The sequence below is a fragment of the Schistocerca piceifrons genome, chromosome 4, assembly GCF_021461385.2.
Source record: "Schistocerca piceifrons isolate TAMUIC-IGC-003096 chromosome 4, iqSchPice1.1, whole genome shotgun sequence".
In the NCBI taxonomy this organism is placed as follows: domain Eukaryota; kingdom Metazoa; phylum Arthropoda; class Insecta; order Orthoptera; family Acrididae; genus Schistocerca; species Schistocerca piceifrons.
Genome location: NC_060141.1, coordinates 401,156,140 through 401,300,318, shown reverse-complemented (window position 1 = coordinate 401,300,318; position 144,179 = coordinate 401,156,140). Strand labels below are relative to the sequence as shown.

Genomic DNA, 144,179 nt, shown 5'->3' with positions numbered 1-144,179 from the left:
GAGACATGGCTTATGAGAAGACCATGTGAACTTCTCCTCACCGATTTGACGCAAATTGACAGGTTGTGTAGAGCACGACTAGGACTTCAACATATATGGTGCTGACATATTTGGTAGGATCGCTCTTACCCAAGAAGTCCACAGCTGAGGGAATAAGCACTCAGTTTTATAAGCGCGAGTTCGCTGGATCAAATCTCGCTACTGGTCCAACACTTTTTTAGCTACCTGCACCAATATTCTATGATACGCTTTGACATGCGTGGTACGCCGCGAAATTATGTGCCATTCGAGAACCGTTTCTGATGCGAACCAAGTTTATTTTGAAATAGACACTCTGAAAAAACCATGAACATGGAAAACTTCGACGTTCATGTGCCGTATGTTGCAATAATATTTGTTTTCCGTGTTTCTACGATCACTATCATTGTGATTTGTGCAGTGCTTCATACGTTATATATTAAGCTTGCCACAAATGTAGATACAGCAATGTGAGTAAAATGACTATATTGGCCTGAAAGTTCTAGTTAATCCTTTTCTTATTTTCTACCTCCTTAACAAAAAATCAGAACAAAGATTAGGAAAATAATAAACGGATCATTAATTATTGATAATTCGCACAGTCACAATAAATATGGTGTTAGAATTATGTGGGAATAAAAAACAAAGTACCAGGGGTGTGATTCGACCCAGAGACCTCGCGCTTCTGAAACTAAGCGTCATTCGATCGGTTGCGGAATCCTGGTGATCCTAAGAAATATATAAGCACGAGTAAAATTTTCAAACTAGATTTTCTTGAAAACGTTCTAGAATGCGTTTTCCTGTTTATCTATGCCGAAGTCCCAATTGTGCCTTACAAGCCCCGCCACAATGAAGCAAATCGGAGAGAAGATGTTCATATGGTCCTCTTGTTAGCCACAGCCAGGGAGATGTTTGCAGTATGAAATTTTCATCCTGCAGCAGAGTATGCGCTGTTATGAAACTTCCTGACAGATTAAAAGTGCCTGCCGGATCGAGACTTAAACTCGGGACTTTAACACTACTGGCCATTAAAGTTGTTACACCACGAAGAATTTAACCGACAGGAAGAAGATGCTGTGATATGCAAATGATTACCTTTTCAGAGCATTCACGCAAGGTTGGCGCCGGTGGCGCACCTACAACGTGCTGACATGAAGAGTTTCCAACCTGTTTCTCATACACAAACAGCAGTTGACCGGCGTTTCCCGGTGAAACGTTGTTGTGATGCCTGTGTAAGGAGGAGAAATGCGTACCATCACGTTTCCGACTTTCATAAAGGTCGGATTGTAGCCTATCGCGATTGCGATTTATCGTATCGCGACATTGCTGCTCGCGTTGGTCGAGATCCAATGACTGTTAGCTGAATATGGAATCGGTGGGTTCAGGAGGGCAATACGGAACGCCGTGCTGGATCCCAACGGCCTCGTATTACTAGCAGTCGAGATGACAGGCATCTCATCCGCATGGCTGTAACGGATCGTGCAGCCACGTCTCGATCCCTGAGTCAAAAGATGGGGACGTTTTCAAGACAACAATCATCTGCACGAACAGTTCGACGACGTTTGCAGCAGCATGGACTATCAGCTCGGAGACCATGGTTGCGGTTACCCTTGACGCTGCATCACAGACAGGAGCGCCTGCGATGGTGTACTCAACGACGAACCTGGGTGCACGAATGGCAAAACGTCATTTTTTCGGATGAATTCAGGTTCTGTTTACAGCATCATGATGGTCGCATCCGTGTTTGGCGACATCGCTGTGAAAGCACATTGGAAGCGTGTATTCGTCATCGCCATACTGGCGTATCACCCGGCGTGATGGTATGGGGTGCCATTGGTTACACGTCTCGGTCACCTCTTGTTCGCATTGACGGCACTTTGAACAGTGGACGTTACGTTTCAGATGTGTTACGTCCCGTCGCTCTAGCCCTCATTCGATCCCTGCAAAACCCTACATTTCAGCAGGATAATGCACGACCGCATGTTGCAGGTCCTGTACGGGCCTTTCTGGATACAGAAAATGTTCGACTGCTGCCCTGGTCAGCACATTCTCCAGATCTCTCACCAATTGAAAACGTCTGGTCAATGGTGGCTGAGCAACTGGCTCGTCACAATACGCCAGTCACTATTCTTGATGAACTGTGGTTTCGTGTTGAAGCTGCAGGGGCAGCTGTACCTGTGCACGCCATCCAAGCTCTGTTTGACTCCATGCCCACGCGTATAAAGGCCGTTATTACGGCCAGAGGTGGTTGTTCTGGGTACTGATTTCTCAGGATCTATGCACCCAACTTGCGTGAAAATGTAATCACATGTCAGTTCTAGTATAATATATTTGTCCAATTAATATCCGTTTATCATCTGCATTTCTTCTTGGTGTGGCAATTTTAATGGCCAGTAGTGTACATTTCGTAGGGAAGTGCCTGCCGACGTTTTCTTTTTTCTCCACAGTGTCACGTTCCCGCCCTCCCGGATACAAGAAAGGAAGGGGTCTTTCAGGATCAAGAGATCCTCCCTGCTTTACTTCCGCCAGTACCTCATCTCCTACGTCCTAACTTGTCCGCGGCAGGCAAAGGTACAAAATTCGAGTCTCGACCTGGCACACAGTTTTATTCTGCCAGGAAGTTTCATACCAGTGCACAGTCCGCTGCAGAGTGAAAATCTGATTCTAAGTGCATTCATGTCAGAGACGCGGAACATCCCCGAGAGTTCAAGAAAAGTTAGTTTGAGGTTTGGATAACTCTTCCTCCTGAGCTGTCAGTGATATCTTAGACATTGTTTCTTCCTTGGGCGATAACGGCTCGTCAGTGCGGAGCAGAAGCTGTCAGGTAGCGAGGAAGCAATGCATCTGCGAGACGACTGTGCACTGGAAAAACCTCGTTACGGCCGTTGCGTCTCGTGGCGAAGCTCTCACGGACTGCGCAGTTACAGACCTTACGCGGGGTGCGCATACAGGCGTTCGCTGTTGAAAGAAGCTTAACGTGACGGTTTACAGTCCCCACAGGTTCAACTATGTTTACGCGCCACTCACACTGTTATTCGTATGAAGAGAGGCTTGGAGCACGACAGAGCAGTGACGTTCCCCTCCATAAGAACCAACTGTTTACCTTAGAAACTTTTATGAACTTTTTGTAACTGGCTACACGGTGGCTCAGCGGCTAAGCACGGCACTACAACTACAAAGGCATGTGCTAGAATACCCAGTCGGTAAGCGACTAGTTTTATCACTTATACTGGTAAGCCAAAACATTATGACCACTGCCCACCGCGACGCTGGATGCCGCCTGGTGACGATGCGGGCAAGTGACGCGGTAGCAGAAGTATGTAAGCGGACAAGAGACAGACGCAGGATCACCTTAGCGAAGATATGGAGTGCAAATGGGGAAATCCAATGAGATAAGTGACTTTGACAAAGGACAGGTTATTATTACGCAGAGCCTGTGAACGAATTACGCGAAAACGGCAAAGCTGGTTGAATGTTCACGTGCTACTGCCGTGAGCATCTACGGTGGGAGACAGAAGAACAATGAAACTACCACTAGGCGCCAAATCGTTGGACGTCCACGTCTCTTCACAGAACGTGGGTTTCGGAGGATTGACTGCTTTGCAAAGTAGGGTAGATGGTGGTCTGTGGCATATCTGCCGAAAGAGCACAGTTTTGGTGCACGGACATGTTTTCGGAGCATACCGTTCATCGTACATTGCTGAACACGGAGCTGCGCATCAGACTACCCCTACGTGTTCACATGTTGACCGAACGACATAGTCAATTACAATTGCAGTGGGCACAGGACCATCAAAGTTCGATTGGTTGGTTGGTTTGTGGTAGGGGATCAAACAGCGAGGTCATCGGTTTCATGGATTAGGGAAGGATGGGGAAGGCAATCGGCCGTGCCCTTTCTAAGGAAATCACAGAAATCTAAATCAGAATAGCCGGACGCGGGTTTGAACCGTCGTCCTCCCGAAAGCGAGTCCAGTGTGCTATCACTGCGCTACCTCGCTCGGTCGGGATTCGGCCGTTGATCAATGGAAACCTGTCGGCTGTTCGGGTGGATCGCATTTTTCCTACACTAGGTTAATGGTCGTCTGCACAAACGCCGTCATCGATCTAAAAGACGGCTCGAAACGTGCAGCGCGGCACGGACGCAGGCTGGTGGAGGCAGCATTATGCTACGGGGAGACATTCTCCTGAGCTTGCATGTGACCTGTGACAGTAATCGAAGACATACTAGCAGCAGCGAACCACCTGCGTCCCTTCATGCTTGGTGTCTTCCCCGATGCGATGTCATCTTTCAGCAGCCGGTTTGAGGAGCATTGTCGTGAACTAACGTTGATGTGTCGGCGGCCAAATTCATCTAATGTAAACCCTATGGAACCCATCTGGGTCGCTATCGGATGCCATCACCGCGTGCGCAAATCAGTGGCCCGCTATTTGCGCGAAGTATTTTACCTGTGCGTAGGCATCTAATGCCACATACCTGCACAAGCCAATCAAAGAACTGTCGGATCCCTGATTCGCAGAATCAGTGATTTATTTCTTTCCCGAGACGGAAATAAGCTGTTAAGCAGGTCTTCATAACGTTTCGCTCGACAGTCTACACCGCTTATGTCACTCCGAAAAATCACGAGTTTACTGTGGTTCATAGTCCATCTTAAAATGTGTAACTGGCTGTAAGTCAGATGAAAGCTCGGAGGAAGGTAATAGCATACCGCCTTCAATAGGAGCATGTTTAGCAAAGTAAATTGGTGATCAAACAAACTTTCATATTGAGAACAGCGTTACCTTTATTCTACCAGTCACGATAGAAACGCTTGCGTGACTTGTGGAGAGCAGGAAGCTGCGGAAGATACGAACTGAAGCGGTGAAATTGTTGTATTACGAGATGCCGCAACTGGAGGCAGTACAGTCATCAAATAGAGTGCAGTTGTACGGGATGAGTCATGAGTCACCGTACACATGGTGAAGGCGGTGACTGCTTTTCGTTTTCAGCAAGGTGAACCAACTGAAAAGAAATGCCACTGACGACAGAAGAATGGATTGGCATTACTTTTTTGGTTGGCAGCGGTACCACCCCTCGTGTAGCATGCATTTTTAATGCAGTGTACATAATGCAGACAATCCATGACACTGTGGTAAAACTCATTAAGACATTCAAAAGCAAAAGCTTCTGTTGCCGATGCGAGCAGATGTGGAGGACCAAAGGCGGCAAATGATGGAAGTACGTCAGCACAGGTGATGGGAGAAAGGCCAGGTATCCGGCAAAGCGGCTCCGGCGTGTGCCTGTGCCAACAGGAATCAGCCAAGGCAGTGTCGTGCACATTTTGCAGACTGTAACATGCGGCAGCCATACGAGCTGCAGATGTTTCAACATCTGACAAAGGATGATTCTTACCGTAGGGTCGTGTTCTGTGAGAGGACACTGAAAATGCACGAGAAAGTTTCTGGGTTTGGTACTTCAGTTCTTTCTTCGGATAAGAGAAACTTTTATGTCAATGGCGAAGTGAGCAAAATACCCGATATTGAATGAACAGCAATCCACACCGGGTTCGGACTGTAAAATTGAAGCAGCGGAGCAACTCATGATGCAGAATTTGGGGCGACAGTATTGTTGGTCTTTTTTTTTCTATGCGATAATCTAATCCAGCGTGTTGAAAAATGACTCTTTCTTGTCAATCCTGGACGAAAGTAACGACTGCCCTGTGTTCTTCCGGCAAGGTGGGACACGGCTGCGTTACAACATAGAGATGATTGGATCGATCGGCATGGCCTGGTAGAGTGGCCATCCAGTTCATCAGATTTCATTCCAATGAATTTTTTGTCTGTAGGGGCACTTAAAATCGATTAAGTACTGGCATAAAATTCACTATGTGCACCGTCTCAAAGGAAGAATCATATTACGCGTGTTTCTAGATCTGAGAGATGAGTTCTGTTCAAATTTCGCCCCTGTTGCGGAAGAGTGGCACTATGATGATGCAAATCAGATTTCCTTTAAACACACGCTCTAAGGGTCGTGAGAGTTAGTTACCTTGAAATGGACGCTTGAATGGATGTTAGTCAAGAATGCCAGTTAGACTTCAAAGACGCCATTATCAATACCTCACTTAGTTTGAAGGAGGTCGTCTAATAGGGCTAGAAGATGGATGTTCCTTCAACGATATTGCAGAACGGCTTGACAGAAATGTAGCCACTGTACGTGATTGCTGACAGCGATGCTCACGGGAATGTACGGTCGCAAGACAACCGCGCTCTGGACAGCCACGTGGCACAACCGTGCGGGAAGTCTCTAGCGTTCGGCGTATAGCTCTGGCGCATCGTACTGCATTTGCTGCAGCAGTTTGAGCAGCAGTTGGCACCACAGTGACACAACGAACTTTTACAAATCGGTTTCTCCGAACCAGACGCCCGGCTGCGTGCATCCACTGATACCAAACGACTCCATTTGCGATTTCAGTGGTGTCAAGTGAGTGCTCATTGAAAGGCGGGGTAGAGGTCTGTTGTATTTTCTGGTGAAAGCTGATTCTGCCTCCGTGCCAGTGATGGCCGTATGTTAGTTAGATGGAAGCCAGTTGTGGGCCTGCAACCAACCTGTCTCCGTGCTAGACGTAGTTGACCTACACCTGGAATATCTTCTGGTGTGCGATTTGTGTGACAGCAGCAGCCTTTTCGTGGTTGTCCCACGCACCCTAACGCAAATTTGTACGTCAGAGTAGTGATTCGACCTGTTGTGCTACCACTGATGAACAGCTTCCAGGCCGCGCTTGATTAGCCGAGCGGTCTAAGGCGCTGCAGTGACGGACTGTGCGGTTGGTCCCGGCGGAGGTTCGAGTCCTCCCTCGGGCATGGGTGTGTGTGTCTGTCCTTAGGATAATTTAGGTTAATTAGTGTATAAGCTTAGGGACTGATGACCTTAGCAGTTAAGTCCCATAAGATTTCACACACACATACACATACACAGCTTCCAGGGGGTGCTTTCCAATAGGACAATGTTCCCCACTTACCGCTGTTGTAACCCAACATGCTCTACAGAGTGTCGACGTGTTACCTTGGCCTGCTCGATCATGAGATTTGTCTTCAATCGAGGACATACGGGACGACATCACTGGACCGCAGCTCCAGCGTCAACCGTAAACGGCATTATCCGTCCCTGTGTTGCCCGACCAACAGGCGTTGAACTCCATCCCACAAACTGACAACCGGCACTTGTACAACAGAATGCATGCACTTTTACGTGCTTGCATTCAACATTCTAGCGGTTACACCGCTTATTAATGTACCAGCATTTCATTTTTGCAATGGATTTTCTCGTGATTACGTTACCCTGTGATCTTGCAATACTGATCACTTAAATATATTACCTACACCAATGTATCCCAAGATTCCATTAATCTACATTAATTACTGTTTGGTGTCGCGATATTTTTTCTGTTAGTGTATGGTACAAATTGTACGAATAAATCAACATTAGTCACTCTTTTACCATTTGTGTGAAGACTTCCGACTCATTGGTAGAATAACCGAAAACCAGAAACAAACAAAAATTGTCTCGAGCTAAGACCAGAGTACCGGGATAGTAGTGCAAGAGAATAATTTCGAGACCCTGGACCGAAACTGTAAGGTGGCGCGAGCGAAGGCTTTATGTTCAGACAGAAAGTGACGGCCAGGAGAGCTGTGCGGGACTTTAAAGCAGCTTGCCAGAGACCGTTCTTGACTCGCGCCCACTTTCTAGAGGGCGTGTGGTGGCACTGGCGCCTAGCGTGGACGTGCGAAGGCGCCAACTCGAGTTCCACTAAGATCTCGACGTCTGAATCCATATCGACATCGTAGGATACTATCACATTTTTACCACTGGACGCACTCTGTGTGACACAACATAACAACTATGTCTCCATCGCAGATATGTTTCATGACAGAATGAGATATTTCTAGTGGGATATGAATGCAATTGCCCACACTGAGTCCGTCATGGATAATTTATTATAATTCATGTTTCTCCTCCATTTACTTGAAGTATCTTTCAGTGGAAGTGTGTGCTGATGTAGCAATAATGTGTGTTTACTTTTCTGTTGGTTAAACCGTTCTTCTGTTTCCAACATTCTAATTATTTGCCAACGTAATATACAAACTATGTACACACTTAACCATGCTGTTATGTTTAGTTTTCTACCATGGCAATACTGTTAGATGAGTATATGGTTTGTGTGCTGTGTCACTCAAATAGGGGTAAGTGATCGTGGTAGGTTCCAGGTAGTGTGATGGCCTGGTGCTGTTTCTTGTGGGTTGGACTTGGACCATTCAGTTTCAACGATTAAAAAGTCAGTGTAGGTATTTATGAAACGATTATAGATACTAGTACGTTTCTCTTCTGTTTCAACAGTATGAAATCATACCTTTTCGTATCAACATGACAATGTACATACCCACAAATCAAGAACCACTACTCCGTGGTATATGATAAATTAGGTAAAATTGCTGACGGTTCTGCTGAAATCGCCGACCTGAGCCTTATCGAACATCTTTCAGATGTCACTTGTCGTTGAGCTAAATTTACCCAAGAGCCTGGAACATCAATTTACTAAAAATGAGGTAGAGTGCAAATAAATAATTATACCCTTAATGCACCAGCCCTTAATGGAAAGGCTGCAACATAGTCGGCTATTAACCGACCTCTCTCAACCCTGAGCACATGTAAGGCTGGTACTATGTTAGTCAACAGTTGTAAGAAATGCAATGTTAGCCGTACTGCATATTGACCCAACTCTCAGCTTACACTCCTGGTCTTCAAAGACACCGACGGAAGATCGTAGTGGCAGCCACTTCCCCTTGTACTTGAAACTAACAACTAAGTTTCACAGTCCCAGTAGCATAGCTTTTGCAATAATTCTGAATTTATGATTACTGCGCGCTAAATGGATGTATACACATAAAAACTAATCTGACTTAGGTGGCTAGTGGAAGGTGAAAAACGTAGAAATTATTCTATCTACAAGATGCACAATACATAGCTGCACATATGTTGCTTGTGAATAAATAAAGAAATATTTTTTCTCTTTATTATATATATATATATATATATATATATATATATATATATATGTGTGTGTGTGTGTGTGTGTGTGTGTGTGTACCTTTTCGTTTATATTGTTTTAACTTCTTTACTTTTTCCACACATGGTGTGTGTATAAAAGGTAATACTACATCTCTACAGACACACTTTTTCTGTGTTTCTCTGTCTCTCTCTCTCTCTCTGTCTCTCTCTCTCTCTCTCTCTCTCTCTCTCTCTCTCTCTCTTTCTCTGTCTGTCTGTCTCTCTCTCTCTCTCTCTCTCTCTCACGTATTCTGTCCCTCTCTCTCAGTTGGAGTCGCCCGCTCTTCTTTCGCTACAAGTGAGTAGTGAGAGTACAGGATAGTTTCAATTATGTCATCACAAATGACCCTTTTATCATTACAAAGCAACAGGCTGATTTTAGACTGCAGCAAAGTGTACACACCTCGTGTCCTCTCAATCGAATACTAGTTTGCTGTACCATATGCAGCAGCTGTGGTGCAGCACCCTGAACATGGCTGTACAAGCACCACAAATAGTCTTCGATAGAGAGGACTCTCGATGCCAAATGATGCACACCCTTAGCCCCCCTCTGGGTGGCACCTTCCAATGTGCAATACGCGTACATTTTTGATTGCAAACCTACAAACTCCATGATCATAAATCTATTCGCCTCGTCTTTCACAAGGCCGATAACCTTCTTGTTCTGTGGTACAGTATCATAAGGATTATTGGTTATGTATAAGGACCTGTCCAATTCGTTACTGTGGTTGCTTATTACTTCTACGAATCACAGTTCTTCACCTGATAGATACAGCTGTCTGTATCCATATAAAGTAATTTAGTTTTTGCAAACTCATAAGGAAAGCGGTACATGTGGAGTTTGGATAGGTCTAATATGCACATCCCCACATAAATGGGTTTTGTAAACTCTAGTGCAGTCTTCGCCGTCTCCACAGCAACAAAGTTCCTATTAAATATGGTGACCTACTCATATTCTGTCTGGCTATGCATTTTCTTACGTCATAATGCCCATCCCATTCGGTTCTAATCAAAATTTCAGGTCGCTCCCTCAAATTCTCCATTGTTTTGCTGAAAATTGAATTATTCACTAATTTATAAAAATCTTTCCCAACATCACACGTTGCAGAAGCTCACTGTCTCGTATTCAAATCAATATACTCCTTCAATCAGGGGACTGCTTGAAGGAGATAGCCCAGATAATTCTAACCAGCTCTATCCCCAAGCTGGGACACTGCTGGAGATTGTGATAATGAATAACATATCTCCATTTATTCCACAGCGTCGTTCGCAATTTTGGCTGGAGCCTCCTTGCAGAACTATTTTCCCTGGACACAATGGCAAATCAGCGTGTGCACCATGCAAGCTAATAGGGTATGTGAGTTTTGCCTCCACTACATACCCTACATTAGAATGAGCTGCCATACCCCCCACGATTTTTCCACCTAATCCCTTGCATTCGTCTTTGGGCACCCATAGAAACTCCCCAATCGGCAGTGATTGTTGCATGGCATGCCCATATAAGTTATTTGCATCCAAGTACATTACATAACTCAAATCAAGGAATGCGTTGAACCTGTCACCCATCTATTGGTTATTTGCCTTCGCATGCCTATGGACACATTGGCAAAGTCCCCCATGGATCCCTCCCTCAAAGAAAAGAAGCATGTCAGCATCAATCAATAATTCGATGCTGCACTTCGTTATGTTGAGCATTGAATCCCAAGACAACCCTGATGCCATGTAGTAAGAGGCAGGATCCAAAGAATATGTGGTCATGTAGAGACTCTGTAATTTCTCAAAAACATCCACAAGCAAGTACACGTCCATATCCTTGTAATGCCATGGATACTCACCTAAAGTGGAGATGTTGAATTCCCACCACACATTCACAGCATGCTCCTCCTCTGTAAGTTTGCTGGAGAATGCAGTTATGTCGCATAACCTAGTGTCATTGAGTTTTACCGTACTATCCACATACTCATATGGGAAAACCCCCTTCCTAATCCCAAGTTGAAACTCTTCCTCATTGGGAAATTCAGCTCGAGTGATAAGCATATCTTCCCGAGGCAGAGATTTTCTTGAGTGACGCCTGAATAAAACATAGTGTGTCGAGGAAGCAGTGCATAATTCTTGGCGTCACTCGTTTGGAGAATGAAATGTATTTCTTGACGCTTTCAGGTAGGACACTAATCTGATCATTCTCCATGCTGAAATCAGCCAAGTGTTCAACAAGAATGTTAGATCAAACCCACTTAAATCAAGCAAGAAAACGGGTATGTGCCTTGTTAGCTGGTACTTCAAATTCCATCTATGCCTATGCCAGCTGTGGCTCGGAACTTCCCGTACAATAACAGTGATCCCTATGAGGAGTTTCTGCTATTCTATCTAATGAGAGCCCACAGATATGGCAGTCAAATTGCGTTATTGTACAAATCTTCATTCTCCTTCCATTTGGTCGTGGGAACATTGTCACTGTAAAACTTATCAACCTCCCATACAGGTTTTTCGAGCTCGATGAGCAGCCAAACCACAGGATTATCCCCACCATAAGATTTTTAGTGGTTAAGACTTGAATCATAGATGATACAATTTGGTACAATGGTGTATATGATATGCGTTTTTCTGCAAAGGTGGTATGTGAGGCTGTGGGGTCATTTTCACAGTCTGCATACACTACAAATGGGCATTTCTCCTGGTGGTGAGCGTTTTCAAACTTTATGAATTTGTTATCCTCATTAAGCATAATAACATGTACCAGATCCTTGGAAGCACAGTCAACTAGATGTGCCACTAATACCTTGTCTGGGGAAAAATAATTGAGGCACCTTAAGCAAATATATTGTTTAGCCTTATGTTTACTCAAGGCATGAAGGCAGGACATGTCTTTGATCCAAACGAAATGATAATTATCACCTTCAGAGACGAACAGCGTGTTTGCATACATCTTACACCCACTGTCAAATTTTGAGAAATGGAGGGGGCTGACGACTATATGCTTGTCCTGCTCACCTGGCTTGTTTTTCTTCTCCAAGTATTCTGCACCTCAAATTTAGGTATGTCCTGGATCTTGATGGGGAACTTGAATCAATTAAAGTTATAACACTTATCAATATCAAAGTATCTACCATATCGATATGTGCACTCTCGATTCGCTTTAACATTTATTTAGCAAGCCAGAAGTGACTATGCAAAACAAGCCTGATCCTTTTCATTTTTGACATTAATGCATGTTCTCTTATCAGCTATATCTTTAGGGAGCTTGATATAACTAGACCCTTCATTTAACCAGATCAAAGACATGTGTGTGAATGTCCAGGTCTAGTATTCAGCTGAGTGCTTCAGCTGACCCTCTCTTTCTGATCTTGGAAAACCAGCCCATTATATCACTCAATGTGGATTCACAAAGCCACTTGGCAATTGACATGTTCCACATTATCACCCCCTCCCCAAAGGTAATGAAGTATTGTTTCTTCAATGCCTGAGTCAACTTGGGAGGGGGGTTGGGGGGGGGGGAGGAGGTGCGATAATTCAATGCAGAGCACCACATTGCGTTTAATGGCGGGATACCACAGATCATTGACTATCTTGAGGAGCTCCATTTCCACGACCAAAAGACACGCTCTTAGAAACCCATCCTGCCGAATTCTCAATCCTTGTGCTCAAAGCCATCTGCATCCACTGAGTATTCTAACTGCAGTATGGTGTCACTGACATGATGTCCTTGACTAAATGGATGGGAGAGGGAACTGCCATTAGGTGACAAAGCTGCTTTTGGTGATGTGTCGAGGGGTATGCACAGTGGTGCATGTACCTCTCATTGATGACGAGTACATGATTGAGGAGGACGAGTAGGAGGAGGAGAAGACGCTGCAGAATTTGGTCAGTGTGAGCAGCCTGGTTGCTGCAGCCCATGGACGCCAGAGCGGTGCTGGGGTGGTGGCAGCGGGAGCAGGGGCGGAAACGGCAGCAGCAGCTGCGGCTTCCTGTGCAGCGACTAGCAGTACCCTTGCTGGTGAAGCATGCCACACAGGACCCTGTCTCGCTGTTATAGGTTTCGTCACCCCAGCACCCGAGGCATGGTGTACTGTGTGCATTGCCCCCTGACGCATCTGTTGTAGAATAACGAAAAAAATAGGTAAAACGTTTTAGGCATTGCTTGCTGCTGCTGCAAGGAAAGAATGAATACTGATTACTTGTAAGCAGAGAGAGTATGTATTACCTGTTTCGCTCTGGTTCCTTGGCATCTCCCTCATCTCCTCACAACAACGAAGATCTTCCTCTATCTCTTCCACTCACTGTGGCATTTCGTCATTGCCTGAATTTGGAAAGAACCATCTGTCCAACTCCCTGTATTGCCTGCAACAATAATGATCTAATAATAAAAATATATAGACATAAAAACTATGGGAAACAAATATATCTTTTTAGAAATACACTTAGATGGGATCCGCAATGGCTCCTGCATATCTTCAGTACACACCCCTCTCAGTTGCCTTCTTTATCTGCCAGGAAGTCATCTACAAGAAGGAATGTACACCAATTGCATATATGATGCAATTTAATTATGTATTCACAGTATGGAGATGAAAAAATTAACTGTTATGTATACTGAAACAATACGAAATTCTTAGTGACATGAAAACAAGTAATGTTTATCGATTTTGATACTCAAAATCATCTACAACAGCAACAACATATTACATAAACCATAATTTTTTTTAGAAAGAAACTATGTATACATGGCTTCTACTGCAGCAATACGAAATTTTTACTGAAAAAATAACATTTATCGATTTTGGCCCCTTGAAATGATCTACAACAGGAACATTGTATTATGTATTCAATGAAATATATACTACTTACAATGATATCGCTGCTGCTGCTGCCATTGTTGGACCTCTACCTTCAACTCTTCCACTATTTGGTGGATATATGCTGAAACAATAAGAACAAAATTAACAGCTAAATCTGAACATGTGTGCTACAAAACTTTCTTTAACTTCGAAATCTGAACACATAATGATTTGATACTATGAAACTATTACTTCGAAATCTGAGCTTGATACTGTGAAACTTTTTACAAAAATATACACTACGAAATTCGATCTCATGCTGTGAAATTAAATATATGCTTACCTGGCAATTCCTGTTGCTTCGGGCATTTGCCGCCACTGGCATTCCCATTGCCACATGTTGCTGCTGATCACTTCATTTTTTTTCCAAATAACCCGGTAGCATACACACACACACACACACACACACAACATACACACACAAGCGATAGGAACACAGTTGAGTTGATCCCACCGCAGGCGATAGCAGAATGAGACTGACTGTGTCTACATCTACATCTACATCTATACTCCGCGAGCCACCTTACGGTGTGTGGCGGAGGGTACTTATTGTACCACTATCTGATCCCCCCTTCCCTGTTCCATTCACGAATTGTGCGTGGGAAGAACGACTGCTTGTAAGTCTCCGTATTTGCTCTAATTTCTCGGATCTTTTCGTTGTGATCATTACGCGAGATATATGTGGGCGGTAGTAATATGTTGCCCATCTCTTCCCGGAATGTGCTCTCTCGTAATTTCGATAATAAACCTCTCCGTATTGCGTAACGCCTTTCTTGAAGTGTCCGCCACTGGAGCTTGTTCAGCATCTCCGTAACGCTCTCGCGCTGACTAAATGTCCCCATGACGAATCGCGCTGCTTTTCGCTGGATCATGTCTATCTCTTCTATTAATCCAACCTGGTAAGGGTCCCATACTGATGAGCAATACTCAAGAATCGGACGAACAAGCGTTTTGTAAGCTACTTCTTTCGTCGATGAGTCACATTTTCTTAGAATTCTTCCTATGAATCTCAACCTGGCGCCTGCTTTTCCCACTATTTGTTTTATGTGATCATTCCACTTCAGATCGCTCCGGATAGTAACTCCTAAGTATTTTACGGTCGTTACCGCTTCCAATGATTTACCACCTATGGCATAATCGTACTGGAATGGATTTCTGCCCCTATGTATGCGCATTATATTACATTTATCTACGTTTAGGGAAAGCTGCCAGCTGTCGCACCATGCATTAATCCTCTGCAGGTCTTCCTGGAGTACGTACGAGTCTTCTGATGTTGCTACTTTCTTGTAGACAACCGTGTCATCTGCAAATAGCCTCACGGAGCTACCGATGTTGTCAACTAAGTCATTTATGTATATTGTAAACAATAAAGGTCCTATCACGCTTCCTTGCGGTACTCCCGAAATTACCTCTACATCTGCAGATTTTGAACCGTTAAGAATGACATGTTGTGTTCTTTCTTCTAGGAAATCCTGAATCCAATCACAAACCTGGTCCGATATTCCGTAAGCTCGTATTTTTTTCACTAAACGTAAGTGCGGAACCGTATCAAATGCCTTCCTGAAGTCCAGGAATACGGCATCAATCTGCTCGCCAGTGTCTACGGCACTGTGAATTTCTTGGGCAAATAGGGCGAGCTGAGTTTCACATGATCTCTGTTTGCGGAATCCATGTTGGTTATGATGAAGGAGATTTGTATTATCTAAGAACGTCATAATACGAGAACACAAAACATGTTCCATTATTCTACAACAGATTGACGTAAGCGAAATAGGCCTATAATTATTCGCATCTGATTTATGACCCTTCTTGAAAATGGGAACGACCTGCGCTTTCTTCCAGTCGCTAGGTACTTTACGTTCTTCCAGCGATCTACGATAAATTGCTGATAGAAAGGGGGCAAGTTCTTTAGCATACTCACTGTAGAATCTTAAGGGTATCTCGTCTGGTCCGGATGCTTTTCCGCTACTAAGTGATAGCAGTTGTTTTTCAATTCCGATATCGTTTATTTCAATATTTTCCATTTTGGCGTCCGTGCGACGGCTGAAGTCAGGGACCGTGTTACGATTTTCCGCAGTGAAACAGTTTCGGAACACTGAATTCAGTATTTCTGCCTTTCTTCGGTCGTCCTCTGTTTCGGTGCCATCGTGGTCAACGAGTGACTGAATAGGGGATTTAGATCCGCTTACCGATTTTACATATGACCAAAACTTTTTAGGGTTCTTGTTTAGATTGTTTGCCAATGTTTTATGTTCGAATTCGTTGAATGCTTCTCTCATTGCTCTCTTTACGCTCTTTTTCGCTTCGTTCAGCTTTTCCTTATCAGCTATGATTCGACTACTCTTAAACCTATGATGAAGCTTTCTTTGTTTCCGTAGTACCTTTCGTACATGATTGTTATACCACGGTGGATCTTTCCCCTCGCTTTGGACCTTAGTCGGTACGAACTTATCTAAGGCGTACTGGACGATGTTTCTGAATTTTTTCCATTTTTGTTCCACATCCTCTTCCTCAGAAATGAACGTTTGATGGTGGTCACTCAGATATTCTGCGATTTGTGCCCTATCACTCTTGTTAAGCAAATATATTTTCCTTCCTTTCTTGGCATTTCTTATTACACTTGTAGTCATTGATGCAACCACTGACTTATGATCACTGATACCCTCTTCTACATTCACGGAGTCGAAAAGTTCCGGTCTATTTGTTGCTATGAGGTCTAAAACGTTAGCTTCACGAGTTGGTTCTCTAACTATCTGCTCGAAGTAATTCTCGGACAAGGCAGTCAGGATAATGTCACAAGAGTCTCTGTCCCTGGCTCATGACGAGGGTTTATACACTCCTGGAAATGGTAAAAAGAACACATTGACACCGGTGTGTCAGACCCACCATACTTGCTCCGGACACTGCGAGAGGGCTGTACAAGCAATGATCACACGCACGGCACAGCGGACACACCAGGAACCGCGGTGTTGGCCGTCGAATGGCGCTAGCTGAGCAGCATTTGTGCACCGCCGCCGTCAGTGACAGCCAGTTTGCCGTGGCATACGGAGCTCCATCGCAGTCTTTAACACTGGTAGCATGCCGCGACAGCGTGGACGTGAACCGTATGTGCAGTTGACGGACTTTGAGCGAGGGCGTATAGTGGGCATGCGGGAGGCCGGGTGGACGTACCTCCGAATTGCTCAACACGTGGGGCGTGAGGTCTCCACAGTGCATCGATGTTGTCGCCAGTGGTCAGCGGAAGGTGCACGTGCCCGTCGACCTGGGACCGGACTGCAGCGACGCACGGATGCACGCCAAGACCTTAGGATCCTACGCAGTGCCGTAGGGGACCGCACCGCCACTTCCCAGCAAATTAAGGACACTGTTGCTCCTGGGGTATCGGCGAGGACCATTCGCAACCGTCTCCATGAAGCTGGGCTACGGTCCCGCACACCGTTAGGCCGTCTTCCGCTCACGCCCCAACATCGTGCAGCCCGCCTCCAGTGGTGTCGCGACAGGCGTGAATGGAGGGACGAATGGAGACGTTTCGTCTTCAGCGATGAGAGTCGCTTCTGCCTTGGTGCCAATGATGGTCGTATGCGTGTTTGGCGCCGTGCAGGTGAGCGCCACAATCAGGACTGCATACGACCGAGGCACACAGGGCCAACACCCGGCATCATGGTGTGGGGAGCGATCTCCTACACTGGCCGTACACCACTGGTGATCGTCGAGGGGACACTGAATAGTGCACGGTACATCCAAACCGTCATCGAACCCATCGTTCTACCATTCCTAGACCGGCAAGGGAACTTGCTGTTCCAACAGGACAATGCACGTCCGCATGTATCCCGTGCCACCCAACGTGCTCTAGAAGGTGTAAGTCAACTACCCTGGCCAGCAAGATCTCCGGATCTGTCCCCCATTGAGCATGTTTGGGACTGGATGAAGCGTCGTCTCACGCGGTCTGCACGTCCAGCACGAACGCTGGTCCAACTGAGGCGCCAGGTGGAAATGGCATGGCAAGCCGTTCCACAGGACTACATCCAGCATCTCTACGATCGTCTCCATGGGAGAATAGCAGCCTGCATTGCTGCGAAAGGTGGATATACACTGTACTAGTGCCGACATTGTGCATGCTCTGTTGCCTGTGTCTATGTGCCTGTGGTTCTGTCAGTGTGATCATGTGATGTATCTGACCCCAGGAATGTGTCAATAAAGTTTCCCCTTCCTGGGACAATGAATTCACTGTGTTCTTATTTCAATTTCCAGGAGTGTATAACCTCTACCACCTCCACCCGCCATTTTACTTGGTGAGCCAATAGGAGTGCGCATTCTACCCCACCTGCACATGAATGCTGATCTAAGGATGCAGGACCACCTGGTAATGATCTTGTTGGCCACAGTTTTTGCCTGCTCATAGATCCAGTAGTAAAACCCCACTTCCGGTCGACACTTCGCTCTGTGGCGAGCTATGGCTGCTGGAAAACGCGCCATCACTTTGTGGGTCCCGAGTTACGACTGTGCCTTGTGCAGTAAACTGCAGTAGTAGTGTATTTAACAATACTTTTTGCGTAATGTAGGATCGTCTTCAGGGTTTCGATGTGGTGTATTTCCACTCATTTATTTTAGTTTCAGTTTATAATAGATATTCCCGTGCGATGTATTTTCGAGTGTGCTTGCTCTGATGTATTTCTGTTCCATATGCACCTGGGAAGACAGTGCAGTGTTTTTTGTGCAAGTGTATTTGAAACAAATTATTTAAAGCAACATTTGCAAATGTATTGAGGCATTAAATACTTTACCTAATTTGCTTAAGCGCGCAAATATTCCAGAACAGTGGAGGAAGACTGAGAGATTTCATAATTTTACACAGTCTTTTTTTAAAGTCTGTGGTGGTATACATAGCAAAATAGAACCAAACAACTGTGCAGCGATCTTTTTGAGAGCCTATTTAGAGAGATATTAAACTGGATTCAGTAATTCCTGAAGCAGCAGAAGGATATTTCCGACAAAAGCGCTCGAACGTTCTCACGGATGGTTTCACAAGTGTGCCACAATCTTTCATTTTAGAGTCAATGTTCAAGTGCGGTGGCAGTATTCCTCAGAATTGCTTAAATAATCTTGCATCATCTGCAAAAGCTCTTTCTCTCTCTTTTTGCAGTGACATCTCCAAGTTACATGTTTCACAATATTCTGCATAAACACCAGATGTAATAACTCTTGAAGCAGTTCGTGTCCAACGACAAAGAGTATCAATGCACCAGGACTGAGGTGGGAGGCTGTGGTTATTCCAACCGTGAAAGGGAGTGGAGAGCTATCATTCCTGTCATATCCCCTACATCATGATCATGTGACAGGAAATAAATTACTCAATCAATTTATTGACTTCAGCAGTGTTTCTGGATCGAATCTCAGTCAGGCATTAGCCTTAGAAGAAGTTCTCACATGCGTCGGTATTCTGCAGGAGTTTACCAGGTAAATGCTGCTTTGTTTTGCAATATGGGCCAACCACAACTGATGGCGCATTCAGGTCAGGCAGTAGCATGCTACAGGACTAGAGAGAGAAAGGGCGATAGAGAGAGAGAGAGAGAGTAGATGTTTCAACAGGAATTTCCCAGGTATCAAGTATCAAAGGGTTGCTGCCACCTGATGCCTTTGTTCAGGGATTAACATGGCATCTGGTCTGTCAGTCATGTGGCCTAAGCGGATACTCTTGAACACCATCCCGTGATGTGGCTGCTGAGAGACGCATCATTTTGCAGGACCCTGAGAAGCTTGCATGTGTGGTGGCATGAGCCGGCACTGGATGCAGGCCAGCGGATAGGGGACAGTGCATGGTACGTGCTTTGCAACTGAAAGATTTTTAACAGTGTAATTAAATATGATGACGATTTCGTGATGGTGTTCCTTGTGCAATCAGAATAAAATAAAGGGATCGATTTAATTACTTCTTTTCGGTGTATTTTACAAGACCTGCATCTTCCCACTCTATCAATTTGATTGCAGTTGTAGCACGGTATGGGTCAGATGTGGTTGTGGCTCCTGGCACAGGTGCTGCTGGCTACAGAACCAAGGGGAGGTATAGCCCCCAGTAGTTATTGTGCAGGTTCTAGTGCTAGCGAATTGCATACCCATTCACTCATTAAACTGTCAGTGACTATCGGTTTATGTCGCTCAGTTGGAACATTCTCATTCATCTTGCCCTTTTGCATGACAAACGTGTTTGTTCCTCTTGAAATCACTTCATTTAGACCAGAATGTGGAGAAGTGAGAGGAGGATGTACAGCGTCATCACACATTGAGACAAGCATTGATGTGTTGAATCTGAAAATGGATTGAGGGTGTTCTCTGTGCTGTTGGAGGTTCTGTGAATGTTGTTCTCAGATGTGCAGTTCTAGTTATTGGAGAACATTATTGGATGGTTGATCTGCTGGTAGAGACTAAAAGTACTCTCAGCTGTTCGCCAAACACTAATTGTGCTGGACAAATGTTCTTTTATAGCCACCAGGAGACCTAACAGAGCCCACAGGAGCGTATCAGTCCAAGATTCTTTTTCAGGACATGGGAACGGATTTAAATGAGCAGTACATTCAGTTTATCATTACTAGCTGGGTGGGAACTCGTGTTAAAAATATGGTGGCTGCCACAAAGGTTAAGAATCTAACTGATTAATAATCTCTCAGATGGATACCCTCAGTCTGTAGTAATGGTAAGAGGGATCCTGGATGAGAAAACAAGACGTTCACAAGTGTCTTGGTGTCGGATTCAACTGTGATTTCTACTAGATGTAAGGCTTTGGCCGCCTAATGCTATGATCAGCGATCGTTAGCAGGTAACTGTGACCATCTATACATAGCAATGGGCCAACAAGGTCCCGATTAAAATGTAGTTTTTCTAGCACAAAACACAGGATCGAGCTCATATGTAGCTGTCTTTCTTGACTCCTTGTTAGACCACTTGCTTGTCACAAGTCTGACCACTACTTTGATGCCAGGGTGTGAAATCTTGTGAATAGCACTGAAGATCTCTCGACGATGTTTTTGTGGGATTAGAGGCATAAACGATCGCTGTTGCAGTCACACAACATTTCATTTGCAGATCCGCCAATGGTATATGCATCAGGTGAATCGAGGCAGGTGCTCCATCGATAATGTACCGTAGTATGTCAGTGTCCATCAACTGGCTGTATGCAATCTTCGCCCAGTCCACCATTGCTATGCTGGCTACTTTTCTTAAAAGGCAATCAGCCATGGTATTGTCTTTTCCTTTGCTGTCTCGAACGTTCATTGTAAAATGTGCCACAAATTCTGCATGTTGGCATTGACTTGGCGCAATAAGTTCAGTTGACTGCAGTAAAATAGAAGCAAGTGGGCAATGGTTGGTAAACTCTACAAATTTTTAGCCTTCTAAAATCGGTTGGAAGTGTTTAATGCCCAGGTACATGGCGAGAAGTTCTCTATTTGTAGGGCTCCATTTAGTTTGCACCCCTGTAAGATGCCTGCAGAAAAATGCCAGTGGTTGCCAAGATCAGTGAATCTGCTGCCATAATGTAGGACCCAGTGATATCTGGCTGGCATCTACAACAATTCATAATGGTGCACCATGCTCTGCATATGTTAGCTGTCTTTCCTTAGATCAGGAAAACCAAGAATACAGCTCGTGAGCCATCCTGTAGCACAAGTGCCATCGTGTTCAGTTTGGCTGCGCACTTCCTCCATCACCGAGATGGCAGACTGTCTGTGTGTGAGGAGAGGGAAGAGGGGAAATGGCAAATATGCCGCACTTAAATGGCAACACACAGCAATGTATATGATTTGGATCTATGTTTCACGATTCTCAACAATATAGGCCACAAACAAAACAAATTTTCAGTACTTTTTTTAATTATTTTTGGCTCACTGAAGACAAAATATAATTTTTATCTGGTAAAAACTGTCGGCATACGGACAGATGCAGACAGTTTCTCAGATTTTCGTGTTCAGGTTGTCAAGTAATCATGATTTACTTTGTTTCATAATCGAAAAATGTCTTTCACGAATATATGGTGATCGAAATATTTTATCACGTTACGGAGATGTGGAAACCTCCCTAAGGAAAACAACATAGATCTCCTGAAGAGTTTTAACGAAAAAGATTTGTCTTTTAATGAGAATTCCATTGAAGCCACTGAGTTCCATCTGCACATGTCTAGAAGCGTATTGAACTGCAACAGCGTAGGTCTCGAAAACATATCAGAAACAGATATGAGATTGGCAGTGTCCTCAAAAAGGTATAGAAAACTACCCTTGTGATTCTTCCAAGGTCACAGTGAATTTTTCAAACCACGCATTTTCTGTAATGTCATTGAGCTTACGGAAATGCACGGCGTTTTTTGTCGGAATTTGTCCGTTCCACAATGTGAATTTCATCTAAATGCATTCCCATCAAATCAGAAATAAGCTGTTTCTCACTTTGCAGTGTCTCATTGTGGGAAGTATGAAATTCACTTAATTTGTGGGGTCTGCAATACATTCCAGCTGTTCTAATTATCATACCTACTCCCATTTTTCCATCATAAATTCAACAATAAGAGATTTTAATTCTAAAAATCCCTCCAGGCGAGACCCTTTGATTTAACCAACGTACCTTGCAGCAATATATAAAATTTCCTTACTAACTGCTCAGTTCCATCGGAAACTGTTACAACAGGCAGTGGAATAATGTGTGCCACTTCAGAAAATTTAATACTGTTGCCACCGATTTCATCCCTAAAAATGTAGCGCAAAGTGCTTCTTGATGTACAAAACAATGACTCCCATCTCTCAATCACTGTAATTTCGTGCTCTTTCATCGTCAACTAAATCTTTAAATTCTTTCTGCATGATGTAGTTATGTTGTTCCATAGCATATTTGTGGCGTCCATCGATTATACAACTATATCTTAAATAATATATTGTATATTGGGCATTCTTAACCTTCACTACTGTCATTCCCATTTATTTTGAAGGCTTGTGACTATAGATTGCTAAACTGCCTCTTTTGTGCAAATAGTCATGGGACTTATGTACCTCTTGTATACTATGAACAAATGGCGAAGGGTAAACAGCACTGACACCGTGATTCTGCTAACTGAAGAAAGCCGTGCCGACCGAAAAATGCCGCACTGTAATGCCAGTCGAAATGTCACGCTATACCGAGTACATCTGGGAAGGACCGAGTAATGCCGAGACAGGTAGTGCTTCAGCCTGCATGTAGCCCACACATCGTGTTTGCATGCAGCCCACACATCGTGCTTGCATGCAGTTTGGCACTCCGTGGCCAACTCTGCCTTAGATACTGATGTCTTCAAATGCTTTAGATGCTTCCACAGACCACAGAATTTTTCTGTTGCCAGAACTATTTTTTCCAAAGAGAATATAATCGAGAAATTGTTGCACAACCACAGCGCGCAGAAAATGGTGGCGATAAAAGTTCATGAAGCTAATAAATCGCTGGAGGCCCCTGTATATAACAGGGCACGGTGCATTTTGAATAGCTACATCCTTTTCTTGCAATTGTACCAACCCAGTGCAGGAGGCCTTGTAGTCAAGAAAAGAAATTTCCACCTTTGCAAGCACACATTTCCTTATATTAATAATGATACCAAATTCCTCAAGCTGTTGAAAGACTTGGTGTAAATGTTGTTGCAATGACTTAGAAAAAATCAAAATATCGTCAAGAGATCAAAATACAAATGGGAGACCTCACAAAATTTTGTGTACGGATCTCTGACATGTCTGCATGATGTTTCTTAAGCCATATGGCACAAAATTGTGATAATATTGTCCAAGCGGTGTGATGATTTCCGTTTCCTTTATGTCCTCCTTGACCATTGGTGTCTGCATTGCCTCACCACAATCGACGACACTAAATATAGAAATACAGATACAGTACTAATTGCATTATTAGAAGTGGCAATGTTCAGTAGCTCACAGGAGTCCAGTATCATGCGAGCATTTAACGCTCAGTAATCTCTACATAATCTCCATGTACCACCTTTCTTCTTCCCCATGTGCAGTGTAGATGCCCAATCACTGTGTAACACAGACACAATGCCTTCTGATAACGTCTTTTGTGTGTGTGTCTTTTTGTACTGCTGCAAATTTCTCTGCACGTAGTCGACCTGTGTGGAAAACTACAGGCTGTCTGGGCATGGTCTTGATGTGGTGCTATGTGGTGTGGCAGCGTTTCTCTTGTCTTTTAACTGGATCTATCAGTGCAGGAAATTCATTCAATAACTGTGCATAGATAGTATCACTGGAGATGACACGTAGGTCACCTGTCAGGGATGCTGTAGCAGAAGGAACGGGTTGCTTCTCAAGTACCACAAATGTGTGCAGTTCACATTTGCTCGGATCCATTGAATGCACCACAGAAATCTTTGTGCACGTCGGAGAGGGCTCTGCGCACTCTTTGTTAAGCAGCATAGTCACATGACTGGTAGAAAATTGTTAATGATAGCACTTACTAAACAGCTGTTAACCAGGTCTGGCATCACTCTGAAAAATCTTACACAGTCAGTTCCCGTGATTTTCCCACTGACATCAGCAATGACAAACTTCGTTGTTGGCGCGAAAGCAGGACAGAAATTTAATGAAACCTCCCATTCAACATACGTGTTGGTGCGGGTATTATTTGTCACTGACAAGTTATGGCAGATGGCTGAAGTTGGTTCAGAACACAGTTACCATGGAAAAACTTTAATTTTTGGACTGGAATCGACTACGAATCTGCATCTGGTATTACTGTTTGGATTGTATTGTTTTTGCACTGTACATTACTAGGGTTTTTGTTGTTGTACAGGTGGTACTTATCTCCATCATGAGTATGGCACACACTAATGCTCATCATTCCCAGCCAGATAATCACATGGCACTGTTCATTGTCTTGTACTGTGTCCAAACTTCTTGTGGAACCATTAGCATGTTATCTTTTTATGTAAAACACTTGCACTGCTGTCAAAGTTTTGTTCTTTGTACACACGACTTTTGTTTGTAGATACCTACCTTTGTGTAAACTGCTGTTGGTTTACTCTGTGCAAGCTGTTTTCTGGTGGCGATCACAGTATCTTTCTCGTGAAGTCACACGATTCGCCACCAGTATCATCTATTGACATTGCCCTGCACATTCCAGGGCCAGGAGGATTTTCATTTTTCAGCATGCTCATTCCGGGACCACTCTCAGAAGATGAAATTTCGCCACAAAAATCGTTATCTTCTAGGTAATTACCTGTTACATTTGCCTTCTTTGTTAGGCAAGTTAGTACCTGCTGGCAGCACAGAACGTATTTTTATGAGAAGTATGTTAAGCCATGTCAGACATAAAACAGGTCAGGTGAAGACGTCTTTACATGCAAACGACCGCTGTTCCCTCAGCACTTCAGAGGGTTTCCGTTTCACGCAAGTTTGAGGTGAAAGCAGATTTTTCAAACGATTGTGTTGCAGGAAGGAATAATGTACAAGCAAAGCCCTTTCACACGAATGTACGATTGTTCGCTAACACATTTTCAATGTTTTTTATGTAATCATTGTCTAATTGTGCCAATACTAACATGTACTTGTCAAAGTCACTTTTACTTCAAGAAACCACCATTCATTGTTTGCTGACGAAAATGGTGGGAGTTTCACATTATTCAGCAGAGATAAAGGATTTTGCAGATCCAGAATGGCATGGAAACTCGAAAGCACATTTTTAGCCAGAGTTCAGGTGGTTGGAGTAGAGAACAATGTGTTTTTTTTCTTTTAAGTGCCATAGTCAGTGGCGTTGATGGTGTCAGAGAGTGTGGTGATGCTGACTGTTATTTAATGTTTCTGCTTGTTATAATTGGTATTTAACCACTGTAGAGTTTTGGCCTTATTGTTATCCTAATGACAAATGAGGAAATAATTTATGGCAACGCATAATGACGATTTACTTAAGATTTATGCACTTTGAGTGGGTCACAGAACGTATGTCTTTACAAGACATCAAGCAAAAGCGAACTGCAAGAAAGATATCACTTCACACACCATTTAACAGTGCACCTAGTTGATCGATGAATCTCTTGGTTGCCACAAAGCTAAAGGCCATCCTCTAAGGAAAAATAAAAACAAAAACACTGACTTTCCAGACCTTTGATGGAAATGATTGAAAGAAATAGCATTCCTCTTATTTATACGCTTGCCATAGTCAGGATACTTCTATTCTCAATAAGAATGCTAACTGAAACACTGACAATGGTGTGTACACATTTTCATTTTATATCGTAAAAACCGTTATTCTTGTAAGTTATTTTGAAGCTAGTACTAAGCATTAAAGTAAGCAACTTATTGTTATTACACTAAACTCTTTTGGATATTTTATTGTTATTACTATTAAATCCTATATAATTGTAGTACATTAAAAGTGGCAATGGCAGCATATTATATTTGTGATTGGGAGGGGGGGGAGAGAAGGGGGAGAAAATAGGGAACTGTGACCATCTTTACCAGAAACCAGCCCTGAATACATGCCTTGTTAGATCTGTAACCAGCAGACACTTATCTGTTGCTCAGGCTATAGCCATGCACAGTCCCTCATCTTCATATACACAACATATTACCATCCAGATGCATACTTCCAACGCTAGCAGACCACCATATTACTGGGACACATCAGCTAGTAATGACAAGTACTAAAGCTCTCAGATAAAAGTACAGCTGTAGTTGGTCGATTTATTTCGACGTAACAACTGACACCTGTGGAAATGATCCTAAATTTTCATGAACACTATGGTCATTTTATTGTTTTCTTTTTTGAATTGTTGTTTGGTATGGAAACGTATTAATTTTATCAGAATAAGTTTTATAAAGGATGACTGAAATCAATATCAGCTAGCCTTGTTCCAAAAACTGATATACGTTGTGGAAATGAAATGATTGTAACATATTCTATTTACATTCCTGCAACTGACAAGCTTAATTACTTCATTTGTTATTAATTGCAAATGCCAAACTCCAGAAAAAATTTTACAATTAATAACTGTGATTAACATTAATCAACCTCTCAACATGAAACTAACATTTAACTTTAAATGTTCATTATATAGCTAGTTGATTGACAGAGTGTTTTTTCAGAGGAAAGGTCCTTCTGGAACACAAACTTTATCTAAGAATTCTATCTGTAGGATTGAACTACTAAAATGGTCACCTGATCCCAGTTGTAGGTTACCAATTTAATGGCTTTCAGATGTAACAAAACTTTGACTTTGAATACTTCATATAATTATGAACTGATCTAATTTAAAAATTTTAAATGCTGTCATAATCTTAATCTATGATATATAAAAGAAAATGTCCTGATTGACTGACTGACTGATTGACTTATTGTCACCCAGTCCTAACCACCAAGGATAGAAACTTGAAATTTGGAGGAGGTATGGATCTTATACTGTAAACGTCGCTTAAGAAAGGATTTTTCAAAATTTCGACCCTAAGAAGGTGAGAAAGGGGATGAAGGGTTCTTTTGAAAAACGTTGTCATCAAAGCAATTTTGGACAAGACCTACAAAAACGGGTATTTTGTTTCTCAGTCAGAAATAAAGAAATGCATGTGTCAACATTTTTGGAAATTTAACACTATAGGAGTGAAATAGTGGGTGAAAGCTGTTTTTTTTTAAAGATATCATTATTAAAGAGCTGCTATAGTATTTTTAAAGATACATCTATGATTATTCATATTTGACTTCACAGTTACAAATAAAAAAATATGTGTTTTGGTGTTTTTGGAAATTGAATCCCTAAGGGAGTGAAATAAAGATAAGATTTTTTTATGAAATTATTTTGTTATGAAAGCATCTTTAAAGCTAAATCTATGAAAATTTAAATTTGGCTTCTCAGTTACAAATAAAAAAAACTGTTCTTAAAAATTTAGTCCCTATGGGGGTGAAATGGGGGATGAAACTTTTTATCATAGTATTTCATTGAGTAAGCATTTTTGAAGATAAATCTAGAAAAATTTGTATTTGCCTTCCCTCTTGGAAATAAAATATATTCATCTCAGTGTTTTTGGAAATTCAATCCCTTGGCTCCTCAGTTAGAGACGAAAAATATGTGTTTCACTGTTTTTGAAAGTTAATTCCCTAAGGAGGTGGAATAAGACCTGACTGATTCACTGACTCATAATCGCCCAGTCCACGCCATAAGGACATAAACTTGAAGTTTGGAGAGGGTGTAGATCTCGTACTGTAGGCATCATTTAGGAAGGGGTTGCCTGAAATTCCACTCCTAAGGGGGTGAAATAGGGGATGAAAGGCTATTTGAAAGTATGTCACTATTAAGCTAATTTTGGAGCTAGAACTATAAAGACTGGTATTTGGCTTCTCAGTCAGAAAAAATACATGTTTCAGCATATTTGAAAATTCAAGGAATAAGGGGGTAAAACAGTGGGTGAAAGTTTTGTAAAATTTAATAATTACTAAAGAACTACTTAAGGATTTTTAAGACAACATCTATTACAACTGGTATTTGGCTTTTCAGTTAGAAATAAGAAAAATTACGTGATTCAGTGCTTCTGGAAATGCAACCCCTAAAGGAGTGCAATAGGAGATGAAAATTCTTTTTAAAATATTTTGTTACATCAAAAAATTTTGAAACTAAATTTATGAGAGTTGTTTTTTCACTTCTCAGTTAGATATAAAGAAATATTTGTTAGGGGATGGAAGTTGCCATGGAAATATCTCCACAAGAACGCAAAAGGCAAGGTTAACAAAAACTTTGAACTCCAGCTACCAGTACCACTTTTTGATCAGAAGTACATTCAGAAAAGATAAGGCTTATATGGCCTTAATTAGTGTGAAAAGCTTAGGAGGTGTTGCAATTTGTGAACAACATAAAAATCCGACGAAATAAAAACAAAAACAAAAAATCTCTGCAAATCGTACAGTTTAAACGAGTGAAACAGTGGGCGCTAAGCTAGTATACACTGTTAAAGATGAGACATAGTGAATCAAGTATTAATGTTGATACTGAGTACAACATACGTTTTATATCTTGAGGCTGCATAACTCATGGCTTGTAAATTACTCATACTCAATTCATCTCGTACAGTATTTGAGAATGTGAGCATGTAACGACTTCCAAAAACCTTACACATAATTTCGAACCTTTTTTGAAACTTTTTCTCTCTAACACTCTTAAAAAATAGAAAAGAAATAAATTTACTGCTCACTACATTTCTGCTGTTCATGCAGTAGGACTTCAGCATCAGGCATGACATTTTAATTGATTACTTCTTTATTACTAACTCTATTTGCAATACTCTTTTGCAGGCATTATCAGTATCCACATAATTATATCACTGAATGTAGGCCTAACCGCAAAATTGTAACTATCACTGAATGACACCCAATTCAGGAAATATGGAGTCATAAATATTGAAATGCATGAAAAGCTAGCTTTTCTTAAAACTGAGCGCAATTTACTCAGACTATACTCATCCAGTGTTTGATAATGAGGACACTTAGCGACTTGCAATAAACCTTAATTTCTAATTTCCTATAAATTTTTTTCGTTTACAGTCCCAAAAAAATAATCACTTACTAAATGTTCGTTATAATGGGGTAAAACTTCAGGCACCAAACATGACATTTGAATTTATTAGTTCTTCACTACTAACTATATTCGCTTCTCATTTTGCCAGAAATTTTCAGATATGCTACTGACGATACTGAGAATATATTTTTGTACATCATATATTTCATACATTAAATCATCTGTAAAATCATCATATGTTTGAAGTTGTTTTACACATGGGAGCTCAATTCCTTAAAGAACCATAGATGAGGTCATAGGTTTGTGCACAAGGTATGAACGTTCTTGAGCACTGTACATTACCTTTTCAAAAATCTCAGAAAACTTCCCAGTGAAGCAGGTAATTATTTATCGATAAATATGTAAAGTTTTTGTCAACTAGAAAGGCTGGTTTGAGTGTTGTCTTACTCTGAGAAGGTACTCTGCTGTCTTCTTCTGATCTTTAAACAGACCTACCCAGGAATTTATAGGGAGACCTACAGTTCATGTCCAACTCAGCCTTTTTCCCATTAACAATCACTGACAGCGGTAAGAGAAGTGAAAAGTGACAGATACAAATCCTACGACTAACAGAATATTGAACCTAAGAGCTTCGGATTAATGGTCTGGCACTTCTTCACTGAGCCTCTTTGAAAGAAAACCTGATAATAGCAATTTTTGGTTTTTCTGGAAAACTACTTTACTGAGATTAAATACAAACAGTTAATTGATGCACTTGTAATCACTTTACAGTGACACAAATAAGTATTACATTGACGAAACTCAAATAACAAGGCAATGACTTCAAAAAAATTCTGAACATCTTAACACTATAATTTTAACGTTTTCTGATATGTGAAACTCTTGATATACATTACCACTGACTGACTGTATAGGTTTTCAAATATTCTACACAAATGATGTAACCTTCAATATACATACTGAAACGTGTCTGATAATGCATGCCATGAGTTACACTGTCTCAAGAAACTTTCTTCTGAGTTCAACATCTCAATTGTCATGGGGGAATGCTGACTCAGTTTTTGAGTTGGACAGAGGGGAGGACAGGAAGACGTGTATGGCTGTATAGTTGCATATTTACTGGAGTGGAGTCAGTTTTCTGAGTAAAATGGAGTTAGTGCAAGCAAGGCCAGCTGTAGCTAACACAGGACCATCTGCATAATTTCTTGCAGGGGGCTCTCCCACATCTTCCCCGACCCCCACCCTCCTCCAACGTGGCATATACCTTCATCACGTTCAAAAGAATTCTAAGTTTTGTCATTGAGATACCACCAATATATCAAGAGATGTTACTACAGCAGACCTACTGTTGTAATAGGAAAATAATTAATCAGAGAAGGAATCTTAATGGGTATGTGACTACTAAAATGTTAATAATAGAAACTAACTTAGCTATGAGAATCCTTCCAATTTAATTAAATCCAAAGTCAAATAAGGTTCACAAGTATTATTCAGAATATACACTTAAATGTTTTCATCACATGACTGTGTTCTATATTTACAAGAAATTAAATGAGTTGTAGGTTATGAACACTAAGCATTTTCTGCTTTACATACTTTACACAAAACATCTTTTCCTTGCTTTCTGACGAGAAAATTCATCAATAATATCTTCATAAATCAATTTTGAAACCACACTGTGTCCCAGTGGAAGTATGTCAAGGGAAAACAGGTGTTCTTGCGAGATGATGCTTTGAAATAATTCTTGATAAGCATTAAACGTGAAAAGCTCCTTTCAGTGGAGGCAACAAATCACTGGCACAGTTAGCATAATTCTGTTGGCAATATAACTGGGAAATGGGTTTCCAATGTCATTCTTGTAGTTCAATATTAACAAAGAAGTTTTCACGTCCTCAGGCACGATTTCTCTGAACACTTTAATTTCTTTCAAAAGATCTGATAGAGCAATGTCTTTTGAACAGTCACCATTTATGTTTACACCTAGCTCTATCTGAAGGTTTTTACATAGCATTTTCAATTCTTCATCTGGCATGTATTTTTAACTTTCACAGCAAGTGAGTGTGCTTCGCTCTTTTTTTTTTCAATTCAACAGTGTTGTTGCTCACCTCTAGAAGGGTATCTCTGACTTCTTCTGTATGGTATCTTGTAACTTTGACACTATCCACCCTACTTTCCCATCGAGTATCTGAAAGCTTCTTCTCTGTTAAAGTTGGTATACTTTTCAATAAGATTTCCCACCTCTGAGTGGATGGACTCAAATCAGTGTATATTCTTTCAATTACAGAAAAAAAATGTGAGTGCTTTTGCAGTAGATTTTGCTGCATCTGATAATACAAGATTAAGACTGTGGCTGGCACATGACGTATAAAATGCTCTTGCATTGCACTTTAGGATTCTGATGTGAACACCACTTCCATAGCCTTTCATATTTACGCCATTATCGTAGCTTTGCCCTCACTAATCATGAATTTCGTGTCGTAGTTGATCTAGTCACTGCAAAAGGGTTTCAGTCAAACTTTCTCATGTTGTCAAAGAGATGTCCTGAATTCGAAAAAGTGTTCTTCCACAGTCACTGCGTCTTCTGCTAAATTTACAAACATAACAACAAATGCCATTTGTTAACTGTGACTTGCATCAGGAGTACGATCAAGTATGGCAGAAAAATATTTACTTTCTTTTACAAAATTAACAATGCTGTTTTTTACTTTATTGGCAAGCAAATTTATGGGTTTAGTTTGAATGTTTTTCTTAAATGTAGGCAGCATTGTCTAAGGAGTACAGCAACCTGGTGCTATATTTAGGTTAAAACCAAGAGTTGAGATCGTGGTATCATGAGAAAACCGAGGAGCCGACAGCAACAGCCATAGGGGACCAAAAAACTCTGAAGATGGCATTAACAATAGCCGAAACGGGTAAATAAACAAATATTATTGCGATCTCGACTGTTAGTTATAACCTGAATGTTTATGCAAAATAATAGTCATGAATTTCTTGAGTTTTTACCCGCCTTAAATGTTCCTGCAGAACAGTGTCAAATTCTGCTATCATTTCGATCAAACCAAGAAAATTACTATTATTTTCTTGATAGAGCTTGTCGCTGGTTCCCTTGTGGGCTACATTATGTTGAGCAAGGTGCCTTACGGTGAATACCATTCTTTTTAGAAACTGACGCCAATGTTCCTTCTCTCTTCCAGTAATTCTAGGTCAATTTGATCAACACCACATTTTTCTTTCGAACATATCTTACATTCTATCAATTTTTGTTCAGTTTATGTGTTTAAATGATTGCTCCTGCTCTTGAAACCAATTTCTTAAATGAACTCAAGGGCAGAGTTAATCACTTGACAACCTGTTTGAAGGAGATAAAAAAAGTTTACAACAAAAACAGAAAACCTTTGTCGGTAGATTTCGAATACATAAGCCCATTACGATCCCTTTTTTCTCCATTTGGTAAAGGTCTTACGTAAAAATCAGCTGAAAATTTTCTTCTGTTCTTATTTAAGGGATACTCAAAATTTACAATTTTAGAAGGGCTTTTCTGTACAGATTCATTTATCATGGAGGATTTAGCGTATTATACAAAGTGCCTGGTTTCGAATTTGTGATTATTTCACAATTGCTACTACCAGGCGTACCTGAATAGGAGATAACAGAAGGTCCACATTTCAGTGTTTCATGTTCACTTGTATCTAAAGCACCACATGATGAGAGGCTACTGTTGATGCCATCGTCCTTTAAGCAGACTTTTAGCTCGCTGGCTGAAGTTGTTGGTCGAAGAAATTTTTCGAAAGCGCCTTTTGGTGAGCTCAAAAATTGTTCATGCTGTAGCACTTTCTTGACCTTTTGAGCACCAGAATAGTATTTTCTACATCTGTCCCTTTCACGAGACATTTCCGTGTTGGCACTTCGATCTTCACAGGACATGCAAAAACACTGTATCTTCACACAGAGTGCATACACAACACGTGAAATGTTGTGAACTGGAAAAGTACCTTACGTTTAAACTGACGACAATGAACAAATTCTGTGAGTAACACCTGCTGACGGAAAAATTCTTGATTGTTAGCCACAACAATGAGTAGAGAGGGAGTAGAGAGTCACTGAGAAACAATGACCGCGTACCTCTTATTTATGCATAAGAGCAATATTCATGTGATGACTATACATGTTACTACAGCGAGTCAGTATCTTAGCCCCTGGTTCCCTCGACTCCAATGCAGGCATGATTTTCTGAGATGTACTCCAGTGGCCATGGTTGTGTCACAATGGGTGTATAATAGAATTACATTACATTAAAAGTATTTTATAAAACACCTTATTTTATTTGTTTCAGGTTGTTGTTGTTGTGGTCATCAGTCCAGAGGCTGGTATACATCCATCTGAATCTGCTTAGTTTATTCATCTCTTGGTCTCCATCTACGATTCTTACCCTCCACAGTGCCCTCCAATACTAAATTGGTGATCCCTTGATGCCTCAGAACATGTTCTACCAACCGATACCTTCTTGTAGTCAAACTGTGCCACAAATTCCTCTTCTCCCCAATTCTGTTCAGTACCTCCGCATTAGTTACGTGTTCTACCCATCTAATTTTCAGCATTCTTCTGTAGCACCACATTTCGAAAGCTTCCTTGTTGTCTACACTAGTTATTGTTCATATTTCACTTCGATACATGGCTACACTCCATACAAATAGTTTCAGAAAAGACTTTCTGACGCTTAAATCTATACTCGATGTTAACAAATTTCTCTTCTTCAGAAACGCTTTCCTTGCCATTGCCAGTCTACATTTTATATCCTCTCTACTTCGACCATCATCAATTATTTTGCTCCCCAAATAGCAAAACTCATCTAGTACTTAAAGTGTCTCATTTCCTAATCTAATTCCCTCACCGTCACCCGATTTCATTCGACTACATTCCATTACCCTCGTTTTGTTTTTGCTGATGTTCATCTTATACCCTCATTTCAAGACACTGTCCATTCCATACAACTGTTCTTCCAGATCCTTTGCTATCTCTGACAGAATTACAATGTCATCGGCAAACCTCAAAGTTTTTAGTTCTTCTCCATGGATTTTAATTCCTGCTCCAAATTTTTCTTTTGTTTCCTCTACTGCTTGCTCAGTATACAGATTGAATAACATCGAGGATAGGCTACAACCTGTCTCACTCCCTTCCCAACCACTGCTTCTCCTTCATGCCCATCGACTCTTATAACTGCCATCTGGTTTCTGTACAAATTGTAAATAGCTTTTCGCTCCCTGTATTTGGCCCGTGCCACCTTCAGCATTTGAAAGAGAGTACTCTACACAACATTGTCAAAAGCCTTCTCTAAGTCTACAAATGCTAGAAACGTAGGTTTGCCTTTCCTTAATCTATCTTCTAAGATACGTCATAGGGTCTGTATTGCCTCATGTGTTCCAACATTTCTACAGAATCCAAACTGATCCTCCCCAAGGTTGGCTTCTACAAGTTTTACCATTCGTCTGTGAAGAATTCGTGTTAGTATTTTGCAGCTGTGACTTATTAAACTGATAGTTCGGTAATTTTCACATCTGTCAACACATGTTTTATTTGGGATTGGAATTATTATATTATTCTTAAAGTCTGAGGGTGTTTGGCCTGTCTGATACATCTTGCTCACCAGATGGTAAAGTTTTGTCAGGACTGGCTCTCCCAACGCTATCAGTAGTTCTAATGAAATGTTGCCTGCTTCCGGGGCCTTTTTTCGACTTAGGTCTTTCAGTATTATTTCAAATTCACCTTCATCTACATCCTCTTCCATTTCTATAATATCACGCTCTAGTACATCGCTCTTGTATGGATCCTCTATATACTCCTTTCACCCTCCACATTCCCTTCCTGGCTTAGAACTGGTTTTCCATCTGAGCTCTTGATATTGTTACAAGTGGTTCTCTTTTCTCCAAAGATCTCTTTAATTTTCCTGTAGACAGTATCTATCTTATGCCTACTGATTTATGCCTCTATATCCTTACATTTGTCCTCTAGCCATCCCTGCTTAGGCATTTTGCACTTTCTGTCGATCTTATTTTTGAGACATTTGTATTCCTGTTTGCCTACTTCAATTACTGCATTTTTATATTTTCTCCTTTCATCAATTAAATTCAATATCTCTTCTGTTATGCAAGGATTTCTACTAGCCCTCATCTTTTTACCTACTTGATACTCTGCTGCCTTCACTATTTCATCTCTCAAAGCTACCCATTCTTCTTCTACTGTATTTCTCTCCACTGTTCTTGTCAATCGTTCCCTAACGCCCTCTCTGAAACTGTGTAAACCTCTGGTTCTTTCAGTTTATCCAGATCCCATCTCCTGAAATTCCCAGCTTTCCGCAGTTTCTTCAGTTTTTGTCTATAGTTCATAACCGATAGCTAGTGGTCAGAGTCCACATCTGTCACTGAAAATGTCTTACAGTTTAAAACCTGGTTCCTAAATCTCTGTCTTACCATTATATAATCTACCTGAAACCTTCCAGTGTCTCCAAGCCTCTTCCACGAATACAGCCTTCTTTCACGATTTTTAAACCAAGTGTTAGCTATGATTAAGTTAGGCTCTGTGCAAAATTCTACCAGGTGGCTTCCTCTTTCATTCGTTACCACCATTCCATACCCATCTACAGTTTTTCCTTTCCTTTTCCAGTCCCACATGACTATTAAATTTTCATTTCCCTTCACTATTTGAATAATTTCTTCTATCTCATCATACATTTCTTCAATGTCTTCGTCGTCTGCGGAGCTAGTTGGCATATAGACTTGTTCTACTGTGGCACGTGCGGGCTTCATGTCTATCTTGCCTACAATAATGCATTCACTATGATGTTTGTAGAAGCTTACCTTGTGTTCCCATTTTTGTATTCATTACTAAACCTGCTCCTGCATTACTCCTATTTGATTTTGTATTTATAACCCTGTATCCACCTACCAGAAGTCTTGTTCTTCCTGACAGTGAACTTCACTAATTCCCATTATATCTCACTTTAACCTATCCATTTCCCTTTTTAAATTTTCTAACCTACCTACCCGATTAAGGGATCTGACATTCCACGCTCCAATCCATAGAACGCCAGTTTTGTTTTTGCTGATAACGACGTCCTCCTGAGTAGTCCCTGCTCGGAAATACAAAAGGGGGACTATTTCACCCCCGGAATATTTTACCCAAGGAGACGCCATCATCATTTAACCATACAGTAAAGCTGCATGCCTTCGGAAAAAATTGCGTCTGTGTTTTTCCCTTGCTTTCAGCCGTTCGCAGTACCAGCATAGCAAGGCCGTTTTGGTTAATGTTACGAGGCCAGATCTGTCAGTCATCCAGACTGTCGTCCCTACAACTACCCCTGCCCCCTACAAGCGCGTAGGCCTGTGCGATTGCACCGTTTGCACATGCGTAAGGCTGACCCTGAGTGCAAGGTACATATTCATGGTTCAGGAGTCACCAGCAGATGTCCTGAATGTGCAGCAATGAAGAGCAAAACTATGTTTCATGTTATAAGTTTTCTAGAGCAAGTTTTGTGTAAATCAGAAACTAGTTTACAAAAGGACCAAACGAATGAGGCAGTGCAGTTGTAAAGACACAGACTCCATATTCTGGAGGACAGTGTTTGCTCTGTCCAGACATCTAATTTAGGTTTTCCTAAATTATTTCAAGTAAATGCTGGGATGGTTCCTTCATCAAGGCCACGACGACCAGCCGCCCCATCTTCATAAAGGCATACTTATATATTCTGTGTTTATATATTTCTGAGCTAATTATTTTTATCTTATTTCAATGGCAGATTCTGTAAGATGATACCTGGATGACTTTTAAATCTTCGTACCCGTGCGCTTTCAAATAAATATGTACCGTAACAGAATATAGCATTTCCAGCTAGATACGAGGTCAAGTATGCGAGTGCGAAAATCCGTCAAACAAACACGCGTAATACCGCTTTTGCTGGAAACTGGCGTCGAAACATAGAGTTAGACCGAAGCGACTCGAAGATTGCTATTTTAAATACCGCGCGCTTCTGTTTCGGTCGGTGTAGTGGGGGGCGAAGAGAGACAGTGTCATCTGGCGTCTCATCAAAACACAAGGCTTCGCTCCTGTAGAATCAGTGTGCATGTAACCAGCAGCAGGGACGGTGTGCGTGGAAGTGGGTGTGTGACGTGAGATTCGCTGGGTGCTTTTTCGCATTCGATCTCGCAAAGCAATAGTAAACGGTAGTTAATTTAGTGCGACAGTACACATATTAGGCAGGTGAGCGAGAAGTCTTTTCGTCAGCATTACTCAGAAGAAAAGGATTTTGTTTAATTGTCAGACATTTCTTAATTGCCTGTGTGTAAATTGAGAACTATTCTAATTTCCGCACCTCTTAACAGCATGGTTATCAACAAAATTTGTTGCATTGGTGCCGGGTACGTTGGTGGACCCACCTGCAGTGTTATAGCGTTGAAATGTCCAAAAATCAGAGTCACCGTAGTTGACAAAAGCACGGAGAGAATAGCGCAATGGAATTCGGAGAAATTACCAATATATGAGGTAACTTCAAAATTTTAATATTTTTTGTTAAGCTGTACCATTTGAGATGTGTGCGCTGATATTTATATAACCTAATTTTCCCACAAACATATTTTGTTTATTATCCATAATTAATGTAATAAAATTTCTTAGATGTATGTTTACAGGCCATGTTAGGTTTCCTATAAATAAAATAAATCGGCATTCTTCTATTATGATACGTTCATTCTGTGTAAACGTGCTCCAAATTTCGTGTTATTCATTAGTTTACCCACAAAAAAAACTGAGTGTACCAGATCCCCGATTAGTATTATTGCCATTTTTCAGGTGCAAAAGTACTGTGATGCTATCGTTGTTGTAGTTTGAAGCAGTAAAGAACACTTGACTGCTTCTTCCAAGATCCCCAACACTGCTACTCCTTAAAATCCCACAGAAGAGGAACTACAAACTTATTTGTATTATTGTCAGACAGAATAAAATTTATGCCCTGTAATTGAAAATCTGTTTCAGTACTCAAACACACTAACAGCTGAACATTTAGTTGCAGTGTTTTGTACTTGGAATGTAAACTATAAACTGATTTTCAAAAGTAAGTGTGGGATGCACAAGGGAAACTTTGATCATTCTTGTTTGGGCTTTTGTCACTGATATTAATTCTTTGTGTGGATTTTCAGTCTTCCCGACTCATTTGGTTAGCTGAGTAGTTATTTTCTGAAACTGAAATGAGGGGAAAGATTGTGTTCCAATATAAAGTGCTAATGTTTTGTTTCCTTAAAATTTCTGTTGCATTTCACATGACCATATTTGTTAAAGAACTAGTACTTTAGGATGCGTATTTAATTCTATTTTTGAGATTGTGCTCTTGAAGAAATGCTAGTCCCAAGTGACTGTCTTACAATTCCGATAACTTTTCAATGACCGAAAACATGCTTGTCCTACAATTTCCATTGGGCTGGTTGATCAGAAGAGTTAGAGTAACGACTACTGGTGTAGGTGCCTACACTGGTTTTTGGGATAGTGTAATTCTTATAAACTTTTTTATTAGAAAGATTATGAAAAACAGCTACCCCACTTGTATGTTACTTGCTAGATATTTTTGCCTCCTGTTTAGGTAATCTTCAGAGCAGCTAGTACAATCAACAAACAAGATTAGGTTCCTGTTATTATTATTATTATTATTATTATTACTACTACTATTTTTCTTTTCTTTCCTACCAAAGCAATGTTAATTTGACAATCCTCGCCAATAAACTAATCACACGGTCACATTACGCCAACTTCTAATAATGTGTAGGGTAGTGCATAGTTGAAAATAATATTGTAATTGACTATTTTTATATGAATTTTTCTATTGTCAGCAGTGTAGATAAATATGTACAATGTGTCAATGTGCTTTCTTGTGGCTGATCTGCAACAAGAAATAGTTCTCTGTTGTTGAAAGGAAGGACCAACTCTGAGTTTCTTATTAGCCCTATTGTATCTGTGATTGGATTGAAATTCTTAATGGCAAGCGAATGCAAAGGAAAAAGTTTAGAATGGGAGTCATACTGGGTGTTGGGGAAACATAATGATGATGATGTGGCAGGTGACTCTATATGTATGCAAATGGAAGGAGAACAGATCACTTAGATCTTAGTTTTGTGTGTATGTATTAACTTTTGAAGTATAGGTTATGATAACACCAATCTGTAATGTAGCTCAAAATCTAGATTAGGTTGGAAAGTGACAATTTGGTTGCATGTTGGCAAAGCTAGCAAAGGTGAATACGAAATTTTTGATTTGGTGAAATACTGATCTGTAGTGCCACCGGAGGTCTAGGTTAGGTTGGAAAGTGACAGTTTGTTTGTGAGCAGGCAAAGTGATATATTGAACACAGCAGTTAATGCAGAGCAGTCACAAAGGTACAAACAGACGGGTTAAAGAAGATCAAAGTTATTACAATTGTTAGAACAGCAAATTGATTTGTAAATGAGATGAGAGTTGTGCTTAGGATGGTCATTATTTACCTGGTGAGTAAGTTTCATGATGTATTTCATGTGTTTGTAAAATATACAAACTGAACAGTAGGCATCTACTGTGAACCAGTCTAATAAGGTGTGGATGCATTGATGTGAATGACATTGCATATGTGTAACAAATTAACAACTGTCACGTTTCACATAAGTGTAAATAAACATAATGGAATGCAATTCATCCCTAAATTTTTTTTTGAAGATTAGATGATGACTGTTTAAACTGTTGAAACTGGTTGTCAATAATAGATGTTGATGAATGCGATCTTGGCTGTAAAATGTTTTTTCAAGCTAAATTTAGATCACTCCATACATTTTCTCAGTATGAGAAACTTCAATGAAATATAAAGGCCTCTGAAGATGTATTCATATGTAGCATGACAGCTGTTTCTCGTGCCAGTACTGCTGTTTGTGCGTTCAAACAATTCAAATCTTCACTGGTTTTCTGCAGTTCAACTTTATCGTAAAAGTTCAGAGCGTGATATCATACCATAAATGGGGCATGGATGTATATCTACCCATGTGTTACAACCATTAATAGTACTTTCATAGTGAGAAACCACATTCAATTGTATTTCTTTTTGGTATGTCATTATCTTTGATCAAATGAAGCTACCAATACCAGATGCTGGCTTAGTCCCATGACATGATGATGATGATGATGATGATGATGATGATGTGCCACTTAACGACAATATGTATGTGCAAATAGGAAGAGAACAGAATACTGATTTTTTAGTCTTTATATTACTTTTTGGTATGTTGGTTGTGGGACAGAATGATTTGTCCTGAGCTAGAGAGGGGCATAGTAGAGGTTGAATTGGTGAAGTGCTATCACAAGCTTCAGTTAATAATCTGTTGTCTTTATCCCATTATTTACATGCCACACAGTATTTTCCAGGATCAAAATAATCTTATCAGATGACAAGGGACCATTGAATTGGCAACAGAGTAATGTGAAGTTCCCAATTGATACATCTTCGATATTTTCATCCTGTTTTGACTATGTCTGTATTTCTAATTAATAGACTACCCTAAACTGCAGAACTCTAAAAATTTCCAGGCTTTGAGTGGCCAGGAGATGAGTTTGGTCAAAGACATAACATCCTCGGATTTGTTACTCACACTAAGATTATGGATGAAGCACAGCAGTTACAGTTTTACTAGCTTTTTTATATCTTGTAGTCGTCTCAAATTATCAGCCTAGTAACACCACTATAGAGATGCAACATTTCAAAATGTTTGTTACATACAAATGAGAAGTACCTTGCTTCTCATAACATTGTATTTTGTCATTGGTAATGCTTGGTCAACAGCTTAGGTTGAGATATGGAATAGTATGTTATCATATATAGACCATTGTACAATTGCAACTTCCCAAAACTTGGCATTCTGCTCAAACATCCTGTTCCAAGCAAAATCACTGTGGACAATGATTCTTGTACCAGCATCACTCTTAGACAACTTGGGATGTCAAATTGGTTTAGACAGTTATCTACATAAGAGAGTTAGTTATAAGTCTAGTGGTAAGTGTAAGAATGTTAGCATTGTTTGCGAAGTTTATATTACTTCCTGTTGAAATGCTTTCAGAAATAATTGATGAAAACTGCCATAATTTTTCCCTTTTTATTCTACTTAGTATCATTAGTGCCTCCTCCTCTCTCTCTCTCTCTCTCTCTCTCTCTCTCTCTCTCTCTCTGTCTGTTTCTGGATGGTCCAGGGCAATATTTAACATTATACTAATGCAACATAATGCATAGACTAATTGTGTCACATTAAAATCTTTGCAGCAGATGTAGCATATTACTGGAGTGCATTCTTCAAAATAACTTTTTCTGTGAGGAATCTAGCAGAAAAAATTAGTTTGAAGAATTAAATGGAGGAGGAACTGTTATGTAACAAAAAAATGTTCTCAATCTTGTTGGTGAGTTATACATATGGATGTTCACGGTATTCCATTTCTTTTATTATTTTACAGCCTGGTCTAGATGATGTTGTAAAGGAATGCAGAGGACGCAATCTGTTTTTCTCCACTGACATTGAAACTGCTATCAAAGAAGCAGACCTAATATTTATTTCAGTTAACACACCTACAAAGACATTTGGAAATGGAAAGGTAAGATTCCTATTTTACAATTAATAGTCATAAATATTGTCCACACTCAGTTGGTTGCAATTTCCTCTTGGTCCAATAACAAATCTTCTTTGAGTGTTTTACAAGTGTTTGGTTTGCAGCCAAACTGTCAGTTTACATATACTGTATTTTGATAACTTACATTATCTCAGATGTTAAATACAGATTGTGATGCTTGGTCTTTTTACTCGAACCAAATGGTATGGGAGTGATATGTTTCATAGAACACTCAGTTTTGATAAGCTGCACCAGAAGAAGAATGGACTACTGTGTGCACTGATCTTTCATGAGGTTTTGGGACAAACAGGTATACCAGTGTACGTAAAAATGTGTCATTGTGTCAACAACACAGGATATGGCAGCAAGAGAGGGGAAGAAAACCAATGTGCACTCCGTGTGCATACCGGGGGGAGTCATTCCAGATGTGGAAAGGGTGCACCCATCTGCAGGTGGTCGCTCATGTTGGCACCAATGATGTGTGTTGCTATGGATTGGAGGAAATCCTCTCTGGCTTCTGGCGGCTATCTGATTTGGTGAATACTGCCAGTCTCACTAGCAGGATGAAAGCAGAGCTCACCATCTGCAGCATCGTCGACAGGACTGACTGCGGACCTTTGGTACAGAGCCGAGTGGAGGGTCTGAATCAGAGGCTGAGACGGTTCTGCGACCGTGTGGGCTGCAGATTCCTCGACTTGCGCCATAGGGTGGTGGGGTTTCGGGTTCCGCTGGATGGGTCAGGAGTCCACTACACGCAACAAGCAGCTACACGGGTAGCAGGGGTTGTGTGGCGTGGGCTGGGCGGTTTTTTAGGTTAGATGGCCTTGGGCAAGTACAGAAAGGGCAACAGCCTCAACGGGTGCGGGGCAAAGTCAGGACATGCGGGGACCAAGCAGCAATCTGTATTGTAATTGTAAACTGTCGAAGCTGCGTTGGTAAAGTACCGGAACTTCAAGCGCTGATAGAAAGCACCGAAGCTGAAATCGTTATAGGTACAGAAAGCTGGCTGAAGCCAGAGGTAAATTCTGCCGAAATTTTTACAAAGGTACAGACGGTGTTTAGAAAGGATAGATTACATGCAACCGGTGGTGGAGTGTTCGTCGCTGTTAGTAGTAGTTTATCCTGTAGTGAAGTAGAAGTGGATAGTTCCTGTGAATTATTATGGGTGGAGGTTACACTCAACAACCGAGCTAGGGTAATAATTGGCTCCTTTTACCGACCTCCCGACTCAGCAGCATTAGTGGCAAAACAACTGAGAGAAAATTTGGAATACATTTCACATAAATTTTCTCAGCATGTTATAGTCTTAGGTGGAGATTTCAATTTACCAGATATAGACTGGGACACTCAGATGTTTAGGACGGGTGGTAGGGACAGAGCATTGAGTGACATTATACTGAGTGCACTATCCGAAAATTACCTCGAGCAATTAAACAGAGAACAGACTCATGGAGATAACATCTTGGACCTACTGATAACAAACAGACCCGAACTTTTCAACTCTGTATGTGCAGAACAGGGAATCAGTGATCATAAGGCCGTTGCAGCATCCCTGAATATGGAAGTTAATAGGAATATAAAAAAAGGGAGGAAGGTTTATCTGTTTAGCAAGAGTAATAGAAGGCAGATTTCAGACTACCTAACAGATCAAAACGAAAATTTCTGTTCCGACAATGACAATGTTGAGTGTTTATGGAAAAAGTTTTAAGGCAATCGTAAAATGCGTTTTAGACAGGTATGTGCCGAGTAAAACTGTGAGGGACGGGAAAAACCCACCGTGGTACAACAACAAAGTTAGGAAACTACTGCGAAAGCAAAGAGAGCTTCACTCCAAGTTTAAACGCAGCCAAAACCTCTCAGAAAAAAAAAAGCTAAACAATGTCAAAGTTAGCGTAAGGAGGGCTATGCGTGAAGCGTTCAGTGAATTCGAAAGTAAAATTCTCTGTACTGACTTGACAGAAAATCCTAGGAAGTTCTGGTCTTACGTTAAATCAGTAAATGGCTCGAAACAGCATATCCAGACACTCCGGGATGATGATGGCATTGAAACAGAGGATGACACGCGTAAAGCTGAAATACTAAACACCTTTTCCCAAACCTGTTTCACAGAGGAAGACCGCACTGCAGTTCCTTCTCTAAATCCTCGCACAAACGAAAAAATGGCTGACATCGAAATAAGTGTCCAAGGAATAGAAAAGCAACTGGAATCACTCAACAGAGGAAAGTCCACTGGACCTGATGGGATACCAATTCGTTTCTACACAGAGTACGTGAAAGAACTTGCCCCCCTTCTGACAGCCGTGTACCGCAAGTCTCTAGAGGAATGGAAGGTTCCAAATGATTGGAAAAGAGCACAGGTAGTCCCAGTCTTCAAGAAGGGTCGGCGAGCAGATGCGCAAAACTATAGACCTATATCTCTGACGTCGATCTGTTGTAGAATTTTAGAACATGTTTTTTGCTCGAGTATCATGTCGTTTTTGGAAACCCAGCATCTACTATGTAGGAATCAACATGGATTCCGGAAACAGCGATCGTGTGAGACCCAACTCACTTTATTTGTTCATGAGACCCAGAAAATATTAGATACAGGCTCCCAGGTAGATGCTATTTTTCTTGACTTCCGGAAGGCGTTCGATACAGTTCCGCACTGTCGCCTGATAAACAAAGTAAGAGCCTACGGAATATCAGACCAGCTGTGTGGCTGGATTGAGGAGTTTTTGGCAAACAGAACACAGCATGTTGTTATCAATGGAGAGATGTCTACAGACGTTAAAGTAACCTCTGGCGTGCCACAGGGGAGTGTTATGGGACCATTGCTTTGCACAATATATATAAATATCCTAGTAGATAGTGTCGGAAGTTCCATGCGGCTTTTCACGGATGATGCTGTAGTATACAGAGAAGTTGCAGCATTAGAAAATTGTAGCGAAATGCAGGAAGATCTGCAGCGGATAGGCACTTGGTGCAGGGAGTGGCAACTGACCCTTAACATAGACAAGTGTAATGTATTGCGAATACATAGAAAGAAGGATCCTTTACTGTATGATTATATGATAGCGGAACAAACACTGGTAGCAGTTACTTCTGTAAAATATCTGGGAGTATGCGTGCGGAACGATTTGAAGTGGAATGATCATATAACATTGTTGGTAAGGCGGGTACCAGGTTGAGATTCATTGGGAGAGTCCTTAGAAAATGTAGTCCATCAACAAAGGAGGTGGCTTACAAAACACTCGTTCGACCTATACTTGAGTATTGCTCATCAGTGTGGGATCCGTACTAGATCGGGTTGACGGAGGAGATAGAGAAGATCCAAAGAAGAGTGGCGCGTTTCGTCACAGGGTTATTTGGTAACCGTGATAGCGTTACGGAGATGTTTAACAAACTCAAGTGGCAGACTCTGCAAGAGAGGCACTCTGCATCGCGGTGTAGCTTGCTGTTCAGGTTTCGAGAGGGTGCGTTTCTGGATGAGGTATCGAATATATTGCTTCCCCCCTACTTATACCTCCCGAGGAGATCACGAATGTAAAATTAGAGAGAGTAGAGTGCGCACGGAGGCTTTCAGACAGTCGTTCTTCCCGTGAACCATACGCGACTGGAACAGGAAAGGGAGGTAATGGCAGTGGCACGTAAAGTGCCCTCCGCCACACACCGTTGGGTGGCTTATGGAGTATAAATGTAGATGTAGATAAAATGTGCCAGGCTGGCACTAAACAAAGAAAGGATTGTGGAGAAAGAATGGATACTTTATCTCCATCTCCAAATGATAGCCATATCCCTTGCAAAATTCATGTGAATGGAATGGAGGGAATGTACAAACAGAAACCTGGCACTATAAGACTGCTGCTCAACTGAAGTTAAATTTAGATTGTCTGCTAAAGAAGCTAAGGCAAGAAACAGTCAGCCCAACAGAGAAGTATATAAATGACAAAGCATTGCATATGCTGTGCAAAGGACTAAACTTTGTGGGACTTCAAAAGTACCAGTAGTAACACATTATACATGGTCCTGTCACATTAACACTATCACCACCTATGTTGGATGTCAAGAGACAATGACGACTCACAGGTGGCAAATGGCAGGTTATCGGGGGGATACGGTAAACAGTGCATTCTTTGTCATAATGTGTAATGTGATTGACCCGACAGCTAAAGGGACATGATCATTGGCTTTTGGGCCTAAGGTGGAAGAGTATCCAAAATGTCTAATTTTATGAACTTCTTGTGTACTGGCATGTTTAATGCATACTGTGGACAGCAAAATGTGCAACTGATGAGCAACTAACTGCACAGATGAACCAAGGGGCTAGCAATAGTGTCTCATCAATGACCATTCAGCAAGTGTTGCTGCATATGGGCCTACATCTACATTCACACTCCGCAAGCCACCCAACGGTGTGTGGCGGAGAGCACCTTACATGCCACTGTCATTACGTCTCCTTTCTGTTCCAGTCGCATATGGTTCGCGGGAAGAATGACTGTCTGAAACCCTCCGTGCACGCTCGAATCTCTCTAATTTTACATTCGTGATCTCCTCGGGAGGTATAAGTAGGGGGGAAGCAATATATTCGATACCTCATCCAGAAACGCACCCTCTCGAAACCTGGACAGCAAGCTACACCGCGATGCAGAGCGCCTCTCTTGCAGAGTCTGCCACTTGAGTTTGCTAAACATCTCTGTAACGCTATCATGTTTACCAAATAACCCTGTGATGAAACGCGCTGCTCTTTTTTGGATCTTTTCTATCTCCTCTGTCAACCCGATCTGGTACAGATCCCACACTGATGAGCAATACTCAAGTATAGGTCGAACGAGTGTTTTGTAAGCCACCTCCTTTGTTTATGGACTACATTTTCTAAGGACTCTCCCAATGAATCTCAACCTGGTACCCACCTTACCAACAATTAATTTTATATGATCATTCCACTTCAAATTGTTCCGCACGCATACTCCCAGATATTTTACAGAAGTAACTGCTACCAGTGTTTGTTCCACTATCATGTAATCATACAATAAAGGATCCTTCTTTCTATGTATTCGCAATACATTACATTTGTCTATGTTAAGAGTCAGTTGCCACTCCCTGTACCAAGTGCCTATTCGCTGCAGATCTTCCTGCATTTCGCTACAATTTTCTAATGCACAACTTCTCTGTATACTACAGCATCATCCGCAAAAAGCCACATGGAACTTCAGACACAGCAAGCACCTGGTTCAGGCACCAATACTGACTGCTGTTCATTGGTGATGCAGGTGGAATTTGCATGCCAGTATCACAACTGGATGTCCACTGAGTGGCGACAGGTGGCCACTTCATATGAACTATGTTTTATGCACCATTGGACAGATGGCTGTTGGCGTTTATGGCATGAAAAGTCTGAAAGCAAACACACTGCAACAATCTTTGGAAAGGTCCAGGAAGACAGAGGGCATTCATTGTGTGATTTCATCATTCTGAAAGGGACATTGGATCAACACAATTATGAACCTATCCTCAGGCACTATGTCCACCCCTACTTGCAGTTTGCTTTTTCGTGGCACAATAGCATGTACCTGCAGGACAGTGCAACATGCCATGCAGCTAGCAATGTTCACGCGTGATTCAAAGGGCACCAGGATCTAGGTCTACATCATACTTTGCAAGCCCCCTAATGGTGTGTGACAGAGGGTACTTCTGATCCCCCTTCGCCTATTCCACTCGCAAATGGTGTGAGGGAAGAGTGATTGCCGTTAAGCCTCTGTATTATCTCTAATTTCTCCAGTTTTCTCTTTATGGTCATTTCACGGGATGTATGTGGAAGGATTTCTTCTCCTATGTATGTGCAATACATAACACTTATTCACATTCAGTGTCAACTGCCAGAGCCTGCTCAATTCATCAATACCTTGCATGTCATTCTGATATTCGATAATGTCATCTGGCATTGCTACTTTCCTGTAGACAGTCCTATCATCTGTGAGCAGTCTTAAAGAGCTTCTGATCCATTCCACTAGGTCATTTATATACACTGTAAACAGTAATGGTCCTATTACACATCCTTAGGGCAACACGTTGAGTTCTGTCCGCAAGGAATTCTGGAATCCATTCGTAAATCTGGTCCAACATTTGATAAACCCATATTTTTTTTGACCAACCAGCAGTGTGGGACGGTGTTAGTGCCTTTCTGAAGTCAAGGAACACATCGTCAACCTGAGTGCCATTGTCAATAGACTATGGATCTCGTGGAGAAACAGAGTGAGCTGAGTTTTGCAAGATCTCTGTTTATGGAATCCATATTGATTTTTTATGGAGGAGATTTTTATTTTCCAAAAGTGTTATAATTCTTGAGCATAAAACGTGTTTTGTAATTCTAAAACAGATTGTCAACAGTATAGGCCTATAATTACATGCATCTGTCCTAAGGCCCTTCTGAAAATGGAACTGACCTGTACCTTTATCTGATCGATAGGTACCCTTCTTTACTCCGCCAATCTACGATAAACTCTTGCTAGAAGGGGAGCAAATTCTTTTGCATGATCTTTGCAGAATCTTATAGATATCTCATCTGCTCCTGATGTCCGCCTTCATAGCGCCAATCTACGATAAACTCTTGCTAGAAGGGGAGCAAATTCTTTTGCATGATCTTTGCAGAATCTTATAGATATCTCATCTGCTCCTGATGTCCGCCTTCATAGCTCAGAGGTTCAGCATGGTAGAATGCCATGCGAGGGGCCTGGGTTTGATTCCCAGCTGGGTCAGAGATTTGCTCCACTCGGGTACTGGGTGTTCTGTTATCTTCACCATCATCTCATCCTCAATGACAAGCAAGTCACTGAAGTGGCACCAACTAAAAAGACTTGCACCAGATCTAGGTGATGGGAGGCCCTCGCCCATTTGATTTCATTTGCTCTTGATGCCTTTCCACTTCTAAGTGACTGTAATTGTTTTTCTAATCCACAGTTGGTTATCTCAATACCTGCCATATCGATGTCCATATGGTGATTGACAAGAGGGACCCTGTTACAATCTTCCACGGTGAAAGCATTTTAGAAGACCAAATTCAGCATTTCAGACTTCTCTCTGTTATCTTCCATTTTAGTGCCAGTATGGTCACGGAGTGAATGAACAGAGGATTTTGAATGACTTATTGATTTTTACATAAGATCAAAGCCTCTTATGGTTTTTACTGAGATCAGTTTCCAAAATATTACTTGCAGAGCCATTGAACGCTTCTCTCATTGCTGACCCCATACTCATTTTAGTTTCATTCAGTTTTTGTCTGTCAACTAGGTTTTGACTTCTCTTGAAAGAGTGACGAAGCTCTCTTTGTTTATGTGTCAGTTTTCTAACATGGCTATTAACAATTATGGATCTTCCTAATCCCTTAAAAACATGCTCAGAACATACTTGTCTAAGGCATATTAAACAGTACTTTTGAATTTTTTCCATTTGTGCCTCACATCTTTGTCTTCATCACTGAATATTTGATGCTGCCTCCTCAGATACTCTGCAGTTTTTATCCTGTCACTCTTGCTAAGCAAAAATATCTTCCTACCTTTCTTAACATTCATTGTAAAACCGGTGCTCATAGTTGCCATCACAGTCTTATGGACACTGATACCTTACTCTGTGTTAAGTGATTTGATAAGTTCAAGTCCGTCTGTTGCTAGGATGCCTAAGACTCACAAGATGGTTCTCTACCCATCTGCTCGAAGTAATTTTTGAAATCGATATTCAAATAATGTCACACAAATCCTAGTCAATGACACTAGTTTTGATAGCATGACTCTCTCACTGTATACCTGGCAAGTTGAAGTCACCCCCCATTACTACAGCATGATCGAGGAAATTATTAACGATATTCTGCAAGTTCTCTCTGAAATGCTCTACAACTACAGAATTTTATAAAAGCATCCAATGCTCATTTTTGGCTGACTTATGATGCTTAACTTCACCCAGATTCATTCACATTCAGAACCCATAATGACCTGTCTCGATATTACTGAGTTCTTTACTGCAATAAATGTGCCATCACCATTGACAACTAACTTATGATAAATATTCCAATCTGAAACCAGGTTTTTGTTGCTATTCAACCCCCACCCTTCCCTCCCCGGGGAGCTCATGGTTCTTTCGTGAGTGGTTCTTTCGTGAGTTCGAGCATGGGACCCCAAGCTGTTGCAGCCTCTTCTTCTCTGCACCCCTCCCTCCCCATCCTCGCTCCTTTCCTCCTGCCCTTCACTTCCCCTCCTTCAGTGCTCTTAGTTATGTCGACCTGGCGATCCATGTGGTTTTCTGTATTTCTTGTGGTTTTGTTTCTCTTGCCTTTTCTCTTTCATCATTTTTGGTGTTTTCAGGTACCCCCTAGGTGTTTGACCTCCACTTCTAAATCTTATGTCCTTAGTGTGAGTCATTTGGGAAAGAACTCCCTCCATAGCATCTACAGTGTGGATTTGTCTCTCCCCCCTTCCCCCCTTCCTTCCCCACCTAACCACCCTTTGCCCTGCTAGGTCACCAGCACATGCAGCTAGTCTGTATGGTGGGGCTGTTATGTTCTCATCTGGCTGAGCCTACTGACAACACAGGGATCACACTACTGATGCCTGAGCTGTTGGCTTCCCATATGTGCCAAGGAGTGGTTGCTTGTCATCCAGGAGCATCATAACTACTGGCAGTGGCCACCGTGCCAGATGGCCTTTGCTGTGGTGGGTGGTGCCCATGAGGAGAGCCTCTGAGCAGAGTGGGTTGTTATCAGGCAAGATGCTTGGCACATGAAGCATCTCAAGCTGCAAAAATCTGGCCATTCTCAAACTGCCATCTCTTCTATTGGTAACGGATCATTGAATGCTGCTTCTTAGGACTCTGCAATCTTCCCTTCTCTGGCTGCCCTGTGGGAGGAGGGCTGGGCTTGCATTTGGGATGAAACATTTTCCCCAGTACCTGGTCTGTACTAGGATGGATGGGGACACATTCAATGCCACAAAGCCATTGTTTTTTGTGAAGAATATTGAGGACAAGTTTGGTGAACTGAAGTATCTCAGTAAGATGCATCCAGTCTGCTGCTCTTTGTGCTTGAGATCATCTTGGAAATGTCCCAGAGTCTCACCAGTCTTTGAATATGGCCCAGGAAGTGATTTTTCATAAGGATCTCATCCTTAAAACTGATCAGGGACTTTGGGCCAAAGTGGGCTGGAGCGATGCACCGTTCATTTTGCTCAACATGTGCAGAAGGATAGTAAAGACAACTGTGCTGACACTGGCGCCTTTATTCTGGCCTTCTTGGGAGATACCATCCTAGAGCTGGTCAACATTTTGTGTTATCAATGTGATGTAAAGCCGTACGCCCCGCTACCTGTGAACGCTGCCAGTGCTTGGTTTTGGTCATATGTTTTCCTGCTGTGTGGAGGTTGTGGACACCCACCCTTTTTTGGTGCTGCTGGTGGTAGGGTTCCCTCCCAGGACACCCCCCCCCCCCTTCCCCCCTCCGCCCTGTGTGTCTCAGACTGGAGGCCTGATACAACAATTCGGCAATGGGACACACAGTCCGTGCGCTCCAAGATCGCCCACTCTCTTTCAGTTCTGGATCTTGCAGAAGCCAGCTCTGCCTCTGTGCCCTGCCCTCCTCAACCTCCAAAGGAGAAGTAGTACGAGCATAAGTCTCAGAGCAAGCCCTTCCCCCCATGCCGGTGCCTCTGGAGGTACCATCTCCCCCTCGCAACTTGAGTCTAACGTCTTATTTCTGGATGTCATCACATCATCGTTGGTGACGGATGGTGATCCAGTGGCATGATTTGCTCCAACCTATTTACCACCCATTTTCATACCCACCCTGTGATCATTCAATGGAACTATACTGAAGCACCGAAGAAACTGGTATATGCACATGTATTCAAATACAGAGATATGTAAACAGGCAGAATACGGCACTGCAGTTGGCATTGCCTACATAAGACAACAAGTGTCTGACACAGTTTTTAGATAGTTTACTGCTGCTACAATGGCAGGTTATGAAGATCTAAGTGTGTTTGAATATGGTGTTATAGTCGGTGCTTGAGCGATGGCACACAGCTTCTCCAAGGTAGCAATGAAGTGGGGATTTTCCCGTATGACAATTTCATGAGTGTACCATGAATATCAGGAATCCAGTAAAACATCAAATCTCCAACATCGCTGCAGCCAGAAAAAGATCCTGCAGGAACGAGATCGATGATGACTGAAGAGAATCGTTCAATGTGACAAAAGTGCAAACCTTCTGCAAATTTCAGTGCTGGGCCATCAACAAGTGTCAGCGTGCAAACCATTCAATAGAACATCCTTGTTACGGGCTTTCGGAGCTGAAGGCCCACTCATGTACCCTTAATGACCGCACGACACAAAGCTTTACACCTCACCTGGGCCCACCAACACCAACACCAACATTGAATTGTTGATGACTGGAAACGTGTTGCCTGGTCAGATGAGTCTCATTTTAATTGTATCGAGCAGATGGATTTGTACGGGTATGGAGACAACCTCATGAATCCATAGACCCTGCATGTCAGCAGGGGACTGTTCAAGGTGGTGGAGGCTCTGTAATGGTGTGGGGCGTCTGCAATTAGAGTGATATGGGACCACTGAAATGTCTAGTTATGACTATGGCAGGTGACACATATGTAAGCATCCTGTCTGCTCAGCTGCATCCATTCCTGTCCATTGCACACTTCGAAGAACTTGGACTATTCCAGCAGGACAATGCAAGCCCCCACATGCCTAGAATTGCTACATGTGGTTCCAGGAACACTTTTCTGAGTTTAAACACTTTTGCTGGCCACCAGACTCCCCAGACTTGAACATTTGAGCATATCTACGATGCCTTGCAACATGCTGTTCAGAGGAGATCTCCATCCCCTCGTATTCTTACAGATTTACAGAGAGCTATGTAGGATTCATGATGTCAATCCCTCCACCACTACGACAGACATCAGTCTTCTCCATGCCACATCATGTTGCAGCACTTCTGCATGCTCGCAGAAGCCCTACACGATATTAGGCAGGTGTACCAGTTTCTTTGGCTCTTCAGTGTGTAATGGATACTACTGTCTTGTCTTCTACTCGGCAACTTTGGGTCGTTCTCCAGGAATCTCACTGTACTGATACTCACTCACTGTCTATTCATGAGTTTTGTGCTTTCTGTTGGAACTGAGTTGGTCTTATGAGGATTTCTGGTGGCATCTGCAGGTTGGTCCATATGGATATTGATAGTACGTGAATCCCAGTTCGTATCACATTGGAAGCAGTTTCTTTTTGGGTGCACTTGGACTTTGCAATCTCTGCTTTCCTACTGTCTGGCAACCTACATCTGATGCCCTAACTGTCCTCCTTCAGCAACTCCCCCCTCCTTTCCTCCTCGTTGGGGATTTTAATTCCCATCACTCTCTGCGGAGCTGTGCTTAGTCATCTAGGTGGGGGGCCCCTCACTGACAAGTTTCTTGTAGGCCACAACCTGTGCCTTCTTAATGATGGTCCCCCTTCCCATTTTAGTGCTGCATGTAGCACTTTCTCTGCCACTGATCTTCCGCTCTGTTCCCCAACCCTTCATCCTTCCTTACACTGGTCACCACAGGATGACCTCTGTGAGAGTGACCAGTTTCTGTTGATTCTCTTCCTCCCTTCCTGCCTCCCAATGACTCTGTTACCCCCCTGGGCTTTCCATCATGCTGATTGGCCTCTATATACCTCGTAGGTCATGTTTCCATCGTCTTTGTCAGGTTGAATTGGTGAAGTCATCTGCAATCTGTGCAGTAAGATAATCCATGCTGCCGGCATTGCCATTCTCTGCTTGATGGCCCTCATTTGCCATTGGTCAGTTCTTTGGTGGAGCGACTGCTACCTGTGGTTGTCATCATGTTTTGCAACACATACCGTATTTACTCGAATCTAAGCCGCACTCGAATCTAAGCCGCACCTGAAATTTGAGACTCGAAATTCAAGGGGAGAGAAAAGTTTTAGGCTGCACCTCCAAATCGAAACAAAATTGGTCCATTGTAATACGAGACACAATTTAGGTCGAATGAATGACGATACAACTAGCTACAGTAGTTTGGTTCGAGTCGTAAGCTTAGCAGTTAAGCTTTACCAGGTAGCCATTGCTATGCGTCAGGGGCTCCGTCCATATTTATACGGGTACCCTTCCTTTTTCAGGTGCTTCGTTTGGTTTGAATTGATTGCTTATTTTTCTTTGATCTGATAGGTGTCGTTCTCTGTTGTAGGTGTTTACGTCACTCTAAGCTAAAAATGTATTATGGTACTGTGTCATGCAGTGTTTGTCACATTCTGTTAATGAGTGTTTACGGCCTGTCGCCACTTGCCGCATGGCTTGCTGTTGTGCGCGCTACCGCGGCTTTTTTTTTTTTTTTTTTTTTTTTTTTTAAAGAAAAAAGAGGGATCGTCTTATTAGCGAAACAATGGCAAGAGACTGCTATTTGTTGTTACTTACACTGCTGCTTTCTTTGATAAAGATCAACAAGAACCAAATAATAGACTGCGTATGATAGAAGTTGTTCTGAACGAGAGTTTAGCGAAAATTTTTCTCCGTTTGAAAATCTTTGCAGACGCCTCTTTAGTACATTACATTCTGCACAGAAATTAGAGTCATCGTAGATTTAAAAACTAGTCAATTGCCGTGCTTCATTTCTGACTGTATCACTATTAGGCATAAGAATAATACGAATATAAACATGACATGATATGTATATTCTTCCGTGTTTGCTGTTGTCTCACTCTAGTTTCGTAGTTTATTAAGCAGACAGGATTTAAATGAGATTGCAGCAAACACGAAAGAATACATGGCAAAATGTTTATATTCGTATTATTCTTATGGTGAAGAGAATACTGCATGTGATTCACAATTTGTAAAATTCCTATTAGTGACGATCTCTTCTCACAGGTAGTCAGGTAGGAAAAAATTCAGAACGTAGCGTTGGCCATATTGATAAACATCCAAAACAGTCTTTCCAGTCAGATTTTCGTAGTACATTGGTGAAATGCTGCTACATTCGAAGATGAACAATACGTAATTTGTATTTACTTCGTTGTATAAAGTATGAAAAATGCAGTGGTCGAAACTCGGGGCAGAGAAAACGTTCGTCTTCCACCTCTTTTTTTAAAATTTATTTACTGATGCAGAGGTTTTGGCGCCAGTATTTATCTTTGTGCCTGCAAAGTATGCCTGTATAGCGCTACATATGTTCGACGGCAGAAGTTAGTTGTGGCGGCACCTACCAACATTTTTGAGAACTTCCGCTTTCGTTGCACTTGATTCTAAGCCGCAGGCGGTTTTTTGGATTACAAAAACCGGAAAAAAAGTGCGGCTTAGATTCGAGTAAATACGGTAAGTGACACCCATCCTCTGTCGGTCTATTACCTTGTGCCAAAGGCCGTTACGTAAACAGAGCAAACTGGTGTGATGGGAACGCTATGCTTCCTCTCTGGGTTCTTCTGTCTCTTCATCATGGCCTCCTACAGGTTTGGGGGTTAGAACAGGCCCGAGGTATTCCTGCCTGTTGTAAGAGGTGACTAAAAGGAGTCTCGCAGGCTTTGGCCTTTATGTGATGGTCCCCTGTTGGATTTGACCTCCATCTTTCTAAATTTTCCCGAAGAGCGAACCAGCTGGGGAAGGGCACCTTACATGGTGCATTGTGTCCGTTGTACAATGAGATCTTTAGCCCACTTTCTCGTTGTCGCATTTCAGTCCCACTCATTCTCCATCTCTTGGGTGAGGACACCTTCCTGGGTGTGTTTTCCGCCATGCACTGTGCAGTGTCACTTTCTGCCCCGATGATGACCATGGATTTCTCAGCACCTTATATCCAGCGTGGTAGCCAATCCCTTGTGGTGGGGCCGCCATGTACCCTGTAGGTTGTAGCCCCCTGACAACACAGGGATCACTCTGCTGAAGCCTGTGCTGTTAACTCCCCACATATGCCATGGAGTAGATTCCCTGGGAAATCAGGACTCCCAGCAATGGCCATCCTGCCAGGTGGCCCTTGCTGAGGCTGGGTGGTGCCCATGGGGAAGGTCCCTGGTCAGAGTAGGTGGCATCAGTGGCAGATGACATGCCATGAAGCATAGTACGTCATCTCTTGCTGGTGATCTGCCGCCAGCAGTCTCCAAGCGGGCGAAGTCTAACTTCAGTGCTAAGAAGTATGACACCAAATTGTTCCCCTCCCTGGCCACACCATGGGAGGAACGCCAGGCTAAGGACGGCAGTGAAGCTTATTCGCCCCAGTACTTCGTACGTATGAGAGTTGATGAAAAATCTTTCATGTCCATGAAGCCTCAGTTTTTTGTGGAGCGTTTGGAGGAAAAGTTTGAGGAGGTGGAGAGCTTGTCCAAAATGTACTCTGCATCAGTCTTGATGGAAACAGCATCCTCTGCCCAGTAATGGGCATTACTTCCTTGTGCCAAGTTGGGGAATGTTTCTGTTACCATCATGCCCCATAAGAGCTGAAATGTGGTCCAGGGTAGTATATTCCATAGGGACCTTCTTTTGCAGTCTGATGAAGAGCTGTGTGCCAATTTAGAGCAGCGAGGTGTTCATTTCATCATGCGCATGCGCGTCCATCTGGGTCTGAGGGATAATCAGGTTGCCACCGGTGCCTTCACCTTGGCCTTAGAGGGTGACACATTGCCCGAGAAGGTCAAGGTGATAGTCTAACGCTGTGACATCAAGCCATATATCCCTCCCCCGATGCAATGCTTTAAGTGCTGGAAGTTCGGCCATATGTCTTCCCTGCTGTACTTCCAGCATCACGTCAAGATTGTGGACGTCCATCACATCCCAATACTCCATGTGCCCCACCTCCCATCTGTGTCAACTGCAAAGAGCATCATTCATCTTGCTTGCCAGACTGCAGGATTTTACAGAAAGAGGAGAAAATCATGGAATATAAGACCCTGGACCAACTGACCTACACTGAGGCTAAGAGGAAATTTGAGTGCTTACATCCTCTTACGCCACCGCTATGAAAACAGTTGTCGCCCCATCAGTTCCTTGCACTCTTGTCACCTGTCAGAACCAGACGACTACACCCGCCTCCTTGATGGTGGGGGCATTTCCCTCCCTGTTGCTGCTGCACCACCTACTTCAGAAGCAATACCCCCGCAACCATGGGGGGTGTCAGTCCGCACTTCTTCGGTTCCTCATACTAGGAAGGGGTCCCTTGGGTCACTCCCTTCCCAGGTTTCTGCTAGTGGGAAAATGACACCCACCAGTGGCTGAAGAGCCCAAAAGCAGCTGGTCTTAGGGCGTCACACTCATCCTCATTTCTGGAGACTGAATCAGTGAAGCCCTCCCGGCCAGGGAAACCTAAGGAGCAGAGAGAGAAATCCAAAAAGAAGGTACCCAATACCAAGGGAGTTGCGGTGGCACCTACACCATCGCTACCTATAAGCTCTGCATTTGTGGATGAGGTGGAGATTCTGGCGTCTGCTGAGAACCTAGATCTCACCAGACGCAATGAAACAGACTGCTCAGGCAAAAAGTCGGTGGCTGCAGGTGACCATGAGGCATAAACTACCTCATTGAATGTTTCATGCCTTCCCAGTCTCACAATGACGTCATCCTCCAGTGGAATTGTGGCGGCTTTTTCCACCTCCTGCCTGTGCTACGGCAACTCTTAAGCTTTACACCTGCTTTCCGCATTGCTCTCCAGGGAGCGTGGTTCCCGGCAATGCGGACCCCTGCCCTCCGCAGCTATAAGGGACAGAAGGAACCATAGTGACTATAATCGAGTGTCAGGTGGAGTTAGCCTTTATGTCCTAAAGTCAGTCTGTAGTGAAACTGTGCCCCTTCAAACCCCTCTTGACACTGTGGCTGTCAGAATAAGGACAATGCAGGAAATAATTGTCTGCAATGTATATCTTCCTCCAGATGTTGCAGTGTCCTTGAATGTATTAACTGCACTGATTGATCAACTCCCTAAACCTTTCCTACTTTTAGGAGATTTTAATGTCCATAACCCCTTGTGGGGTGGCACTGTGCTTACTGACCGAGGCAGAGATGTGTAAACTTTACTGTCTCTGTTCAACCTCTGCCTCTTAAATACTGGGGCTACCACACATTTCAGTGTGGCTCACAGTAGTTACTCGGCCAATGATTTATCAATTTACAGCCCAGGACTTCTCCCATCTATCCACTGGAGAGCACAGGATGCCTTATGTGGTTGTGACCACTTCCCATCTTCCTGTCACTGCCTCAGTGTCACGCCAATGGATGCCTGCCCATATGGACTTTAAACAAGGTGGACTGAGAAACTTTAAACTCTGTTGCCACCATTGAATCTCCCCCACACAGTAACATCGATGTGATGGTTGAGCACATGACTACAACAAACGTTTCTGTGGCAGACAACACGATCCCTCCCTCTTTAGGGTGCCCCAGGCATAAGGCAGTCCTTGGTGGTAGCCAGAAGTCGTTGAAGCAATTAAGGAGCATTGGCGAACTCTGCAGCGGTATAAGCGGCACATTTCCATGGAGCACCTTGTAGCCTTTAAACAGCTCAGTTTTTCGGTTACCAGACCCCAACAGGTGTTCCTGGTGTTAACACAAAAGGCGTGTTACCTACCGACACAAATGCGATTGGCGAGCACTTTGCTGATCACTATGGTCGAGCCTCTGCATCGTAGAATTACCCCCCAGCTTTTCGCACTCTCAAACGGCAGCTAGAAGGGAAAGTCCTCTTGTTCACTACACGCCACAATGAATCCTATAACGTCCCATGTACAGAGTGGGAGCTCCTCAGCACCCTTGCATGTTGCCCTGACACAGCTCCTGGGCCAGATTGGATCCACAGTCAGCTGTGTAACATCTCTTGCCTCACTACAAGCGGCATCTCCTTTTCGTCTTCAACCGGATCTGGTGCGATGACATCTTTCCATCGCAATGGCATGAGAGCACTGTAATTCCAGTGCTCAAACCCGATAAGAATCTGCTTGACACGGATAGCTACCGGCCCATTAGCCTCAGTGACATTCTTTGTAAGCTGCTGGAACGTATGGTGTGTCGGCAGTTGAGTTGGGTTCCGGAGTCAAGTAGCCTCCTGGCCCCATGTCAAGGCAGCTTCCACCAGGGTCACTCTACCACTGATAATCTGGTATCCCTTGAGTCTACCATCCAAACAGGCTTTTTCCAACACCTAGTTGCTGTCTTTTTTGACTTACGTAAAGCATAAAACACGACCTGGTGACAGCATATCCTTACCACATTGTATGAGTGGGGTCTCTGGGGCCCACTCCCAATTTTTAACCAAAACTTCCTTTCGCTTCGTACTTTCCATTTGCACATTGGTGCCTCCCATAGTTTCCCCCATCTCCAGTAGAATGGCATCCATCAGGGCTAAGTATTGAGTGTGTGTCTATTTTTAGTGGCCATTAATGGTCTAGCAGCAGCTGTAGGGCCTTCAGTCTCACAATTTCTGTATGCATATGATTTCTGCATTTCATACTGCTGCTCTAATACTGGTGTTGCTGAGCAGCGCCTACAGGGAGCCAGCCACAAGTCGCAGTCATGGGCTTTAGCCCACAGCTTCCAGTTTTCAGCCGCAAAGTTGTGTGACATGCACTTCCATTGTTCATCTGGACCCAGAACTTTACCTTCTTAACAATCCACTCACTGTAGTGCTGACAATTCGATTCTTAGGACTGGTTTTCAACACTCCATTGACTTGGCTTCCTCATCTTCGTCAGCTTAAGCAGAAGGGCTGGCAGAAACTCAATTCCCCTCCGTTGCCTGAGCAACACCAATTGGGGTGCAGATCACTCTACGCTGCTGCAGCTCTACAGTGCCCTTGTCCAATCCCAAATTGACTATGGGAGTGTGGTTCATGGTTTCGCAGTGCCCTCAGTGTTGCATTTACTCAACCCTATGCACCACTGCAGGGTTTGACTAGTGACAGGAGCTTTTAGTATGAGTCCAGTGACTGGCATACTGGTGGAGGCTGCGGTCCCTCCATTGCAGGTCAGACGTACACAACTGCTCGCCAGCTACACTGCACACATTTTTAGTTCTTCTGAGGATCTGAATAACTGTCTCCTTTTCCCGCCTGTGGCAATCCATCTCCCGCATCGCCAGCCCAGTTGGGGGCTAACGGTTGTGGTTCACGTGTGATATCTTCTCTCCAAACTGGAGTCCTTCCCTTTACCACCTCTACTTGCAGTCTGTTCACATACGCCTCCATGGTGTATGCCTTGGCTGCAGCTTCGTCTGAACCTTTTGCATGGCCCTAAGGACTCAGTTAACCCAGCTGCTCTTCGCTGTCACTTCCTCTCGATTCTTGATGTGTTCTTGGGTCTGTGACATGGTTTACACCGACTGCTTGATGGCTGATGGCCACATAGGCTTTGTGTATGTTCACAGAGGACATGTTGAAAAACATTCCTTGCCAGATGGCTGCAGTGTTTTCACTGCAGAGCTGGCGGCCATATCTCGTGCACTTGAGCAGATCTGCTCATGCCCTGGCGCGCCATTTCTCCTGTGTACTGACTTGTTGAGCAGCCTACAAGCTATCAACCAGTGCTACCCTCACCATCCTCTGGTAGCATCTATCCAGGAGTCCATCTATGCACTGGAGCAGTCCCATCGTTCAGTGGTCTTTGTGTGGACCCCACGACACGTCGGAATCCCAGGCAACGAACTTGCCGACAGGCTGGCCAAACAGGCGATGCAGAAAACGTTACTGGAGATGGGCATCTCCCATGCTGACCTGTGTTCTGTCTTATGCCGCATGGTTTTCCGGCTTTGGGAGACGGAATTGCATAACAGTATGCACAACAAACTGCGAGTCATAAAGGAGACTATGAATGTGTGGAAGTCTTCCATGTGGTCTTCTCACAGGGAAACAGTTGTCCTCTGCCGCCTTCCACTGCTGGTCCGAGGTTAAAAATAGGCCCAAGGTATTCCTGCCTGTTGTAAGAGGTGACTAAAAGGAGTTTCATACGTTTCGGCCATTATGTGATGGTCTCCTGTAGGGTTTGACCTCCATTCTGCAAAATTTTCCTAAAGAGCGAGCCAATTGGGGAAGGGCACCTTACATAGTGCATTGTGTCCATCGTGCATTGAGATCGTTAGCCCACTTTCTCGTAGGCGCATTTCAGTCCCACTCATTCTCCATCTCTTGGGAGAGGACACCTTCCTGGGTGCATTTTCCACCATGTGCTCTGCAGTGTCACTTTCTGTGGTGATGATGACAGTGGACTTCTTTGCACCTGTTATCCAGCACGGTAGCCAGTCTGTTGTGTGGGGATGCCATGTACCCTGTAGGTTGTAGGTCCCTGACCACACAGGGATCACTCTGCTGATGCCTGCACCGTTAACTCCCACATATGCCAAGGGGTAGATGTCAATCCCCCTGGGGTATCGGGACTCCCGGCAATGACCACCCTGCCAGGTGGCTTTTGCTGCAGCAGGGTGGCACCTGTAGGGAGGGCTCATGGTCGGAGTGGGTGGCACCAGGGCAGATGACACGCGATGAAGCATAGTCCATCATCTCTTGGTGATGGTGAAACACCAGCAGTTCTCTAAGCATTCACGAGCTCAATTGAATGCACAAAAGTACAACCCCAAATCGTTCCCCTTCCTGGCCACACCATGGGCGGAACGCCAGGCTAAGGATGGCAGCAGATCTTATTTGCCCCAGTACCTTGTATGTTAGAGAGCTGATGGGGAATCTTTCAGGACATTGAAGGGTCAGCTTTTTGTTGAGCATTTAGAAGTCAAATTGTGGGAGGTGGAGGGCTTGTCCAAAATGAGATCTGGGTCAGTCTTGATCAAAACATCATCCTCTGCCCAGTCACGGGCGTTACTCACGAGTGACAAGCTGAGGGATGTTTCTGTAATCATCACCCACCATAAGAGGTGAAATATGGTCCAGGGACCTTCTTTTGCAGTCCAATGATGAGCCGTACACCAATTTAGAGTGGCAAGGTGTACATTTCATCCAGAGTGTCCACCGGGGTCTGAGGGATAATCAGGTTGCCACCGGTGCTTTCATCTTGTCCTTCGAGGGTGATACGTTGCCCGAGAAGGTCAAGTTGATGGTCTACCACTGTGATGTAAAGCGCTACATCCCTCCCCCAGTGTGGTGCTTTAGGTGCTGGAAATTCGCCCAAATGTGTTCCTGCTGTACTTCCAGCGTCACATATCGAGATTGCTGATGCCCATCACATCCCAATACTCCACGTGCTCCGCCTCCCATCTGTGTCAACTGCGGAAAGCACCATTTGCCTTGCTGTCCAGACTGCAAGATTCTCCAGAAAAAAAGGAAAATCATGGAGTAAAAGACCCTTGACCGACTGACCTGCTCTTAGGCTGAGAGAAATTTTGAACGCCTACATCATGTGCATATAACATCGTCTTATGCTGCTGCTACAACAGTTCTGGGACCATCAGCTCCGCCAATCCCAGTCACCTATGAGAGCTGGAAGACTACACCTGTCCCCACTTCCAAGCCGGAGAAGCGTACAACTTCTTCGGCTTCTCTCGATAGGAAGGGGTCCCTTGGGTCTCTCCCTTCCCAGATTTCTGCTAGTGGAGATGACACCCACCAGTGGCTGATGAGCCCAAAAGTGGCTGGTTATAGGAATTCACACTCATACTCAGTCCCAGGGACTGAGCCAGTGAAGTCCTCAGTCAGGGAAACACAAGGAGCAGTGAGAGAAATCTAAAAAGAAAACCCCTAAGACCAAAGAAATTGCAGTGGCATCCACACCACCACTACTTACAAGCTCTGTGTCTGAGGATGGAATGGAGATTTTGGCATCCACTGAGGACCTAGATCTCGCCAGACCCTCAGACACAATGGATATATACTGCTCAGGTAATAAGTCGGTGGCAGCAGGTGACCCTGAGGTGTAAACTTCCTCATTGGATGTTCTGTGACTTCCCAGTCTCATGACGATGTCATCCTCCAGTGGAACTGCGGCAGTTTTTTCCACCGCCTGGCTGAGCTACAGCAACTGTTAGGCTTTACACCTGCTACCTGCATTGCCCTCCAGGAAACCTGGTTCCCATCAGTGCAGACTCCTGCCCTCCGTAGCTACAAGGGATATTATAGGAACCGTAGCGACTATAATAGAGTATCAGGTGGAGTTTGCATTTATGTCCTAAAGTCAGTCTAGTGTAACTGTGCCCCTTCAAACCCCTCTTAAAGCTGTGGCTGTCAGAATAAGGACGATGCAGGAAATGACTGTCTGCAATGTATATCTTCCTCCAGATGGTGCCGTACCTCTGAATGTATTAGCTGCACTGATTGATCAACTCCCTAAACCTTTCATACTTTTGGGAGATTTGAACACCCATAACTCCTTGTGGGGTGGGACTGTGCTTTCTGGCTGAGGCAGAGATATCTAAACTTTACTGTCTCTGTTCAACCTCTGCCTGTTAAATACTGGGGCCGTCACCCATTTCAGTGTGGCTCATGATAATTACTTGGCTATTGATTTATCAATTTGCAGCCCAAGACTTCTCCCACCTATCCACTGGGAGAGCACATGATGACCTGTGGGGTAGTGACCACTACCCCATCTTCCTGTCACTGCCCCAGCATCGGGCCCATGGATGCCTGCCTGTATGGTCTTTAAACTAGGCAGACTAGGAAACTTTCACCTCTGATGACACCATTGAATCTCCCCATATGGCAACACTGATGTGATGGTTGACCAGGTGACTACAACAATTGTTTCTGAGGCAAGAAATGCGATCCCTGACTCTTTAGGGTGCCCAACATGTAAGGCAGTCCCTTGGTGGTCACCGGAAGTCGCTGAAGCAATTACGGAGCGTTGGCGAGCTCTACAGCGGCATAAGTGGCAGCCTCCCTGGAGCACCTCATAGGTATTAAACGGCTCCATACCCAAGTTCGCCAGCTTATCAAATTATGGAAACAGGTGTGTTGGGAAAGATACATCTTGACCATTGGGTGCCATACGTCACCTTCCCAAGTCTGGGCAAAGATCAAATGTCTTTCTGGGTACCAGACCCCAACAGGTGTTCCTAGTGTTACCATAAATGGCGTGTTATCTACCGATGCAAACACGATTGCCGAACACTTTGCTCGAGCCTCTGTGTCGGGGAATTACCCCCCAGCCTTTTGCACTCTCAAACAGTGGCTGGAAGGGAACGTCCTCTCATTCACTACATGCCACAGTGAATCCTATAATGCCCCATTTACAGAGTGTGAGCTCCTCAATGCCCGTGCACATTGCTCCAATACAGCTCCTGGGCCAGATCGGATCCACAGCCAGATGACTAAACATCTCTCATCTTACTACAGGCGACATCTCCTCATTATCTTCAACTGGATCTGGTGCGATGGCATCTTTCCACTGCAGTGGTGGGAGATCACCATTGTTCCAGTGCTCAAACCTGGTAACAACTCGCTTGGTGTGTATAGCTATATGCCCATCAGCCTCAAGAATGTTCTTTGTAAGGTGCTGGAATGTATGGTATGTTGTCGGTTGGGTCGGGTCCTGGAGTCACATGGCCTACTGGCTCCGTGTCAGGGCGGCTTCCGCCAGGGTCGCTATACTGCCGATAATTTTGTGTCCCTCGAGTCTGCCATCCGAACAGTCTTTACCAGATGGCAACACCTGGTTACAGTCTTTTTTGACTTACGTAAAGCATAAGACTCGACCTGGCAGCATCATATCCTTGCCACATTGTATGAGTGGGGTTTCCGGGGCCCACTCTCAATTTTTATCCAAAACTTCCCATTGCTCTGTACTTTCCGTGTCCAAGTTGGTGCCTTCCATAGTTCCATCCACATCCAGGAGAATGGAGTCCTGCAGGGCTCTGTATTGAGTCTGTCTCTATTTTTCGTGGCCATTAATGGTCTAGCAGCAGCTGTAGGGCCGTCCATCTCACCCTCTCTGTACGCAGATGACTTCCGCATTTTGTACTGCTCCATCAGGACTCGTGTTGCTGAGCATCGCCTACAGGGAGTCATCCACAAAGCACGGTCATGGACTCTAGCCCACAGCTTCCAGTTTTCAGCTGCAAAGTCGTGTGTCATGTACTTCTGTCGGCATTGTACCGTTCATCTGGACCCAGAACTTTACCTTCATAACGAGCCACTCACTGTAGTGGACTGATTTTTGATACTCGATTGACTTGGCTTCCTCATCTTTGTCAGCTTAAGCAGAAGTGGTGACAGCACCTTAATACCTTCCGTTGCTTGAGCAACACCAATTGGGGTGCAGATCGCTCTACACTGCTGTGGCTCTGCAAAGCCCTTGTCCAATCCCAAACTGACTATGGGAGTATGGTTTAGAGTTCGTCAGCGACCTCAGTGTTGCATTTACTTGACCCTGTGCACAACTGCGGGATTCGACTAGTGGCTGGAGCTTTTAGGATGAGTCCAGTGATCAGATGTGCACAACTGCTCGCCAGTTACACTGCACACATCTGTATTTCACCTGAAGATCCTAATAACCGTCTCCTTTATTCTGCTCACAGAAGTCCATCTCCTGCATCGCCGGCCCAGTTTGGGGCTAACGATTGCGGTTTGCATGCGGTGTCTTCTCTCTGAACTGGAGTCCTTCCCTTCACCACCTCTACTTGCGGTCCATTCACATACACCTCCATGGTGTACACCTCGGCCACAGCTTCATCTGGACCTTTCACATGGCGCTAAGGACTCCATTAATCCTGCGGCTCTCCGCTCTCACTTCCTCTCGATTCTTGACGTGTTCTGGTGCTCTGAAGTGGTTTACACCGACGGCTCGATGGCTGATGGTCACGTTGGCTTTGCCTATGTTCATGGCGGCCATATTGAACAGCATTCCTTACCCGATGGCTGCAGTGTATTCGGTGGAGAGCTGGTGGCCATTTCTCGTGCACTTCAGTATCTCCATTCATGCCCTGGGAAGTCTTTTCTTTTATGTACTGACTCCTTGAGCAGCCTGAAAACTATCGACCTGTGCTACCCTTGTCATCCTTTGGTAGCGTCCATCCAGGTGTCCAGCTATGCCCTGGAACAGTCCAGTAAGTGGTATTCGTCTGGACCCCTGGTCACGTTGGAATCCCAGGAAATGAACTTGCTGAAAAGTGGGCCCAACAGGCTACACGGAAACCACTTCTAGAGATGGGCATCCCCGCAACTGACCTGCGTATGTTATTATGCCGCAAGGTTTTTCAGCTTTGAGAGATGGAATGGCAAAATCTCAGTATGCACAACAAACTGCGAGCCATTAAGGGGGCCACGAATGTGTGGAATTCCTCAATGAGGGCCCTCGCAAGGACTCCATGGCTCTCCGCCAGCTCCACATTGGCCATGCCTGGGCGGTCCATGGCTGCCTCCTGCACTGTGAAGACCCACCTCAATGTCGGTATGGCACCCGGTTGACAGTGGCCCATATTCTGGTGCACTGTCCCACTTTGACTACCCAGCGACGAAATCTTAGGTAACGGGTCTTGTTGCCACTCATTTTGTCTGACAACGCCTCATTGTCTGATTTAATTTTACGATTTATTTGTGAGGGTGGGTTTTATGATTTGATCTAAGTTTTAGTGCATGTCCTTCGTCCCTCTGTCTCTTCCACCCTAGTGCTTTTAGGGTGGAGGTTTTATTGTGTTGTAGGGTGGCTGGCTTTTCCTTTTTATTTTCGTGGTCAGCCAGCCACTGTAATCTGCTTTCTTGTTTTACTCTCTTCTGTGTCTAGTGTCTCCCAGTTGTTTTCTTGTCCTCTGATGTTCCTTTTAGTGTTCGTTGCCTTTCCTTTGTTCTTGTGGTTATTCCTTTCTTTCCATTTTGTGTTATATGTCTCACCTGTTTTATTCTCACACTTGTGGCATCGTTTAGTTAGGAACAAGGGATCGATGACCTCGTAGTTTGGTCCCCCCCCCCCCCCCCCCTCTTTTAAACCAACGAACCAAGGCCTACGACACAGCTTGGCACCATCACATCCTCCTTACACTCGGGGTCTTTGGGGCCCCCTCCCAATTTTTATTCACCAGGTCCTGTCCGGTTGGTCATTCAGAGTCCGGATTGGCATTGTTCTCAGCTTTCTGCAGACCCAGGAGAATGGTGTTCCACAGAGCTCAGTATTAAATGTCCTTTTTCTAATCATTTGTCGCCTGTGCCAAATCATAGGTCACCCCTGTTCTGTGTGTGGAAGATTTCTGTATTTGGCTAAGATACCACTCGGTGGTCTCTGCAGAACAACTACTTCAGGATGTCATCTGGCATGCTTCCACATGGACACTCTCACACAGGTTTCAATTCTCTCCCCTTTAGTCAAGGGTGGTTCATTTCTGTCGCCGTGTTACAGCACATCCTCATCCAGAACTTTTACCTCGCTGCCCAGTGCCTGACCTTGGTCCCCCAGTTGCATTTCTTGGGTCTTCTTTTCGACAAGAAGCTCTTTTGATTGCCTCATATCCATCATCCGAAGATTGGCTTTTTTTGTAAACTCAATGTTCTTCGCTTCCTTGCCCACAAATCTTAGGGTACGGAAAGTCTGACCCTTCTCCGCTTTTACAGGGCATTGGTTCTGCCCCACCTGGACTATGGATCAGCTGACCCTTCCACATTACTCCTCTTGGATCTGGTTCACCATCGTGGCATCCGTTTAGCCACTGGTGCCATGGCCACTAGCACTGTCAATAGTCTTCTGGTTGACACTGGAATCCTTCACCCTTCGATTTGACTGTCCCAGCTCCTGGTTTCCTGTGCCATTGCTCTTTCCATGCTTACCCTTCCTATTCTATTCTTTTCACAACTTTGGGCCATCCAATGCCCACTGCCCACTCTCAGGTGGGTTTCTTAGTTGGGCTCTGCCTCACTTCTCTCCTTTGACATCTGTCTCCCCTCCTTGTCCTCTTCCCCATGTACTCTCCCGACTACCCCTCCTTGGTTAGTTCCTTGGCTGCAGATTAAGATGGATCTTTTCTGGGGCCAAAAGCCTCCATCATTCCAATGGTGTTCCAATGTTTGTTTCAAACACTCTTACAGGAGTCTCAGTATGCCATTGTTTTTTATACCGATGGCTCGAAATATGTTTATCATGTGGGATATGCCTTCTTATCTTCTGTTAGTATGGGACACCATCTCTTCTCTGCCACATGTGCGGTGTTTACTATGGAATTGATGGCCATGTATCAGGCCCTCTGTTTTATTAAACAGTCCTCTCTCATCTGAGTTTTGTTATTATGGACTTGATGAGTGGCCTTCAGGACTATCACTTAGTGCTTTTTTCCACCACCGCTTACTCTCTGCCATCAACGACCTTCTCGCTGATCTTGGTGGTGGTGCTTGTTTGGTTGATTTCTTTTGGGTTCCTGGCCACGTAGGTATCCCAGGCAATGAACTTGCTGATCATTTAGCTGTGGGGGTAACCACCTACCGACATTATCTGTCTCCCCTCCATGGGCCGATTTATGGCTTTACATCAAATCCTTTTCTGCTCTATCATGGGCTGATTCTTGGAAGGCCACCCCCTTGTCTAGTAAACTTTGTGCTGTCAAGGAGACTCCCACCATGTGATGTTCTTACTGCTGTTCTCCTGTTGGGAATCTACCATCCTCTGCAGTCTTGTATTGGCTGTACTAGGTTGGGTTGGTTAGTCCTCGGTTAGCATAGGCATTGGTTATGGAGCCTTTAACCTTGCCTCAATACTGGCCAGGTTCTCCATCCTCCCCACCCTCCACCCCCTTTCCCTACATTTTGTACTGTTTTATTTTACCTTTTCTTGTGACTTCTTCCTCAGCTGTCATCCCCATTGTAGCGTGATAATGGTACAGTGTAGGTATTGGGAGAGGTTGGTGGCAGTGGCAGTGCTGATGCCACACTGCCCCAGCCCCTACTCCCTCCGTTTCCACCTACTTTCCCTCCTGTTCTTTCCTCTTCCTGCTGCCCTGACATCCCTTTTCCCTCTTTGTTTGCACATTGACTGACTGTGCTACTTGTGTTGTTCCTCACTTACTTTCTGCCATCTTAGATCATGGGACCAATAATGACCTCATTGTTTGGTCCCCTCTCCCAAATCAACCAACCAAGCTATTCACTTCCTGTTTCAATCAGTGGGATCTTTCCTTGGAGACTCCTGAAGTTTACTAATACCATATTAAGGTTTTCTATACTTCTCTGGGAAAACAAGCATTCTCTGAGAACTTTGTGATGGCTGTAACTTCAATATTGGTATGTATTTCGTCTCTGATCCCAATTTGGGGAGGGGGGTCTCTACTCTTAAAAAAAGACCATCTGCATGCTACATGTCCTCCGATATCATAGTAGCCCCCTCCTGCATGTGCTGCACACCTAAGTTGTTAAGAGGAACCCTACAGTTCTGCACCCAATAGTGGAGGTCAAGAAATTCACATCCAATACTGTCAGAGTTGTCTGAGGCTCTGGTTTAGACCTTTCATTCTGCTCCACACCAGAGGACTGTGATCGGACCTGGGTATTGTGCTGTCAATAGTAATCTTAATCTACACCTCTTGTGTGTTGCTAGTTGGCTTCACCAAATCAGCCATCCATCAAAAGAAGCAGACGATGGCCTCAGAACTCAAGTGGCAAGCATCATTCATCCCAACATGTGCCGCTATTTGCAGCCGGTTGTGCCCGGTGTGGTCTGTACCCACTGGCAGGGCCTCCTCCACGTCATGAATGAGTCAGCTCCCCTCTCCAGGCACCCCCTCCATGGGCAGATGTTCCAAGTGCACATTGCCATTTTTCATGCCGAGCATGCTCTATCCCTGAGTAACTGGCAGCAAAAGTGACAAAAAGCAGATTACAGAGTACCTGATGGCTCAACACAAAAGTTTTGTCTCAAGTACAGATAGCGTTGAGGATCAGTGGACAAAGTTCAAAACCATCGTACAATATGCGTTAGATGAGTATGTGCCAAGCAAGATCGTAAGAGATGGAAAAGAGCCACCGTGGTACAACAACCGAGTTAGGAAACTGCTGCGGAAGCAAAGGGAACTTCACAGCAAACATAAACATAGCCAAAGCCTTGCAGACAAACAAAAATTACGCGAAGCGAAATGTAGTATGAGGAGGCCTATGCGAGAGGCGTTCAATGAATTCGAAAGTAAAGTTCTATGTACTGACTTGGCAGAAAATCCTAAGAAATTTTGGTCTTATGTCAAAGCAGTAGGTGGATCAAAACAAAATGTCCAGACACTCTGTGACCAAAATGGTACTGAAACAGAGGATGACAGATTATGTGTCTTTTTCCAAAGCTGTTTCACAGAGGAAGACTGCACTGTAGTTCCTTCTCTAGATTGTCGCACAGATGACAAAATGGTAGATATCGAAATAGACAACAGAGGGATAGAGAAACAATTAAAATCACTCAAAAGAGGAAAAGCCGCTGGACCTGATGAGATAACACTTCGATTTTACACAGAGTACGTGAAGGACTTTCCCCCCTTCTTGCAGCGGTGTACCGTAGGTCTCTAGAAGAGCGTAGCGTTCCAAAGGATTGGAAAAGGGCACAGGTCATCCCCGTTTTCAAAAAGGGACGTCGAACAGATGTGCAGAACTATAGACCTATACCTCTAACGTCGATCAGTTGTAGAATTTTGGAACACGTATTATGTTAGAGTATAATGACTTTTCTGGAGACCAGAAATCTACTCTGTAGGAATCAGCATGGGTTTCGAAAAAGACGGTCGTGTGAAACCCAGTTCGCGCTATTCGTCCATGAGGGCCATAGACACGGGTTCACAGGTAGATGCCATGTTTCTTGACTTCTGCAAGGCGTTAGATACAGTTCCCCACAGTCGTTTAATGAACAAAGTAAGAGCATATGGACTATCAGACCAATTGTGTGATTCGATTGAGGAGTTCCTAGATAACAGAATGCACCATGTCATTCTCAATGGAGAGAAGTCTTCCGAAGTAAGAGTGATTTCAGGTGTGCCGCAGGGGAGTGTCATAGGACCGTTGCTATTCACAATATACATAAATGACCTTGTGGATGACATCGGAAGTTCACTGAGGCTTTTTGCAGATGATGCTGTGGTGTATCGAGAGGTTGTAAGAATGGAAAGTTGTACTGAAATGCAGGAGGATCTGCAGCGAATTGACGCATGGTGCGGGGAATGGCAATTCAATCTCAATGTAGACAAGTGCTGCGAATACATAGAAAGATAGATCCCTTATCATTTAGCTACAAAATAGCAGGTCAGCAACTGGAAGCAGTTAATTCCATAAATTATCTGGGAGTACACATTAGGAGTGATTTAAAATGGAATGATCATATAAAGTTGATTGTCAGTAAAGCAGATGCCAGACTGAGATTCATTGGAAGAATCCTAAGGAAATGCAATCCGAAAACAAAGGAAGTAGGTTACAGTATGCTTGTTCGCCCACTGCTTGAATACTGCTCAGCAGTGTGGGATCTGTACCAGATAGGGTTGATAGAATAGATAGAGAAGATCCAACGGAGAGCAGTGCGCTTCGTTACAGGATCATTTAGTAATCGCGAAAGCATTACGGAGATGATAGATGAACTCCAGTGGAAGACTCTGCAGGAGAGACGCACAGTAGCTCGGTACGGGCTTTTGTTAAAGTTTCGAGAACATACCTTCACCGAAGAGTCAAGCAGTATATTGCTCCCTCCTACGTATATCTCGCGAAGAGACCACGAGGATAAAATCAGAGAGATTAGAGCCCACACAGAAGCATACCAACAATCCTTCTTTCCACGAACAATACGAGACTGGAATTGAAGGGAGAATCCATAGAGGTACTCAGGGTTCCCTCCGCCACACACCGTCGGGTGGGTTGCGGAGTGTGGATGTAGATGTAGATGTAGAACTGCATTACCCACCCAACATTGGAGCTCCAAATGACTAGCATACCTGCCCTTTGCACCTATCTGGACTGGGCAGGAAAACTGGCCACTGGCCCAACAGTAGAGGCATCCCAAACTGTTTCAGAAGTGTTATCAACACTAAGTAGCACATCATAGCTGTTGCTAAGGGGCAAGGTGCCAGCCATCCAGCCCATTCCCTCTTTTGTCTCTTTTGTGTTGGGAGACCGGTTTGATGTTGCATATCAGAAGACGCAACAACAACCAGGTCACCGGGGGATTCCAGAGGTACCAAAGGTGTCACAGGTCTCGTCGCCAGCACCCCCAAGTTATTGGAGCATTGAGCAGTAGGAAGAAGCCTATTGAATGTTGACCATAGCCAACTCAACTTCCAGCTGTTTACTGACAGCACCCAATTCTACTTGTGCCTGCTCACAACCAGCTCAGTTCCTAGCCATATCGTAATGCACAAAGGAACTGAATAAGATCTCAAAAAAATATAGGCAAAGCAGTCAGGAGTAACTGAGAACATACAAACAGACTACCAAAAATGAAAAAATTACTTGAATGTTGCATTAATGAGGCTTGAATGTACAAAAAACATAACAAGGAGAATAAACTACCATTAAAATATGCTCTGCAGAGTTCTCACTATTGCCTGAGACTGCAGCCTCTTGAAATATAATTAAATTTATCTACTGGAAATGAGTAAACTGTACTCCCATAGTCACAAAACTCCACAGATTTAAACCCAGTTGAGAATCGGAGGACCACGATAATCAGGCTGTTTGCAGCATAGATCCTCGTCCAAGAAACCTATCACAGCTGGCCATGGAACTGGAATGTGCTTGGCTCTGCATCCCTGTTGGTGTCTTCCTGTATGTCTCGTAACAGTCTGTGCTGCAGAAGGTGGTTATTCATGCTTTTGAAAAGTGGTCACATTAACGTTACTGGACAGTGTATTAATGTTGTGGAGAAAATGGGAGCTTCTATTTCTCCAGGAATGCCAAAAGTGGTCCACTGTGATACATGCCGCAAGAACATGGAAGCACCAAGATTGAGATTTAGCATATCCAAGAAAGAACCAAAAGCAGTAAAGGAGCTATAAAAATAACGCTACACAGAGTGTTAGGAGACAGCTTCTGTCACTGCAGCAGCACATCAGAGCATGGTGTTTCATTTGTGAGTTGTACGAGATCTGACAGGGTGCAACTTATTTTAGTTTACTGTGAGGGGTTGCTGGTCCCCCATTGGGCTCCTCCCCAGGTGACGGATAGGGGAATGCTCACCAGATATGGTGGGTACCATGGAAATAAAATACCTGGGGTGGACCAAAACCAGTGAAGAGGAAGTCAACGGCTCAGATGCTGGAAGAGAATGTTTTTTTATAGCATGCCAACAGTTGAAGAGGCGGAAGGCATCTCTACGGGGCAGGCAGAGCTCGGAGCCTGGGAAAGGCAATCTGCCCAGGAAATGGTAATCCAAAATATTACTCAGCAAGCTTGGAAGCTGTGAGGTGGCAGCCCCATCACCAAGCTTAACCGGCGCAGCACTCATAATGCGGCCAGGGGATTCTGTACCTACTGGCTCACATCAACGATTTGCCTTGGATAATGGATTCAAAGGAAACGGACATAGGCTGTGGAACAGGAATTCGCGAAATAGAAACAAGAAACACTGCTTCACATTTGGGGCTTGGAATGTTCATAGTCTTAATAAACCAGCTGCAGCAGCGACTTTGCTATCTGAACTAAAAACATGCAATACAGATAGTGTAGCTCTACAGGAAGTTAGGTGACTTGGAGAAGGAACACACACGGAGGATAATTGTGTCATTTTTTATGGGGGAGATGAAAAACATCATGAATTTGGTATTGGTTTTGCTGTTAAGAACAGGATTGTTAATTGGGTTAAGGAATTCCATCCCATTAACAAAAGAATGTCTTACATAACAATCAAACATCAGTGGTACGATATAACATTCATAAATGTCCATGCACTGACTGAAAATTCAACTGAGAATGAGAAAGATGAGTACTATGAAGAATTAGAGAGAGTAGTCGAAAGTATTCCAACAAGAAATATGAGAATTATCTTAGGGGACTTTAATGGAAAAATAGGTAAAGAGGATATGGTCATTCCCACAATAGGAAAACATAGCAAGCACTCGACCACAAACAAAAATGGATTAAAAATGATCAACTTTGCACTGTCAAAGAATATGAGAATTTGCTCGACAATGTTCCCTCAAAAAGATATACACAAAGGTACATGGTGCTCTCCAGATGGCAAAACAGTAAATCAGATTGACCCTGTTATGATAGATCAACGTTTCACTTCATTTATAAGAGATGTCAGGACATATAGAGGAGCTGAAATTAGCTGGGATCATTTCCTAGTGGTAGGAAAGATGAAAATCAAGATGATTTGGAATCAACAACCAAAAGCCACACCAAAACCAAATTTAGACATCGAATGACTGAAGGAACTGTTTATTACAGAAGCCTATATGATTGAAATAAATAACCGATTTACAGCATTGCAAGAAGCTGAGGAGGAAAATAGTGTCGAGAAGGCTTGGGAAAGAATAAAGACTGCAGTAACAGATGCAGCAGAAAAAACACTGGGCAAGAAAAAGAAAACGAAGAAACAGAAATGGTTTAACGAAAAGTGTTAGAGAGCAGTTGAAAGGAGGAAAGAAGCCAGGATGCTATGGCTGCATAATAAGGAGAGTGAGGACAGGAGGGAGATGTTCAACGTGGTTAAAAGAGAAACAGCAAGAGTTCTGCAAACAGAGAAAAGGAAATATATAACTGGAGTCCTAGCATCTATAGAAGTGGAAAGCAGGAATGGAAACTCAAAGAAGTTGTTTCAGTATACAAAGGAAAGTAAGAGAGGTTATCAAAGTGAAAACCTATTCATAAAAGATAAAAATCAAAATATGCTAATGCAGTTGGAAGGTATCCTAGAAAGATGGAAAGAGTATTTCTCAGAAATGTTAAATTGCATTGATCCGCACATAACCTTCAATTACGCAATGTCTGAGAGTGACAGCATTAATAATGACGAATGTAGAATCACAGAACAGGAAGTGATCAGCTCCATTCACAAGCTCAAAAACAACAAGGCAGCAGGCAAGGACCAGATTTCAGCAGAGATGTTAAAAGAGGGCAGAAGCAAACTACACAAAGAAATTTATAACCTTATCACAATGATCTGGAAAACTGAAATGCTACCTGAAGATTGGAAAACTGCAATAATTTGTCCTATACACAAGAAAGGAAACAGAGTGGAATGTGGAAATTACAGAGGAATCAGTTTGCTGAACGTAACACACAAAATCCTGTCAATGACCATTCTGGAAAACTTAAACCTTACGTGGAAAACGTTATTCAAGATTACCAGGCTGGATTTCGAACAAACCGCTCCACAACTGATAATTTGTTTACTATATGACAGATCTTTGAGAAATACTGGGAACTTAACAAAAACATCCACTGTCTCTTCATTGACTTCCAGCGAGCCTACGACAGCATCCACAGAAGTAGCCTCTACAACACATTATAGGAATTTAGTATACCCAGTAAAATCATTAGGATGATACAACTGTCCATGGATGGCTCCCAGGCAGCAGTGAAGTTCAGAGGATCCATATCCTCCACCTTTCCAATGAAAACAGGCTTACGACAGGGAGACACTCTTTCATGTGTCCTCTTCAACCTTGCATTAGAGAAAGTGGTTCAGGAGAGTAATTTACATGTATGCAATGGTCTCCGATTCAAACCCAGTGAAGTAAAACTCATGGCTTATGCAGATGAGATAGTGTTGCTGAGTGAAACTGAAGAAGAACTGAAAGATATGTACAGATCTCTCAGGCAGAGTGCCAGCAAAATCGGGCTTTTGATTAACCAAGAGAAAACCGAATATATGGAAATAGGTCAAGTCATAAACTCAAATCCTTACTTTGAAATTGACCAACATTCTAAATTCAGAAAAGTTCTCCAGTTTAAATACCTTGGATCACGTTTCAACAGTAAAAATTTCATAACAATGGATATAAATGAAAGAATAGCCTCAAGGTTAAGATGTCTGTACTCACTAATCAGCCCACTCAAAAGTAAAGCTTTGTCAATCACCACAAAGATGAAGATATACAACACTATTATCTGCCCCATAGTACTGTACGGTTCAGAAAGCTGGATGCTTACAAAGAATGAAAGAGAGAAACTGAATGTTTTTGAAAGAAAAGTAATGAGAAAAATCTGGGAACCTGTGTTGGAGAATGGCGTATGGAGAATTCGAAAGAACAATGAAATTCATCAGTTAATGAATCAACCCACTATCATCCAGAAATTAAAAAGTTGCAATGGGCTGGACATGGGGCCAGAATGGAAAGCAACAGAGTCACCAAGAAAGCATTTGAAGGAACTCTCCAGGCAACAAGACCATTGGGCCGACCTCATACAAGGTGGAAAGATGACGTAGAGAACATCGCAGCATTAGGAATTTTCGCAGAGTGGAGAGAGGCTGCGAGAGATAGGAGGTGGTGGAAGCAGATCGTTGATGCAGCGCGTGGTCTACAGGGCCTGTGATCGCTGAGAAGAGAGAGAGTGTGTGTGCATTTTAGTGTAAAATATTAAATTCCTTGTATGTTTGTGTGTCAAGTAGCCACAGTTCTGCACTTTAATAATTGTCTAGTGTATAGATCCACCATCTTTGATATGGATAGGGACTGCGATTGATGTGTTCAGATGCAAGTAGAGTTGGTGACCCTTCACTCACACCTCCAGGTGGTGCTGACATTGGTTACGCAGCTTGAGGCTATTGTCTGTGGGTATCACTGTGGAGGCTGGATGTGGGGATCCAAGGGATGTTTAGTATATCCCACGTGTCCCCCCAGTCACTCCACCACTGTGATCACCCCATTTACTGCTCACATTGAGGGTGACTCCCCCCACCTGTGGTTGAATGGCAGATTGTTTTGTGGTGTGGCAGGCAGCAAAAGACTTTCTGGGACACTAGTTGCAAGGTCTCTGTGGTTTGACTGACAAACAGGTTTCAAGTGCTGTCTGCAGCTAATGCAGTTGTGTGCCCTGTTTCAGAGGAAACCTCTCAGCCTGCAAGGTCTGGGCATTTACAGGAGGTGGGATTACTGGTGGTTGAGAGCTCCAAAGTTAGATTGGTAATTGGCTCCCTTAGGGGTATGGCTACCAAGCAACAGTAGTAGTCCAGTGTGTATACTACAGGCGGGGGGTCATCCCAAAAATGGAACAGGTCCTTCCAGATGAGCAATTGCAGATGGTAGCTCATGTTGGAAAAACAGTATGTGTCACTTTGGATTATGGGAGATTCTCTCTGGTTTTGGTTGGTTATCTGAATTGGTAAAGAGTGCCAGTCTTGCATGTGAGATGAAGGTATAGTTCATCATCTCTAGCATCATTGAAAGGACTGATTGCAGATCTTTGATACAAAGCCAATTGGAGAGTGTAAACCAGAGACTCATAGCATTCTGCGACTGTGTAGGCTGCAGACTCCTCAACTTGTGCCATAGAATAGTGTGGTTTTGGATTCCACTTAATTGGTCAGGGGTCCACTACACACAGGTGGAGGCTACACAGATAACGGGGGTTGTGTGGAATGGATTGTGCTGTTAAGTTAGAGTATCTCAGGAAAGTACAGAAAGGGCTTCAGTCTTGAAGGATGCTGGACGAACACAGGGCGAGAGTACACATAGCAAAAGTCCATATTGTATTGCTAAATTGTCATAGTTGAGTTGCGAAAGAGCCAAGATCCAAATGCTAATAGAAAACATAGTTCAAATCATTACAGTTACCTAAATCTGGCTGAAGTCAGAGGTAAGTTCAGCTGAAATTTTTGCAAGGAGTCTGGGATACTCCGAAAGCATAGATTAAATACAGTTGGTGGTTGCATGTTTGTTGCTGTTAATAGTAGTTTACCTTGTAGCAAAATTGAAGTAGAAGGTTCCTGTGAGTATGAGTAGAGGTTATATTTGTCAATCTGAATCAATTAATAATTTGTTCCTTTCGTGTGGCATTTGAGCTGACTTACCCAGCCAGTAGGAAGGGGATCAACAATTTAATGTGGACTCTGAAGCACTGTGAAACTTTTCACATTAGCTGATAATTTTCTAGAGATGAAAGAAGCAATAAGTAACAGAAAAATATCTTACGATTGATTTGGAATTGAGTATCGCACCTTTGGATTTGTCTTATACCTGCCCACTGAGCTGCACCTCTTGATACTATGTTTTCACAACATTGAATGTGAACAGCCTGTACCACCCATCTGTACAATTGGCTTTTTCTTCCGTATAAATAACTTGGAACAGTTCTGTCAAACATTGGAAAATCCACAATGGAATGTAACAACATAATGAAAAGAATGGTTGCTACTCACCATATAGAGGAGATGCTGAGTTGCAGATAGGTACAACAAAGAGACTGTCAGGTAGTAAGTTTTGGCCAACCAGACCTTCATCAGAAAAGTTCTCTCTCTCTCTCTCTCTCTCTCTCTCTCTCTCTCTCTCTCTCTCTGTGCTACTTGTGGGAGCATACAGGCACGAGATCAAGAGAGGGTCAGGCAGGTAGGTGCTGTTGGGAGTTTAAATGGAGGGTGGGGGGGGGGGGGGGGGGGGGGGGGGGGGGGGGGGGGGGAGGGGGTAGTGCAAAAGAAGAGAAATGAAAAGATTGAAAGTGTGTTGATGGAATAGAGGGCTGTATAGTGCTGAAATGGGAACAGGAAAGGGGCTGACATGTAAAGACAATGACCAATGAAGGTCGAGACCAGGAGGGTTATGGAAATTAGGATATATGGCAGGAAGAATTCACACCTGCACAATTTAGAGAAGCTGGTGTTGGTGGGAAGGATCTATGTGGCACAGGCTATGAAGCTGTCACTGAAATGAAGACAGTCATTTCAGACACCATGGTCAGCAACTGGGTGGTCCACCTGTTTGTCAGTGGCTATTCATGCAGACAGACAGCGTGTTAGTTGTCAGGCCCACGTAAAATACAGCAAAGTGATTGTAGGTAACATGACTGGTTTCACAGGTAGCCCTGCCTTTGATGGGATAGGTGATGCTTGTGGCTGGACTGGAGTAGGTGCTGGTGGGAGGGTGTACAGGATAGGTCTCGCATCTAGGTCTATTACAGGGATATGAGCCGTGAGGCAAGGGTTTGGGAGCAGGGCTTCTGTAGAGATGGATGAGGATAATGTGTAGGTTTGGTGGGCAGCAGAATACCACTGTGGGAGAGATGGGAAGGATAGTGGATAGGACATTCCTTATTTCAGAGCATGAATGAGGAATGTCTACCCACTATCCTTTCCACCCCTCCCACTGTTGTATTCTGTCTCCCCTAGAACCTATACAATGTCCTTGTACATCCCTACATAACTCCTGCTCCCAACCCCTTGCCTCATGGTCGTACCCCTGTAGTAGACCTAGATGCAAGACCTGTCCCCTACATCCTCCGATCACCATCTACTCCAGTTGTCACAAGCATCACAGAGCCTATCAAAGGCAAGGCTACCTGCAAAACCAGTCATGTGATCTACAAGCTAAGCTGGAACCACTGTGCTGCATTCTACGTGGACATGACGATCGACAAGCTGTCTGTCGACATACAAACTGTGGTCAAGAAACAGGTGGACCATCTCGTTATTGAGCAAGCACCCCCCCCCCCCCCCCCCCCCCCCAACATTTCATTCTTCATCATTTCAAGGACTGGATCCTTCGCATCAACACCAGCTCTTCTGAATTGTGCAGGTGCACAACATATCCTGTGTTCCCGTAACCCTCCTGGCCTAAACCTTCATCAGTCATTGTCCTTGCCCATCTAACCCCTTCCTTGTTCCCATTCCAGCACTACACAGCCTTCTATTCCACCAACATTCAGTTAGTCTTTTTACTTCTCTCCTTTCCTGCTACCTCCCTCCTCCCCTCCGCTGTCTAACCTCACACCTGCACCTGGCTGCCGTACCCTTTCTCCATCTTGTACCTGTACACTCCCACAAGTAGCACTTACTGTTCCCCACCCATAACCTGCTATGTCCCGCCTCCCTGCCCCAGCCTCCTCCTTACCCCCGCCACCTGGTTGTCCCTCCCATCATGCACTGCTGTTCACAGTCTGGCTTCAACAGCCAGAAACTCCTATTTTGTGTGTGTGTGTGTGTGTGTGTGTGTGTGTGTGTGTGTGTGTGTTTTGTGTATTTTTGACGAAGGTCTTATCGACCAAAAGCTCACTTCTGACAGTCTTTTTGATGTGCCTCTGTATGACTCAGTATCTCTACTATATAGTGAGTAGCAACTATCCTTTTCATGATATTGTTGGAATAGTTCCATGAAATATTTAATTATCTACATTCTGTAATGTAGCCAATCTTATTTTGTCTTCAGTCCGAAGACTATTTTAATGCAGCTCTAGATACTACTATAATCTGTGCAAGCCTGTTCAGTTCCAAATCACTACTGCAACTTACATCCTTCTGAATCTGCTTACTGTTTTCATCTCTGTCTCCCTCTTCAATTTTTACTGACCACACTTCCCTCCAATACTAAATTGGTGATCCCTTGATGTTTCAGAATGGGTCTTGTCAACTGATCCCTTCTTCTAGTCAGGTTGTGGTGCAAATTTCTTTTCAGCCCAGTTCGTATCTCCTCACCGGTTATGTGGTCTACCCTTCCAATCTTCACCATTCTTCTATTGCACCACATTTGAAATGCTGCTATTCTCTTCTTATCATCCATGTTCCACTTCCATAAAGGGCTAAACTACCTACAAATACTTTAAGAAAATACTTACTAACACTTAAATCTTTAATCGATGTTAACACATTTCTTTTCTTCGGAAGGACTTTTCTTGCATTGCCACTCTACATTTTATTCTCTCTGTACATTAACCATCATCAGTTATTTTGCTGCCCAAATAACAAAACGCATCTACTACTTTAAACGTCTTATTTCCTAATCTAATTCCCTCAGCACCATCTGATTTAGTTAGACCGCATTCCATTATCCTCATTCTGCTTTTGTTGATGGTCATCTTGTATCCTCCGTTCAAGACACTGTCCACTCAATTTAACTGCTCTTCAAAGTTCTTTACTGTCTATCAGAATTACAGTGTCATTGCCAAACCACCTCAAAAGTTTTTATTTCTGTTCCCAGAACTTTAATTTTTACTCCAAATTTTTATTTTGTTTCTGTTACTGCTTACTCAGTGTACAGACTAAAGGAGGGTGGCGATGGGCTACAGTCCTGTCGCACTCCTTTCTTTTTCATGCCCTTCAACTCTTTTTTAACTGCCATCTGGTTACTGTACCAGTTGAAAATAGCCTCTCACTCCCTGTGTTTTACTGTTTAAAAGGGCAACAAATGTAAAATGGATAAATCAGAGTTTCAATCTTGTAAAAATAAACTGATACAATGCCACTGATCAGTGGAATAAAATAAACTGCAGTCAGATGCCTGTATGGTGTCCACCTTCATTTTTTTAAAATGTAATTGAAGCAAAGATACTGACCTTAAGGAGATTAAGAGAAATAAATTTAAATAAACGATTGATACTACTATTCTAGTATTGCTTTATATGTAAGTAAATGCTTTTTCTTATTCGTTGATTGTGACCAAGGGATCACAGGTAGCACCTACAAGATGCATGGAGTTGCATCATCACAAGTTTTGAAATAAACTAGTAACACGGAAAAAGTATTCTTTTGCCACTATTCAGTTCAGTTTTACATACTGTATTGTCACTGTTAAATCTGTGAGATTGTCAAGGGGTTCGTACAAAATACTGCTGGCCTGAGATTTGTGTAGATCCAGAGCAGGAGAACCAAGCTATCAAGAAAGTCAAACAATTGTACATATGGCCATAATTATTCTTTTTTTCCACATTTGGTCTCATTCAGTTTCTGTTCGTCACTTAAGTTATATATTTGTTTAAATCTGCTTTCAATAATGTTTTGCTTCAGTACCAATGTTCTAAAATTGTTATTAAACCATAATAAACTGTCCCATGACTTAATATCTTGGGTGGAGACTACTTATTAATGGTGCACTATTGCGTTATCCCTTTCATTTTAGTACAGCTGCTGCAGCCAACTTCATCAAAATCCTGTCTTATATGCCCCCACTGCTTACAACCCCAATTGCCACTGTCTGTAAACAGACCCCCCCTTCCCTCCACGCTTCCATATTCTTTTCTCCCTTCACACCACTTACCTTCTGATGTGATGGGCACTGTAGTTATAAGACTTTTTTATGACCATAAACAACCCACCACTAATGTCATCTAGCCTGTCTTTCAGAAAATAATACATTTACAATTAGATTTACTCCTATTTATTTCTGGTTCCATCCAGTTAGCCTATTAGTTTTATATGGACATAATGGCTATCGATAAATTAGAGTAAATGTAAAACATATACCATGTAAAATATCAAAATCTCATTGCTTTACTTTTATCCACATTTGTGCTTCATATTACTGCATCAGTTGAAGTTGTAATCATGTTCTCACACCTGACCAGGGAAGTGTACCTCTTATTTTTCACAGTAGTTTTCTTTAGACTGCCGCTCCGTTGGCAGAAACCTTGAGCAGTGTCATTTCAAGGAACAATGGTGTGGGATTTTAGAATTTGTCTCATGGTGAATGAAATCAGAGAAGTCAGTTATGTGAGTTCATACTTTGATTGGCATGTGAGAGATTCATAATTAGTATGAGTTTTATGTAAATATTTGCATTTTGTGAACATTTAATGTTCTGCTGTCAGGATTTATATTGCCATATATTAAGTATTGTGAGTTATTAAGAAGAAACAGATGTTATTGGATTTATTTCTATATTTCAGTTAAGCAAGTGTATGTAACACTTACTGCCAAACTTTGCAACTGCTACCAATTTACTTAGGATGATATATCAATTAACCTGAACCAAAACCCATATTCATATGCTTAGTAAGGGACTAATTTGCCTGGATTTCATGCATTATCATTTTACAGGGTCGAGCTGCAGATTTGAAGTATGTGGAGAGTGCTGCCAGAATGATTGCAGATATGGCCACAGGTGACAAGATAGTTGTTGAAAAGAGCACTGTACCTGTAAGGGCAGCAGAAAGTATACTCAACATCCTGAGAGCAAATAAAAAGCCAGGTGTATCGTATCAGGTATGGATGTTTACCTCACCATTATAGATATGGTAACTGATTACAAAATATGCTTAAGTTAATGTAAGTAGAAGGCTGATGACATATCCAGAAGATTATGAACTAGCATAGGAAATGAATTTCTGCATGTGTTTTCGGTCTTCCTGTAGGTATAGGGAACCAATGTTACTTGTTTGCTGTTACGGGAAGAACATGTAACATGTTTCAGTACTAGTAAGATGTAACATAGTCTGTGTTCTTTATTGGTTGGTTGCCTGCTGTAATTCTATTTTACACAAGCAGTGCATCATATCTGCTATGTTTGCCTTAACTGATAAAATACTGAAGTTGTTGTTGGTGTGGTCTTCAGTCTTAAGATTGGTTTGATGCAGCTCTCCATGCTACTCTATTCTGTGCAAACCTCTTCATCTACACTCTTGTGAATCTGCTTACTGTATTCATCTCTTCGTCTCCCTCTACAGTTTTTACCTCCCACACTGCTCTCCAGTACTTAAACTAGTGAACCCATGATGTCTCAGAATGTGTCCTGCCACCCGACCCCACTCTTCTAGTAATGTTGTGCCACAAATTTCTTGTCTCACCAATTCTGTTAAGTACCTCTTCATCAATTACGCGATCTACCCATTTGATCTGCAGCATTCTTCTAAAGCATCGCATTTCAAAAGCTTCTATTCTCCTGCTGTCTAAACTGTTCACCATCCATGTTTCACTTCCATACATGGCTACACTCCGCAAAATACTTTCAAAAAAGATTACCTAACATGTAAATGTATATTCAATGATGACAAATGTCTTTTCTTCAGAAACGCATTTCTTGCCATTGCCGGTCTTCACTTTATGTCCTCTCTGCTTCAGCTAGTGTCAGTTATTTTGCTTCCCAAACAGCAAAATGTGTCTCATATGTTAAGTGCCTTGTTTCCTAATCTAATTCCCTCAGAATCACTTGAGTTAAGTAGACTAAATTCCATTATTGCTGTTTTGCTTGTGGTTTTCATCATATAGCCTCCATTCAAGACAGTGTTCATCCCATTCAACTGCTCTTCCACGTCTTTTGCTGTCTGTGACAGAATTACAGGGTCATCAGCAAACCTCAAAGTTTTTATTTCTTCTCTCTTTACCTTAATTTCTATTCCAAGTTTTTCTTTGGTTTCCTTTACTGCTTGGTCAATGTACAGATTGAATAATATTGGGGATAGGCCAGACCCTTGTTGCACTTCCTTCTCAACATCTGCTTCCCTTTATACGCCTTGACTCTTACAGCTGCCATGTGGTTTTTGTACAAGTTGTGAATACCCTTTCTCTCCCTGTATTTTATCCCTGCTACCTTCAGAATTTCAAAGACATATTCCAATCAAGAGTGTCAAAAGCTTTCTCCAAGTCTACGAAAACTATAAATATAGGTTTGCCTTTCCATAACTTATCTTCCAAGATAAGTCATAGGTTCAGTGTTGCCTTGCATGTGCCTTCATTTCTCCAGAATCCAAACTTATCTTCACTGAGGTCAGGATCTACCAGTCTTTCCATTCTTTGATAAATAATTTGTACTAGTATTTTCCAACCATTCTAAGTAAACTGATAGTTCAGTAATTTTCACATTTCTCAGCAATTGCTTTCGTCTTGAAGTCTGAGGGAATTTCGCCTGTCTTATACATCTTGTTGATTATGTGGAAGAGTTTTGTGATGGTTGGTTCTCCCAAGAGTATTAGTAGTTGACAGAATGTTGTCTACTCGTGGGACCTAGTTTATACTTCGATATTTCAGCGCTGTGTCAAATTCTTTTTGCAATGTCACTTCTTTCATTTCATCTTCATCTATATCCTCTTCTGTTTCTATAATATTGGCTTTAGATTCATCTCCCTTGTATAGACTGTCTTTATCACCTTTCAGTTTTCCCTTCTTTGCCTAGGACTGGTTTTCCATCTGAGCTCTTGATATTCATACAGCTATTTCTCTTTTCTACAAAGCCCACTTCAATTTCTCCTGTAGGCAGTATCTATTTTCCCCTTGTGTTCTATGCTTCCACATCCTTACATTTGTTCTCTAGCCATTCCTCATTAGCTACTTTGCACTTCCTATCAGTATAATCGCTTAGACATTTCTAATCCTTTTTGTCGTCTTTATTTGCTGCACTTTTATAGTTTCTCTTTTCATCAATTAAATTCATGATCTGTGTTATCCAAGGATTTCTGCTAGGCCTTGTCTTTTTACCTACTTGATCTTCTGCTACCTTCACTATTTCGTCTCCCAAGGCTACCCATTCATCTTCCACTGTATTACTTTCTCCTGTTCTAATCAACTGTTGCCTAATGCTCCATGTCCTTAATGCAATTTCTTCAGTTTAATCTATAGTTCATAAACAGTAAGTTGTGCTCAGAGTCCACACCTGCCCTGGAAATGTATTATAATTTAAAACCTGGTTATGAAATATCTGTCTTGCCATTATATAATCAGTCTGAAATGTTCCGGTGTCTCCAGGTCCCTTCCATGTATACAGCTTTCTTTCCCAATTCTACATCTACATGGATACTCTGCAAATTACATTTAAGTGCCTGGCAGAGGGTTTATTGAACCACCTTTACAATTCTGTATTATTCTAATCTCATATAGTGCGCGGAAAGAGTGCAACACCTATATCTTTCCATACGAGCTCTGATTTCCCTTATTTTGTCCGCAGCTCGTGGTCGTGCGGTAGTGTTCTCGCTTCCCGCGCCCGGGTTCCCAGGTTCGATTCCCGGTGGGGTCAGGGATTTTCTCTGCCTCGTGATGACTCTGTGTTGTGTGCTGTCCTTAGGTTAGTTAGGTTTAAGTAGTTTTAAGTTCTAGGGGACTGATGAACATAGATGTTAAGTCTCATAGTGCTCAGAGCCATTTGAACCATTTTTTTCTCTTATTTTATCTTGGTGATCATTCCTCCCTGTGTAGGTCAGTGTCAGCAAAATATTTTCACATTCGGAGGAGAAAGTTGGTGATTGGAATTGCGTGAGAAGATTCCGTCGCAACAAAAAACGCCTTTCTTTTAATGATTTCCAGCCCAAATCCTGTATAATTTCTGTGACACTCTCTCCCGTGATAATACAGAACTTGCTGCCTTTCTTTGAACTTTTTTGATGTACTCCGTCAGTCCTATCTGGTAAGGATCCCACACCACGCAGCAGTATTCTAAAAGAGGACAGACAAGCATAGTGTAGGCAGTCTCCTTAGTAGGTCTGTTACATTTTCTAAGTGTCCTGCCAATAAAACATAGTCTTTGATTAGCCTTCCCCCACAACATTTTCTGTGTGTTCATTCCAATTTAAGTTGTTCATAATTGTAATACCTAGGTATTTAGTTGAATGTATGGCTTTTAGATTAGACTGATTTATCATGTAACCGAAGTTTGAGCTCCTTTTAGCACTTGTGGATGACCTCACACTTTTCATTATTTCGGGTCAACTGCCACTTTTTGCACCATTCAGATATCTTTTCTAAATTGTTTTGCAATTTGTGTTTTGATTTTCTAATGACTTTATTAGTCGATAAACGGCAGCGTCATCTGCAAACAACTAAAGACGGCTGCTTAGATTGTCTCCCAAATCGTTTATATAGATAAGGAACAGCAAAGGGACTATAACACTACCTTGGGGAACGCCAGAAATCACTTCCATTTTACTCGATGACTTTCCATCAATTACTACAAACTGTGACCTCTCTGACAGGAAATCACAAATCCAGTCACATAACTGATACAATATTCCATAAGCACGCAATTTCACTATGAGCCACTTGTGTGGTACAGTGTCAAAATCCTTCCGGAAATCCAGAAATACGGAATTAATCTGAAATCCCTTGTCAATAGCACACACACTTCATGTCAATAAAGAGCTAGTTGTGTTTCACAGGAATGATGTTTTCTAAACCCATGTTGACTGTATGTCATTAGACCATTTTCTTCGAGGTAATTCATAATGTTCAAACACAATGTATGTTCCAGAAATCTGCTGCATATCGACATTAATGATACAGGCATGTAATTTAGTGGATTACTCCTACTACCTTTCTTGAATATTGGTGTGACCTGTACAACTTCCCAGTCTTTGGGTATGAATCTTTCGTTGAGCAAACTGTTGTATATGATTGTTAAGTATGGAGTTAATGCATCATCATACTCCAAAAGGAATCTAATTGGTATACAGTCTGGACCGGAAGACTTGCTTTTAGTAAGTGATTTAAGTTGCTTCACTATTTCGAGGATATTTACTTCTACGTTACTCATGTTGGCAGCTGTTCTCAATTCAAATTCTGGAATATTTACTTTGTCTTCTTTTGTGAAGGCATTTCGGAAGGCTGTGTTTAGTAACTCTGCTTTGGCAGCACTGTCTTCGACAGTATCTCCATTGTTATCGCGTAGAGAAGGCATTGATTGCTACTTCAAATATGACCAGAATCTCTTTGGATTTTCTGCCAGGTTTCGAGACAAAGTTTCTGTTGTGTCGGTAGCTGGGCCGACACCGTGAAGTTGAGATGGCTGAAAAGGCAAGCTAGACTAACGCAGACGGGCGTGATGTACTGGAACAGGATACGTAATTAATGTTAGGAAGAAAAGTACGGAGCAGGATTAATACTTATCTTTAATATCATTGTGGTACATCGATCTTGACGATACACAGGAGACTTTAAGTTCAATCAATGTATGGCTAATGCGCCTTGCTAGTTCATAGCCATTAACTTAGCTGATGGCTATTCTGTCTCTCGGCTAATGAGAGAGAAAGGCTTCGTACATCTGGTCGGTAGCTAGGTTCTCGTACAACTGGGGCGAGTGCTCTCTCGTATCACGAGACCTGCCTTGGTGGTGGCGCTAGGTCTGCGATTACACAGTGGCGACACGCGGGTCCGACATGTACTAAATGGACCGCGGCCGATTTAAGCTACCACCTAGCAAGTGTGGTGTCTGGCGGTGACACCACATTCCTCCCCCGCAAATCGGCGAACGGTCGTGTGATAAGGCTTCCGCCCGCCGTGGGGAGGACCACATGTTGACGTATGCGATGAGGTGGGGAGCCTAACAACAGGCGAGGCTGTGCCACCCGCACCCGGCCATCCGGTCCGAGGGGAGCTAGGAAACGCCTGAAAAACTAGTCCAGGGTGCACGTCAACATGCGGTGTATGCGCCCGTAAAGAGACAGGAGGTACCGAAGGGTCGACCTCCATTGCGTCGGGGTAGCCGACGCGCGATGACGTCATGTGGTCCGGAGCGGGCGGGAGTTCCATGGCGGAGGACAGCTGGTCACGGGAAGCGATCGGCGGCGCGTGACCCTGGGAGGCGCTTGGCGGCTGCAGCGAAGTGTCTAATGCGGGCGACGCCGGCGGGAGAACAGGCGGCGGCGGCGGCGGCTGCTGCTGCTGCGGCGGCGCGTCGCCATGGGGCAAAATGGAAGGCATCGTCGGTAACACCTGGGGATGAGGCGAGCCAGTAGATGGGTCCCCAGGGCGCTGACCGGACGGCACCGTCGCTGAAAGCAGATGGGGAGCGGCAGAACCCGAGCGACGACAGAGGCGCAGCTGATTGAGATGCCGACGCACCTCACCAGAGGCCCCCAAAACCAAATACATCGCGCGGCCGAGGCAGCGAAGAATGCGCCCTGCGAGCCAACGCCGTGAACCTCGATAGTTGCGATAAAATACAACGTCGCCTGGAGCAAAAGCAGGAGTCTGCCGCTGCACAGGAACCTGATGCGGCGGATGCAGCAAAGACATCAAGGTGCGATGAGGACGACCGTGGAGCAACTCAGCCGGCGAGCGACCATCTCGGGGCTGAGAGCGATACGAAGACAAAAAGAGCAACAATGCGTCCTCCCGAGAATGCGACGCTTTCAATTTCAACATCTGTGACTTGAAAGTCCAGACCAATCGTTCAGCGGCACCGTTGGACTGAGGCGAAAACGGCGCGGATGTCAGATGTTGAATACCATTGGCCTGGCAGAATGACTGAAATTCTGCGGACATGAATTGTGGGCCATTGTCGGAAACAATAGTCTGCGGAAGACCTTCAATGCAAAAGATAGCAGACAACGCTTGGATGGTGGCGGAGGACGTCGTGGAAGACATCCGGACAACAAAAGGAAAATTACTGAAGGCGTCGACCAGAACCAACCATCGAGCATTCCAGAATGGACCAGCAAAATCAATGTGCAAGCGTTGCCAAGGGGAAGTGGCTTTTGGCCACGCAAAGACGTTCCGCGGCGGTGCGGACTGTTGTTCGGCACATGCCGGGCACGAAGAACACATATTCGTAATCGCAGCATCGATTCCGAACCAAGTACAGTGCTGACGAGCAAGTTGTTTCGTTCGCACTATACCCCAATGTCCTTGGTGAAGAAGCCGTAAAACAGAGGACTGTAATGAACGTGGGACCACGACTCTGGACTGATCATTATCAGAACGCAACAACAAAACACCACGTCGAACAAAAAGTCTCTCCTTGTGAGCAAAAAATCGGCGAACCAACGGATCCTCGATCCGAGACTTTGACAAAGGCCATTGCGTAGCAACAAAACGTAAAACAGTAGCAAGGACAGGGTCAGCAGCTGTGGCTGTAGCGACACGACGAAAATCAATCTGAAACGATTCGACCACTTCATCGGTTTCCGAATCAATGAACATGCAAGCAAGTTCGGAAGAATCGAATGCTTTATCCTCAGCAACAGGCAAACGGGACAACGCATCGGCGTTTCCGTGCTTAGCAGTGGACCGATACAAGATATCGTAGCGGTACTGCGAGAGGAAAATAGACCAGCGAATGAATTTCTGCGCTGTACGTGGAGGTACAGGCTTGGTCGGATGAAAAAGCGATGTCAAAGGTTTGTGGTCTGTGATGATGGTAAAGTGACGACCATACAAGAAAACATGGAACTTAGTAACACCAAACACGAGAGCCAAAGCTTCTTTCTCTATCTGTGAATAATTTCTTTGCGCAGACGAGAGCAATTTGGACGCAAAGGCAATAGGGCGATCATGGGAGCCAACTTTGTGCGCAAGCACAGCACCGATCCCGAAATCCGATGCATCTACCATCAACAAAAGGGGTTTCTGGGGATCGAATGGTGTAAGGCAAGTATTAGAAAGCAACGCCGATTTCAACTGGCGAAAGGCGCGTTCACATTCCGTCGTCCAGACGAACGGAACACCTTTACGGCGTAAGCGATGAAGCGGAGCTGAAATGGAAGAGGCATTGCGCACATATTTATTGTAATAATTAATTTTACCCAACACACGCTGTAGCTGTTTCACATTTTGAGGGGAAGGCAATTCTTGTATGGCACGGAGGTGCTCTGGACTCGGATGTATGCCTTGGGCATTAATGACATGTCCCAGGTATGGTAAGTCACGAGCAAAAAACACACATTTGTCCTTCCTCAAGCGAAGACCATTCTGCCGCAAGACCTGAAATAATGTTCGTAAATTCGCAAGATGATCTTCTTCTGTCTGTCCGGAGATCACTATATCGTCCAGATAGTTTGCTGCAGTAGGGACCGACGCACAAATAGTTTGTAAATATTGCTGAAACAAGGCAGGGGCGGATGCACACCCGAAAGGCAGTCTTTTGAAGCGGTACAATCCAAGATGCGTGTTAACCACCAATACGCGCTGGGATTCGTCGTCCACCGGTATTTGCAAGTACGCATCGGCTAGGTCCAACTTTGAAAAATATTTTCCCGGGCACAGTTTAGCAAAAAGATCTTCCGGGCGGGGCAAAGGAAAAGTAGCAGTCACTAGCTGTGGATTCACTGTGGCCTTGAAGTCCACGCAAAGTCTCAATTTTCCGGAAGGTTTTGGCAAAATTACTAAGGGTGAGGCCCAGAGAGAAGCTTGCACACGTTCAATTACACCCTGTGATTCGAGATCGTGTAACGTTCTTGCGACCTCATCACGCAATGCGTGGGGAACATTGCGCGCCCTGAAAAATTTCGGTTGCGCGTTTACCTTCAGTTCTAAATGTGCTTCATAGTTTTTAGCGCAACCTAAGCCCGGTGCAAAAATATCTGCAAATTCGTCACACAGCCGAGAAACACTGTCTGTAGGCACAGTCTGATTCACTGATAGGACCTGATTTACAATAGACATGTTAAACAACTGAAATAAATCGAGACCAAACAAGTTCACTGCAGAAGAAGAACGAAGAACGTAAAATGACACAAGTTTTGTTTGTCCCTTGTATGTTGCAAGAAGGCTGCACTGTCCTAACACAGGAATTGTCTGTCCGGAATATGTAGTTAGCTTAACATTTGCGGAACGCAACGGAGGTTTGCCCAGTTGTTTGTACGTGTCATGATTGAGCAATGAAACTGCAGCTCCGGTATCGAGCTGGAATGGTATCACTTTGCCTTCAAAGTCTAAGTCCACAAAAAGTTTATTGTTCTGCTGACGACAAGAGCGACTGTTTTGTGCAATTGGAACAGACACTGGTACAGAATCACTTGCTAATTGACGTGATTTCCGGCGACGTCGACGCACAGTTTTTGTGGGACAAACACAGTTACTGTTAGAGAAAGTGTCACTGGACGAAGCGGAATTAACGACATGAATGTCCATAGGCGAAGGTCCACGAGCCTGAGTGTCCTTGGTTCGATTCCGGCGCGAAGCAAAGGGCCTGGAATGATTGTGATTGTCTGATCTGAGCTTTTTCTGGCAAACACTTTGAACATGTCCTTTCTTATTGCAGAAAAAGCAAATAGCTTGGCGTGACGGGCAATGTTCACGCGAATGTCTAGTAGCACACCGCGGGCACGATTTCACTACATTTGTGGGCTGGCGCGGCACACGTGGCTTAGCGCGCGGCGGCAGCTGTGCGGACGTGCGCGAGGCCCGGTTACCGGGCCGCGTAGCGCGTCCAGCGGGCCGGTTAATGTTACACACGGCTGGCGAAGTTTCAAAAGATTCCTGAGCACAGTCAAGTGTGCCCTGTCTATCCAATATGTCCATCACTTGTTGAAGGGAGGGATTAACCAGTTTCAAAATTTGCTCCCGTATGCGAACATCAGAAACGTTCTGTGCAATTGCATCACGCACCATTGTATCTGAATAAGAAAGACCACAGTCACATTCAAAGGCACAGTCCCTAGTAAGTCCTTGCAATGTTGCTACCCACTCCCTATTAGTTTGACCGGCCGTACGTTTTGTACGAAAGAACGTATACCGTTTTGCAACCACATTAACTGTTTCTTTGAAATAGGCATCTAATGCAGACAAAATTTCCTCGTAGGACAGAGTTGCTACGTCGCGTCTGGGGAAACAATTTCACTATCACACGGTATGTGGACACACCGACACAAGAAAGCAAAAACGGCTGCCGCTCATTACCTTGAATTCTGTAGGCTGCTAGATGAAAGTTGAACTGGCGAGACCACTCGTGCCAGGTCTCATCGGCTGCCACGTATGGTCGAAAGGGAGGTGCAACAGCGTTTAGTGGCAGCGGTAGCGAAGAAGCGGCGGCGGCCGCATCGGTTTGAATGGTACGTTGACCCTGGACGAGCTGCCCAAGGGTATCCAGTAACGCCTGCGTCTGCTGATTCTGCAAGCGATAAAATTCGGACAGTACATCTGGAGAATGTGGCGAAGCCATGACACAATTAAACGTAAGCAATCAGAAAGAACTCTTTTCCCTCGTCGCCAATGTTGTGTCGGTAGCTGGGCCGACACCGTGAAGTTGAGATGGCTGAAAAGGCAAGCTAGACTAACGCAGACGGGCGTGATGTACTGGAACAGGATACGTAATTAATGTTAGGAAGAAAAGTACGGAGCAGGATTAATACTTATCTTTAATATCATTGTGGTACATCGATCTTGACGATACACAGGAGACTTTAAGTTCAATCAATGTATGGCTAATGCGCCTTGCTAGTTCGTAGCCATTAACTTAGCTGATGGCTATTCTGTCTCTCAGCTAATGAGAGAGAAAGGCTTCGTACATCTGGTCGGTAGCTAGGTTCTCGTACAACTGGGGCGAGTGCTCTCTCGTATCACGAGACCTGCCTTGGTGGTGGCGCTAGGTCTGCGATTACACAGTGGCGACACGCGGGTCCGACATGTACTAAATGGACCGCGGCCGATTTAAGCTACCACCTAGCAAGTGTGGTGTCTGGCGGTGACACCACAGTTTCATTGTGGAAACTGTTATAAGCATCTCGCATTGTAGTCCACACTGAATTTTGAGCTTCTGTAAAAGATCGCCGATTTTGGGGATTTTGCGTCTGTTTAAATTTGGCATGTTTGTTTCGTTGTTTCTGCAACAGTGTTCTAACCCGTTTAGTGTTCCAAGGAGGTTCAGCTCTGTTGTTTGTTAATTTATTTGGTATAAATGTCTCAATTGCTGCCGATCCTATTTCTTTGAATTTAAGCCACATCTGGTTTACACTTATATTATTAATTTGGAATGAGTGGAGATTGTCTCTCAGGAAGGCGTCAATCAAATTTTTATCTGCTTTTTTGAATATGTATATTTTTCACTTATTTTTCGAGGATTTGGGGATTACAATATTCAATCTCGCTACAACAACCCTGTGTTCACTAATCCCTATATCGGTTTTGATGCTGGTTATTAACTCAGGATTATTTGTTATTAAGAGGTCAAGCGTGTTTTCACAACCGTTTACTATTCGCGTGGGCTCATGAATTAACTGCTCAAAATAATTTTCAGAGAATGTGTTTAGCACAGATTCGGATGATATTTTACGCGTATCTCCAGAATTAAACATGTATTTTCGTCAACATATCAAGGGTAAATTAAAGTCACCACCAACTATTATCGTATGAGTCGGGTACATGTTTGAAACCAAACTGAATTTTTCTTTGAACCTTTCAACAACTGTATCATCTGAATTGGGAGGTTGATAAAAGGATCCAATTATTATTTTATTCTGGTTGCCAACAGTGACCTCTGCCCACACTAACTCACAGGAAGTAATTACTTCAATTTCGCGACAAGTAAAACTACTTCTGACAGCAACAAACACGCCACCACCAACTGTGTTTAGCCTATCCTTTTGGAACACCGTTAGGTTCTTCACAAAAATTTCAGCTGAGCTTACATCCGGCTTTAGCCACCTTTCAGTGCCTGTAACAATTTGAGCATCAGTGCTCTCTATTAGCGCTTGGAGCTGTGGTACTTTCACAACACAGCTACATCAATTTACAACTGTTATACTGATGGTTTGTGTATCTATGTTCTTCCTGTGTTCAGCCTGCACCCTTTGTGACTGAAGCCCTTCTTGTGTTTTCCCGAGACCCTCTAACCTAAAAAACCACTCAGTCCATGCCACACAGGCCCTGCTACCCGTGTAGCTGCCTCCTGCATGTAGTGGACACCTGACCCATTCAGCAGAACCCAAAACCCAACTACCCATTGGCACAAATCAAGGAATCTGCAGCCTACATGGTCGCAGAACCGTCTGAGCCTCTGATTCAGACCCTCCACTCGGCTCTGTAACAGAGGTCCGCAATCGTTCCTGTCGACTACGCTGCAAATGGTCAGCTCTGCTTTCATCTTGCAAGCAAGACTGGCAGCATTTACCACTTCTGTTAGCCAATCGAAACCAGAGAGAATCTCTTCTGATCCAAAGTGACACACATCATTGGTACCAACGTGTGCAACCACCTGCAGTTGGCTGCAGCCTGTGCTCTTCATGGCATCCAGCAGGACCCTTTCCACATCTGGAATGACTCCACCCAGTATGCACATGGAGTGCACAGTGGTTTTCTTACCCTTCTTGTCAGCCAAGTCCCTAAGGAGCCCCATAACGTGCCTAATGTTGGAACTTCCAACTACCAATAATCCCACCCTTTGTGATTGCCCGGATCTTGCAGGCTGAGTGGTTTTATCTCAACATACATTTCTTCAGTCTTCTCATCTTTGGAGCTAGTTGACACTGTACTATTGTGGTGTGGTGATAATTTATTCACTACGCTGTACTTGGCAACTTACCCACATTCCTATCTTCTTATTCATTATTAAACCTGTGCCTGCATTGTCCCTATTTAATTTTGTATTTATAGCCCTTTACTTATATGACCAGAGTCTTTTCCCTCCTCCTCCTCCCACCAAACTTCAACTTATTAATTTCCCTTGTTAAATTTTCTAACCTATCTGCCTGATTAAGAAATCTAAAATTCCACGCTGCAGTCCATAGAGTGCCAATTTTGTTTCTAATGACATCCTCCCAAGGAATCCCTGCCCAGAGATCCAAATGAGAGACTAGTTTACCCCTAGAATATTTTACCCATCATCATTTAACCATACAATAGAGCTGCACACCCTTGAAAAAAATTACAGCTGTAGTTTCCCCTTGCTTTCAATCACTGCAGTACCACTACAGCAAGGCAGTTTTGGTTGATGCTATAAGGCCAGATCAGTCACTCATCCAAACTGTTGCCCCTGCTGCAATTACTGAAACAGCTGCTGCCCCTCTGTAGAAACCACCTGTTTGTCTGAACTCTGAACAAGTACCCCTCCAATGCTGTTGCACCTACAGTATGGCTATCTGTAATGCTGAGGCACGCAGGCCACCCCACGAGTGGCATGGTCCGTGGTTTATGGGTACACCAGTATAAATTGCAAAAGTTAGGCAGTTTGTAGCAAATGTGACAAAAGCAGCATATGAACCTGGAACACCACATCATTGCTATTTTTCTGCATAAAGTGCAGTGGGAATTTTGAAGTCTGGAGTTAAAAGTCCTCAGCATCCATTGATAAAAATAAAATCAACACAGTGAATCCCCCTACACTGAAGTGAAAAATCTGTATCGTGCTCTAAAACTGCCATTGTTCACACCACCATTTGTCACTTAGACTAAAAAGTTAGTAGGATTAAGTAACTGTTTTACACAAATCTAAGTGGAAGCTGTGACCACCACATCAATATGTAGAAGCTAGAAAGTCTATCTCTTACAGCCAATTTGGTAATTTCAAATCCAGAATATAAAACAGAAACATCAGACTGCACTGGTGTGGTTCTGTTTTACATAACAGATGATACTTTGTCTGCAGAGTCTATAGAATACGAATTATTCCTAAGAGAAACTTTTGAGCTCTCATCCAAACCTCCAACTGCAATAAGCACATCAGCCCATCAGAATCTGAAAAACAGATAAAAACTTCTCTGTTAAAATGGCTGTTATACTGAAGTTCAACAGTGGTGGCCTGGGGGTCCTAAAATGTACCTTTCATCTGTGCCTCAGAACTTCAGTGGCATTGCTTGAAGTTCCAAGGCCAGAATCCATGCGGCTCTGAGATGAGATGTGCAGTACGCAAAACAAAATATATGATGACACACACTTTTATTGGCAGATCTGGATTAATCTTCTAACCTGTTACACTATTAAATCAATCTGCATAAGAGTCGCCAGCCTCACTTGGACACATGAGACACAGTTACAATTGTAACTACTTCTGTACCACCAATAAATGGCCTGTAAAAATGCAACTACTCTCAAAATGATTGTGCCATGCAACCACTGGACTACAAAATGTACAGGTGCTGGACAAAAATATGGAAACACTGTGAGAAATGTATGCTTGAACATAAATGCAGATACTAGCCAACCCTGCAGGTTTCACTTTTGTATTTTATCACGAATGGCATCTTGGCGATGTTGTCAATATGTTGCAAGTGTCAGTCAGGATCTGAACTGTGTTCTGTGAAATTGTGAGTGCTTGATGTCAAAATTAAGTGAATTTGATCATGGCCAGATTATTGGTGCTCGTATGGTGAGTGTATCCATGACCAAGGTAGCCAAAGTATTTGGTGTTTCAAGAACAACCATATCAGAGATTTATGCCATACATGTGGAAAGTGGAAAAACATCATCCACTAAGTAACAACACAGAAGAAAGGGTTTGTTGAATTATCATGAGACAGTCTTTGAAGAGGATTGTCATCAAATATAAGAGGACAACAGCTGCAGAAGTCACTGCAGAACTGAATTTCACACTCACGAATCCTTTCAGCATCAAAACAACATGAGTGCTCCATAAGCTGGGAATTGCAGGGTGAGTTGGAATTCCAAAACTACGTCAATTATTGCAACTGCTCATAACAGCAGAACATGGTGCCAGAGCCACAAAATGTGGACTATGGAACAATGAAGGAAGTCATTTAATCGGATGAGTCTTGTTGAATGCTGTTTCCAGATTCTGGCCAAGTTTACATTGCAAGAGTAAAACATGAAGAGAGTTCAGTGATGATTTGGGCAGCCATATCATGATATTCAATGGGCTCAAGGTTATTCTGTGACGTTGCATTAGCGCAGGGATTGTGTGACCATTTTGGCCGATCAGGTCCTCCCGTGGCACAATGTTTATTCCCCAGTGGTGATCTGTGTTCCAATACAACAGGGTCCATGTTCACGCAGCTTGCACTGTTCAGTACTGGTTTTGTGACCATGAGTATGAATTGCCACATCTCCCCTAGCCACCACAGTAATACCAATATAATTGAGCCGTTTTGGTCTGCTCTGGGAAGAAAGGTGGCTGATTGATATCCGTCTGCGTCATTATCCAAACTTGCCACTATTTCGCAGGAAGAGTGATAAAAGATTCCTTTGAAAACCATACATGGTCTGTATTTATTCATTTCGAGATGACTGGATGTGATTTTGGGTGCCATTGGGTTTCTAGACCATATTGGGCATGGGAACATGTGTTTTTGGTGTTTCCGTGTTTTTGTCCAGCCTCTGTAATTAACAAGGATGTTGCAAAATAATTTGATCAGGCAGAAGATGATGATCTGGCCAATTGGATGTGTGGCCACGTCTGAAGAGTGAGGTCTGCAGAATCTAAGAGACCATCCTGGTGTGGGAGAGTTGACTTTGGGACTCCAGAAGAGACACGTCTAAGCGAGATTCAGTAGGAGAGGCCACTTGAAGTTCCTGGAGTAGAAACATTGATTATGGCATTCATAAGACTTGGCTTCCGTGCAGCACTGTTGCCAACAGCAGACACCAGCTGTGGCCTATGCCAAAAATACACACTGCCCACCACATACGCATCACCACAGGGAGATACAACCAACTGACTCCAGCAGCTATTCAGCTGCATTGCCAGCAGTTTGATTGTACTTGCACTACAGCACTCCCATCAAAGTCTGCCTGTCAGTTCGGTTTGTCTTTTGGCAACCATGAATAAATCCTGGTATCAACCCTGAGAATTGTGTATTGTTAACTAGTTGTTTTGCTTCCTGTCTCTTTGCCCATATCTTCCCCCTTTCCACTCGTTCCCTTTCCCCTCAACTTGCCACTTCGTCTCAAAGGTAACTAATCCTCACTACCATTGTGGTGGTATTTAAAACAAACCTGAAGTGTGCTTGAACATAATGCAGATGCTAGCCCATGCCTGCAGTTTGCGCTGTAGTAGTTGACCAAGAATGGCACCTGCGCAATGTCCTCAATAAGTTAAAAGTGCCAGTTGTCTTCAGAACAATGTTCTGCATAGTTATGAGTGTTTTATTTTGGAGTTAAGAGAATCTGAATGTGGACAAATTATTGATGCTCTTACAGTTGGTGCTTCCATAACCAAGGTAGCCAAAGTGTTCAGTGTTTCAAGAGGCACTGTTTCATACCACATACAGGGAAAGTGAAAAAACATCATCTGCTAAGTCACAACACGGGTGAAAGTATGTGTTGAGTGTTTGTGATTAACAGTCATCGAAGAGAATTATTATGAAAACTAAGAGGATGACAGCTGCGTAAGTCCCTGCAGTACTGTTGTACTCATGAACCCTTCTCAGCACAAAAACAAGAAGAAGCGAGCTCCGTAAGTACGGAATTGCAGGGAAGCTCCCAAAATCACTAGTCAGTGATGCAAATACCTGTAACAGGAAAACATGGTGCTAAAACCATAGAACATGGTCTGGGACTGTGCATCATTGAGCAAAAGTCCTTTGATTAGAGGCGTCTTGTTGCACACTGTTGACAACTTCTGATCAAGTTTACGTCCTAAGAGGAGTGAAACATGGTAGGCGTTTGGTAATGATGTGGGCAGCCATTTCATAGTAAGAAAGGGTACCGCGGAGACATGGCTTAGCCACAGCCTGGGGATAAGACACGTCTCCGCAGTACCGTTTCTTTCAGGAGTGCTAGTTCTGCAAGGTTCGCAGGAGAGCTTCTGTAAAGTTTGGAAGGTAGGAGACGAGATACTGGCAGAAGTAAAGCTGTGAGGACCGGGCGTGAGTCGTGCTTCGGTAGCTCAGATGGTGGAGCACTTGCCCGCGAAAGGCAAAGGTCCCGAGTTCGAGTCTCGGTCGGGCACACAGTTTTAATCTGCCAGAAAGTTTCATATCAGCGCGCACTCCGCTGCAGAGTGAAAATCTCATTCTGGGATTATATGATCATTTTGACTGATGAAGTCCATTCTGAGGTACAGTGCTTTGTTCCTCAATGGTGATGCTGTGTTCCAAGATGACAAGTCACCTGTTCATACAACTTTCACTGTGTAGGACTTGTTTTGTGAGTGCGAGGATGAATTGTTGCATCTCCCCCGGCCACCAATCACCAGATTTCAATGTTATTGAGCTTTTGTGGTCTATTTTTCAGAGAAACATGCGTGATGGCTATCCACCTCCATCTTTGTTGCATGACCTTGCCCCATTTTGCAGGAAGAATGGAATAAGATTACCTTGAAAACCATACAGGTGCTGTTTTTATCCATTTTGAGATCCCTGGAAGCAGTTTTCAGTGACAGTGGTTCTCCTACACCATATTAGGCATGGTAAGAGGTTCTGACTTTGATATTTCTGTATTTTTGTCCGCCCCCTGTACACTGCTGACAGTTGATACACTACCCCCAGCTGGCTTCTTGCAACTTCTGCCAATAATCTCCATTAAAAACAAAACAAGATAACAGTTCAAAGCCAGCAGGATTAAAGGTCACACCAAAACACCATACCTCAAGTTTCTGTGAAAAAAAAATAATTTGTTGACATCAATTAAACTTAGCAAAGTCTGTCTTGTTTACTAAACACCTCAGTCGATCTAGCTACTTAGCTCTAAAACTTAATTTGAGGTCTCACCGTATTGAACACATGCTCAGTCACTAAACAGTAACATTTGCAAAGAAAACAGACAATTCTTATGCGAATTCTGGTTTAATGTAGGCATTATTTGAATAATGGCTTTGTTGTTCACTAAGGTTCACTTACTGATTCCATAAATGCATGTGCTCTACCAACTGAGCTACCCAGGCATGACTCACATCCTTTCTTGCAAGTTTTGCAGGAGAGCTTCTGTGAAGTCTGAAAGGTAGGAGAAGAGGTACTGGCAGAATTAAAGCCATGAGGATGGGTTGTGAGGTGTGCTTGGCTAGGTTAGTCAGTAGAGCACATGCTCACAAATTGCAAAGGTGCCAAGTTCGAGTCTTGATCTGACACACAGTCATTGAGAAATGCAGTTGGAAACACCACCTCCAGCCCTGTGGGCCCATGACTTGTCAGCCATCTTCTCAGTTTCACAAGCCCCAAACCACTGCACAAAATTATTTAAAATTCAAGCCTTTCTCTCTGCCAGCTTCAGGAGCCAAATTCAGGTCTTTCAGTTGGCCATTTCCTGCTCCCACCAAAAGCACTACCCTTCAGAGCCCTGTTTTCTGCCAGAACGTTTCAGAAGGAAATCACTGCCACCATTGGAAAGTCACGAGCTCTTAAGTTAATCTAATAGATTGCAATCGCAATTCATATTGAAGGATTACAGAAAGACCAACTCATAATCTCCAAAACAGCTTGAAGAAAAGGGTTCACCTCCCAGATACTGGAAACTGCCTATGTCACACTCAGTAGCCAAGGACACAACCCCTAACACAGCCAGGAAATAGTTTACAGCCCGTGTGAAGGAATTAACATGTAGAAGATCCATTGTAAAGAGACTGACACCCCATTCGAGGATTATAGTCTCCACATAAAGGATGGAGGGAGGGCTATAGGCACATTGCCACCTTAATAAATTATGAATACCATGTCTCATTTCTTTCCTTTGAGAACAGCTACATTCTTGTGTCAATATTTAGCCTTTACCTGCCTTGTAATGATCTAGCAATTGATGCTCTGCACAATCTTATCACACGGTTGCTTGCATGTTCCTACTCTGTGAGCAGTTTCACACACATCATGCGCTGTGAGCTTCACTGCCTCCTGCACCTGGGTTCAAGCTATTGAGAACTTTGTGGTGATTGAAAACCTATCATTTTAGCAGTGCTACAGATGAATTCTGCCATTGATCTATGCTTAAGGTCTCCAACTCTCTCACAGCCTGCTCAGTGGAAGGTGAGTGATAATCTCCACTTCAGTGACCACTTTCCAATCTGGATACATCTACCACACAGAGCACAGCACCCAAAAGTAAGCTTTGCAAATGGGGGCTCAGCAACCCAAACTGTGCATTGTAGAGCCAACTGGTTGTGCCTAAATGTAGATAGAAGGCCCAGAAATGAATGGATCATATAACCAAACAGTTCACCACAATATTAATTCGCCCTTCGCAGGTCGTCCCCAAAAGCCACCTGTTCCTCAATGAAATGATGAATGCCACTCTACAATCGGGCAGACTGGTGGTTCTGCAGAGCTCCAAGGGCATGTCATCTGGTGAGAATCTTGCAGCCTTTAGGACAGAAACGGCAAAATGGGTACCTATAATTAAAGAGAAAGAAACAAGACCATGGCTTCAGTTTCTGATCTTCTTCACCCATTTAATTAAACAAGCAGATATGTGCATAGCTATTCAGAGACTTTAGGTAGGGATTCGGAGACTTGAGACTTTCAGAGGGAGATATGAGTTGCCCTACTAATTCTCTAATAAAGGACAAGAGCTTCTTTTTCTTCAAAAACATCACTACCACTGCAAGTCAGGGTCTGGCTTTCTTTTGTTACAGTGTGATAATGAGAAGTGATGTTGGGACTTCTGTTATACCAATGATGAACAGTACCTTCTCTTTGAGGAAGCAACGGGACACAGCTCCATGTCATTAAAAATTCTTTACTTCCTGTAAGCTGCATTATTTTATTTTATTTTATTTACACGTCAAGTTCCATAGCACCAAATTGAGGAGCAGATCTCCAAGGTCATGGAACATGTCAGTACATGAAATTACAACATAAAAGTAATGACATAAAAATGAAATGTTTATGAACCCGAAAAAGTCAAGCCATAAGTTTAAGTAAATGCAACCAACGATACAACAAGAATCAGCTTAATTTTTCAAGGAATTGCTCGATAGAATAGAAGCAGCCATGAGGAAACTCTTCAGTTTTGATTTGAATGCGTGTGGATTACTGCTGAGATTTTTGAATTTGAGCAGTAGCTTACTGAAAATGGATGCAGCAGTATACTGCACACCTTTCTGCACAAGAGTTAAGGAAGTCCAATCCAGATACAGGTTTGATTTCTGCCAAGTATTAACTGAGGGAAAGCTGCTTATTCATGGGAATAAGCTAATATTGTTAACAATAAATTACAGTACGGAATACACACACACACACACACACACACACACACACACACACACACACACATATACACATTGAGAGGCTAATGTCAAAATACCCAGACTCATAAACAGGAGTGGACAAGAGGTTCGTGAACTTACACCACTTATTGCCCGAACCGCCCATTTCTGAGCCAAAAATATCCTTTTAGAATGGGAAGAGTTACCCTAAAATATAATACCATAAGCGAATGAAAATAAGCAAAGTACTCTAATTTTAGTGTCAAACAGTCACTCATTTCATATACCATTCAAATAGTAAAAATGGCAGTCTTAAGTCTTTGAACAAGATCCTGAACTTGGGCTTTCCACGACAGTTTACTATCTATCTGAACCCCTAGAAATTTGAACTGTTAAGTTTCACTAATCATATTCCCATTCTGTGAAATTGAAACGTCAGGTTTTCTTGAATTGTGTGTTAGAAACTGTAAAAACTGAGTCTTACTGTGATTTGGCATTAATTTATTTTCTACAAGCCATGAACTTAAGTCATGAACTGCACTATTTGAAACTGGACCAATGTTGCACACAACATCCTTTACTACCAGGCTAGTGTCATCAGCAGACAGAAATATTTTAGAGTTACCTGTAATACTAGAGGGCATATCATTTATATAAATAAGGAGCAGGAGTGACCCCAACACTGGTCCCTAGGGCACCCCCCACTTGACTGTACCCCACTTAGACCCCACATCACAGCCATTCTCAACATTGTGAATAATGACCTTTTGCTGTCTGTTGCTAAAGTAAGAGGTCTAACCAATTGTGAGCTACTGCCCTTGTTATTGGAAATGTTAAGAAAATCCTGCTCCAAATTTTAAACTAAATACAGTAAACTGAACAGTTCCCAGAGTAATGCTAGAAAGCCATTTCAGTTCCTCTCCTTAAGTCAGTGAAAGACATGTAGGTCCCAAGTAGTTGTTGTAACATTGGTATGCCAGATGTAAGAGAGAGGACTTAAAAGCAGGTGGTCAGTTGGTGCTTTGTTGGTATACTAGAATTCAAGCAGCTGCTTAGTCGCTACAGCCTCTATTGTAAGTGGCTGTAGAGCAGGCTTTCATATGCAAGCAACATCCAATTGTTTTATAACCTTGACAAGGTCTTTTTTTTATTTTTATTTTAAATTCTTACTTTCTTAACACTATTTTAGACATTGCGCAATGGAAAATCCAGGATGGGATGCGACAATATTATGAAAAGGAAAGTTGCCACTCACCATATAGCGGAGGTACTGAGTTGCATATAGATTGCGTGGCTTGAGTTGCCAGAGAGCAGCAGTGTGTGTGTGTGTGTGTGTGTGTGTGTGTGTGTGTGTTGTGTGTGTGTGTGTGTGTGTGTGTGTGTGTCGTCTATTTTTGACAAAGATCTTGCTGGCCGGAAGCTTATTTGTGACAGTCTTCTTGTTGTGCCTATCTGTGACTCGGCACCTCCGCTATGTGGTGAGTGGCAGCTTTCCTTTTCATAATATTGTTATTTTAGAATGGAGAGATCCTACAAGATTGTTTTTTATACAAAAGTGACTATGTTTTCAACAGCTCTTGATTGTATTGCATTCATGGTAAAGTGCACTATCCAGTGCTCTTTATTTGTGGAAGACATATTCATTTTTATTTCGTCTTCCAGTCTTGCAGCCACATATAGATTAACAGTGCATCACATAATTCAAGTCAGTTCAGAAATGAGGAAGATTCTGATACAGAGAGGCCAAGTCTACATTGGAACTAGATCAGTTGTTGTCAAGGACTATTTAACAGTACAGACAAGTATCAAGCATAGAGATTACAGGCATAGTTAAATTCTGTATGGATATCAAAGGTGTTCGTATTGTGACAAGAATATTCAGGTGAGAAAGGACTATGAGGAGACTGCAGATCCTACATTCATTGCAAATTAAGACTCAAGAAATGTGAGAAAGCCAGAAAAGAATGAAATGCATATGAAGCACTATTAAACAGAGGAATATTAAGAATGGATTGTGTGTAAGAAACAAATAAATGATGGTTGCTTGTACACAAATACAGATAGCAGTACAAATTAGTGATAGCGGATGTGATACGTTAGTTCATGATTCATACCGTGTGTTCTTACAGTAGAGTCTTTTGCAGTATTATATTAAGAATCGTATGTCCGAGGCTTGATTTTTCAAACTAAGATTGCCGTATTTTTTTGGAAATAAAAAGCATTGTTTATTTTCATAGTTGCTCACATCATTTTAAAGCTCAAACATTACTCTATTTTCCTACATAATTATCATTTCTATCAAAACATTTTTGGAGATACCACTGAGTAATGAAATAACCTTGTGTTTGATTTCATCAGTCGGTGATCATAGTCCACCCCATTGTTCCTTCACTTTCAGGAAAGGTGGTAATCACTAAGGGCTAGGTTCAGCATGTAGAGAGGAGCAGGGGTGGGGAAATGACAGTCCAGCCAAATCCTTCCAGGAGGACTTGGTTTTGACAATAGATGCTGTGTTGAGTGTTAGCATGCAGCATCATCACTCCTTTGCCCAATTTTCCTCTCTAGCAGTTTTGGATCACCTGCCTGAGGTCCCTTAGTGTCTCACAATACCTGTCTGAAAACAGAGTCGTCGTCACTTTGCCAGCAGTTGCTTGTAGTTGCTTCGTGGGACCCATCACATGAAAAACTGTGATATGTCAATTTTTCAGACTAAATATTCTCTCAACAGAGCTAGCGGAATCTCAGGAACCTGAAGAGCCAGTTCACACATGGTGATATTTTGATATCTGAACAGTAGTGTCACATTCTTTTGAACAGTCTCATCTGAAATCAGTGGTTTCTGCTCCAGTCTTCAGTGTGAATGTCCATGCTACCAGCAGTGAACTCCCTACACCACCTGCAGACATTATGAATGGCCTTGCGCTTTTTTGCCATAAACTTCACACAAGTGATGATTAGTTTCGATAGGTGGAACCCTGTTCATATTTGAAAACTAGGTTCATTTTTGAAAACTAGGTAACTGCATGGATTTCATACCTGGCAGTAGCAACAGTCAGCACTTCCTTTGTAGACAGGTGCTAGACACACAGTGAGCAGTGGGGAGAAGTGGGGAAGATAAGCATTGAGAGTGGGAAAGCTGCTGTACACGGCAGTATTGCAGGATTTTGCCAGCACTTCTCCTCACAGATCTACAACTTTGGAAACCTTCAGTTTGAAACAACTCTTGTGTATACCATTGCATGTTCTATGTCTGTTGTATTCTATTTATTAATCTTCATTCTGTGAACTACTTGCGTGGTGAACAATTTCCTAGCTAGAGGTGATTTAGGAGAACCTCAGATATATATTAAACTACCCGGATACCTGCAGCTTCACCCGTATAAGTGCTTTTCACATGTCATACACACTTCTCTTCTTCTCCACATCTCTGCCCATCTCCACCATCTCTTGCCCGTCTGCAATACCCTCTCTCCTCTGCCCGTCACCGCTACCCTCCCTCCTCTGCCCGTCACCGCTACCCTCCCTCCTCTGCCCGTCACCGCTACCCTCCCTCCTCTGCCCGTCACCGCTACCCTCCCTCCTCTGCCCGTCACCGCTACCCTCCCTCCTCTGCCCGTCACCGCTACCCTCCCTCCTCTGCCCGTCACCGCTACCCTCCCTCCTCTGCCCGTCACCGCTACCCTCCCTCCTCTGCCCGTCACCGCTACCCTCCCTCCTCTGCCCGTCACCGCTACCCTCCCTCCTCTGCCCGTCACCGCTACCCTCCCTCCTCTGCCCGTCACCGCTACCCTCCCTCCTCTGCCCGTCACCGCTACCCTCCCTCCTCTGCCCGTCACCGCTACCCTCCCTCCTCTGCCCGTCACCGCTACCCTCCCTCCTCTGCCCGTCGCCGCTACCCTCCCTCCTCTGCCCGTCGCCGCTACCCTCCCTCCTCTGCCCGTCGCCGCTACCCTCCCTCCTCTGCCCGTCGCCGCTACCCTCCCTCCTCTGCCCGTCGCCGCTACCCTCCCTCCTCTGCCCGTCGCCGCTAACCTCCCTCCTCTGCCCGTCACCGCTACCCTCCCTCCTCTGCGCGTCACCGCTACCCTCCCTCCTCTGCGCGTCACCGCTACCCCCCCCTCCTCTGCGCGTCACCTCTACCCTCCCCCCCCCTCTGCCCGTCACCTCTACCCTCCCCCCCCCTGCCCGTCACCTCTACCCTCCCCCCCCCTGCCCGTCACCTCTACCCTCCCCCCCCCCCTGCCCGTCACCTCTACCCTCCCTCCTCTGCCCGTCACCGCTACCCTCCCTCCTCTGCCCGTCACCGCTACCCTCCCTCCTCTGCCCGTCACCGCTACCCTCCCTCCTCTGCCCGTCACCGCTACCCTCCCTCCTCTGCCCGTCACCGCTACCCTCCCTCCTCTGCCCGTCGCCGCTAACCTCCCTCCTCTGCCCGTCGCCGCTACCCTCCCTCCTCTGCGCGTCACCGCTACCCTCCCTCCTCTGCGCGTCACCTCTACCCTCCCCCCCCTCTGCCCGTCACCTCTACCCTCCCCCCCCTCTGCCCGTCACCTCTACCCTCCCCCCCCTCTGCCCGTCACCTCTACCCTCCCCCCCCTCTGCCCGTCACCTCTACCCTCCCCCCCCCCTGCCCGTCACCTCTACCCTCCCCCCCCTCTGCCCGTCACCTCTACCCTCCCCCCCCTCTGCCCGTCACCTCTACCCTCCCCCCCCTCTGCCCGTCACCTCTACCCTCCCCCCCCTCTGCCCGTCACCTCTACCCTCCCCCCCCCCTCTGCCCGTCACCTCTACCCTCCCCCCCCCCTCTGCCCGTCACCTCTACCCTCCCCCCCCCCCTCTGCCCGTCACCTCTACCCTCCCCCCCCCTCTGCCCGTCACCTCTACCCTCCCCCCCCTCTGCCCGTCACCTCTACCCTCCCCCCCCCTCTGCCCGTCACCTCTACCCTCCCCCCCCCCTCTGCCCGTCACCTCTACCCTCCCCCCCCTCTGCCCGTCACCTCTACCCTCCCCCCCCCCTCTGCCCGTCACCTCTACTCTCCCCCCCCTCTGCCCGTCACCTCTACTCTCCCCCCCCCTCTGCCCGTCACCTCTACTCTCCCCCCCCCTCTGCCCGTCACCTCTACTCTCCCCCCCCCTCTGCCCGTCACCTCTACTCTCCCCCCCCTCTGCCCGTCACCTCTACCCTCCCCCCCCCAACCCTCTGCCAGTCACCTCTACCCTCCCCCCCCAACCCTCTGCCAGTCACCTCTACCCTCCCCCCCAACCCTCTGCCCGTCACCTCTACCCTCCCCCCCCAACCCTCTGCCCGTCACCTCTACCCTCCCCCCCCCAACCCTCTGCCCGTCACCTCTACCCTCCCCCCCAACCCTCTGCCCGTCACCTCTACCCTCCCCCCGCTCTACCCTCCCCCCGCTCTACCCTCCCCTCCCTCTACCCTCCCCTCCCTCTACCCTCCCCTCCCTCTACCCTCCCCTCCCTCTACCCTCCCCTCCCTCTACCCTCCCCTCCCTCTACCCTCCCCCCCTCTGCCCGTCACCTCTACCCTCCCCCCCCTCTGCCCGTCACCTCTACCCTCCCCCCCTCTGCCCGTCACCTCTACCCTCCCCCCCCTCTGCCCGTCACCTCTACCCTCCCCCCCCCTCTGCCCGTCACCTCTACCCTCCCCCCCCCCTCTGCCCGTCACCTCTACCCTCCCCCCCCCCCTCTGCCCGTCACCTCTACCCTCCCCCCCCCCTCTGCCCGTCACCTCGTCCCTCCCCCCCTCTGCCCGTCACCTCGTCCCTCCCCCCCTCTGCCCGTCACCTCGTCCCCCCCCCCTCTGCCCGTCAACTCGTCCCTCCCCCCCCTCTGCCCGTCAACTCGTCCCTCCCCCCCCTCTGCCCGTCAACTCGTCCCTCCCCCCCCTCTGCCCGTCAACTCGTCCCTCCCCCCCCTCTCTGCCCGTCAACTCGTCCCTCCCCCCCTCCCTCTGCCCGTCAACTCGTCCCTCCCCCCCTCCCTCTGCCCGTCACCTCGTCCCTCCCCCCCCTCCCTCTCCCCGTCACCTCGTCCCTCCCCCCCCCCTCCCTCTGCCCGTCACCTCGTCCCTCCCCCCCCTCCCTCTGCCCGTCACCACGTCCCTCCCCCCCCCTCCCTCTGCCCGTCACCACGTCCCTCCCCCCCTCCCTCTGCCCGTCACCTCGTCCCTCCCTCCCTTCCTCCGCCACCCCTCTGCCCGTCACCTCATCCCTCTCCCTTCTCTGTCCATCTATTTCTCCTCCCTCTCTCTTCCTCCTCCTCCTCCTCCCATCTCTGTCCACCTCCATCTCCATGTTCTCTCTCTGTCCACCTCCATCTCCTCTTTCTGTCACTCCTCCCTCATCTTCTCACCATCCCCTCCCCTGCTCTGTCCATCCCCTCCATCTATCCATCCACTCCTGCACCATTCTCTTCTTATACATCCACTCCTGCCCCCCCCCCCCTCTCTATCCATCTCAACCCTCCCACAGCCGTGCCATCAGCACATGTGGCCCTTGCAGAATAGGTTGGTACAGCAAGCTAATACTACTCCTACACACTTGCTGTGCGGGGCTGCCTACTCTACAGGGGCCATAAAACCGTTTATTCCCCTTGATATAATGGCTGCCCTGCGAAGCAGGTCCATACAGGTCCCACACAACATGCATGTCAAGCTGTTTTTGCCTCTATCTCCACTCTTAGTGCAGCCAGAAGATTATAAACACCACAGTGCTGATGCTCGTGAAGATTATGTTTATCAGCCAAATTTGGTTTAAATTGACGCAGGGGTCTGGGTGGAGATCCTGCACATACATACTTATGCTCTGCTTTATAGATGCACACTAGCCTTTTCCCTGCAGCTTTGCCTGCATGAGTGTTCAACACATACGTTACACACATCTTCTCCTCCGCCTCTCTTGGTCTATCTCCTCGTCTGCCCATCTCCTTCTCACGCCCCTCACTGCATGTCTCTCCTCATACCTCATCCTTCTCTGACCACCTCCTTCCCCCATATCTCTATCTGTACCCTTCTTCCCCTCTGTCCATCTCCTCCTCACTCCTCTCTACTCATCTTTTCCTCCCACTCTCCGTGCCCATTTCCTCGTGCCTGCATATCTGCCCATCCCTTCCTGCCCCTTCTCAATGTCAGTGTCCTGCCCTGTCTATATTCATCTCCTCTTCCCTCTCTTCTGTCTATTACCTCTTCCCCCACACCTCCCTATTCATCCCCTATTCCCCCTCTCCCAGTTCATCTCTTCTCCTCCTCTTTTTGTCCGTCTCTTTTCCCCCTCTTTTTGTCCTTCGTAAGTGTTGCTAGTGCAAAATAAGTTGACAAAGCAAGCTGATACTGCTCTCACAATATGCCTGGTGTGCAGGGTAGTCTACATGACAGGGACTGGATAAATCTTTTCTTGCTGCTGATGTATAGACTGCTTCGCTAAGCAAGTCAGTAACACATCTGATGATATTCCCACGACATGCCAGTTGTGCAGGGCTGCATATTCAGCAGGGGCTTAAAAATCACATGTTTGCCAATATCTCTGCTGCTATTGAGGCTATAGGAGGTTATAAACTCCACAGTGCTGATACAAAGTTTGCTATTTGTGTGCCAAATCTGGGTGACATATGATCCAGGTTTTTGGGAGGAGATCTGGACATACATACACACAGTCTGTTTTTTATATCTATAATATAGTCCATTATTTTGCTTACAAGTCTGACTGCATTTGTATTTAGCCTTCCTTTCTATAGTTATTTTCCTCTAAAATCTTAAGTCAGTAGTACCACTGAATTAGTCTTACTAATTATTCTCCTAGATACGATTTTTGTCCTTTTTATTGTAGTTTTCCATGTATTGGTAGTGACTATTTATTCTCTGCTGTATCTAATAAATTTATATGGATTTTTCAGATCTTGTCAAACCCAGAATTTCTTGCTGAAGGAACTGCTATTGATGATCTGATCAACGCAGACAGAGTGCTCATAGGTGGCGAAGATTCACCTGAAGGACAAGCAGCTATTGAAAAATTGTGTTGGGTGTATGAACATTGGATTTCAAGACGAAATATAATAACAACAAATACATGGTCATCTGAATTGTCTAAACTGGTTAGTGTGTAACAAATTAATATTCATACTTTGATAGGTAATGTAAATATCATGTGGCTCCCAACCCCAGTGCAAGCCTTTCAATTTTAGGCCGTCACTTGATAGCCTCTCTATTAATGACACTAGTCATTCTTCAACAGTTCCTAATTTTCATTCATTAATCTGTGTGAACTACACTCCAGAATTTCTTACCCTCAGAAAAATCTGAGTTTTCATGGTGAATCAAATCCTGGACGTAAATGACTTTTGCCAGCCATGAGTTAGTTACTAAGATAGATAAAACAAACAACAAGGTGAGAATAAGAATTGCTGGCTGCACAATTAATTCCTATAGAATCATTCCCTAGCTTTTCTGCTAGTAATGGTAGCTTTATGTAATTTTAATTAGTGAATGCACTGAAATTATCACTGCCTACCTGACACTATACAAAGTTTTCCTTCCAGCTTTTAAGACCTATGAATGGTCAAGTACAGCACTCAGTTTCAGAGCATGCAGTGTAAGATAATGTACTTACTTCAGTGCTAGCTTCACAATCTGACTCCCTGTTACTTTTCTCACCACCCATGTCTTCAGTTATCTCATTCTACAGCTACATGTGCTCCATATCACCATTCCATTACTTCTACTTTTACTACTACTTCTTCTTTTCTTCTTCTTCTTCTTTTTTCTTCTTCTTCTTCTTTCTTCTTCTTCTTCTTCTTCCTTCTTCTTCTTCTTCTTCTTCTTCTTCTCCTCCTCCTCCTCCTCTCCCTCTCCACTCTTCTTTTTTTTTCTCTCCAAAGTTTCTCCTAGCATCCCTATCGTGTCTCCTGCTTCCATGTATAGGTGCCTGCTACCTCCAAGTACAGACTGCGGCATTTAAATCCAGAAAAATGAAACTTTTTTAAAAGCAAGTTTATTAAAACAAAATACAAATGAAAATCCTTTTACGTATAAGTAATGGTATCTTTCAAGAGTAACATTACTCGATGTAACCACCTTCAGCCGCAATGACCACCTCTAGTCTTGTCCTGAAGCAATTCCACGCACTCTTTAAAACAGTGCTGTCCATATTCATGAATGCTGCTTCAGTGGTGGTGCATAGAGATGCGACATTAGGGAGCCTCATCTTATTGGTAACTCTTTCAACTATGCTGCAACATAGTAGTCGAGGAGGTTCAAATATGGGCTGTTTGTTGGCCATAACTCCTTTGACCAGAATATGTCAACATTATTAGAGAGCCAGTTTTGGACTAAATGGCTCTTATGAGCTGGTGTACCATCTTGTTGCAAGACATATTGTCTCGCTGAGGGCACAGTTACCATTAACAGTTTTGTAACATTCGTCAAAACTTGCAGATAAATTTCTTTTCTGACAGTTTGTCCCTATTCAAAGTAATGATATCACCCTCACCATATGCAACACCTAGTATGTAAACTGCACACTTCTCTGAAGCATTATACTTGGCCACAATATCGTAGACAGTTGATCTCAGATACCTGAAGTTAATCAAACTGTTTCAGTGGGTGAACGCCCAGCGTAAAGACTTTCGATAATTGCAGCTCTTTGGTTGTACTCTGCACTTGTCTGTAACATCTTGGCCATTTTGAGATTCTGACTGTTTACTAGATGGCTATGGCTTTCAAGAATGCCAATTGTGACCTCTGGTGGAATTATGATATGGTAGGAAATTCAAATTGAAATTTGCCCAAATTTAAGCACCGCACTCTGCACATGCGTGCCTAAAAGCATTGCACTCTGCACATGCATGCCTGAAAGCTTGTTACTGCTGACATTAATCTTGATGCAATTTCTGCTGTGGAATGTATTTTCATCTTTTTTTATCTGGAAGATTTTGACTTTTCTTAATTGACTTTATTGTGTTAATGCCTCTGATTAATTTTTTCTTGTAGGCAGCTAATGCTTTCTTGGCCCAGCGAATTTCAAGCATTAATTCACTGTCTGCTGTTTGTGAAGCAACAGGAGCAGATATTTCTGAAGTCGCACGTGCTGTGGGTCTTGATTCCAGGATTGGTCCAAAATTTTTGCAAGCATCTGTTGGTAAGACACTTATTTAAGTAATCATGATCGCTTCACATTGATTACAGGTAATTATTTCAAATGTGAAGAACACTATTACCTTAGAAGGTGCTACGTGTTGAACAATTTATTCAAAATGAGAGAAATGCTAGTATGTATGTGATGTGTAGCCTGTGTGAGGGAAGCAGTTTGGATACCACAGTATAATTTTGCAAACACTGAGAATGGACCGTAAGGTGCAAGTATGTGTTTCTTATTTAACAGCAGTATGAATGGAATAATGTTTTGAAAATAAGTTAAAAGATTAATATCAACAAAAGTAAAACAAGGGTAATGGAATGTAGTAGATTTAAATCAGGTACTGTTGAAGGAATTAATTATGAAATGAAATGAGACACTAAAGCTTCATGAGTTTTATTATTTGAGCAGCAAATTATGGCCAAAACAGAGAGGATATAAAATTAGATTGGCTATGGCGCAAAGTGCATTTCTGAAAAAGAGGAATTTGCTAACATCAGATATTAATATAAATATTGGAAAGTCATTTTTGAAGATATTTGTCTGGAGTGTAGCCTTGTATGGGAATTTGCTAACATCAGATATTAATATAAATATTGGAAAGTCATTTTTGAAGATATTTGTCTGGAGTGTAGCCTTGTATGGGAGTGAAACTTGGGCAAGAAGCAGTTTAGACAAAAAGAGAATAGAAGGTTTTTAAATGTGGTGCTACAGTAAATTGTTTAAGATTAGATGGAGAGATTGAATAATTATGAATCAAATTATCAGCTAGGTAATGGAAGGAAGTGGGGGCACCAGGATGGGGGGGGGGGGGGGGAGACTAAAATTGTAGTGGGTGATGAAGGGATGAATAGAGTAAGTATGCTGATATGGATGTAGGTTGCAGTAGTTAATGCAGAGATGAAAAGTTTCACATGGTATATAATAATGTGGACAGAGGCATCGAACTGGTCCTCAGATTGAATAAGAAGAAGACATGATTTACGATATTAGCCAATGAAAGTTTACAGTGCAATTGCTGATCATGTTGTTATTGTGTGTGTAGCAAAGGAATCTTTTATCATATTTTATGTCTAGCTAAGTGAATCACAGTAATTAATGAAATGATTAAGATGTTTTGGGAAGAATATAGAAGATACAGTATGAATAAGTATACAGTATGAATGGACTAGAAATTGTCAGGAATATCTACAAAATGTTTATTCTATGACACCATAAATGAGCAGAACATTAGAAAAATGTATACATGTGTGATCTGCAACCAACAGGAGTCAGTGAGAGACACCTTATAAATAGTCTGTGTATAATGAAAACTGAATTGCCCAACTTCGGTAAAACTTTTCCCGTTGTGTAACTGTGTCGTCATGTTGTTTTTTAGACCAGTGTTCCAACCACTGTTCCAAGTGGTCTCCATTAGGGTGGCAAATTTACTTTTAGGACCATTCCCACAATCAAACCTTATATAGTATAATTTCATAAATACTTTGAATGGTGCTAGCTAATCTCACAGCACCAATGCTATTTTGTGGGTGGTGTACTGCTTGTGGCAGTGATAGTGTTGGGCAGGGTGGGTAGAGGGAAAGGGAGGCAGGGAGTGGGACTGGGGATGGGTGGCTAGCAGTCAGAGGGAGGCAGCCAACGAAGAGTTGTGAGTGCTTGTGGGATGGAGGCATCGCTCTCAGGATCCCCCACAGTAACTGCAAAGTTAAACTGTGCATACAATAGATGTTTTTGGCTGTTGTGTTTACTGTCACATCTCTCGGTGCAGCTTCCCAAATGCCATCGGCTCTTAGGCCAGCTTCTGTTGACAGCCAAGGCAAGAGTTGCCTGTATCTGTCATTGTGCTTCATGTTGGCAGGCTGCTTCACAATTTCTGGCACTTCTTGTATCTTACTATTGAAAGTAAGTGACTGTGCAGCTAGTACATGAAAGCTTTCCAGAACAGTACAGTGTGATTTAAACTTATTGTGGTGCTCCATCATGGCAGACTTGCTGTTCTGTCTGAGGCATATGAGCCTTTAATGTTTCATTGCCTGATTGGATGTGTAATTCACTTAAAAGAAAATACAACTGGTCAAACTGAAACCCACATCATGAAAAATACTGATACCACATCATGACCATAAGTGAAATGACTGATACCTTTTGGAATGAAATAACATGCTCCTAAAACCATCACAGTCTGTAAATTTGTTTCTGTAATATTTACATTTAAAAAATGAAACCCAAGTTATTACATTCTGGCAGTTCTTTTGTATTGTTTTTATCCTTCAATAAAGTATTAATATATTTCCCATGTGAAATGGTTAATAATTACTGACAAGTTAAAATTATGGACATGAACTGGGATATAAACCTGAATCCCTGCCTCAGGCTGTATGCTTCTTCTTATGCTATCAGTATCTGTCTTATTATTGACACTTTCCTCCATAATCTTTCAACTTCACCACACAACCTTGTCAGGAATGGTGACAGTGGCATAGAATCAATTAAAGAAAGTAGGAAAGAAAGAAAGAAAGAAAGAAAGACAGAAAGAAAGAAAGAAAGAAATCACCTCTAGTCTAAAATAACCCTTGTACTTCTGTATAATGTTCCAGGAAAAGTGTGCAAAGTGCAGCTAAGGTGTAGCAGTAATTTTAATGTGGTGTATTTTCTTATACAGGGTTTGGTGGTAGCTGTTTCCAGAAGGATATACTTAATCTTGTGTACATCTGTGAATGTCTTAACCTCCCAGAAGTTGCAGCTTACTGGCAACAGGTTAGTGTTACTATTATTTTTAATGACATTTTTTCATCGATATCGCTTTGCATTTTAGTAAAAATTACTAGATTTTATAACAATGTGTTTATAAGTCTACTCATGACCATCCATTCCTAAAATGTACTTGGCTATATCTTGAATTTAATGCCATTCTGATCCTTCATACTAATGAAGGCTACAGTGCTGTACCAAGTTCTGGCTGTTTATCTTCATCGGTTGTCTGGTGCCTCCAAACTCTTCAGCGACATTACAGTCATGAGAATGATGTGGAAGGTGTGGCAATCTGGATAGTACCCTCTTCTCTGATCTTACCTTCTGTGTAAAAGAATTTTAAATCTCTGGCTTGGTGCCGTGCAGTGTTCAGATAGGTCCCCAGATACTGAATATATAATGCTGACTAAAGAGATAGAAATGGTTCAACAATTTTACAAACATAACTCAAATATCAGCAAACAGAAAATGCGAAGGGTGATTTCAGATGGGAAAGAAAAAAAAAAGGAAATTGATATCTGAGATAATGAAGAAATACTGGTCCAACAGTAAACTGAAAAACCCTTTTAATAAAATTGCGTAAAGTGGTCCATTGGATGCCATAAAATGTAAATAATAATGATGATGATCCATTGTTTTTCCAAGTGGTCCTGGTTTATCCATTTGTTTTTGAATCATCTCTTATGTCAACGGCAGTTGCTGGATTTATGTCTCGAAAAGCCATGGACTAGAATAGAATCTTGTGGTGCCCCACACTTCATAACATCGTTATAGTAATCCTATATATTCTCTTCATGTTGACACTAGAGGATGAGCTTCTGCTTGAACCTTTTATAGATGTAGAAGGAAGTGTTGGTTAACTTTTCCCTTAATTCCATAATGCTCCAGTTTGTGCATGGCCTTCACAAGCAAGTGCTGCTATTAAATTAATAAACCTTGCCAGACGAAGAGCACCATAGGAAACTTGGCCTTCATTGGCTGAGTACAGGTTTTGTGAACTTGCATTACCTGAGCTGGGATCTGGTGAAGACTACCAATCCTCTAGAACTGTAAGTTCTGAGCATGCTTCAGCGACCACTGTGGGGCAAGCCGGTGGAATGTTGTGTGTCACAGGAAACAAGGATCCTGATTTAACCACCCACAATTCTAGGATGGTACAAACCTATCTGTCATCACCAGACAACCTCTGAGGACTGAGGAACCTGCGACATTTCAGTTGTGTAATCCTTACCCAGGCAAGTAGGGCTCCGTATGGGTGAATCTTTACATCCCAAGCTGCTCATGGGAACACCATGATGAAAACCACTCCAAATGTGATAGGTGTGTTGTCTGCAAGAATTCACAACCACATGGCGAAAAGAGTAAGGGAAGAGTTTCCTTCTGATAGTCTGATTAAAATTAGTAAAGGGTCTCAGTATGTAATCAAACAAAATGTGATTGTATTTACTAAAAACATAGAGGGGATGTTTGAAAAAAGTGCCACCTTTCTATATCCATAAAGGTTTAGAATGGCTCTGCTGGTATTGTAAAATCTGTGTAAAGATTATAAAATCATACATTGCTGAAGGAATGCTTTAACAGTTTTTATGGAGAAGGTAATCTAAAAAGTGTGTCTCTCAACTTGCCATTTCATTTCCCCTACCAACCTCCAAGGGAAAACTGACCGGGAAAGTAGCATGATGTTTGGATCAAAAGATGTCCCAGGTACCGTAACATGTAATAATAGCACATCTGACTGATGAGGAGGGTATCATGGAGTTAGATGCCTTGCCACTACACACAGAATGCCTTCCCCACAATCTGTCAGTGCCTCACCATCCCAGCACAAAGATAGGAGGAAATTAAAAAACAAAACACTAAAATGGCTCCCATACTTCAGTGGAACAAGAATGGATACAGGACACATGGATCAATTGAGACTTCACATATTGAGCAAACCCTTCTGCCTATGTTTCCAAGATTCCGTTTTAATTTGTTGATCATCTGGACATCAAGCAGTTGTATGCACTGTTAACCACCCCAAGCAGAAAAGCTGCTTTGTTGGTGCTGCACAGTTTTAACTAAGGTAAACTGAACCTGCAGTAAATAATGGTAGCCCCAGGCAATAAGTAAAGGTACACCAGGGAAATGGTAGCGAGGGGCATGAAAGGACTCCAGGTGCACTCAGTGTGTATGCATGGGGGCCTCATTCAACATGTTGAAAAGTTTATTCTGGCAGCCATTGATGGGACAGGGTGCAATCAACTGCAAGCTGTGGTGAATGTTAAAACAAACGATGCCTCTCCTGTGGGCTTTGAGTTAATACATCAATCATTCCAGCAGTTGGCAGAGAAGATTTGAGAAGAACAGCCTCACACATGTTTCTACAAAGCTCACAATTTGTAGCATTGTTTCCAGAACTAATAGTGGCTCCCTTGTTCTGAGTTGAGTGGAAGGACTGAACCAGATACTTCAAGTTCTGTGACAAGCTAGGCTGCGAGTTTCTGGACTTGTGCCATAGGGTTGAGAACTGTAGGATCCCCCTAAATGGGCCAGGTGTGCAGTGTACATTAGAGGCTGCTTTGCAGGTAGTTGACTGTGAGTGGTATAAACACAAGGGTTTTTCAGATTAAGTGACTCTCCATCCAGTACAGCTAATGAATGTTATGAGAGACCTGAAAGTGTTGGTTAAGATCCAAAGGAATGCCCCCCCCCCCCCAAAGGTGAGAGTATTCAAATCCTAGTACTTGACTGCTGAAGCATTCACAACAAAGTGTCATAGTTTAAAGTGCTCCTGAGAAGCAGTGACACTCATGCAATTCTAGGAACAGGAAAGCTGGCTAAAACTGAAAGTTGATAGCAGTGCGATTTTTAGGGAAAATTTAAGTGTGTATTGAAAGTATGGGCTAATGGGGTGGCGTATTTGTCACAGTAGACAAACTCACATCTAACGAGATATAAATTAAAGCTGCATACAAGATTGTTTGTGCAGGAATCAATATTGAGGATGGGATAAAACTGTAATTGTGTCCTCCTTTTGACCAGCAGGCTCACCTCCTGACATAACCGAAAGCTTTTAGTGAAGTCTTCAGTCTGCTTGTCCGTAAGTTCCCCAGTCATACTGTAATCATCAGTGGAGATTTTGATCAACCAATATGAATTGGAAAATTACAGTTTTGTTAGTGGTGGGTGTGACATAATGTCCTCTCAAACATTATTAAATGCCTTCTCTGAAAACTACTTGGAACAGATAGTTCAGAATCCCACTCATGATGGAAATAAATCTAATGACAACAAACAGACCTGACTTACTTGAGGATCAGCCACTGGTATCAGTGACCAAGAGGCGGTTGTGGCAACAGTGACAACCAAAGTATAAAAGGCAACTAAAACAAGTAGAAAGATTTGTATGTTTGGAAATACTAGATAAGAGACAGTGTCTTTTCTCAATGAGGACATTCAAACTACTATCAATGGACGGGGTCATGTCGAGGAAATATAGTTCACGTATAAAAGAGTAGTTGACCATGCATTGGACAGATATGAACCCAATAGAAGAGTTCATAATGGAGGAAGGGGGGGGGGGAGACTCTTCATGGTAAACAAGCACTGTAAAGAAACTTCTAAAGAAACAGACTATTGCTAAATAAGTGTAGAGCAAAGCATAGGGCTATAGAGAGATGCTGAGTAAAATGTGTTTGGTTGTCGAGAGCAGCCTTCAATGACTACCATAGCAGAATATTGTCAAATTCTTTTTCACAAAACCCAAAGAAATTCTGATGTCATGTAAAGGCTGTTAGTGGCACCAAAGTTTGTGTCCAGTCACTCATCTCAGCTCCACAGGTGTGGTTTCCATGGATGCCTCCCCAGTTTCATACACTCCTTCCTGTCAGAACAGTGTTTTTAGATACAGGGCTTGTTGGAATGTTTTAAGAAGAACACCATGCCTCAGGAAGTTTTTAAAGTGTAACAGTGTTCGCCATTATGATAAATAGTAGCATTATGTTCGTGGTAAGGAGTCTCGCACAATGTTCGATTTTCATGGATGAGTTTTCAAACTGCTGCGTGTTCTCTAGTAATAACCACTCATCAGTTGCATTTGATTATCAGGCAATCGGAGAATTGGGTGATTGCCACAGGTTTTAATTTCTCTTCAGAGGAAACTGTTTATGTTTATTTTAATTGTTACCACCTCTCGGTAATATCCTTGTTTTAAAACTGAGGGACACTGTTCTCAGTTTTACAGAAAAAATGAAGTACTTGAGCTGTCACACCTTAAAGATATGAAATTAAGAGGTCTCAAGGCTTTAAATTTTTAAAACGCATTAGTCGTCAGTCTTGGGAATAAGATAATGCATGTCTGCTCCAATTTTGTTAAGGCATCATGCAGATGCCACTTTAATACAGTTGCCAGATTTCTGTATAAACAAGGTTTTCGTATCTGGATGTGATACAGCATGAGGCTGTTAGGATGGCAATGGGGCCTTATCACACAAGCCCAGTTTCTAGCTTCTTTGCAAATGCTGGTGAGACTGCATTGTCAGTTTGATAAAATCTTCAAAATCATCAGCTTTCATTTCCAATTCCTGGCCACCACTGGGACATCTGTTCAATAACTGCTCATAGGTAACAAGACCATCAGAATCCACATGAGGGAGAGACTCAAGCTATTAGAGGTGAGAGGGGGGATTAAGCCAGGGATGGAGTAGGGGAATCACTCCACACTCAGGTTAATTTTAGAATTAAAGAGGTGCAGGAATAATTATAACCCAAATTACATTTTTAAAACTAAATTTTACATTGTTTTAAATTGCTTCCCAGAATTTAATTAGTGTTTACACTGATGGTCTAAGAAGGGGAGCTTTATTGTCTGTTTAGTTGTGTTCCCCAAATGTGTCTCAGGTCAGTGCTCCTGGACCAGTTTTCAGTTTACTGTGAGGAATTGCTTTTTATCCTCAGGACTCTGCAGTGGAGGAGATGACAACATTGCAAGATTCCAAGATTCCTGAAGTCCCTTTGGTGACAAGTAGTTCTAGTCACGTCTTTATCTCCTCTATTGCTGATCTAAGAATATTACAAATCAGTCAAATAAGATTTTGTAAACTACCTCTTTAAGGAAAGGGTTACACATCATTAGGATTCTTTAAATGAATCTGTCTAACATCAGATTGCCTTACAGCTAGTTTTATAGGGTCATTACACATTGAAGCATTTAGGACAACTACTCCTAGATATTTTACAGTTACAAGGTTACAAAACTTCTGTTGTTACCCGCCACATCATTTGAATACACACTGCCTGACAAAAAAAGTGAAGCACCCAGAAGGAAAGGAGAAAACAAAATGAAACTTCATGGGTGAGAGGGTATGTGCCATTATTTTGGTGCTAATGAAATGGAGTTAAATTTACAAAGAACTTGGAAATATGAGCTCCTTACCAGTATGACGCTGCACTGCTCTGGCCTCGAGAAATGCACTAATTCGATTGGGAAGCATGTCATAAAGCTGTTGCAGCTTCTGCTGTGGCAAGCTGATCATCGGTATCCTAGATACAGACACTGGGACAAAGATAGCATCTGAGGTGGCCCCACACATGTTCTATTGGGAGCAGACGCTCACCATGGGAGTACCTCAACATCGAGCAGCCAGTTAGTTCATACACATAAATGCCATGTGTTGAAAAAAACTGTCCCGTCAAAAAATTGCACCATGATACTGTCACATGAGGATGAAAGATTCTCTGCTTTACTGTCAGAGCTCCCTTGATCACTAACGGCCTTGATGTGAAGTCATATCTGATAGTTCCCCAGACTATGATGCCCAAGAGTAACACCACTGTGCCTCTCCAAACATTTAAAGGGTGGCATCTCTCCCCAGGTCACTACCATACTCAACGATAGTCATCTGTAGAAGTGGAGAACTGTGACTCGTTGCTGAACACAATGCTTTACCATCCCTCAGTAGTCCATGCTTCCCAGTCATTGCCTGATTCAAAATGCAGTTGTTTGTGTTATGGTGTTAAAAGCTGAGCATGCATGGAATGGTAATTCCATAGTCCAGTTGCTGCTGGTCTCCAACCAATGATGCAGCATAACACAATATGTTGCAGGGAGCCCATTAGCTGTTTTTAAATAGCAGGTGAAGATGCGAGCACATTATGACACTCTTGGTGCCCAATAAGGCACAAGTGGTAGTTAGATATGGTCGACCAGAATGTTGTCGATGCATACGCATGCCCACACTTCCTTTACAGCCCAACATGAGGCCACTCTCACACCTGAATGCCCCATAAATCTGGATATTCTGTGTTTCAGCCGGCAGCCAAACTGAGACCCAAAATCTCAGTAAAAGCTGCTGATAGTGCTGTCTCTTATGAGTACATGGTATCTCCATTTCCTACACAGTGATCACTGAACACCTGGCACTGTTCACATCCCCCCCCCCCCTTACATAGGTAACAGCACTAAAGCCACTGACACATTTTGGTGGTTCTTATACCTGTCACAGAGAATTATAAGTCTAACTATTTACATACACATTGATGACGGGCCTGTGTATGAAGTTAGACTGAATCCAGCCATGTCTGCTGGGTGCTTCACTTTTTTTGGTGTGGCAGTTATTTTTAACAGTAAGCAACCATTGATGCTCCCTTTGGTATAGTTGAACATCTGTCAATTTCTTCATGTTCAGAGTGATATGCAGAGTTCTATCTACTAGAAAGCTATAGTGCAGTTGCAGATTGATGTTCCATAAGTTCACCAGTCACACCACGATTTAAAGAAAATTCATTATGAAGCTCCCATGACAGGTGAGATATTTAAAGATAGCTCTCATTGTTCGCTTCTTGTGAACTACTATCAAGTTCATAGTGAACATACTTTTAAACTTAAATGATGCGCAGAACATGCTGCTGTCCCTAACAGTTTGTGAATTTTAGTATAATTAACCTTTTTAGCCTTCAGAAAGCTGGTGACATTTTGACTCACCTATTTGGCAGAGTATTTATATTTGTTAATAAATTGAGAGACCTTATTTCTGGTCCGTGCCTACTTTCAGGAGGCAAAATGTGTAGTATTGCTGTTAAACACATTTATTTTGGAATATGGGCAATACAGACATATCAGTGAGCATCAAACACAAATAAAAGTAAACAGGACACATTACCTGCATCTCAGAACTAATAATTCCTCAGTAGTGAGAGATATGTTACCAAGGTTAAAAAGGAAGAGCCAGTCACTCACACCTAGGATGAGGACGACCCACTTGTAGTGTGGAAAGGATATACATTATACTTGTTACATATTTTAAAGCCATGTAAGAAAAAAAATAACTATACTACATTGCCCCTTTACAACACAGTGGCAATAACAATGGAAGGAGGGAGAAGTGAGACATGTAAATGTTGGTCTTTACTCTCTTGGATAACACTCGTGTGTGATCTTCATTTGTATTGAGACTGCACTTTAAGCGCTTTATCAGCAGCACTCTCACCCCTTTCCTTTTCAAATTGCTTACATAAAAATTAAATAACTGATACTGAGCAGTAATGAAATTATAGTTCTGTTTTCCTTTGCAGGTGATAGATATGAATGAATATCAGAAATCTCGGTTTTCTGCTAAAGTTATAGAATCATTGTTTAATACTGTAACAGACAAAAAAATAACAATACTTGGATTTGCATTTAAGAAGAATACAGGAGATACACGGGAGTCTCCAGCCATACACGTTTCAACGACATTACTAGATGAAGGAGCAAAGTTGCATATTTATGATCCAAAGGTTTGTACTGTAAATATGCATTTTGCATGCATGTTGCTTACAGATTATACATTTTTAAGGGGCCTTATTGGACTGAGTATGCAGCAAAATTAATGCTAAATCCATCTTCAGTCAGATGTATTATTTTTATTTCACATTCTGTTTGCCTCCTGTCATATCAATAAGAAAGTACTCTTTACTTTGTAAAGCTTCATAGTTCTTGTTTTATAACTTTACAAACTTTTATGTTTCAAGGTAAAAGTATAAAATTTTCTGGACTTTCATAACAAGCTACATTTGATAAAACACTTTTCACTGATATTCAGTTTCACAATAATTGATTATATGATGGATTAGTGTTCTTGTTCAGTATAACAACCCAGCATTTTTATTAATTTAGTCTCCCACTTGTTTGTCACATGAGTAGTTGGAGTAGCACTTAACTTATTCTTCCTTTATATATTTACTAGCCTCCCCCCCCCTCCCCCTCCCAAGCTTCATTCACGTATACATTCCATACATATGTTGCACACACCTTATCCTTCCCCTTCTCTGTGTCTCTCTCTTTCTCTCTCGTCTGCTCACCCTTCCAACTACCTATCCATCTCCTCCTCCTCCTCCTCCTCCTCTGCTTTGTCCCTCCTTCCTGCCCCTCCACTGTCTGTCTCAAACTGCCGCAGCTGTGCCCATCCACACATGTATGCTGCCCACAAAACAAGTTGACAAAGCAGGCTGATACTGCTCTTATACAACACCTCTGTCATGCCAGGACACCTACACATCAAGGGACTGTTATGCAAAGCAGTTTGATTAGACAGATCAACACTGCTCCCACACTACATACCTGTCATGCAGGCCAGCCTATACACCAGGGGATGAAAAAAAAACCTGTTTCCTACATCTCAGCTCCTATTGGAGCTTGGAGGCTATAAACCCCAGAGTGCTGATACTCTTGCAACCTGCTGTGTCTGTGTCAAAATCAATGCAGGGATTTAGGAAGAGATCCTGGAACTGCGCACACACTCGTGATGCACGCCGCAAAATATGTTTGCCTCTCTTTGTTCATGTAGTCAATAATTGTTACACGTTTCCTTTCCTAACTACCTTTAAAATTTTTATTCTTATTAGGCTTACAGTAACTGAAATCCACCATTTAATATATTGACAAGATGTCAGGTGTTTATTTCTCTTTATTCATCTGTGGGTTCTTGGTGAAATATTGTAATAACCAAACAAAACAGTTCTTTAGCTTTGTTTCACAAATGTCTTTATTACTGTACGACCTAGGTTCCAGGTTATTAGCCCAGTGTCAATACGCAACTGATACCAAAGATGAGAACCAAGCAAAGATTAACATGTCAACTTTAATCTTTCAATTTTAGACTTAAACTGTAAACTGTCTGTGTTGGCAGTACAATTTAAAAATTCATTAGGACAGCATTTACCAATTTTACCAGATTAGTTTTTTTCTGAACATTGTTTAGATGAAAATAACAAATACAAAGTAGATGTAGAAGTCTTGCACATACATAGTAAGGATGCAGAGCTCACTCAGAGATATCAGCAACTAAGAAACAAATGTATGTATCCCCACATTTATTATTGAATGAACGAACAATTCAATTATTCATTCCTTTTTAGACAATGTTACTACTCTGGCATAGAAGAAAAATTTGTGTCTTCATTCATGAGTAGATAATGACGAAAGATTCCATTCCTGTGCATAGCTCTAGTCCAGTGTATATTTAGTCATACTTACGATAAATGCTGTGCTAATGAAGATGTGAAATGAAATGATCTTATGACATTTATTGGCCTATCCTCTTTGGGGTTTGGCTGCCGTATTGCAAGTCGTTTTAGTTGACGCCACTTTGTTGACTTGCGTGTCAATGTTGATGAAAATGATGATGGACACACAACACCCAGTCCCCTGCCAGGAATTGAATCCAGGCCCCCTTGCATGGTAGGCGGTAACGCTGCTGCTGCGCAATGGAGGTGGACTAATGAATATGTAATTCCATATATAATTGTAGCAAAACTAACAACAGAGATAACTTTAAAATTATACAATTAACAGAAATATAATTGCTTGGTTCTCATCTCTGGTATCAGTTACATAGCAGAGACTGTTCCTATAACTCAAAACCTACATTGTACAATAAAGATTGTGAAAAAGGGTTTCATTTATTTATCAGTTGTTTATGTTTAGAGGCATTTCAGCAATGTTGTCTTAAAAAAAATTCATCCAAAATTATCAAAATTGAATGTCTGTGGCAAATAGTCTTTTTCTCAACTAATGAAAAATCCAGGATGGAATAACAAAAATTGATATGATAAGGATAGATTGCTGCTCACCATGTAAAGAGAGGCTATTGAGCATTTTATTTTGGACAAAAAAGTCTTTCCAAACTAGAAAACACATCATCGTGCCAGTCCGTGATACTTCGTCTCCTTTAAATACTGCGTTTCTGTGATTCTGTTCAATAATGTGTGGGTGTGTCTAGATAATGACTCAGTAGATTACAGGCTCTTTCATAGGAGACAGTTCCAGTTTCTGGCTTCAGTATGAAGACGTACTTTCTTGATAATTCTCACTGCATAATATGAGATGCAATTACCATGTAATTTCTTTTTCTTCCCTCTGTTTATGAAGATTCTTATTCACAGAACATTTATTTTAAAATAAACTTTAAATTCCTTTTTTTAACAGTCTGTGAGGAAATATATTGGTAGCTTAGAACAATTTTCATAATGTGCCCTCAAGATAACCAAGTAAATAAAAGAACAACATGTATACTTCCAAAAATATTCACAACATTATTACTTTCATTGAGGTAATGTAGATAACTGCATTACTTTTGTCACAAATGCACAAGAGAAAATATCTCATAGCTGGCGTGCTGCCTTGTCACTTAGTGTTCTAGCCAACTGTTACCATTTTTGGCAGTAACTGATGTTGATGCTTTGTATTAGGTGGAACCTTCACAGATTCTTGAAGACTTGACACATCCATCTGTCACAGAAGAACCTGAAAAGGTGAAGAAATCAATTGAGATACATAGTGATGCATATACAGCAACAAAGGGAACGCATGCTATAGTACTATGTACCGAGTGGGATGAGTTTGTTGTAAGTATTGATAGAATTACCTGTCTTTGATATCATATTTTGAAACATGGGTTAGTTTGATGGTACGTGCACATCCACACCCATACCCACATCCACGTCTTCCTTTCCATACACCATACCTTTTCCTCCAACTTCCTACCAATTTCTTGCACTCCTTACCCATTTCCTGCTGTCAGATGCCCCTCCTCTTGTACAAGCACTTTAAAACAGTTGCATGAGAATTTTAAAATGTGGGTTTTTCTTGTAGGAGAAAAGTTTTCATGTAGTGGAATAAGCCTGTAATTATAAACATATAAATGTTAACAACTTAATTTTATAAACTTCTGCATGCCATAATACTTTCATGCTTAAGTGCTCCCCTCACAATTTTTGTGCTGATAGTAAAACTCATTATAATTACTATTATTGTTGTTGTTATTGTTATCATTATCATTATTATTATTATTGTTATTATTATTATCATCATCATTGTTATTATTTCTAGACTCTTGATTACCAACGCATTTATAATGGAATGATGAAACCAGCATACATATTTGATGGACGGAAAATTTTGGATCATGAAGCTCTGATGAAGATTGGTTTCCAAGTACAGACAATAGGTAAAAGACTTTCACGACCAGTTGTATCTCGAGTGTGGGGCAGTACAACACAGGTTTAAATAAAGACTGAATGTGAAAGTGACATTGCATAGATGATCTTGTCAGACTGAGTAGTATGTTTCAGACAGAAAGCAGGTCAATTTTCCTGTAACTTGTGCCGTATGTGAACACTTGTTAGCATTTAAAGACTTATTTTCTGTATAAAACATATAACTTAAAGATGTATGTTGTTCATTGTATATTAATCATCTACATCTTTTACACTTTTGTATAGGTGTGTTCTGTTGTGTTATAATTCTTGTTTTCTGTCTTTTAATGATCACTGTTGCAACTTGTGGAGATAATATTCATTTAGTTTCATAAAGATCTAGTTTTTGCCTGCATAGTAGCACACATAGGTAGTTTTATGTTTATTGTTGATTTCATTTTGTAGTTTTTGTGGTCAATGTAACTTTCATGAATGACACTACAGGTGTCGTCGTCATAACCTTCGTAGCACTTTTGTTTCAGAAAGTGACTGTAAGTGACAGGGCACTGATGGAGACAGCAAGCTACTAGCCCCTCACCCCCATCCTCTCCATTATATTTATCAAGTGCCCTGTCATAATCCTCATGCGATTTCCATCATATAGACTAATATTTTCTATCCCCCTTTGCCATTGCTTCCCCTCTCCCTCAATCTTCACCTCCACTTTCTGGTATAAGGCTAGAGGAAGCAGAGAGCACAAGTTAAAAATGTTTATATGCACTTTCTCCTTTCATATTAATCCATTATCTATGTTACCATTGAGAGCCATGAATGTGGAGTTTAATGATTTACTTTCATTCTGTGCTTTCAAGGTGGTGGTAATTTCTATGGGAAATTGCCTTTGCCATACAGAAACTAGAGCAAGATACCATCAGTATTATCAGATATATAGCATAACATTTTAAAGGAAAGTATTCTGTGTGTACTTCAATATAAATTCCATTTACACCTAATAGTTTCACAATATATTTTAGCTATTTATTGTTCCTTCTCTTTTCCTATAGTGGAATTAAATTTCATTATATAAAACCACAAATATAAATATTGACTGCTGTCAATTGATACTGTGATTGAAGTATCATCTCATTTAAAATTGATTCCTGCTTGAAGTATTTGCAGTATTTTGAGGACTAGTTGTCAGGGTACTTGTTTATGGGACATTTAATTCAAAATTTCCCCACTGATCAATTTCTTAAATAACAAACTAGTTTTGTCCTCTGACCTACTGCAATATTCTTTGAAGAAGGCAACCCTTAAGAGAGTATTATGTTAAAAAGAAATGATGTAGAGAAGTAAGATCTTCATTGTGAAAACGTGTTATTCATTTGTTCCCAGCTTCTTTGTACATGTGTTGAAAGCATTTAATCATATAATAAATGTACTACAGCAAGACAAATATGCATTTACAAAAAATATTATAGAATGAAAAGTATTTAATTATATGTGTGATTTTTCTAATTGTTAAACTTGCTTTTTGTAGACTTCTTCATGTGTTCTTTTGATGCAGCAACAAATAAATGCCAGTGATCATTATGTACACATGAATCTGTAATATTTACTCTTTAGTTGAGTGAGTCTTTAGATGATGTAACTACCATATTAATTTGTGTGTGCTAAAAGCTGCCATGTTGTTCAGGAAAATATTTTGTATGTGGTATTTCAATAATGAAAATATCAAGATAGAAACAACCACAGCAAAAATGAGGGAAAGTAACTAGTCACCTGCAGATAAATGACAGTACTTACAAGTGGGTGTGTGGTTACCTCTCGCCATATTTCATTTGTGCTAGACTCATAGATTGATCTTGCTTGCCTGATGTTGGGAGGATTGGGGAGTGAATGACAGCATCAGCAAATAAAATAATGCAAACTTCAGATATCAAAAGCTAAAGTTTCTGCACAAGTCTATACAACAGAAATAAAAAAGAGAATGGATCCATAATGATATGATAAAGAATGTGAAATGCATCTCGGTTTATTGTTACTACTGACTACTTGAAGTTGACGGAAAAAAATATTTTTAATATTTCCGATAGAGCTGGCAGTCATTCACAACCCTCTGTTCATCCAGCATTCACATCTTTCTTCTCAGTTATTCTTTGTATGTGATAGTTCTGTACTTCAAGTTAAGGCAGCAATCTGAATTTTATTTTCTTGAGTGTGCTTTTGTGTATCCATTGTTGTTAAATTTTGTAAACATGACTGAATTTCATATTAAATTAGGCCAGTTATGATACTGTTCTGTTACACTGCTATACTTGTACGATTGATCATTCCATAGCAGAAACCTTCAGTTGACAGTAGCATACTTAAAGTAACATAAAATGTTTCCTTGTTAGTTCATTTAAGTGGTGATGGGCATGGGATAAGTGCTACAGTTAACACATCCAGTGTTGATTTTATGCATGTAATCTGATCCTGGCAACTGGGATTATGCATTTTTCTCAGTGAGGTTGATCTCCTCCCTACCCTCCACCCCCCACCCCCACCCCACCCCCACACCAACTTATCTGCATAATTTAACAACCTGTGAATATAATACATGTTCAGCTATATGAATGACTTACTACAATTGCATCATGCATTATAACTTTTATGATTCTATTCACAGCTGTTATTTTCTCAGCAACTGTAATATATATTCCAGAATAAATGTCTAGCACTTGTGATAAGACCACGGAATTGGCTTTGAATTATTGATACCAAAAATGCCATCCATAATCTCATTTGCCAGGTTCAGTCTTGTGGAGATGTCTCAATCTGTGTCAAACGTGAAAATCAAATGCAGTTTTATGTTGTCCGTTTTATTTATTAAATTGTAAGTGACCATGTAATTTGTGCATTATCTGTAACTGTGCAAATACATGAATTCTAAATACATTTTGTTAAAATTTTTCTCGCTTATTCCTCAAAATGAACATTGTTATTGAGGAATACTGACCTAAATTTACATTTATGTTCTTCCAGTGCTGCACATTTTATCAAGACGTTCTTAATTCAGTTCTGTATTGGGCCTGATATTTCATAAATGTGTGCTCTTAGATGAACTGGGATAATCTTATGCCAACAGAGAAGCTGCTTAGTGCAAAAAATGTGTTCCATAATTTTAGTGCATTTGATGAGGCTGTTCTTATAGTCCTTGTAAGAGACAAGGGTAACTTTGCCTCTATTGCTCCATGTGAGGTACACCACTGTAGGAACTTTACTACCAGTTGTTTAGCATTATACACTGATGAGACAAAACATTATCACCATGCTCACTGTGAGACTGCTGGCAGGCGACATGGAGAGGAAAGCAAATAAATGGAGCAGAGATGAATGGGAAACCATTCCAGCAATGATATATGAAGCTGGTAGACTGTTCACATGCTCCTGTCTTGAGCACCTGTGGAAGTGGTTGAACAATGATGAAACCATGAGTAGGCAACAAGTTGTAGGATGCCCACACCTATTCATAGAACATGAAGGTCAAGGGCTTTCCCACTCTGCAGGATAAGTGGTGATATGTGTCAGATCGGATGACAGAGTACAATGCTGGTGCAGGCACAAGTGTTTCAGAGCACACCATTCGGGACAGAATGTTGAAGATGGGGTTCTGTAGCAGACGAGCCCTATTCGCGCTTGTATTAACCAATGACATTACATTTGCAGTGGGCATGGGATTATCAGGATTGGACCACAGATCAATAGAAACATGTCGTCTGACCAGAAAAATCCTATTTCTTGTTGCATCAGGTCGACAGTTGTGTCCGACATGCTGTTATCCAGATTAACAGCTGCTTGAAACATGCACCATGCCACAGATTTAGAACAGAGGGAGTAGTACTGTGCTGTGGAAGACATCCATGTTGAATTCCAGTGGGACCTGTGGTAGTAATCAAAGGCATTGTGACAGCTGTGAACTCTGTGAGCATTATTGCAGGCCATTTGCATGACTTCATGCGTGATGCCTTTCCTGATAAGTGGCATCTTGTAGCAGGATAATCTTGGCCAGGATCTTGCTGTGGTGTGTTTTGACAGTAAACTCGCATTGATGTTTTGGCTACCAAATCCACCTGATCTGAACCAGATGGAACATACATGGGATGCAATATGGTGTCAGCTCCAAGCCCACAAATTGCCAGCCAATAAGGTACGGTTATTGCACAACCAGTGCTCATACGTACAGTTCCACATACCTCCAGAAACCTACAAGGAATTGTCCAATCCATGCCAAATAAATTGTTGGTGTATGGCACTCCAAAGGTGCACCAACACACTGTTAAGCAGGTGGTCCTAATGTTATGGCTCATCAGTGTGTGTTTATTATAGAACGTTTTAGGAATAAGGAAAATTGTATCACATTGATTACCAAAGTGATTGTGCTGTAATGTACTAGTTCAGTTACAGTCATCTGAATGCACACACAGCTGTGAAAGATATATTTGTGTAGACACTGTTTACACAATCAATAGATATTAGTTTCAAAAATACAACTGCTAAGAATATTTTAAAAAGTTATTACGTGTAAAACCTTCCCAGGGGACACCGCCTTATCAAAGGTACCTTCAGTGCCGGGCAGGAGGGTTTGCGTGCTCCGATGAAGTCAAGAGCTGTGTCGGCAGTAGCGTAGCTACTGGCAGGGTCACTCAAGCTGGAGTGCTCTTGACAAAGGAGTCAGACAAAGTGTGTCCCACAACATAAGGCAGGGAGGGCTCTATAGGCGTAGTGAAGTCAGCTTCCCTAAAGGAGTAAACTTCATACAAATCCTGGTCCTCCAAGTTGGGGGTTGGGCAAGTGGCTAACAACTCTTTCCTGTAAAAAAAACTCTTGTTCAGGAACCTCAGAGTAAAGAAGCCGGAGGAATTTATGAACGACAACATGGTACTGTTAAAGGCAAACGAAAAAATGATGTGTTTATTGGAACCTGGAACGTACAATCGCTGTACAGATCGGGGGCCCTGAGGTCACTGCTAGATCAACTCAGTAAAACCAAAGCAGGCATAATTGCCCTACAGGAAATACGATGGACTGGACATGGAATTCTGGATAGGGGAAGCTGGATAATTTTCTACCATGGTTCAGAGAGTCATCATGAATTTGGTACAGTGTTCGCGGTAAGACAAAAATATAAACACTTAGTGAGTGGATTCACTGGAATAACATCTAGCATCTCACATATGTGATTGAAGACCCGATTCTCAAACTACCCATTGATCAATGTATATGCACCCACAGAAATATCAGATGACCAGGATAAAGACACCTTTGAGAACCTCAAGAGAACTTATGATAGATGCACTGTGTATGACACTAAAATAATTATTGGAGACCTCAGTGCACAGATTGGTAAAGAAGAACATTACCTCCCATTAATAGGAAAGCACAGCCTCCATGAATACACAAATGACAATGGCCACAGAGTCATTTAGTTTGCACTGTCACATAACATGACTGTAGGTAGCACTATGTTCCCACACAAAAGGGTTCATAAAGCAACATGTTGTAGCCCTGATCAGAGTACCCTCAACCAAATTGGTCATGTAATTATTGATGGCAGACATTCCTCAAATTTACTAATGTATGAACTTACAGAGGAGTTAATGTAGATTCAGACCACTACCTTGTAATTGCGAAACTAAGAGCTCGAATATCCAATGCAAGAAAAGTCAAAGGAACACCTCAAAGTAAGTATATGGTATCGAAGTTAAAAAATGAAGACCTCTTTAAAACGTATTCTGCGCAAGTTGCTGAGAATCTTGCAATATACACCCCTAGTGTAAGTGATAACCTGGATCAGGAATGGAACACTTGCAGTGATGCAGTCATTAAAGCAGCAGAAGTAGTGGTAGGGAAAGAAGGAAAACAACCAAGGAATTCCTGGTTTGATGAAGAATGTAAGAGAAAAGTCAGGAGAAAAATCTGGCATACAGGAAAATGCTTGAAAAATCATATACTTGTTTAGCAAAAAGAAATTATCAAGATAATAGTAAAGAAGGGAAGAAACTGTATTGGAGAAAGAAAAGGGAATGGGAAAGAAAGCAGACTGAAGAGCTGGAGACAATTGGGAAAACAAATGATGTTAGAATATTTTATCAGAAAATTAATAGTGAAAGGAGAGCATTTAAGCTGTGCATCAACCTGTGTAAAAGTAAAAATGGGACACTATTGACCGATGATCAAGAGGTATTGAAGCATTGGGTAGAGTATTTCAGTGAACTGTTGGATGCTTCAGAGTCCCCAGTTGCTCCAGAAGGTGATGCCTCCCCCCCACCCCCACCCAAAGAGAAGTGAACAAAGCCATTGTCCCATTGAAGAACAATGAAGCACCAGGGACTGACAATATAACATCTGAGCTAGTGAAAGCTGGAGGAGTTGAGCTAAATCGTATGATCTACAAGACTGAGTGCCTCATCTGGGAAAAGGAAGAGTTACCAGAAGAATGGAATACAGGGATAGTGTGTCTGGTGCACAAGAAAGGAGATCTATTTGAATGCAGCAACTACAGAGGCATAACACTTTTAAATATTATATATAAAGTACTATCTAATATCCTGTTTAGTAGACTTTCACCTATAGCAGATCAGAAACTATCAATGTGGGTTCAAACCAGGAAAGTCAACTGTAAACCAGGTATATACTCTCTGACAAATAGTAGAATAGACCAGTAAATTCAATGTTGGTTTTTTCATTGACTTTAAATCTGCATTTGACACAATAAATTGGGCCAAACTTTATGGGACAATGCGGGAATTTAGAATGCCTGGAAAATTTGTGCATTGAACAGAGATTACCCTAAAGTATCCCCAGAGTACCGTACAAGTGCAGTCAAGACTATCACCTCAGTTTCCCACTCAAACTGGGCTAAGGCAAGGAGATGGGCTTTCTTGCCTACTTTTTAACCTGGCACTTGAAAAAGTGGTATGTGAATCGGGTATTCAGACAAGAGGAACTATCTACTATAAGTCTGTACAATTGCTGGGATATGCAGATGACTTGGATTTAATGAGCAGAACACTTAGAGATCTACAAAGCACATTTTCAGCTCTAAAACTGAGTGCAGAGAAGATGGGCCTGAGAATTAATGAAGAAAAGACAAAGTATATGTATAATGGCACTCACCAACCCTTACAGCCCACAATAACCCTTGATGGATTGACATTTTAGCGAGTGGAATGTTTCACCTATATGGGCTCAAATGGTACCACCTTTACTGCAATTATGGCTGGCGTAAGTGCTTCTAACCGATGCTACTTTGGAATGTGGCGACATTTTAAATCCAAGCTTATATCAAGAGGGACTAAGTGCCGACTTTACAAAATGCTGATACGCCCAGTACTTACTTATGGCTCAGAAACATGGACAATTATGAAGCAAGATGAAAAACAAAATTGTGGTCACGTGAAAGAAGTATACTGAGGAGGATTTTTGGACCTGTATATGCAAATGGGACCTGGAAAAGGTGAAGAAATGATGAACTTTATGACTGCTATAAGGAGGATGACGTGGTAAAGTTCAAAAAGCTGCGTAGACTGAGATGGGCTAGACATGTAATGCAACTCGAGATAGATCCCACAAGGAAAGCCTGCTGCAGTGAACCTGGAGGACGAAGAGCAAGAGGACAACCTAGGTTGAGATGGAGCGACGAGGTTGGAGAGGACACTGCCAGAGTCGGTTGCCATAACTGGAGGTCCATGGCGAAGTCCAGAGAGGAATGGCAGAAAATTATTGAGGAGGCTAAGTCCCATCCTGGGATGTAGAGCCAATGGAAGAAGAAGATTATGTGTAAAAAATAGTTGTGCTGCTGGATATTGTGGTGTTCCAAACAGAGTATTAAAATTTTGTTGTGACTCGATAGGATTAGTCGTAAGCTACATTTTAGTCAGTCAGTCAAAGATGTGGGGTGTATTTCCTGACAGACTTAAATGTGCGGTAGTAGCACCCATCTATAAAACTAGAAATATGCAAACCACTTTTAATTACGGACCTGATCGATTCCTTAGAATCTTTTGAAAAGTGTTTGAGTGAGTAGCCTATGACAGAATGTTGTCTCATTCTTACGAGCAGAATGTGTTAAATGCCTTGTAGTTTGACTTTTCATAATAGGTTTCCACTGAGAAAGTCATACGGGATCTCAAGTGAATTCTTGGCCAAGCTAAACAATAAATATTATCCTGTTGGTATAGTCTGTAACCTTGACAAAGTAACTAATAGTGTGGAACACAAAATATTATTTGACAAACTAAATTTTTATGGCATAAGTAACATCTTTCTCGAACAAATGGCATCATACCATCACAACAGAAAGCCAAGAATCACATTATCAGACTGTGCCACAAGAATGATACTAATCTCGGAATGGCGAAACATACTGTGGGCTCCCACGAAGGTTGCATTAGGATTACTTATTTTAACATGCATAAATGATCTTCTAATGACTTTAAAGAACAGTTCAAAAACTGTAACATTTGCTGCTGACATGAGCATGCTAATCAAGGTCCAAACTCAAATTAGTAGATGCAACTCAGATAATAGTGGACATTCCTCCAAGTAATTCACAGCTAACAGTTGGTCTTAATCTCTCAAAGACTCATATTATACAATTTTAAACAAGCAAAGATGACATTTTAGCACCAGAAGTAGACATCAATAGCCATGTACTGAATGAAGCAGTGTGTGAAATTCTTTGTGGTCCAGTTGGACAAAAAGTTAAAAGGGAGTCAACACATGGATAAAAATTAATCAAGAGCATTATGCCCTTAGAAGCATCTGTCATTATGTTGATCAAAAAACAAAGGTATGATCTTTCTACAGACGTAAACTCCCTGTTCTCTTAAGGAATTACCTTTTTGGTGTAGTGCGGCTGAAGTAAATAAAGTATTTGTTCAGAAGAAGTTATTGTGTAAAGTAGATAACCTCACACCTCGCAGATGTCTTTCTAAGCATTTCCAGTCTGAGCTGCCAGTAGTAGTGGTCATCATGCATGAGGTGTGCTTGCTTGTGTGGATGTGTGTTTGTTTTCTTCGGTGAAGAAGGCTTTAGCCAATAAATATAATTTGTAACAGTCTTTTCATTGTGCCTGCCTGCAGCTCAACAGACAATCTTTACAGTGACTAGCAATCTGTTTATTTCCTAATATTGTTGGTATTCCAACCTGGAGTTCAGCAGAGGAACAAACAGCTTTTTTCAGTGTTATGGCTTCCTCTCTCATTTGCTAGGTTATATTTCACTGTCATAATTACAAAGAGTATTAAGCATTTCAGTTTATTATTGCTACAGTGTATGATTTAAGTTTATATCATTTGCTTGTCTGTTTTTCATGTATAACTTGACTCATTCCATACACCTGAAGGTTCATCCTCTGAATGGTATCTATGGAATACAATGCATGAAGATATACAGTTTTCAACCTTATTCATCATCTTATATTGCTGAAGCGTAAATCGTCGCATACACATTGAGGGCATGATTTTAATTCATTGATTAAATGATTTAAATTTATTTCCTAATTTAAACTAACCCCAGAAAGCCCAGGATGGCATAACAATAATATTATTAAAAGGACAGAGTGCTGCTTACCATAATTTTTGATAATGAACCCAAATAAATTACATTCATTAAAAGCATTTTTACTGGGATTCCAGATGAAAGCTGCAGATATTTCACTGCTCCTTCTAACAGCTATTTTCAGCTAAACCAATTTTACTGAAAAAGTAAGGCTAGAGAACAATTGTGCTCAATTAGGTCAATATTTAGTTTAAAAATGTGCTATTTTAGTTATAAATTGCACTACAAAAATACATTCTTTTATTAACAAGATTTATAATAAAGAAGGTATTTTGAAAGCAGATCACGGCTCCAACTTGCTACATTCAAACTGACATGAAGTAATATAGTACAGTTTGATTGTAACTGAGGAAAAAATGTTCATTTATCCCAGTAGCCTCCTTATCTAATATCACAATGCTTGATATTGAAGATGACAATCTAATTGGGCAACTATTTTACATATGTTGCTAATGAACTGCTGAAATGTGGAAACTGTAGAGAGAGCAACAACGCTAATTGTTTAGCCCCCCCCCCCCTTTTTTTTTTTTTTTTTTTTAAAGACTTTAACTTGTAGAAAATATACTCCAAAAATTATATGGTTGAACAGTTAGTGGCAATGTAGATCCTGCATGATGTTTTCATTCACTATTCACAAATTACTCCAACATTTTATATTCCCCACATAATATTAATTGTGACCTATATACCACATTTAACCAACCAGAAATAATCATGTCGACCAAGAATCACCTTCCAACTGTACAAGGTGTGTCCAGAAACTAAGTAAAGTCTCATTCTACTACCACCGCAGCACTAGCATCACAGTTCCACACATTCAAACTCGCCTCTCTGGTTCATTGTCTTTCCACTGATGTCATTACAGCAGGATTGTGTTGTGTTTACATTTTTTAGTGATCACTCAAAACTTTTAAGACCATCTCTGAGCCTACAGAGTATGAAGCGCCTTCTGTAATATGGTTTTTGAAAGGGAAGAATTCTCAGCCGGTTAAAATTCATCAGCTTTTAGAGATATATCGTGAAAATGTAATGACATGAAATGATGAGAAAGTGGGTGGGACAATTTAATGATGGTTTAGTCGAGAAAGCAATTGAGAAAATTCGTGAAAACAGACAGTTCACAATAAAAATGGTCTATGTAGAGTTTCCAAAGATTTAGAAAATGGTTTTGCACAAGATTGTCACAAATCACTTAAATTCTTGCAAATTGTGTCCCCTTTGGGTTCTGAAAATGCTTATAGAAGTCCACAAAACAAAGTGACTGCAGTGCTTTGACATTTTGTACCGAATACTTTATGTGGGAGATGAATTCTTAAATAGAATTGCGACTGTTGATGAAATGGGTTTGTGAGGTCCCTCCAGAATCAAAACCACAGTTGATGGACTGGAGGTACTCACAATCTCCCCCACCAAAAAAAAAAAAAATCAAAACATTTCTTGCACAAAAAATTGTGCACTGCATTCAGGGCAGACTGTCTGACAACTTCCTTCCCAAAGGTGAGACTGTCAATGTGGTACAATGCTGTGAAACACTGAAAACTTAAGCACTGAATTCAAAACAAAAGGCGTGAAATACTCAGTCAAGGCTCTGTGTTGCTTTGTGACAATGTATGTCCCCATTGTTCTGGTGTCACTCAGCAATTTGGTTGGGAGCAGTTGGATCACCCATCATACAGCCCCAGTCTCGCAACTTCTGACTACCACTTGTTCTTGAACTTGAAGTGTGATTTTGGAGGAAGGCACTATGATAGCGATGGCAGTGCAAAAAATGGGGTTCAGCAGTAGCTGTTTTCATTGGCAGCATCTTTCTATGAAGAGGCATAGAAAAGTTACTTTCCTGCTGTTACAAATGTTTGAACAATTGTGACTACTACATAGACTAAGAGTTCAAGTGATGCTCTTTCTTGTGAAAATAAAGTTTGGTTTGAAAAAAAAAAAATTTTTAGACTTATTTTCCAAAATAGTATTTACTTTCCAGACATGCCTTTTATATGTATATAACAAAATAAAATACCGGATATATAAGATAAGACACTGAAAGGCTCCAAACAGATTACATAATGGTAACAGATATTTCGAAACCAGGCTTTATACTGTAAACCAGCCCCAAGACCATGTGTGTAGCCTGCACACGTAATTCATTGACTGCTGCTTAGAACTGAAGAAACTGCAGAAAGGTGGATAAATTGAAAAAAATTCAGAGGCAGTTTACAGTTTCAAAAGGAGCATTAAGCAACAATTGACAGAAATGGGGATAAGAAATACAATAGAAGATAAACAGGTAGATTGTGGTGACAGCAGAGGATCAAACAGGCAAACCATGTGGCCCAGCAGAAATCCTTGGATAACAAGTGAGATGTTAACTGATATGATGAAAGGAGAAAATATAAAAACTCAGCAAATCAAGCAGGTGACAGGAAATACACACATCTAAAAAGTGAGTGCAGAATGTACAAAATGGCCAAGAAGGAATAGCTGGACAAGAAATACAAGGCTTTAGAACCGTGTATGATTAGAGGAAAAAACTAATGTTACCTGTAGGAAAATAGAGACCTTTGGATTAAAAAGAAACAGCTCTATGAATATCAAGAGCCAGGACAGAAAGCTGAAAAGTGGAAGGAATATATAGAAGAGAAATGAGCTTCAAGTCAATGTTGTTGAATGGGAAAAAGAAGTAGGTTATGATGAGACAAATTGTGAGAATAATTTGACAGAGGACTAAATGACCTATGTTGAAAAAAGACTCTAGATGGTATTTGCTCAGAGTTATTGAGATCCTTGGGAGGGAGAGAGAGAGAGAGAGAGAGAGAGAGAGAGAGAGAGAGAGAGACATGATAGAATTATTCAACCTAGTATGCAAGATATATGAGAAAATACTCTTGGACTTCAAAAAGAAGGTAATAATTCTGAATCCATAGACAACAGGTGCTGAAAGGCATGAATACATAAGAATGCAAAATTGGCAAAAGCTGACATTGGGGAAGATCAGTTTGTGTTCCAGAGAAATGTAGGAACATGTTAGGCAAACTGACCCTAAGACTTGCCTTAGGTGATACACTTAAAGTGGGCAATCCTACCTTTAACAGATTCTTTTATGTAGATAAAACTTTCAACAATGCTGGCTCAATACACTTTTTGAAATTCTGAATGTGAGAGGAATAAAATACAGGAAGCAAAAAGTAATCTACCACTTGTACAGAAAACTAGACTGGGGTTATATAAGAACTTAAGGAAGCATTGGTAAGAAGGGAGTGAAATATTATTGTAGTACATGCCTGATGTTATTCAAACCATATGTTTAGTGATATCTAAAAGAAATGCAGACATTTTGGAAAGGGAATTATAAATTGATGAGAAGAAGTAAAAACTTTGATGTTTGTTGATGACGTTTTAATTCAGTCAGGGATGGGAAAAGATTTAGAAGAGCATTTGAACAGAATGCACAGTATTGTGAAAAGAGGTAATGAGATGAATATCAATGAAAGTAAAATGAAGGAAACAATGTAGTCAAATTAAATTAGGTGATGCTGAAGAATTAGATTAGGAAATGAAACATTAAAAGTAGTAGACAATTTTGCTATTTGGGCAATAATGTAAGTGACAATGGGCAAAGTAGACAGGACGTAAAATGAAGACCGTCAATAGCAAGATGAACATTCCTGGAAAAGAGAAATTTTTTAACTTTGTATATAAAGTTAAATCTTGGGAAGTCTAATGTGGAGAGCTGCATCAAACCAGTCTACAAATTGAAAAGCACAAGGACATAAATGACCTCTCTTATATTTGTGAAGCAAAATAGTTATTTTTGCTGACAAAACTAAGTTAAAATGGAATACAACTGACATATGTCAATAGGAGTGATTAACATTATTGTATGATCACATTTTAACATAAAACATGGTACCCACAAATCTGTATTAGACAGTGCATAACTTAACCAATAAAGGAAGAGCATAAAGTAAGGACAGTAACTAGCAAAAAATGTTAAAGAAAACAAACTATCAGTAGCCAGACTGATAAGAAATTTAATTGGAAACAACATATTAATGATACGTAGAATAAGAGTAATGTTGGTTTCTCCAGGTACTTTAGTTCAAGATGAGGAAAGGAAACTCATGTTACAACATATTTTGATATCTTAGCTATTTTTGTATGTAGTCTCTCTTCAAGTTTAAAAACATTTTATGTATGTCTCCACAAGCTTTCACATGCCTTTTGCATTCTCAGTTGCCACCAAGTTGTTGAATCAGGCACTAATGTCCTCTCTCAGTTTGTTGTCATTTCCACAGTGCTCCCTCCCCCACAAAGTCCTTCTATTTGGGAAAATGATGATAATCACTCAAGGCCAAGACCAGGCTATAAGGTTAATGTTCAGAAACTACCCATTTAAACTGTTGGAACAAATCCTCCTCCAACTCAGCAGAATGCAAGTGGGTGTTTTTGCGAAGAAGCACAATGTCAATGGACAAGAAATACGCTGCTTCTTTCAAATGGTGCAGTGTAGACTTTGTTTCTTGTGTTTTTCAATCAAACATCCATGATCTCTTCTTGCAAGCACTTTTATTTAGTCCAAATTACATTAAGAATTTGCTAAAGAGTTGATCGTGACATTTCAAGAGAGCACAAGCTCAGTCCATCAATAGTGAACCATCTATCCCACAGATGTTTACAAGGAGGCACTAGCCATGAGTACAGATTTGTTATTCATTAAAGAATTCTTATACAAAATGAATAACCAATAATGCTCTGGAATGTAATAAGTTTTATGTGTCACCTATAAAATTTAGTTCTTGTGGCATGACAGTTCTCAAAACTGACCAAAATGGCAACTTTAGAGTCTTATCCCTATTCTATTTGTGAATGGAACTGAAAAGGGAATGATTAGTAGTGGTACAAGGTACTCTCCAACACACACCATACTATAGCTTCTAGAGTATGTATGTAAATGTAGCTATAAGTATTGTATTTTATCAACAGAGCCACACTAAGCATGCATGTAATGTTAGCTTTCCACATATAAGTAAGTTATTTATACACTAAAACCATATCCAAAAACTCAAAATAAAATAATAATTGAAGTACAAGTACAATTACTCAACAAATATTTGAGATGCTAACTGTTAAAAAAAATCTTGTCATTCTAATTACTGTTTTATTTGCTTTTCTCCAGGTGCTGGGAGACTTTCTTATGGGAGATCATGGCTACATCCTTCCCTGGCAACATTGCTACTGCAGTGCAATAAAGTACATTGATGCATTTATGATGGCACTGTAATGTGTAAGAACTTACATCCCAACAAAAAAAAAAAAAAAAAGATACTGGAATTCATTTAAGTATTTGTGGAGTCAGGTACAGCCCACTTTCTCCCTGAAACTGACAGAACTGTTTCATTCTTCACCTTTTTCTAATTATTTAAATTATAGTGCTGCACACATTAAGATTGCATTGATTTATAATTTTTTAAATAACTAGAGGTCACAGATGGCATGCCTCACGAATGATGAATATAATTTACAATAATTGAGGTGTACTCTTAATTAAGCGACTGCTTGTAATATCTTGGATGTTCTACATAACATGATCTTCAATGTGTTTGAATTACTAACCTGCCCCTATCCCCTACCTTCCAAGACAAATGTATTGAAGAAAACAGTGAAAACCTCACTTGAAGACTTAGAGATTATTCAGTTGTGGCATCAATGAAGTAACCTGCTGTGGCTGCTTCTGCCTGTTAATGTGTGACATGATTCATTCCACATCCCCATAGTCTTTCCATTGTGGTGAGATTTACAGAACACAGTGTGTGAATGAATGAATGAATGAATGATAAGTGACAAACTTAGCAAGCTGGAGCTTGAAGGATGAGGATTGATTGTGGTCAGGTCCAGAACATGCAGTATATTTTGGAGTGCCCTGCTTCTCTGTTTTAGTGTACTACTGAAGATGTATGATGAGAAAATAAATGTGTAAGTGATGTTTCTTAACACTGGGCCAACAAACCGAAAAAATTGATTATGTTAGGGACAGGAAAAAGGAAAAAAGTACAAAGGAGTTATAAAACATTCTTGTCACTTCGCAACTTTGAGAAAACTGGGCAAAATTAAAAGGGTATTTACAGAAGTGAAATAGCACTGTATAATATTATTAGGAATATGTTAGGTAGTGTATTACAAAAGTCTGGAAAGCGTTACGTATACATTTGCTAATAAGTTAAAATGAGTGACATTGTTGAGTTGAACACTCCAATGATATCCCTTTTGTCAGAACCCCAAAGAATGTCTGTAGCACCTTGAAGGTGCGGCAAGCAGCTAGTGCCAAACTGAAGCATTAAATCAGTCCTTAAGCCATGTTTTGTTAGCTCAGTTCACTGCACATTACACATGCTTGTCACACATGTTCATTAAAAATTGTACTCCCCTAAACAGTAACAAGATACCATCTCCAAAGTAATTATTATTATTATTATTATTTCTTTCCTTTCTCAGATGTTATGTCTGGTTAAAAATGGAAAGTGACGCGGACCTTGATCAAGTGTGACTTCCTTTTAACTGTACGGTATATGTTACATTGCATTTAGGAACTTTCGGGTAATTGAACATGTATCAATAATTACAGATTTCTGTAGTTGTATATATACGTTTGGATGTAGTTGTATTGTGTTGATGTACTGGTGGATATTGTGTGGTATGACTCCTGTAGTTGATAGTATAATTGGTATAATGTCAACTTTATCCTGATGCCACATGTCCTTGATTTCCTCAGCCAGTTGGATGTATTTTTCAATTTTTTCTCCTGTTTTCTTCTGTACATTTGTTGTATTTGGTATGGATATCTCGATTAGTTGTGTTAATTTCTTCTTATTGGTGAGTATGATGTCAGGTTTGTTATGTGGTGTTGTTTTATCTGTTATAATGGTTCTGTTCCAGTATAATTTGTATTCATCATTCTCCAGTACATTTTGTGGTGCATAATTGTATGTGGGAATGTGTTGTTTTATTAGTTTATGTTGTATGGCAAGTTGTTGATGTATTATTTTTGCTACATTGTCATGTCTTCTGGTGTATTCTGTATTTGCTAGTATTGTACATCTGCTTGTGATGTGATCTACTGTTTCTATTTGTTGTTTGCAAAGCCTGCATTTATCTGTTGTGGTATTGGGATCTTTAATAATATGCTTGCTGTAATATCTGGTGTTTATTGTTTGATCCTGTATTGCACTCATGAATCCTTCCGTCTCACTGTATATATTGCCTTTTCTTAGCCACGTGTTGGATGCGTCTTGATCGATGTGTGGCTGTGTTAGATGAAACGGATGCTTGCCACGTAGTGTTTTCTTTTTCCAATGTACTTTCTTTGTATCTGTTGATGTTATGTGATCTAAAGGGTTGTAGAAGTGGTTATGAAACTGCAATGCTGTAGTCGATGTGTTACACTGTCCGGGTTATCTGGATACTTCCCACTAACACCAACCTGTCAGAACTTCGGAGATGGGAAATTGCCCTTCAGTATATCCTCTCTTCCTGTTACCCACCAGGCCTCAACCTCCGCTAATTTCAAGTTACCTCACCTGTCATTCAACAACATATTTGCCTCTGTACTTTCGCCTTGACTGACATCTCTGCCCAAACTCTTTGCCTTTACAAATGTCTGCTTGTGTCTGTGTATGTGCGGATGGATATGTGTTTGTGTGCGAGTGTATACCTGTCCTTTTTTCCCCCTAAGGTAAGT

The 144,179-nt window shown here is 42.4% G+C and overlaps 1 protein-coding gene across 2 annotated transcripts; it reads left to right on the top strand.

The window, feature by feature from the left end:
* The first annotated feature begins 37,550 nt into the window (after window positions 1–37,550).
* Window positions 37,551–141,795, top strand: LOC124794928 (UDP-glucose 6-dehydrogenase). Of its 2 annotated transcripts, XM_047258636.1 has the most exons (11): window positions 37,551–37,696; window positions 37,819–37,978; window positions 41,948–42,085; window positions 82,889–83,053; window positions 110,421–110,618; window positions 112,513–112,660; window positions 115,320–115,414; window positions 122,963–123,166; window positions 126,119–126,274; window positions 126,759–126,876; window positions 141,621–141,795. In XM_047258636.1, the coding sequence occupies exons 2-11, from the start codon at window positions 37,820–37,822 to the stop codon at window positions 141,701–141,703; spliced, it is 1,464 nt and encodes a 487-aa protein (XP_047114592.1). In that variant the 5' UTR covers window positions 37,551–37,696; window position 37,819; the 3' UTR covers window positions 141,704–141,795. The 2 variants fall into 2 exon arrangements, with proteins under 2 accessions (XP_047114592.1, XP_047114593.1); XM_047258637.1 differs by lacking the exon at window positions 141,621–141,795 and having other exon boundaries at window positions 126,759–129,784.
* The last annotated feature ends 2,384 nt before the right edge of the window (window positions 141,796–144,179 follow it).

Coding starts and splice junctions, on each gene's coding strand:
- LOC124794928 (XM_047258636.1), top strand. CDS start 37,820: ATGGTTATCAACAAAATTTGTTGCATTGGTGCCGGGTACGTTGGTGGA. Junction 110,619..112,512: donor CATCTGAATTGTCTAAACTG/GTTAGTGTGTAA, acceptor TTTTTCTTGTAG/GCAGCTAATGCTTTCTTGGC. Junction 112,661..115,319: donor ATTTTTGCAAGCATCTGTTG/GTAAGACACTTA, acceptor TTTCTTATACAG/GGTTTGGTGGTAGCTGTTTC.